This window comes from Equus caballus, chromosome 21, assembly GCF_041296265.1.
Source record: "Equus caballus isolate H_3958 breed thoroughbred chromosome 21, TB-T2T, whole genome shotgun sequence".
In the NCBI taxonomy this organism is placed as follows: domain Eukaryota; kingdom Metazoa; phylum Chordata; class Mammalia; order Perissodactyla; family Equidae; genus Equus; species Equus caballus.
In genome coordinates, this window is record NC_091704.1 from 10,445,478 (window position 1) to 10,567,373 (window position 121,896).

Sequence of the window (121,896 nt, forward strand, 5' to 3'; positions counted from 1 at the left end):
CCTTTGCCCTTTCAATAATAACTATCATCATCTTATCTTACTATATCTCAAAACATATTTAAAATGACCATTTAGGGGCTGGCCCAGTGGCATAGTGGTTAATTCATGCACTCCACTTTGGTGGCCTGGGATTGGCAGGTTCAGATCCCCAGTGTGGACCTACACCACTCATCAAGCCATGATGTGGTGGTGACCCACATAGAAAAAATAGAGGAAGATTGGCACACATGTTAGCTCAGAGCCAATCTTCCCCACTAAAAATAACAATAAAAATAAAATAAAATGAGCATCTATAGGCACACATTCAACGTTAAAATTATCTACAATACTAATCTTAGGAAGAATATATTCTCAAATAATTTATTTTAATTTTTATACCCACCTTTTCCGTTTTTCCCCAGTACCAAAAAGATGCATTTTACTCAGTGACCAACAACAAGCCCTGCCATTTCGATAAAAAATTAAACTAATAATTTACCTGCTTTTTAAAAAATAATACAAGTGGCTATTTTCAGAATGAGAGGGGAAATGTAATACAGGTGATTTATTCAATAATCTACTCTAAGATAAAATGTTGCCAGATGTTAATGCCTTCCACTTTTATCCACTTAGGTAATCTACTCATATACGTGTCCATTGCTATGGCCTATTCACTCAAAGAATGAAGAATTTGGGGTTTTCTTACAGAAACATTTAGAGTAGCATCTTATGTCTATACCTTTCACTATTTTTCAAATAAATTTAGAAGATTATTTTTATTTTCCTTTTTAAAAATTATTTTATCAAAGTCGTATTGGCTTGTAACAATGTGTAAATTTCATGTGTACATTCTTATATTTTAGTTTCTGTATTAACTACATCATGTTCACCACCAATAGTTTAGTTTTTATACATCACCATACATATGCGCCCCTTTACCACTTTTGCCCTCCCCCACCCCCTTCTCCTCTGATAACCACTGATCTATTCTCCTTATCTATGCATCTCTTTATCATCCACATATGAGTGAAATCATACAGTATTTTACTTTGTCTGACATTTTGCTTAATATAAGACCTTCAAGGTACATCCATGTTGTCACAAATGGCACAATTATATCTTTTTAATGGCTGAGTAGGATTCTATTGTATATGTATATACCACCTTTATTCATTCATCTGTTGATGGGCATTTGGGCTGCTTCCATGTCTTGGCTATTGTGAATAACGCTGCAACAAACATAAGGGTGCATAAGTCTTTTTGAATTGTTGATTTAATGTTCTTTGGATACATACTCAGTAGTGGAATAGCTGGATCATATGGCATTTCTATTTTTAACTTTTTGAGAAATCTCCACACTGTTTTCCATAGTGGATGCTCCATTTTGTATTCCTATCAGCAGCATATGATGGTTCACTTTTCTCCACATCGTCTCAAACATTTGTTATTTCTTGTCTTAATTATATCCATTGTGACAAGTGTGAGGTGATATCTCATGGTAGTTTTGATTTTCATTTCCCTAATAGTCAGTGATGTTAAACATCTTTTTATGTACCTTTTTGCCGTGTGTATATCTCCTTTGTAAAAAATATCTGATGCAATCCTCTGCCCATTTATTGATTGGGCTGTTCATTTCTTTCTCATTGACTTGTATGAGTTATTTATATAGTTTGGAAATTAGCCTCTTGTTGGGTGTATTATTTCCAAATGTTTTCTCTCAGTTGGAGGGTTTTCTTTTCTTTTCATTCATGGTTTCTTTTGACATACAGAAGCTTTTTAGTCTGATGGAATCCCATTTATTTTTTTATTTTTTTATTTCCCTTGCCTGAGTAGACACAGTATTTAAAAAGATAATACTAAAACTGATGTCAAAGAGCCTACTTCCTATGTTTTCTTCAGAAGTTGTATGGTTTTTAGTCTCAGTAGAGGCAGAGAAAGCACTTGACAAGAAAAAACATAAATTTATGATTAAAATTCTCAATAAAATCGGTATAGAAAAAAAGTACTTCAACATAGTAAAGACAATATATGACAAATCCACTGCCAATATAATATTCAATGGTCAAAAACTGACAGCTATTCCTCTGAGAACAGGAATAAGACAAGGGTGCCGACTCTCATCAATCTTATTCAACATAGTACTGGAAGTTTTAGCCAGAGCAATTAGGCAATAAAAAGAAATAAAAGGGATCCAATTTGGAAATTAAGAAACCACTGTCATTTGCTGATGACATAATTGTATATATTGAAAACCCTAAAGAATCCATGGAAAAACTATTAGAAATAGTCAATCAATATGGCATAGTTGCAGGGTACAAAATCAACATACAAAACCAGTTGCATTTCTATATACTAATAACAAACTAGCAGAAAGAGAAATAAGGAATGCAATCCCCCCAAAAAGAATAAAATGCCTAGGAATAAATTTCACCAAGGTTGTGAAAGACCTATACTCACTCTGAAAACTGTAAGAAATGAAAGAAGACATACATAAATGGAAAGATACTCCATGCTCATGGATTGGAAGAGTAAACACCCTTAAAATGTCCTTATTGCCTAAATCAATCTGCAGTTTCAATGCAATCACAATCAGAATACCAATGACATTCTTCAAAGGAATAGAACAAAAAAATCCTAAAATTTATATGAAAAAACAAAAGACCTTGAATAGCCAAAGCAATCCTTAGAGAAAAAGCAAAGGTGGAGGTATCACACTCCTTGAATTCAAAATATACTCCAAAGCTATAGTACTCAAAACAGCATGGTACTGGCAGAAAAACAGACACACAGATCAATGGAAGAGAACTGAGAGTCCAGAAAAAAACATACACATATGTCTATGGACATCACATCTTTGACCAAAGAGCCAAGAATATGCAATGGAGAAAGGAAAATCTCTTCAATAAATGGTGTTGGGGAAACTGGACAGCCATGTGCAAAAGAATGAAAGTAGATCATTATCTTATAACATGCACAAAAACTAACTCTAAATGCATTAAAGGCTTGAATGTAAGACCTGAAACCATAAAACTCCTAGAAGAACACTTGGCAGGTATTTAGGATTGGGATACTTGTGGACAGTCTTATAGAATATCAGAGTCACCGACACCCATATAAGTTACATTTGGTTAGAGCAGTGGGCTTGAAAGTGCAGTCCATCTCTTCTTAGCTGTGATATGAGTAACATCAGTTCCATTAAATCTCCATGTCCTTTTTTATAAAATGCTAATAAAAGTATTGTTTGGAGGACTAAGTGAAGTATTTTTGAAAACAGAACAAAATCGTTTATATAAAGAAATATAGAGTATCAAATTATGACAGTTTGGTTTATTTCCTTATATGTCAATTTGATGAATTGTTTAGAGAATCAATAAAGCCAAAAACCTTCAATCAATTTCTTTTAAATATGAATTACCATAGTGCCATAAGTTAGTTTGTTCAGTCTGATTTTATTGTACTTTAAAACACTATATTCTCATTATTTTTTTAAATTTCTGTTTTAATTCACTTTATACCAGGAAGTGAAAACAGAATGTGGGTAAATACTGGTTTCACTACTTACAGGGAAACGGCTTTCTCCAATAGAGAAAATCCATATTAGCTGTCCTTTTCAATGATTTGATCCATATTCTGATGGGCAAAGAAAGTATACCAGCTGTGTGAATTGTTGCAAGTCATTACACTCTCAGAATCAGTCTTCATATTTCCATTTCTTTTTGCTGAATTAAATAACTAGTTAATCAATTCAACAAATATGTTCTCTTCTATGCCAGTCACTTTTCTAAGCATTAGAATATATCACTGAACAACAAGAACAAATTCCTACAAATCTATAGCTTCACATTGCACATCTTTACTTAAATTATACAAAATACAAAGAATATTAGTAGATACAGAATACTCAAAAAAAAAAAAAAGAAGAAGAAGAACGGTAAGGGTGACCAGAAATTCCAAGGGTAGGTCATCTAATTTTGAATTGATGATCATGGAATATCTCACTCAGCAGAGGATGACTCAGCAAATATCTGATCTGGAGGAGGGCATTCCAGGCAACAGAAATGATGAATGCCAAGGCCTGAGATGAAAGGATGGAGGATGTGTTCCAGGAGCTATGAGGAGGACTGTGCAGCTGCAGAAGAGTGACTGAGGAGAGAGTCAATAGTGCAGGACCCTACAAGCATGCCACTGTGAGCAGGAGTGGTTACTTCTGAGTGAAACAGGAAATCAAGAAAAGCTGTAAATGGAGGAATAACATGACTGGATTAATGTTTTGTGGAGACCACTCTGTATGCTTTATTGAGAACAAGCTACAGATGGGCAAGCCTTGAAGTAGGGAGCAGACAGGAGACTTTCCAGTAATTCAATCAGAGATGATTACGATCATACCAAAGGTGCTGAGAAACGGACAGATCCTTAGTATGTTTTCACAGTAGTCCTGGCAAGATTTGCTGTTGGAGTAGATATCAGGTGTCAGAGAAAGAGAAAAGTCATGAATGACTCCAAGATTTAAATCTCCAGAATTGGCAAAATGAAATTGCTGTTTTCATTGAGCAATAAAGCTGGAGTTGGGGCAGAATGTAAGGACTTGGGTTTTGGACAAATCAGTGTTGTGATCAATGTTAAATATCCAAATGTTGTTTGACAGATTAGTTTGCAAATATGGAGTTTCAGGAGAAAAGTCTAGGCTAGAGATATGCATTTGGAATCAGTAAGCTCATGAATGTAATTTAATTAAAGTAATGAGCCACCCAGCCCAAGAACGCATTGCGAGTGAGCTGAGAAAGAGGGAATAGGTCCCAGTCCTGAGACCATTGATTTGTCCCATGATAGTGGTGGAGGAGAGGAGAAAACAACAAAAGAATACAAGCAGGGGTGGCAAGTGGAGAGGGAGGGAAAACATGATGACTGGTTTCTTCTGGAAAGAGAAGGGAGGTTCTCAGTGGCATCGAATGCTACAGAAAAACCTTTTAATGTGAACTCTAATGACTGTTCTTCAGTGTGGAGGTCACTGGGAATATGGACACGAGCAGTTTGGTTAGGGTATTGCTCTATCCTAGTGACCAATTGAGTTTAAGAGAGAAGGGGTAAGGAGAGGAACTGGAGATAGACCCTATTGAAAACCACTCCACAGAATTCTTATAAATGAAACAGAGAAGTGTGGTGGAGGAAGAATGATGTGTAAAGACATAATATATGTTAAATAGCCCTGACAATTCCATGGAGACCCACCTTGCAATCCCTGCTATTTAAAATTTCTGGGGTTTTGGGAAATCACATAAACTCCTTGACTCTGACTCTACTCACCTGTAACGTGGGGGTGATAATGACCACCTTGACTGTGGCTACACAGCTTGGCACAAATGATGTAATACTTATGTGACTCAGTCAGGTTTTAGTACCAATAAAAGATCACTAGAAGTGCTTTAGGCACAAATAAGAATAACAATTGTAGTAGTAGTATGTTATTATGGTATTAAAAATAAAACTATGTTAATGAAATTTACTATTTTTAAATATGTATAAAGAGAAGACACTGAATATTTTACAACCTCCCTTCTTCACTGAGGAGATTTCACATGTAGACATTTATTAATTATGTGTACAAGTAAAATTTCACATCAATCTCCCTAGGACTCACACAATCAGTATTAGGTTTCTATTGCTATGTAATGATTTACTACAGGTTTAGCTACTTAAAACCACATGTATTTATTAACTCACAGTTCTGCAGATCATATGTCTCGATGAGATCGGCTGGCTTCTCTGCTTGTGGTTTTACACGATCAAAATCAAGGTGTTGGCCAGGCTGGGCTCCTCTGAAGGGTCTGAGGAGGAATCCAATTCCAAGCTCATTCAGCTTGTGGGAGTGATTCGCTTCCTTGTGGTTGTAGGACTGAAATCCCATTTCCTTGCTGGCCATCCATTAGAGGTCACTTGTCTTTCTTCTCACGTGACCCACTTCACCGTCAAAGCCAGCAATGACAAATCAAATCCTAATCTCTTTGACTTTCCCTTCTGCCACCAGCCCAATAGCCAGAAAAAAACTTTCTGATTCCAAAGGACTCACATGATTATATTAGAACCAGCCAGACAATCTCCTTCTTGTCATAAAATATAACATAATCATGAGAGTAACTCGAGTCTGAAGTCATGGAGTCCATCTTAGAATTCTGTCTACCACAGTAACATAGCTTTAAAAGTGGTAAATTTCATATTAATGAAATTTTCCTATAGATCTTTGAGAAGGACCATTACATCCCAAGGGAGTTGTAAATCTTATTTTAATGAGAAGTTCTTCCTATGGGCACTCAAGTGCTCTGAATGTAGATGAAAGGAATCTAAATGGTTACGTACTTGGTTTGTCATAACATCAATGGTTATGTTTTTATTGGGGTGATAATGAGTCCTGAATTATGCAGACATAGTGGTGAAATACATCCCCAAATAATGAAGAATATACTCCATGATTTTTAAGGTGAAATGCTTATTTTGTTTTCTCCAGGAATCATTAGAGAAAAATGTGGAATGGCCTAACTATTCTCCTTGATATTGTGGCTCCCTAAGTTTTTACCAGTCTTTTCTGTCCTTTCAAGTGTCCCACAAAATTCTCTCCACAGTTTACGTAAAACTGGTCTCTTCCACAGAGCATTAGAGCCTCCTCTTTTTGCTGAACTGCACAATGTGCAGGATGGAGAACTGTGAAGGAATGTCTCCAACAACCCCAAGTGATTGGACACATGGGCCTATATCCTGGGGTTGTAGACCTTCTTATCAGAGAGGCATTCTTGAGAAGTCATGGTGGGAGAAAGAGCTCAGTAGGGTTTAGGTCTCTATTAAGATCTAAACCAAGAAAGGGAGAAATCATTCTGTCTCCAAAAAATGGGATATGGGCCATCTGGCTATGGAAATGGAATGAGTACATGGCCCTGCCTGCCCATCAGCAGCTCTCTTCCATCTTGGATGGACTTGCTGTCTTGGGATTTTCCTGGTCTATGAAACAGATGAAATCTTCTATAACATGAAAAACAAATCTACACATCCAACCAACAGTCTTCTGGTCTTCTCCAACCTTATTTCGTCATCTGTGACGTGATTCTTCTTGTCTTTCCAGCTGTGACAGAAGTGGAGTCAAGAAATTGAACATCCATGGGTCCTCTTGACCCTACCTCTAATGCTAGGAATTATCATTCCTAAAATTCTCTTCCTGAGAATTTTAAGTCTAGTGAAGTTTCCTGGAGTGGAGTAGAGGATACAAATACACTAAGCCTCAACAAATTAGAAGTTTAATCTTTATTGCTATGGAAACTTTCCCATAGGGACAAAGCAGAAAATATGAAATATTCACATTTGGAGGAGGATTTTGGAGCCTAATAATTTTAGAAATTGAGCAATCTCCTCACTCTTCTTCCAGGTGTCCCCACACAATTTCTTGAAGAGTCTTTCTTCAAATGGATGTGGCTTGTATTAAACAAAGATTTTTATACATTTATAATTATTTCTTTTAATATTTTTTCATCCCACGATTTCCATATATTAGGTACTTAAAATGACAATTCTTAAATTGGTTCAGAATTGGCCAATATGGTTGCAGCATCATATCCATAATTCTGTTTCTCTTCCTTCTTATTTTCCTTGTCTTCTCTTGTTCTCTTTCTGTCTCTCCACTTCTGAGTCTTTCTCTTTCTACCTTTCCTTTTCTCTCTTTTCTGATCTTTCCTTTCTTTTTTGATTTACACTAGTCATTAGCCTTCCATTAACTTCTAAGTTAATATATTCAGAACCATTCCTTTATGTATTAATGATTCCTAAAAACTATATTCAACTACTTTTTAAATCTTCTTTATTCTGGGACTGATTTTGGAGGATTATGAAATTCATTCCTCTCAATTTCCTATCGCTGATTCCCACACAATAACCTTCTGGGATTGCAACATTTTCCTTTACTTCTGATACATTTTTGTTAGAGTAGAAATTTCTCAGAATTCTGATTCAACTTGTTCTTTGACCTAGCCATATACTTGTTGCAAACCTTTAAACAAATAACCTCTCTCTGTGTCAGTCTCAGCTTCTTTAAAGATTTTATTTTTTCCTTTTTCTCCCCAAAGTCCCCCGGTACATAGTTGTGTATTCTTCATTGTGGGTCCTTGTAGTTGTGGCATGTGGGACGCTGCCTCAGCGTGGTTTGATGAGCAGTGCCATGTCCGTGCCCAGGATTCGAACTAACGAAACACTGGGCCGCCTGCAGCGGCGGGCGTGAACTTAACCACTCGGCCACGGGGCCAGCCCCAGTCTTAGCTTCTTAATATGATTCCTATCTACAGAATAATGATATTGACCTACAACGTTATGGTAAATATTTAAGGTCATGATTGGTATTATTGGTTTAAATTCAACTTTGCTACTTAAATACAATGTAAAGATGGTAGAAGATGATGACGAAACAACAGTCATATCTGCCTTGTTTTTAAAGAGTATTCTGTACCTTCCCAACAAAATTCTTGTCATTGAAGGTTAACTTTTCTTTCAGCTTAATCTGTATCTGTGTCTGATAAAAAATTGGTAATCAAATGCTAAAACACTTAAATGCTAAACAATTATTAATCAATTACAAATTTAGTTAACATTATCCTGCTAATCAACTGCCAGGTCTTTAATCTGCCTCTGCTTTCTCTTTGACTGAAATCTTTCACTCACTTTTCAATAATATTATTGACGTAGGTTTCTTTCTAGGTTTTTAAACATTTTTCTCTCTAGACATTTTGCATTTGGAGGAGCATTATGGATTATAATAATTTTAGAAATGGAACCATTTCAAACTTCATTTCCAGATGGATCTACAGACCTTATTGATGAGTTCTTATATTAAAGAAAGATTTCTATATATTCACGTTTGATACATTTATCCTTGATCGTAGGCAAACAATTCCTCTTTCCATCTCTCATTTACCAACAGAAGAAATGGTAACATATCCTCCCAACCCTCTTTTTGATATTTTACAGAACATTCATGCCCTAGGCCTCTTCCATGCATGATCTGAGTAGGGAAGATGTTCATGCTGTGGATCCCAGCTCACGACGCCCCATCATCAGAGGCTAAGTGGGGGCTGGAAACTCAGTGTAACACCTAAGTGTTTGTGTCACTGCAAGGCCAGCACTCTGCGACAGGAGTCATGACAGAGGACATACACTCAGAGCAGCAGAGCCCCTTCCCCATGGGGATCAGGAGGGACTGAGTCACTGGTACGAGATCATGCATCCCCTGGGGGCTCCACACTTTTACCAGGACAAGGAAGACTAGTGGGTGAAAGAAGACCACCACACAGGCTCAGACCTTTTATCCTCCTCAAGAGGCGAACAGGGAGTCTCAGGAATGACTCCTGTCTACATAGAAAACTAGCATCCTGTTCTCCTCTGTCTCCTTTGAATTCAGTCATCTCATGTGCATTTTATCATGACTTATGTCTGTTGCTTAAGTATTTCTTCATCCTTTGAATCCCAAGATTCACAAAGTTTTATGCACCTCCTATTATGATCCTTCTTTTTCCCTTTTCAATTCCTAAAAAGTTTCTACTGTTCTATCTGGACTTTTAGTTCATTGACAGCAAAATCTTCTAAATCCACACCTATTCTCTGACTGCCCCTTTACTTTCTTCCTTATCTTTCCCCTGAGTCCCACACTTCTATATTCAACTGTCCACTTGACATCAAAATACACATTTTAAACTCAATAAACCGAAACTTAACCATAACTTTCCCCTAACCAAAACACACACATGCACACAAGCACACACACATACAGACTTCTCCATCTCAGTGGAAAGTAATTCTATTTATTCAGTTGCTCAGGTCAAAGATCTGGTTGGTTCCTCTCTTGATGTCACCAGCCCACATCCAGTCCATTAGCAAACCGCATGACTCTGCCCTCAGAATGCGTCCAGAGTTCAGCCAGCCCTAACCACTCCAGTTCTACAACCCCAGGGGGAACTTCCATCATCTTCTCTTGGATTACTGCATTAATTTCCTAACAGTAATCTTGGCTGTACTCTGGCACCTCCCATTTCCATTCTCAGTGCAGCAGCTGAACTGATCCTTTTAGCACCCAAGATGGTAATACCACTGCAATGACCTCTCATTCAACCTAAAGTTAAAGACAAAACCTTAACAATGAACCCTCAGAACTTAAGGATATAAACACCAGGTCCTTCTCTGATTCTGATTTCTTCCCCTTGCTTCCCTTTTCACCCTGATCCCTCTACTATGGGCTCCTGGCAGGGTACTTCCTGCCATTGGACCTTTCTCCCAGCTGTGCCCTCTACCTACAGTTCCCCTCCCCAGATGTCTCCTCCATTCATCCCCTTTCCTCCTTTAAGACTGCTCAAATACAGCTTCTCAATGAGGACTAGACAGCCCTACATGCTCCAGATTCTATTCAGAATACACTGCCCCAGTCCTCTCAGCAAAGCCAGTGAAAGCTGGTTTTCCAATATAGTGTTTATCAACTTCTAATGTGTTATATTGCTACCTTATTTATTAATTTTATTGTGTTTCTTTGCTTTTGCCTTTTCTTGGTAGAATGTAAGCACTCTGTAGGGAGGGATCTTTGTCTGTTGATAACAATATGTTCAATATATCTCAAGGATCTCAGACCTTGGTCTGTACATGGTTATCACTGAGTGCATATTTGTTGATCATGCCTGACTGATTCCAGGGCCTCTATTTCTATTAAGTAATTTATTATTATTGCTAAAAGGTTAAGTTCTGTGGTGCCAATTTTGCCTCTACAAAAGCATTAGAATGAGGTCATATATACACAATCTAATAGATCAGGGTTTCATGATGCTTGCTGAATTTCCCTCTAGTTAGTTTTTTTTATTTTTCTTTTTTCCGGGTGTACATCATATTTCGAATTCCGTGTACATTACATCGTGTTCACCATACAAACACTAATTATAGTGCCTCCCCTCACATGTGAGCCTAATCACCCCCTTTGCCCTCCCCCCCTTCCCCAATGGTAACCACCAGTCCAATCTCCAATGCTATGTGGGATTTTTTTTTGTCGTTTTTATCTTCTACTTATGAGTGAGATCATGTGGTATTTGACTTTCTCCCTCTGACTTATTTACTCAGCATAATACCCTCAATGTCCATCCATGTTTTCACAAATGGTCAGATTTCATAATTTCTTATGGCTAAGTAGCAGTCCGTCATGTATAAATGCCACATCTTCTTTATCCATTTGCCCCTTGATGGGCACCTAGGTTGCTTCCACGTCTTGGCTATTGTGTACAATGCCACAATGAACATAGGGGTGCAAGTATCTTTATGCCTTTGCGTTTTCAAGTTCTTTGGATAAATACCCAGCAGTGGAATAGCTGGGTCATATGGTAGATCTATCCTTAATTTTCTGAGCATACTCCAAACTGCTTTCCATAGTGGCTGCACCAGTTTGCACTGCCACCAGCAGTCAACAAGGGTTCCCTTCTCTCCACACCCTCTCCAACATTTGTTGTTTCCTGTCTTGTTAATTATAGCCATTCTGACCGGAGTGAGGTGATACCTCATTGTAGTTTTGATTTGCATTTCCCTGATAGCTAATGATGTTGAGCATCTTTTCATAGGCCTGTTGGCCACCTGTATATCTTCTTTGGAGAAATCTCTGTTCAGATCTTTTGCCCCTTTTCTAATTGGATTGTTGGGGGTTTTTTGTTGTTGAGCTGTATGAGTTCTTTGTATATTTTGGATATTAACCCCTTATCTGATATATGGTTTGCAAATATCTTCTCCCAATTGTTAGGTTGTCTTTTCGTTTTGTTGCTGGTTTCCTTTGCTGTGCAGAAGCTTTTTAGTTTGATGTAGTCCCATTTGTTAATTTTTCCTTTTGTTTCCCTTGCCCAGTCAGAATGGGACTTGAAAATATGCTGCTCAGACCAATGCCATAGAGCGTACCACCTATGTTTTCTTCTAGAAGTCTCATGGTTTCGTGTCTTACATTCAAGTGTTTAATCCATTTTGAGTTGATTTTTGTGTATTCTGTAAGGGAATGGTCTACTTTCATTCTTTTGCATGTGGCTGTCCAGTTTTCCCAACACCATTTATTGAAGAGACTCTCCTTTCTCCATCGTATGCTTTTGGCTCCCTTGTCGAATATTAGCTGTCCATAAATGTTTGTGTTTACTTCTGGGCTCTCAATTTTTTTCCATTAATCTGTGTGTCTGTTTTTGTGGCAGTACCATGCTGTTTTGCTTACTATGGCTTTGTAGTATAATTTGAAATCAGGGAGTGTGATACCTCGAACTTTCTTCTTTTTTCTCAGGAATCCTTTGGCTATTCCGGGTCTTTTGTTGTTCCATATAAATTTTAGGATTCTTTGTTCTATTTCTGTGAAAAATGTTGTTGGAACTTTGATAGGGATTGCCTTGAATCTATAGATTGCTTTAGGAAGTATGGACATTTTAACAATGTTAATTCTTCCAGTCCAAGAGCGCGGAATATCTTTCCATTTCTTTGTGTCTTCTTTGATTTCTTTCAACAATGTTTTATAGTTTTTGCTGTACAGATCTTTCACCTCTTTGGTTAAGTTTATTCCTAGGTATTTTATTCTTTTTGTTGCAGTTGTAAATGGGATTGTATTCCTAATTTCTCTTTGTGCTAATTTGTTGTTAGTGTATAGAAACGCAACCGATTTTTGTACATTGATTTTGTATCCCGCAACTTGACTGTATTCCTGTATTATTTCTAAAAGTTTTTTAGTGGACTCTCTAGGGTTTTCTAGATATAAAATCATGTCATCTGCACAGAGTGACAGTATCACTTCTTCTTTTCCAATGTGTATCCCTTTTATTTCTTTTTCTTGCCTGATTGCTCTGGGTAGGTCTTCCAATACTATGTTAAATAAGAGTGGTGACAGTGGGCATCCTTGTCTGGTTCCTGTTCGTAAAGGGATAGCTTTCTGTTTTTCTCCATTGAGAATGATATTTGCTGTGGGTTTGTCATATATGGCCTTTATTATGTTGAGGGATTTTCCTTCTATACACATTTTATTTAGAGTTTTTATCACAAACAGATGCTGTATCTTTTCAAATGCTTTCTCTGCATCTATTGAGATGATCATGTGATTTTTATTCTTCATTTTGCTAATGTGGTGCATCACGTTGATAGATCTTGATCATGATGTATGATCTTTGTAATGTATTGTTGTATTCGATTTGCTAGTATTTTGTTGAGGATTTTTGCATCGATGTTCATCAGTGATATTGGCTTGTAATTTTCTTTTTTTGTGTTGTCCTTGTCTGGTTTTGGTATCAGGATAATGTTTGCTTCGTAGAAGGAGTTAGGAGGCCTCCCCTCCTCTTCAATCTTTTGCAAGAATTTGAGAAGGATAGGTATTAATTCTTCTTTGAATGTTTGGTAGAATTCACCAGGGAAGCCATCTGGTCCTGGACTTTTATCTTTCGGCAGGTTTTTGATTGCTGTTTTGATCTCCTTACTGGCGATCGGTCTATTCAAATATTCTACATCTTCTTTGTCCAGTTTTGGAAGGTTGTATGCTTCTAAGAATTTATCCATTTCTTCCAGATTATCCAATATGTTGGCATATAGCTTTTCATTCTCTTATTATCTTTTGTATTTCTGAGGTGTCCATTGTAATTTCTCCTCTTTCCTTTCTGATTTTATTTATTTGAGCCTTCTCTCTTTTTTCTTGGTGAGTCTAGCTAAGGGTTTGTCAATTTTGTTTATCTTTTCGAAGAACCAGCTCTTGGTTTCATTAATTTTTTCTATTTTTTTTAAAATCTCTATTTCGCTTATTTCTGCTCTGATTTTTATTATCTCCTTCCTTCTGCTCATTTTGGGCTTTGTTGTTGTTCTTTTTTCAGTACCTTTAGGTGCACTTTGAGATTGTCTATTTGAGATATTTCCTCTTTGTTGAGGTAGGCCTGAATTGCTATAAACTTCCCACGTAGAACCACTTTTGCTGTATCCCACAGATTTTGGCATGTGATGTTTTCATTTTCATTTTTTCTCCAGGAATTTTTAAATTTCTTCTTTGATTTCTTCATTGGCCCAATCATTGTTCAGTAGCATTTTGTTCAATCTCCACAGTTTTTGTTGCTTTTATGGTTTTCTTTCTGTAGTTGATTTCCAGTTTCATACCTTTGTGGTCAGAAAAGATGCATGGTATTATTTCAATCTTCTTAAATTTATTGAGCCTTGTTTTGTGGCCTAATATGTGATCAATCCTGGAGAAGGTTCCACGGGCATTTGAAAAGAATGTGTATTCAGTGGTTTTTGGATGGAATGTTCTGTATATATCTACTAAGTCCATCTGGTCTAATGTGTCGTTTAAGGCGAGTGTTTCCTTATTGATCTTCTGTTTGGATGATCTATCCATTGGTGTAAGTGGACTGTTAAAGTCCCCTACTATTATTGTGTTACTGTCTATTTCTCCTCTTATGTCTGTTAATAATTGCTTCATATATTTAGGTGCTCCTATGTTGGGTGCATAGATATTTACAAGTGTTATATTTTCTTGTTGGATTGTTCCCTTTATCATTATGTAGTGCCCGTCTTTGTCTCTTATTACAGTTTTTGAATTAATGTATATTTTCTCTGATATAAGCATTGCTACCCCTGCTTTCTTTTCTTTGCCATTTGCAAGAAATATCTTTTTCCATTCTTTCACTTTCAGTTTGTGAGTGTCTGTAGGTCTGAAGTGTGTCTCTTGTATGCAGCATATACATGGATCTTGATTTTTTATCCAGTTGGCCACCCTGTGCCATTTGATTGGAGCTTTTAGTCCAATTGACATTTAAAACAGCTATTGATAAGTATGTATTTATTGCCATTTTGTCACTTTTTTCTTTTTTGGGTGTTTTAGTGGTTCTTCTCAGTTCCTTTCTTTTTCTTTTGCTCTCTTCCCTTGTGGTTTGATGGCTATCTTTAGTAATATGTTAGATTTCTTCTGTCTTACCTTTTTTCCTGCTTGTTGTAGGTTTATGGTTTGTGGTTACCATGAGGATCATATTTAATATACTATGCATATAACAGACTCTATTGAGTAGATAGACTCTTTAGCTTGACCTCTTTCTAAAAGTTCTACTTTTTCACTCCCCTCCCCTCTAGTTGGTTTTTGAAATTAAAGCATAAATTCAGTTATGCTGACATCTTCTTTTAAAATTCAAAAACAAAAGAAATAAAAATAAATAAAAGAAATAGTTCATGCTTTTATCTCCTTAAGTTAATAATAAACTTTCTATTAATTGATGTACCTGTGGATTTCTTCTGCTATCTAAGACATTGGGTTTCTTTCTAATTTACACAATTTTTAATTGAAAATGTAAGATTACTTTTGTCTTATTTTCAGTAGATTTAAGAAAAAAAGAAAGCATGCTCCTGTTCAAGGTAGGAGGGGACTCATTACACGTCAATTATTTCTTAGACACATGAGAATCAAAACGAGGAAAGGAGCACATGATCAGCAGTATTAATGTCTTTAGAACAACAATAGATTGAGTCCCCTATTTTACTTAACATGATGCAGTAAATTATTTTTATGTCGAGGAACGAATTCTCATGGTCTTCATTTTCTGTGTGTGCCCTATGGGAGATTGGAGAGTTTGACGCATGCTTACAGCATCTTCAGTGTATGTACTTAGAGCCCATGATTTCAGAAGTTTCCCCAGAGCTTGGAGCTGTTGATGAACCCAGACCACCATCAGGGTCCCTCTCTAGTCTTTCCTTGGGAGAGTTGTATCATGTTGTCACTTCCACGAATACCACTGCACAACTATCATGGTTCATAACCCTTGTAGAGGAATGGGCCAAGCCCAGGAACAGCACTTTCATTTCCTCCGACATCCAGAATTGTACCTGGATGGAGCTCCTGTGTGCACTCAGGAGGAGAGAAGACATTGCACGTTCCCATCATGTTCCTCCAGCTAAATCTGCACCTTCCAACTTTTGATCTTTAATGGTTCCTTGTAGCTTACAAGTAATCCGATGGTGATTTCTAGATTTAGAAGCTCAACTCAGAAGTCTGCACTTTTCTTTGGCTTCTTGAATATAAAAAGCCATATGGAGTTCCTCAAAGAGAAAGAAAAAAAAGAAAGTGAGGAAATTTCTCCTTGATCTTGGAAAGTTTATGGACGATGACAGACATACCAAGACAGAGATCTACACACAAACACACACATCACAACACGTACTATTTACTTTTAACACACCAATAAATTTGTCAATGCAAAATGATGTTTAAAAGATGAAATATAAAAGAGCTGAGGATACATAATATGAAGAAACACAAACTAGAAGGATTTTGACGTTGAGACTGGTGTTTGTCAAAAGAGACTGAGATTTGTCAGGCAGATGTAAGAAAATGCAATCAGAAATGTGAGTTTCATTTTGGAAAAAAATAGCATTGAAAAGGGTGTTCTCAGCCTCGTGGGGAGAGATGGGAAGGTATTAGCTCGTGACTGGGATGATCTAGGCCTGCAACCTGGACTGAAAACATTGAGCCCATTTCATATCTTCCGTAATTGTTGCCATGCTTTTTGTGAGCTTTAAACTCTTTCATCTTCAAGACTAAAAATGCTGTGGAAATAAACTAAAATCTTTAACCATATGGCCACTTATCCTCCAGGAAATGAAAAAGTTCATTCTGTTGACTTGTGGTTTGAGTGTGGGCATTTCTGAAGCAGCAGGTGCAGTTGGGGGCAACATTGTTCATATTGTTTGATCAGGACCCAGAGGGAAACATACATTTTAACCTGTGGCACACTGTCAGCACATAGACTCCCAAATACACACTTTGAACAAACGTTTTACAAAGCAATAAGAAGGAATGAGGTGTTGCTCATCTCTTCTCCCCTGCTGGAGTGATGTAACAGAAAGCCAGCTAAGACAAAAAGTTTAAATACTACCCAAAGTCTCATAATACAATACCCAAAATGTTCAGCTTTCAATCGAAAATAATTCTTCACACTAACAATCAGGAAAACATCACACAGTGAAGAAAGATAAACAATAGATGCCAACACAGACATGACAAAAATGTTAGAATTACCTATCTGACAATGATTAAAAGCAACTATTAGGAAAATAAATTAACACACATATGAATAAACTTGAAATAAATGGAATAATTGAAAGTCTCAGCAAGGAGATGCAAAATATGTGAAGCAAAACTGATATCAGTGAAAAGAGAAGTAGATCCACAAATACACCTTATGACTTCAATAAAGCCTTCTTAACATCTGATAAAAAACTCAACAGAAAGTCAGCAAGAATATAAGAGAACTCAACGTGATGAACTGATAAGATCCAAGCAACATTCATAGACACTAAATCCAACAACATAGAAGACGTATTAATTTAAAATGCACAAAAATATATAGACCAATATCCCTCACAATTATAGACATAAAATTCCTTAATATATTATCAAATTATATTTTGCGGTATATAAAATGAATTATATAGCATGTCCAACTGTGGATTACTGCAGGGATGCAAGCCTAGCTCAATATGAAAAATCAATCAACGTAATTAACCATATGAAAAGATTAAAGAAGAAAACTCACATGATCATATCAATCAATGTATAAAACAATTTGACAAAATTTAACACATGATTAAAAAAATCTCAGTATGTTAGGCATAAAGAACAGCCTCACCCTGATAAAATTGAGCCACAGAAACCTACAGCTATCACTATCCCTAAGGAGGAAATATTTAACACTTTCCTGCTATCACTGAGAACAAGGCAAGGAGGCCCATCCTCACTACTCTTATTTAATATCATACTGGAAGTTCCAGTGAGTGCAATGAGACAAGGAAAGAAAAGACATGCATATAGAAAAAGAAGAAATGCAACCATGCCTTTTTTGCAAAGGACATGACTGCTTCCATAGAAATTTCCATGGAATCTACAAATGAAAATTTCTATAAGTAATAAGTGGCTTCACCAAATTTGGAGGCCACAAAATTAGTATACAAAAATCATTTGGATTTCAGTATACTAGAAATGACAGCATTGGCAGAAATTTAAAGTATATAGTCAGTTACTATTCTTCAAAGATGAAAAACTTAAGTGTAATTCTAAGAAATACACAAAAAATTTGTAGAAGTCTTGTACAGATCTTGGATTCTGAGAACTTTCAAATGCAGATGAAATTAATCAAAAAAAGTCGATCTAAATAAATGGAGAGACGCAGTACATTCGTGAGTCGGAAAATTTAGTATTGTAAAGAAGTCAATTTTCTTTTAAATTGATATATGTATTTAATATAATTCCCATCAAAATCTCAACAAGACATTTTGTAGATACAGAAAAAATTATGCGAAAATGTGTATGGAAAAGCTAAGGAGCATGCATAGCTAAAACACTTAAATAAGAGAATAAAGTGGGAGAAATAAGGCCACAAGCTTGTAAAAGTCAAAGTTACAGCGTTCAGAGCTGAATGGTTTTGGTAGAAGGATAGACGCAGATCAAGAGCACACGGTAGGCGTGGTTGGCGGCATTTTGGATGTCCATCACGCAGCCCTGCACAGCCCTCCTGCATTACTCACCGCGACCAGAGAGGGCGCTAAAGGAACTGGCCCTGAGGAGAGAAGCGGATTCCCCCGCCAGCCGGAAGTCCGTGGTGGGCGTGTCAGGGGCGTGGTCGGCGCTTGGAGGCGGGGCCGCAGCGGCCAGCCCCTCCCCCAGGGCCCTCAGAGCCGGCGGCGGCGGCGGCAGTTGGGCGTCAGCGGACTTCGCAGCGGGGACGTTGGCGGCAGCGGCCCCTCAGAGCCTGGACCCCGGTGAGGGCGCCGACCCCGGTCGTGTGTGGCAGGTGACAGTCGCGGGCGCTGAGCAGGGACCAGACTCCGCTCGCGCTCCTCGTCCTGAACGCGCTGACTGACTGGAAGGTGTGGCCGCCCCGCGTGCCCCCTGAGGAGGATGTGCAGGTTTGTCCTCAGGGACCGAGGGCTCCAGGTCCGGCCGAGGGGGCACAGGGCGGGGCTCAGGGCGTCCGAGTGGCTCCTGAGCCCGGAGTCAGTGGGTTTGGCTCATTTAACTTGAGGCTTTGGGAAGCACGAGGGTAAAATTGGGCGAATTGTGCAGGATTTCAACTCTAAACAGCCTTGTCATTTAGGTCTTTTGGGTAATATTGAAATTTCAAAAACTGCAGAAAGTAGTTTGTCAACGGCTTTATCATCGATTGATGTGATAGCGATCAGGGAAAATCACTGTTTTGCAGTTGCATTTCCTGTCGGTGTCATTTGGGGCAGTTTTGAGAGAAAACTACAAACCATAGATGTGGTGGTTGAGAGGGTGGAACTGAAGGGCCGATGTCACTGACGTGAGAAGCTGGAGCAGGCGGATCAACGGTCAGAGAGCGGACCCGAGGGTCCCAGGGCCTGAGGGGGGGGGGTGGGCTGGGCGTTCATGTTCAATGGGAACAGGGTTTGTGTGAGATGGGGAATGTTCTGGAAAAGGGTAGTGGTCATGGCTGCACAGCATTGCGGATGGACTTAATGCCGCTGCGTGCACACTTAAAGACGGTCGGAACGGTAAATTTTGGGTTATACATATTTTACCATAATGAAAACAGATGATTAGGAGTGGAGAGCCGTGCTTTTTGTGCCAGCTTGTCCTCAAAATGCTCCTTCCCGCTTTCCTGCGATCATTTGGAGCAGAGAGGATCTCCTTTCTAGATCCATTATGCCTCCCAGGAAGTTTATCGTGGAGATTTAAACAGTGTAATTTCTTTTAAGTCTTAATAAGTTTGCAAAGAAATTGGCTATCTGGGGTGAAAAGCCATAGGGAGTTAGGATTGGGGGAGAAAGGATTCCATCTTTCTTTCTTTCATATGGTAGTTCAAGTATTAGTTTTTGAGGCATCTCCATCCTGTTTTCCAAAGTGGCTACAACAGTTAACATCCCACCAGCAGTATATGAGGTTCTCCTTTCTCCACGTCCTAAAACACACTTGCTATTTCTTGTCTGTTTGAATAGCCATTCTGCTTGGGTGTGAGGGGGTATCTCACTGTAGCTTTGATTTGCATTTGCCTAATCTTTTCAAGTGCCTGTTGTTCATCTGTATATCTTCTTTGGAAAAATGTCTGTTCAGATCTTCTGCCCATTATTTAATTGGGTTTTACTGTTGATGTTGAGTTGTATGAATTCTTTATGTATTTTGGATACTAATCCAAATATTAATGCAAACATCTTCTCCTAACTTAGTTTGTCTTTGCATTTTGTTGATGGTTTCCTTTGCTATGCAGAAGCTTTTTAGTTTGATGTAGTCCCATGTGTTTATTTTTCCTTTTGTTACTCTTGCCTGAGGGTGCATGATATTCAAAAAGATACTAAAGCTGACATTTAAGAGTATATTGCTTGTGTTTTCTTCCAGGACTTTTATGATTTCAGATCTTACATTCAAGTCTTTAATCCATTTTGAGTTAATTTAGGTGTATGGTGTAAGATAATGGTCTACTTTCATTCTTTTCCATGTGACTGTCCCATTTTCACAACACCATTTTTTGAAGACTTTCCTTTCTCTCTTGTACGTTCTTGGTTCCTTTGTCGGAAATTAGCTGCCCATGGATGCGTGGTTTATTTCTGGGCTCTCAATTCTGTTCCATTGATCTGAGTGTCTGTTTTTCTGCCACTACCATGCTGTTTTGATTACTGTAGCTTTGTAGTCTATTTTGAATTCAGGAAGTGTGATACCTCCAGCTTTGTTCTTTTCTCTCAGGATTCCTTTGGCTATTCAGAGTTTTGTGTTGTTCCATATAAATTTTAGGATTCATCATTGTATTTCCATGAAAAATGTTGTTGAGATTCTCATTCACAGTGCATTGATTCTGCAGATTGCTTTATGTAATAAAGACATTTGAACTATGTTTATTCTTCCAGTACATGTACGTGGAATAGCTTTCCATTTCTTTATGTCTTCTTCAATTTCTTTCAATAGTGTCATATTTTTCACTGTATGGGTCTTTGACCTCCTTGGTTAAATTTATTTGTAGGTATTTTATTCACTTTTTTGAGACTGTAAATGGATTTTTATTTTTGATTTCTCTCTCTGCTAGTTCCTTGTTAGTGTATAGAAATACAACTGATTTTCATATGTTGATTTTGTACCCTGAAACTTTACTGTATTCATTAATTATTTCTAGTAGTTTTTGGTTAATTCTTTAGGGTTTTCTACATAGAAAATCATGCCATCCAAAACTAGTGACAGTTTAACTTCTTCCTTTCCAATTCAGATCCTTTTTATTTCTTTTTATTGCCTAAATTCTCTGGCTAGGACTTCTAATACTATGTGGAATATAATGGTGAGAGTGTACATCCTTGTCTCGTTCCTGTCTTTAAAGGAATAGCTTTCACTTTTTCACAATTGAGTGTGATGTTGGCTGAGGGTTTGTGGTATATGGCCTTTTTTACATTCAGGTACTTTCCTTCTATTCCTACTTTATTGAGAGTCATTATCATAATTGGATATTGGATCTTGACAAGTGCTTTCTCTGCATCTATTGAGATGTTCATGAGTTTTTTATTCTTCATTTTGTTAATGTGGTGTCTCACATTGATTGTTTTGTGGATGATGTTGAACCATCCCTGCATCCCTGGAATAAATCCCAATTCATCATGGTGTACGATTCTTTTAATGTATTGTTGTATTTGATTTGCTAATATTTTGTTAGGGATTTTTGCGTCTGTGTTCATCAGCAATATCAGTCTGTAACTTTCCTTTTTCGCATTGTCCTTATCTGGCTTTAGTTTTAGGGTAATGTTGGCCTCATAAACTGAGTTAGGGAGTGTCCCATCCTCTTCAACTTTTTGGAAGAATTTCATAAGGATAAATATTAAGTCTTTGAAAGTTTGGTAGAATTCACCAGAGAAGCCATTTGGTCCTGGACTTTTGTTTTCTGGGAGGTGTGTCTTACTGCTTTAGCTTTCTTACTAGTGACTGATCTATTCAGGCTCTTTATTTCTTCTTGATTCAGCTGCAGGAGGTTATATGATTCTAAGAATTTATCTTATTCTTCTGGGTTATTCAATATTTTGGCATATGGCTTTTCTTAGTATTTTCAAATAATCTTTTCTATTTCTGTAGTATCTGTTGTAATTTCTCTTCTTTCATTTCTCATTTTATTTGAACATTCTTTTTTTATTTGTGAGTCTTGCTAAGGGTTTGTCAATTTTGTTTTTCTTTTTGAAGAAGCAGCTCTTATTTTCATGGATCCTTTGTTTTATTTTTTTAGTCTATATTTCATTTATGTCTGATCTGATTTTTATTATTTCCTTCCTTCTGCTGACTTTGGGCTTATTTGTCTTTTTTCTCCTACTTGTTTAGGTAGAGTTAGATTATTTATTTGAGATTTTTCCTGTTTTTTCTCCATACTGCTTTTACTGCATCCTGTAAGTTTTCGTATGTTGTGTTTTCAATTTCATTTGTCTCCGGGTGTTTTTTTTATTTCTCCTTTGATTTCTTCATTGATCCAATAGTTGTTCAGTAGCATGTAGTTTAGTCTCCATGTATTTGTGAGTTTTCTAGTTTTCTTCTCCTAGTTGATTTCTAATTTCACACCACTGTGGTCAGAAAAGATGCCTGATATGATTTCAATCTTCTTAAATTTATTGATGCTTATTTTCTTTTCCAACATATGGTCTATCTTTGAGAATGTTCCATGTGCACTTGAGAAGAATGTTTAGAATATCTATGCTGGTACTTTACAGTAGAATATTATATATAGAGAGAGAGAAAGTCCATCTGGTCTAGTGTTTGCTTTAATGCCAATGTTTCCTTGTTGACTTTCTGTCTGGATGATCTGCCGATTATTGTAAGTAGGGTGTTAAAGTTCCCTACTATTATTCTGTTGCTGTCAATTTCTCTCTTTACTTCTGCTAATAGTTCCTTTATATCGTTTGGTGCTCCTATGTTTGATGCATACATATGAATATGTCATGTCTTCTGGGTGGAATGTCCCTTTTATCATTATAGAATGCTCACCTTTGTCTCTTGCTATCTTTTTTGGCTTGAAGTCTATTTCGTCTAATATAAGTGTGGTGACACCTACTGTCCTTCAGTTACTATTTGCTTGGAGTATTATCTTCCATCCATTCATTCTGAGCCTTTGTGTGTCTTTAGACCTGACTTAGCTCTCTTGGAGGCAGCATATTATTGGGTCTTGTCTTTTAATCTATCCAGCCACTCTGTGTCTTTTGATTGATGAATTCAATCTATTCCCATTTAGAGTGATTATTGATATGCGAGGGTTTAATACTGCTATTTTATCTATTGTTATCTGGTTGTTCTGTGTTTCCTTGTTTCTTTTTCCTTGTAATTCTGTCTGCAGTTTCAGTCAGCTGGGTTTTTGTGATGTTTTTCTCATTTTCCTTTTTATTTATGATTTATGACTCTGCTCTGATTTTCCAGTTTTGTGGTTAACATAAGGTTTGTATAAAAGATCTCCTAGATGAGAGGTCCTTTTTCTCCTGATAGCACTTTATCTCCATTAGCCTATGAAGATACTATCCTTTTCTTCATCCTGTTCTATGTTTTTATTGTCACAAATTATCCTTTATGTGTGGTGAGTTTGTTATATTAAAGTGGTTATAGTTATTTTTGTTGTGTTTTTTTTCCCATTTAGCCTTTATGGTATAACTGTTTACTTAGTATGATATAGAGTTGCAATTTTCTGATTCTGTCTGTGTCTTTATCACCAAGCTGAAATCTTGTCAACCTTTTCCTTTTAGTTTCAGGTACGTTGCTCCTTTGAACTTTTCTTGTAAGGGAGGTCTACTGGTGATAAACTCTCTCAGATTTGTTTGTGAAAGCCTTTGTTTCTCCTTTATATCTGGAGGAGAACTTTGCTGGATAGAGTATTTTTGGCTGATAGTGTTTGTCTTTCAATATTTTGAATATATCATTCCACTCTCTCCTAGCCTGTAGAGTTTCTGCTGAAGAATTTGTTGATAGCTTCATGGGGGTTCCCTTTGTAAATTATTTTCATCTCTCTGGCCACCCTCAATATTCTTTCTCATCATTGACTTTTGACAGTTTTAATGTTACATGCCTTGGAGAGGTCTTTTTGCATTGAGATAATTAGGAGTTCTATTTCTTTCATGTACTGGTATATCCAGTTCTTTCCTCAGGGTTGGGAAATTCTCAGCTATTGTTTCTTTGACTAAGCTCTCTGCTCCTTTCTCACTCTCTTCTCCTTCTGGGATACCTGTTATCCTTATGTTGCTTTTCCTAATTGACTCATATATTCCTCATAGAATTTCTTTATTTTTTAAAAAATGTTAGTTCTCTCTCCTCTTCTACCTGAATCATTTCTATGTCTCTATCTTTGAGTTTGCTACTTCTCTCTTTGATATGGGCTGCTGTATTTCCAGTGCTTTCTACTTTATTTTTCATCTCATTTATCATGTTCTTCTCCTGAATTTCTGTTTGTTTGTTTCTTTAAAGTTTCAGTCTCTTTGATGACGTACTCCTTCTCTTCATTAATTTTATTTCTGAGCTCATTGAATTGTCTGAGTTTTCTTCTAGCTGATTGAGTGTCTTCATGACAGCTATTTGAGTTCCCTGTCAGTCAGATGGCAGTCTTCCATGACTTCCAGTTTGATTTCTAGAGACTTCTCATTTCCTTTTTATTCTGCCTTGTTACTATAGTTCTTCATGGAGCTTGATGAGTTGATTCTCTGCCAGTGCATTTGTGGCAGTAAACACCTTTCTTATTTGGGTAAGACTTTGGGTACTTTGATTCTAGGCTGCTTCTGCATGTTTTTGAGAGCCTGCACACTTCACCATCCACTGCCACTGCAGAGGCATTGTCAGTACCGTCCCTGTGCTGCTTGTGATTCCAAGGTTGTTGGTGCCTTGATGTTTATGATGTTCCTGCATTCTCAGGTGTCACCATCAGGGTGACCAGCCTGCAAACACTTCCTCTTCATTTGGAGTCTCCTGAGTGTCATATTTTCCCACTGGCTCTCCCTGGGCTTGGGTGAGGCTGCCCTGTGCTTCACTTGTGCTGCTGCTCCCAGGTTTTATGGCAGCATTGCTGCCAGGAGCAGTAGGTTCACAGGTGTCACTGTCACTGCTGGGTGACCAGGGTCTTGTAGACATTCCCTGCTGCTGGTAGAGTGTGTGTCAGGAGTGCCACCACTGGGGGCTGGGTCGTGGGTTCTGCTGTGGCTCCTGAAGCCTCGGGTCTCAGGTGCCATTTGCCACTGCTGGAGAAAGGGCAAGGGCTAAGACATGAGTACCGTTGCTGCTCCTGCAGCATTTGGATGAGTTTGACTATTTTAGAAATCTCGTATAACTGGAACCGTGCCGTATTACAGTATTTGTCCTTCTGTGTCTGGCTTATTTCACTTAGCATAATGCCCCTTGAGGTTCATTCATGTTGTAGCATATGGCAGGATTTCCTTTTTGTTTTTTTGGTTCCTCACTGAATTATATTCCATTGCATGTATATATTATTTTTTCCTTACTGTTTCATTTGTCAGAGGACATTTACGTTGTTTCTACCTCATGAATATTGTGCGTAATGCTGCAATGAACACAGGAGTGAAATTTACTCTTTGTGATCCTGATTTCAATTTTTTAGATAAGTACCCAGAAGTGGGAGAGCGGCATCATATAGTAGTTGTACTTTTGGTTTTTGAGGAAACCCTGTACTATTTTCCACAGTGGCTGCATCACTTTACATCAAACATTTACCCATTTTTCAATCAGGTTATTTGACTTTTTCTGTTATGTCATAGGTGTTCTTTTATGTATTTTTTATAATAACCTCATATCAGATATATAGCTTACAAATATTCTTTTCCCATTCTATAAGTTGTCTTTTCACTTGCTGTTTCCTTTGCTGTGTATATTTTCAGATAATTGTGACCTCCCTTTTCTAATTTTTGTTTTTGTGTCCTGTGATTTGATGTCATGCCCAAGAAATGATTGCCAACACCAATGTCATTATCCCTTTTTCTGTTTTCTTCTAACACTTTTACAGTCTCCACTATTATGTTTAATTCTAATCCACTTGGAAATCATTTCTGTGTATGGTGTTAGATCAGACTCCTCAGTTTTATTCTTTTGAATATGCATATTCAGTTTTCTGCAAACCTTTTTTGGAGAGCTATCGTTTCTCCATTGTGTATTCTTGGCAACCTTGTTGAAGATCAGTTGACCATCTATGCGTGACTTTATTTCTGGGCTCTCTATTCTGTTTCATTTGTATAGATGTCTGTCTTTCTTCCAGTGTAATACTTCATTGACTATTGTAGCTTTGCAATATGTTTTGAAATCAGGAATTATGAGACCTCCAGCTTTGTTCTTTCTCAACATTGTTTTTTTCTGTTTGAGGTATTTCGTGGTTCCATGTAAAGTTTATGGTCAAGTATTTTTCTTTCTGTATCAGATAGCATTTGGATTTTGAAAGTAATTGCACTGAGTCTATATAACACCTTAGGTAGTATAGATGTTTTACCAATACTAATTTTTCCAATGGACATTGGATATCTTTCTGTTGATTTGTGTCTTTTTCAATTTATTTCATCAATGTTCTTTAGTTGTCACTGTGCAGATGTTTCAGTTCCTTGGTTAAATTTATTTCTAAGCATTTTATTCATTTTGATGTCATTGTAAATGGGATTGTTTTCCAAATTTCTTTTGCAGGTAGTGTGTTGTTAGTGTGTGCAAGCACAACTGACTTTTGTATTTTGTTTTTGTATTCTGAAAATGTTCTAAATTTGTTTGTTTATTCTAACAGGTTTTGGTGGAGTCTTTAGAGTTATCTATATATAATATCCTATCATCTGCAGAGACAGTTTTAACTGTTCCTTTCTGATTTGGATGTATTTTATTTCTTCTTCTTGCCTAATTGCTCTAGCCAGGACTTCCAGTGGTATAGTCAGTAGAAGTGGTGAGAGTGTGCATCCTTGTGTTCTTTCTGATCTTAGAGGAAAAACTTTCAGCTTTTCATCATCTGGTACAATGTTAGCTGTGATTCTGCCATATATGACCTTTATTATCTTGAGGTAGGGCCCTTCTATTTTGAGTTGGTTGAATTTTTTGGTCTTGTTTTTATCATGAAAGAGTGTTGAAACTTGTTGAATGCTTCTTATACATCAATTGAGAGGAACATGTGTTTTTTGTCCTTCATACTGTTAATGTACTATATTACACTGATTGATTTTCTTATGTTAAACCATCCTTGCATTCTAGCAAATATCTTACTTGTTCATAATGTGTAAATTTTTTAAGGTACAGTTGAATTTGGTTTGCTGGTATGTTTTTTTGGGGGGAGGTTGGACTTTTGTGTAAATATTTATTAGGGATATTTTTGTGTTGTTTTGTTTATTGGTTTGTGTTTTCTTTATCTACATCTTATTTCATTGAAGATGGTATTTAAGGTGCTGGCTTTGGCCATTTTGGTGAGTTACTCGGTTTTCCTGCATTTATTTCATGTGTACATGTTATTGTACTTTGATTTTTCTCCTGTTATCCTGTCTCATGTCAACTTAATTCTTAGACTAACCAGAAGGACGTAGAGGGTAGAGGAATTGTCATCCTCCCCTACAGTGGGAACCCTGCCTGTCACTCTTCCCCAGGAAATACAGCACCTGACTCTTGGCTCCAGCTCCTCTGTGTGTTGAATTCAGGGATTTTGGGCTGGGTGTGTTCTCACTCTTTATATTCTCTGGAGGAGAGTGTTCAAGATTGGAATTAGGAAAGTGTACATTTTTCTAAATGGATACACAACTTAACACAACCAATTTGAATGAAGTTTCAAAAATATAAACTGAGGAATAAAAGAAAATTATAAGATGCATTTATAACTCTGCATAATGTATTGGAGAAGGGGACATGAAAAGTAGTGTCAAATATTCTGAGAAGAGTTAGACAGCCCATTTGTTGTCACCACATTCACAGAATCCTTGTGAACATACTTCTAGAGCAGCAGTGCTGGTTTCCCATCTTGGAGGACTCTTGGTATAAAGCTAAGAACTGTTCACCTGCAATCAAATCTGACCTCCCCACTGACAGAGTGACAAAATGGAGGACAAGGTGTCCATCAGCACAGAACCACTGAGATGGGTCATCATAGGATTATCAGAGTGAACATATGCCCCACACTGTGGCGCCCACCTGGTGTTCTCTATATAAGTGTGTTTTTATATCTTGTAGTGTATCATTGAAGAGTAAATAGTTTGAAAAATTGAATAGAGTGTCACAATAATTGTTCTCTGTTTCTGGAAACGAGCTATATGTAGGAAAAAGACCTGCACCCCAACTATAGTGGAGAGTGAAAATTTCAGAGTGAGAGGCCTAAAAGCTGACGTGATGGAAATAAATACAGTACATTTTTTTTTATTTGAAATACCAACCCACCCATTTCTACCCTTTCTGAGATGTCACCTGACATTTCTAGGACAAAGAACATAAAATTTGTTCCTATTTAAATGAAAAGTAGCAAATGGTATACATTTTCAGTATTAATATGAATAATTGCTGGGGCTGGCCCAGTGGCACAGCATTTAAGTTCGTGCACTCCACTTCAGTGTCCCAGGGTTTGCTGTTTCGGATCCCAGGCACGGACCTACGCATCACTTGTCAAGCTGTGCTATGGCAGGCCTTCTACATATAAAGTAGAGGAAGATGGGCACGGATGTTAGCTCAGGGCCAATCTTCCTCCGCAAAAAGAGGAGGATTGGCAGCAGATGTTAGCTCAGGGATAATCTTCCTCAAAAAAAAAAGAGATGAATAATTTCTGAGGCTCTAATATATAGCATGGTGACTATAGTTAATAATACATTGTTGAACACTTTAAACTTGTTAAGAGAGTAGATCTTAAGTATTCTCACCAAATACAAAAAGGTGATGGATGTGTTAATTAACTTATTGTGGTAATCATTTGAAAATGTGTGTGTACATATGTATTAAATCACCACATTTCACACCTTAAATATAATACAATATTTACTTGTTAATTATACCTCCACACATTTGGAAATAGAATCATTGGAAATTCCATTTGAAAAGCCATATTTATCTGAGTTATCAAATTATGTAAATTCTTCTCTAGTCATCTCTATATATTACCTACTTTTTCTCTCTATGCAACGGAGACTATGTATTTAGTGAACTTCCTATCTCTATGAATTCACTGAGAAATTTGTGTTCATTGTCACTGTGAAAGGCTAAATTATTCACTGAGAAATTAGTAAAGAAATATCACAATATTTTCACTAGTACAGTTCTGTTAGAGTGAACAGGTTGGGTAAAAAATTACATAATTACTTTGTAAATGGAGTATTTTAGATACAAAAAAGAGTAAGATTAAAGCTGTGTTCTAGTTAATAAATTGATGCTCAATCACACACGTTTATTATTTTTTAACGAAAACTATACATAGGAAGAGAAGTGATGATACACAAAATACACAGAACAGGTAAAAATTTTAGGACAAAAGTGAGAGAGTAGCCAAGTTTAAAGCAAAGTTGGTCTCTTTCATAGTACGAAATTCTTCAGTACGAATGCCCATCATGGCTGATTCACGACACATTTCTACCTATATTTGTGTGTGTGTGTGTGTGTGTGTGTGTGTGTGGAAGGGAGAGAGAAAGAAATAAAAGGAAAAGAGTAGGCAAAATACACCTTTCTGAATGTTTCCTTAAGAAGGTGCCTGGTGGGGATAAATAGAGGCAGCTGTGCAGGTCCCCGGACCTCTAGCATGACCCCTGCTCAAAGTAGCCCATCACCTCAGCTCCATCCGCTCTAATGTGTGGTCATTGTCATCTTCTGATGTGAGGGTCCCTGTGGGCCAGAGGATGGTGTGAAACCTCCCTTCTCCTGTCACTCAGCCATGGCTCAGTCACTCAAAGTCTGCTTTCCTTGTCTCCTGGGGTCTCAATCCTTAAGCCCCCTTCACTCCTCAGTCTCTCCCTCCTACAAGGGTCTCGGTTTCACCCTGGGGACGCTGCCCTCTTCATGGAGCCCCATCCCCTTAGGTCCCAGGGCTGCAGCCCCAGCGTCATCCTGGACAGCTGTGCTGAGAGGTGGGTCCCAGAGCAGCCGACCTCTGTCCTTCTGAGGATGAAGAACAGCCTCTTCTCAATACCTCCCTGCCTTGTTCCTGTTGATGGACCCCCATCCCCATCAGGGGGGACATGAGAGGCATGAAGGGGGAGGGTCGAGGGGCCTGCACCTGCCTCAGTGGAAAGTGGGGTCAGAGAGAGGGGGAGTGCCTCCACCTTCCCAAACAGTGAGACGTGGCTGGTCTCAGGGCCTTTGTCCTTCTGCTGTGAGAAAGCAGCACAAATTGTCCCTCTGGGGCCAGTTCTCAGGGCCCTGCGCTCCACTGTGTAACAACTGAAGGGGCATCAGAGAGCTCACCATGTGAGGAGGCCTCTCTATGACACTGAGGAGTCAGTGTGGGGAGGAGGTTGCAGCCCAGTGAAGGCCTGGGTGAGGGTCCCACCCCTTTATGAGGAGGGGACTGTGGAAAAGGCAATGCTTAGGGAGGCCCTGCCCTCCTGCAGTTGGGATGCTGACAGTGTATTCTGACATGGTGCAAAGCGCACCAGGGCCAGCAGGGGGCACGGTGGGCATGTGTCTGAACCACATGCGATGAGATAGAGCTGTGACCCAAGCACCTGGCTGCTTAGCTGGTGCCCTCTGCTCAGTGACCCCTGGGCCCCAGCAGATCCTTCCTCCCAAGGTCACAGAAGAGCCCATATCATAAGTTACCAGCTCCATGTCATCCAATGATAAACTCCAAGGCAAAGGGGATTGAATCTTGGTTCACAGACAGGCTGGGAGAGGTGAGGGGAGGAGAAGGGGAAACAATTTGGATGAAGGGCTCTTGCTCCCATCAGAGTGAGGGAAGGGATGAGGGATAGATAATTGGGCAGCCCTGTGTCATCTGGGGGAGGGAGAGAGAGCTCTGGGGTGTCTCTGTCATGGTCCAGACCCCTCTCCTCACCCTCCTCACTCACTCACAGGTGACTGGACTCTGGGGTCAGGTCAGGTCCCTAGGAGGATACAGGGACGTTTCCTTCCCCTTGGTGTCCAGCCTGGGGTGTGGGAAGGGCCCTGACTCTCCACCTCTGTGACTCTGTGTCCCTCATTTCAGGGTCCTGGGCACGGTCTTTGCTGACCCAGCCATCCTCGGTGTCAGGGACCCTGGACCAGGAGGTCACCATCTCCTGCTCCAGGAACAGCAACATTGGATCCCATAGTGTGTGTTGGTTCCAGCTGTCAGTGGTGCTGCCCCAAAACTCTGACTCTTGGAAGTACCAGGCCCTGAGAGATTCCAGATGATTCTCTGTCTCCAAGTCAGGCAACATGGTCTCTTTGACCATCTGTGGGCTCCAGCCTGAGGACGAGGTGATTGTTACTGTCACACATATGACAGAGACCTCAGTGTACTCAGTGCTGTGTGCCCACGAGGAAGTGAGACATAAACCACCCCCCTGGGGCCCCTGATCACACCTTCACTCCTCTGTGATTGACGTCACCTCTGTCACCAGCATCTGAGGGTCTGAGCCCCCTACATGGGTCTGTCGATCTGAGCATGTCCGTTCCTCTGATCCCCTGTAGACTGAGCCATTCCCATCGATGCACCCTCTGCCTGCTCATGTCCACACAGGCAGGAGCTCCTTTTCCAGGGCACCCAGTCTCTCCAGAGAGACAGTGATGGGGACAGAGGGAGGCGGACTCCAGTCATGTCAGAAACAAGAAGGACCTAGAGACTGCGCTGGAGCCAACACGGATCTCACACAATCCCAAGCTCCTGGTGTTAGGAAAATAAGTGTATTAAATTGTTGGGATCTAATTCTCATGAAAAACTGAAAGAGAAAATATTCTCCATTTTTGGACTTATAATCGATGATCTAATAAAATTCTGTGCATACTCTGCTGATGCAGCTGAAAGGCAAGCTGCTGTGGCCTCTTTGTAGTGACAGGGACATCCCTCAACCCACACCCCTGGTGTCTAGAATCCCAGCTGCCCAGGTCCCTCTCTGACACCAGGAGCAGCTTCATGAAGAGCATCGGGACAACAGTCCTCCTCTAACCGGAGGGCCCAGGTGTGTCAGAGAGGCCGGGTGGGGTGGGGTCTGAGGGCATGTGGGACAGTGTGGGACAATCCTGAGATGGCCCCTCCCAGCTGGGAAGCCACCCAGGGCTCCAGGGGTTCAGCCATCAGTGTGCTCACTGGGCTGTGCTGACCTCCAGGACCCAGGGTCATCAAGAGCCAGGGCCTCCACCCCCTGGGTCAGCTCATCCCTCCTCTACTTCCATCTCCCTGTGAGGACCAGGGCAGGGAGGCCAGAGGCAGACAGAGAGCAAGGGCTGATTTGAGTGTATCCACTCCACCCCCGATGAAAGTTTCAGGAGATCCAGAGAGACTTAGGGCAGCTCCGTCTCCACAGCACAGCTCTAGGGCTCAGAGTCTGGGTCTCTCCCGTGCCCTGGGCTCCTCTCCTCCTCACCTCCTCACTCCCCACACAGATGAGAGTGTCTTACCCTCGGGATGGAGATCCACCCCCAGCTCTGCCCCACACCCCCACCCTCCTTCACAGTGAGCTGGGATCCTGCCCTCACACTCCTCTCTGTGCCCTACAGTGTCTGTGGCCCAGGCAGGGCTGACTCAGCCGCCCTCAGTGACCAAGTCCCCAGGACAGACGGCCACACTCACCTGCACTGGAAAGAGCAAAAATGTCGGCCATGAGGGGGCAGCGTGGCTGCAGCAGCAACCCCAAGACCATGTCCCCACACTCCTGACCAGCAGGAATAACATCTGGGCCTCTGGGGTCTCCGAGAGATTCTCTGGCTCCAGGTGAGGCAGTGTGGCCCCCTGAGCATCTCTGGGCTCCAGCCTGGAACGAGGCTGATTATTACTGCTCCGTGTGGGACAGCAGCCTCAGTGCGCACATGGGGCCCCAGGCCAGTGGGGAAGGAGACACAAACCCTGAGCTCCCCAGGCTCACCCAGCGCATGGGGACCTCCCAGAGCAGCATTCACTGCCAAGGAAAGGACAGTGACTGGGTTCCAGCTGACAATTGTGTGGCCTATTCAGGAGTATTAAAAATAATACAATAAGTGAAAATTTCATCTGCATGATTAACAAATGTATAGGCAACATGATTGTGAATGCATTTGTGGCTATATGAAAATGCACATTCATACACCTTAAAAATGTGTAATAAAGGATTTCAAGGTTTAAGTAAGAGAATATTAATTTTTCGAGATTTGTCTTTTCTATTCCATTTGGAGGTGCTGGCTTCCCCTGCTTAGAGGGTCCATCTCTCCGACCTCAAGTGGCCATCCACCAGCGTCACCAGCAACCAGCCTCCCCTCTTTTCCTGACCTCGGTACATGACCTGACCTCTGATTTGAAGGCTCTTCCAGTCTTTCCCAGGGTGATCACTTGACTCATCCCACAGATCCCAGCTTACATATCACAGCTTTGTCCAGGCTCCTTTGTCCCAATATCCCAGGGCACACCCCACATGCACACAGAGCCATGTGCACAACCCACAAGAAAACACAGAGCCATGTGCACAACCCACATGCACACAGGGCCGTGTCAGCATAGGTGTGTTCCTGTTGCGCCCTTTCACTGTCCTCTCACACACCGAGGTCAGTGTCTGCCACAGCAGGCAAAGTTGGAGCTCTAGGGTGGAATGGACAGAGACTGACAGTTTGAAAATAATTATAGTTTTTCATGAAAATAGAAGTGCAGGTGTGAGAGCATCACTGTCCCCATGTAATCCTAGAAGGCCTTTCTCATTCCACTCTCTTGGGAGTAACGTTGGGGAAGACTGCTGTAAAATCGAACACTCTGCGTGGTGTGCTTAGGGATGTCACAGCAGCTGCGGGATGGGCAGTCACCAGCAGGGGCAGCAATGGAGTGTCCTCAGACTTAGGAGAGGCAGGTGTTGGGTCAGACAGATGTTCAACCACTCAGTGGGCTCCAGGGCAGTTGGGCGACCTGTGTCCTCACTGATGTGGGACTTGCCTTCACCCGTGAGGCTTCCCGTGACCCTGTGAGCTCCTGGTTTTGGCTTCCTAACTGATGGCTTCCAATGTAGGTCATCGCCTCCTTTTTCCTCAGGGAGTCTTGAACAAGGTGGGGCTGACAGACCATTAGGAGCCCCAGTGCACTTCCAAGGAGGAAGTGGGCTCCTGGGAAGACTGTGCAGAAGACAAGACACAACTTGTGGGCGGAGTCCGCACAGTGGACCCTCAGGAGACAGAGCTCAGTGGCGCCTCAACCAAACCCGGAAGTCTTGTTCTTCCAGCTTCTGGTAGGGGACCTTTACAAGATTTTACGCACAGGACCTGCCTTCTCCTTGGTTCCACATGGAGCAGGTGCTGTGACACCAGACTCACAACCCCTGTCTCAGTGTGTTGGTCACTTGGGCAGAAAGTCCACACTTTCTGCCCTGGAAGTCTGCATGTGGCTTATTCTGGCTCTGAGACAGAAGCCCCATAAGTGTGATGACTGATGTTACTTGGGATGCAGTGTGAGTGGGATGCAGATGATTACCCCAGACCTCAGATGACTGCCTAATATCTTACAAGATGCTCTTCACTGCTGGGCAGGTGCACCAAGACCTCCCCTTTGCTCCCCCTGTTCCACTCACATGCCTCTGTCACTACCTGTTACCAGTAGTAGTGAGTGTTAGTGACTAGTCACTCACTGGGGTGATCTCTGCTGTCACTTCTTCACCGGGACCAGAGTATCTAAGGCCACAACATTCATTTGGATCATTAAGAATGTCTACTTCTTTGTTCCCATGAATTCTATGTCCAAACCATTGATATCATTACTTTAATTGGATTTTCTCATTCTTGCAGAATACTGTGGAATATTAATGGAGGTACATGGGCAAAGGGAATCACCTTTGCCTATTGCTGATCTTTTTGGAAATGCTGCCCTTTACCACTCCATTGACTAAGATGCTGCCACTAGGATTTCATTATACGTGTGTGAGAGAGTGTGTCTGGCCGTATTATAAATGTTTCTGTTTGTGGCTTTTAGTTTTATGTGGCTTTTATTAGGAATTGGTGCTAAATTTGGTCAAAATCCCTTCCAGTATCATTTGAGACTGTATGATCATATCTATCTATCTATATTTGTATTGTGTGTTATATTAAAATATTTCTTACTATTGCATACAACTTGCATCATTGGAATCAATGACACTTGGTAATAATTCATCAATTCATTAATCTAGTATTGAGCTCTCTTCGTTAATATTCTATTTAGAACATTTGTGTAATATCTAATGTTGTTCGTCTGCCATTTTTATTTTTCTGTAATTTAACTGTAACATGCATTATAACTGATATAACTGATCTCTAAAAGAACTGGTAAGTTTTCCATCCTTTTAAGTGTTATTTAAAAATAGAGCAAGTAGATTGGAACTCTCTGGTCTCTGATGTTTTTAGAGCTTCCATGTGAGAATATCTGTCTGTTCAGTCATTCTGTGGAGTGGGTCCATAACATTTTGTATTTCTGTATTAAAATAGGTAAGCTTACTTGTTTTATTTCCAGTAGAGCCAATTTTGATCCTTCCTAGAAAAGCACGTATTTTACCTATTTTTCACAGACATTATCTCTTGCATTTTCGGCATTTTTCATTTTTCCACATATGACCAGCAGGGGGTGATGTGGGACTGGCCTGTGGTCCCTACAGAGCGGCTCAGGGAGAATTTTTGCTCAAAGCAGCGTGGGTACCAGCAGAATGCACGGTTCCCTTCCCAGCATCTCCTCTACTACCACACGGATTCAGAGAAGAACCAGGCTCCAGGTCCCCAGCTGCTTCTCTGGATCCAAAGATGCCTCGGCCAACGCAAGGATTCGGCTCATCTCTGGGCAGCAGCCAGAGGATGAGGCTGATTATTACTGTGTGATTGTGCACAATAGGGCTTCTCACAGTGACACAGGCAGATGGGAAATTGGGACAAATACCTCAGCCCACTCAGGCACTTGGAATAGACGCTTCTGCAATTTTACAGTAACTTGTAGACGCAGTAGCTGTGCCTGGAAGTAGCTTCTGGTTCACATCGGCTGTCTTCCCAATTTTCCAGCCAATATACCTGCAATCTCAGGTAAACAAACACCAAAATGAAAACCAAACCAAACAAAATACAAATCTCATGATGACACTGCATCTTTGCCTGGTGACCCATGTGTGATAAAATGAGAGCCTTTGTAGCTGGGCTGTTTGTCATGAAAGATGGGAAATTAGCCTTTGCTAGATTTCTTCTTGTGGGAACCCAGGGTCCATCCAGCAGATACACAGTCCTCCACAGCAGGGACTCTGCTCTGTGAGGGGTCAGAGTGGAGACCTTCCCTCCCTCCCAGGCTCTTGTGCTCAGATCTGGCTGAGGCTCACTGTGTTCAAGCACAAAAGATTAAGATGTAAGATGTTGTGAGAAACATCCCAGGAGGAATTCCAGGCACAGAGCTGGCCTGACACACTTGCTGGGTGCCTGGACCTACGGCTGTGATGTCAGCAAGAAGGGGAGACTAAAATGGTGAGCCTGCAGCATGGAAGCTGGGTGAAGTATGTCCCACAGTTGTGACTTTCCTACCGCCGATCCCCCTCAGGGCACATGGGACTCCCTCCGGTGTGTGATCTGGAGCCTACAGGTACACACTTGAGTCCTTCTCTCCTCTTGTATCTCAGTGGACCTTTCCAATTAGACAAAGTGTAAGAGAATGACAGTGGAATATGAGCGAGCAGAAACTCCCTGATATGTGCATGAAGTCAATCCAACCCAGGAAGCTCTTTAGAAGGACCCAAACTGTCTCCTTTAAGGGAATCAACAGAAACATAGGTTACAATGGAAATCAGCATCAAGGATTCCCAGAAAGAGCCCCTAAGTGTGTGTCCTGGGACAGCAGGGGTTCCAGACCAATCTCCAGATCCAGGTCCGTAAAGATAACCTCCTTGACTACTGCAGGCTCCAGCCAGAGGATGAGGCTGATTGTCACTGTCAAACAGCTGCATGCAACCTTGATGCCAATCCTAGTCCGTGGGGAGTGAGATCCACTCCCCGATCTGACCTAACTCTCCTCTGTCCCTGCCTGGAGGCAACACCAGCCCAGGTTTTGGCTTCTGCTGTCACTTGTGCTACTAAAACCAGAGGGACTGATGCTTTCTAGTCAGTCCACCTGTATGGATGCAAAAAAAAAAAAACAAACCCATTTTATTACTGGTTTTCCAATGCAAGCAAATCATTTTGTCGCCAGAACCTATACAAGCACCTCCCTGCCTCATGCATGCATGGAGAAGAGAAGTCAGCCAGCAAGAGCCAGGAGACCCAGGTCCTCCTCTGCTCAGTCCCCTACATGTCCCATGAGCCTGGCCCAGGCTTTGCTGATCATGCCCTGAGTTCTCACACCCATCACCTCCTCACTTTCCCAAGTTTAATCCCACAAATCTTACCGGTTTTACAGCTACAGATTTTTTGTGTGTTTATTTTATTTTGGAGGGGGAGATGTTTGAAAGCATCTCAGGTCATTGGGATCTAGAGCCTATGACCCAACCCTCCTTATCACAGAGAGCCCTGATATTACAAAACAATTTACAGACAGCCCTGTTCATTAATCACATCAGCATATGGAGCAGCTACCAAGTAAACCTGGTCAGGGCCCAGTGTGAGTTGTGTGACAGATCTTGGATGCCACTAAGTCAAGGAGAGAGGGCGGACCTCAAAAAAGAGAGATGCACATAGTAATGGTTTACTTATCAATCTTCAGACTAAAAACATTGACAAAACTTGACTAAAATAGGGAAAACTACCAGAAATCTATCACAGATTCAAAAGAAGAAAGAATAAATCTCCAGAACAGCCATTAAGGGCAAATGAGCCCAGAGTGATCAGCAGGAGGGAGGGTGCCTTTCTCCAACAGCGCCGTGTTCCAGTGGCCACTGGAGAAGGCATGACCAGCACTTGTGCAGTGGGGTTGGGGGGGTCTAACAGGAGTCCCTCACAACAACAACAGCAACAATAATGGTGACAACAACAACATAAATCAGCCTGTCAGGGTATCCCAGACAGATTTCTCACCAGTATGAACCAACAGAGTACACTGTAGAGTCTTAGGCCTTGAACTTGGTTTAAGATGCTCCAGACATATGGCAGAAGCAAAGTAAAATGTTGGGTAAACCTGAAATATCTGGCGCCGTGAGGACTGTGTGATGCATCCCGTATTTATCCATCTGGAGATCATTGGTTATCTACAGGCAATTAATGTCTCAGACTCAAATCCCATGAAATGGCCTACTTGTTTTGCTATTCTGGGTAGTGACATCACAATGATCTGTGAGCAAAATCAGGACATCCTCCAGGAGAGTTGAGTGGAGTCAGAGGCACTGGCCCCTGGATCTGAGACCAGCAGAAGTGCTGTTGGACAGGTCCTGAGAGGGCAGTGTTCTGGGCAAAGCAGGCACAGAGAATGCTCTACTGGCTCTTGCAGACTTGGGCATTGAGTTTTCTCATTGAAGTGAGGCTTTTTGATACCTTAGTTTGTTTGGCCTAAAACTAGGTTCTCATACCCAGTCTAGGGAACATGGTGTACAGCTTGTAGCCCCATCTTCTCAGTTTATGCTCCCAAAGCCCATCCTTGGCAGCAACAAATTATCTGATCGTCTCACATTCATCAGATATTACTCAATGTCAAGGTCAGGCTGCCATGAGGCCAGAGTCCACGATGGGTCAGGGAAAAACCAGAGACACATAGTCTAGCTGTGTTTGATGCAGGGTAGCCGTATGTTCATGGGTACATCCATCCACGCCATTTAGGAAGCACCAACAATTGGCTGGGCTAGATGGGGAATAGGAAGCATTAGAGGATTTGACATGGAATATATGAAATCTGATTAAGTTTATGAAGTCCTGATGCTGCAAAGAAGATGAGTGGGTAGGTGGTGAGAGTAAAGGCAGAGACCTTTCGGGGGTTGTGGATTTGCTACAAATATTAGACTGGCGTCCTGGATGCCGTGTTCAGTGGTGACACAGGAAAGTTTTCTCTTTAGTTGTCAAGTGTGGAATCTCAATAAGCTTCAATCCTTCTTCTCTGAGATTCACTTGAGATGTTCTCTCTCCATTATCTCTTGTGTCCACAGGCTGATTTATCACATGGATCAAAAATGTCCCTGCAGTCCTAGGTATCACATCCACACAACAAATCCTCTTGAATGAGAGAGACTTCCCTCCCTGATGTATTGAACAGGAATCCTGGTTGTCATGAGGTCCAGACCAGAGCACTTAGACCATTTCCCCTGATTCCGTCATGGCATCCCAGGAGGGGATTTTCTTATCGGTTTGGGAAATTAAAGGCCTATTTCTGAAGCTGCAGTGCTGCACATGCTCACCACATGGTTAGGAAATTAGGGGTCTAGAGAGGACAAGAAAAGGCAAAATGTTTGCCTAAGTGGTCCCCACCAAGCACATCACTCTGTCCTCCATCGCCATCATTAGTTCATGTTGATCCTAGCACTGTGGACACTGGGAGCTGAACCGGGGACACAGGCCACAGGTTCCTGTCTCACAGAACTCTGCTTCTGGCTCCCAGACCTTTCTAATGGTCTGCAAAGGATCAATCTCAGGTGAAACCACACCCACTTCCATCAGTGAGACATCAATCTGAAATTCAATATTCTCAGGAGAAGTAGAAAGAAGCAAAAATCCCTCATGAGGACATCCTCTCTCTAGAGGGAGTGAGAGGATGATTAAGGTTCAAGAAACCACAGTAGTGGCTGGTGCCAATCATCACATGCGTTCCTCTCCACCATCTACCCTGTCCCTCAGGTGAGGACCAGTCCCAGAGGGTCAGCTCATGAATCTCTGGATGCATGCTCCATTCCTGGCCCCTTCTACCCCCATCCCCAAGCACATGCTCCACGAGGTCAGTGAGGGGTCATTGCTGAGATTCTCCACCTCATGGGGTCCAGGTCACAGGTGCTCTATCCCAGTCACCTACCACTTCTATGTTCGGGCGTTGGGATCAGAGTGACCCTGAATCAAAAAGGTAAACACCTGACTTTCATACAAGTATAGAATGAACCAGTGTAAAATATTTTATTCAACTCATACATTAGTGAGGAGACCAGTAAATGGTAAGGATTGGTCACAGAGCATAGCAAAAATCAAAGTCCTTATATTTCGGCAGGAATAGAAGCTTTGGAGCAAAGTTTTTGAGTGTTGGAGATGCACTGCTTAATCTCTAACAAGAGAGGGATCACATACGAGGAAAGAATCTGGGTCCTGCACAGAAGGGGACCTGCCTCCATGGGGCCGGTCACTGCTCTGTTCTTGATCCTGATCTAAGAGGAGTTTGATAAGAGACACCCCCTCAGTCCTGACCGCTGAACAGCCAACGGCCACACGAACATGCTCACCCCTGAGGAGGCTGAGCAGAGCATAAAGACTGCCTTTGGGTGGTGGGGAGGCAACATGAGGGGCCACCTGGCCTGACCCTAAGGCAAGGGGAGAGTGGACAGAGCAGTGGGGACCAGAGCTGTTTCTAATCGGCTTTAGTCACTGTGTCACACCTGATGAATCATGGCCTGGACACCGGGGGGTGCTCAGTGCTCATTCCTGAGGTTTTTGTGGCTCATCACAGCTGGGACCAGCCCCCTGGCACTGCCTGGTGCCCTCTGTTCAGGGATCACAGATGTGAACTCCCCACTCCCTGGCCATCGTTAGGCAGTGAGACCTGAACCAAGGCCCAGTGAGAGATCAGAAAGCTGGGAGGGTCTGATGTGCATGTGTGGGCCCTCCCTCTGGTAGAGTATGAAGAGGGGAAGGGAGAGATCTGGGAGAAGCTCTGCTTCAGCTGTGGGGCCACAGACGGTGGGAATTGGTGATGACCTCCACCATGGCCTGGACCCGTCTCCTCACCCTCATTGTTCTCTGCACAGGTGACTAGTTATGGGGACAAGGGGCCCTGGGAAGATACATGTCACCCTGCTTTCTCATCTTGTTTCTAGACCCCAGCATCACCATCTCTCTGTCTTTCCCTCTTCTAGGATCCTGGGCCCAGTCTGTGCTGACTCAGCCGGCCTCAGTGTCTGGGAACCTGGGCCAGAGGGTCACCATCTCCTGCACTGGAAGCAGCTCCCACATCGGTGATTATGATGTGCACTGGTACCAACAGCTCCCGGGAATGGCCCCCAAACTCATCATCTATGATAACAGCAAACGGCCATCTGGGGTCCCAAAATGATTCTCTGGCTCCAAGTCTGGCAACTCGGCCACCCTGACCATCACTGGGCTCAAGTCTGAGGACGACGCTGATTATTACTGTGAGTGCTATGATGCCAGCCTGAGTGCTCACACAGTGCTCCAGGCATGTGGGGAAGTGAGACAGAAACCTGCTTCCCCCCCAGCCATGAGGCTTCCCTGCACAGCCCCCACTCCTCGGCCACATCAGCTGCTTCCTTGGTTTCTTTGGCCCCAAACTTTCTATGACTCAATCCAGGGTGCTTTGTTTAGAGACTGTGTCCTCGTCCTCTCCAATTCTTCCCCCGCTGCCTGTGTCTGGTTTCAACACATTATTGATTTTCTCAAATCGAGCAGACATTCCTGGATGTGGGGGCAGGCTGTGCTGGCCACAGCATCCATGCAATGTGTTAGTCTGGCAGGGCTGCCACAGCGCAAAAACATAGATGAGTTGGCTTAATCCAAAGAAAGGTATTTTCTCACAGTTCTGCGGGCTGGAAGTCCAAGATCAAGGTGCTGGCAGGTTTGTTTTTCCTGAGGCCACCCTCCTTGGCCCACAGATGTGTACATTCTTACTGTCTCCTCACATGGCTTTTTCTCTGTGTACTTACCCCTGGTTTCTCTTCCTCTTTTCAGAAAGACACCAGCCCTACTTGCTTAGGAGAAACCCCCATGAACTCTTTTACCTTAACTACCTCCTTTAATGCCTTATATCCAAAGACAGTCACACTGGGGGTTAGAGTCTCAACATAGGATTTTGAAGGACACAGTTCAGTCCATATCAAGGGGTCAGAAAAGAACCAAGGACACAGAGTCAAGCTATGTTTGACTCAGGATGACTGTCCAGATGATGTGCATCCACACAATTTATTGAACACCTATTATGTGTCAGACTTTGGTTAGGAGCTTAGGATAGTAGGTGGAAAATATGGGAAAGTCCCCATGCTCAGGAAGCTGACACTCTCAGGGGAAGAGAGAGAACAAACAAACAAAACATGCTTTGAAAGAAAGATGTCCTGGGAGAGTGAGGAGAGGCATGGCGGTTGGTGGAGATGGGAGAACTGGGGGGGTGAACAAGGAAACAGCAGAATGCGATTTAAGTGTATTTAATCCAGGTGCTGCATAGAAGGTGAACTAGGAGGAGGGGAGAGTGAAGGCAGGGGCCAGGTCGGGGTGTGGATGATACGATGTCAGACTAGGAGCCCTGGAGGAGGGCAGGAGCAGGTGGGATGGAGAAGAAAGGTCAGGGTCCCCATGTCTTGAAGGTAGGAGGGACTGAAGAATGAAAATGGGAAAGAGAGGAACCGAGGCTGGGCTCTTGGGAACAGTGCGGGATGTAAGTGAGTCGATTACTTGAGACAACATGATGACCCCATATATTTATGACAGGATTATTTAAACCTTATATTTTTAGGAGACATGATCAGCTCCTGACAAATGGGACTGTTCACAAGAAGTCCTAGGAATGCACGTCTCCAGTTTACTTTCATCTCACATTTGATGTAAACTACACCTGTGCCTGTTAAACTTTATCATGTTGTTGGAGGAATAGAATGTGAAGGATGAACTCAGTCCCCTCGTTCGCAATGCTGCCCCCATATTAGAAATCTTCCACTTTGGAAAAGATGAAAACCACAATTTCCACCAGATTACTTAATTTTAAACTCAATAAGTGGGATTCTGTAATAGGTTTGTGTTTACATGCTTCCAGAAAGTTCTTTTATGTATCATGAATAGATAACCCCTAATTGGCTACATCTGTCATTCTGTTGATGAGAAAAATGAGCCAAGAGGAATGGACAGGCTGATGATGCTGAGACTCATTTGCAGATGCAACCCCAGGCCTCAGAGCAGGGGGTCTGCTCTCCCACTGGGCAGGGTCAAGGCAGACGTGTCCACACATCCTGATCCCAGTCATCCCCTGGGGGATGGGGAAGGATGTGCTGGGAAGCAGGTGTTAGGATGGGCTCATTAGGTCCCAGGATGAACACAGTCTAGTAGGAGAAATATAGAAAACTCTACTAGAAATCAAAATGTGATGGATGCACCTAGAGAAAGACAGCCCTTCACTGCAGGGATGAGGAGGGGGGAAGGACTTAGGCAATGCTTTACATTAGAACCAAATGAAAATAGTGAGAGGATTTTTCTAAGATATGTATGTCATGCTATCACTAGGTTAATCCGTTCATTCAGAAGATATGATATTCCAGAAGTTCAATCAGTCCCTTCAATTGTTAAACACATATGAGCTAAAGTGAGTTTAAAGTGGCCCTGAGCCAGGTGCAGGGACCCCCGTCACGTAGGAGAGAACCTCATCTTGCAGGGGCTTTCAACCTGGCTGCTTAACAGTCTTTGGTCTGGAGAACTCTCTCCGAGGAAGGAGGGACAGAGGGATACTTTGGTCTGTTTAGAACCAGAAATTCAGGGTGGGCTACAAAGTTTGGATTGTGGTATCAGGAAGACAAATGGCAAAATTTCACAAGGACCAACTGTAAGCAGGGCTGATGAACGCTGCTGGATTCTCTGTGATTGTCTCTACGTCCTCCATGAGTATATAGAGAGTCTCCAGGCTGTTTTCCCACATGGTCCAAACTTGCCTCTGCAGTCCCAGGCATCATATCCACACAACAATCAGTCCATAAGGAGAGAGACTTGCCCTCCCTGTTCCACTGATCAGGAAATCAGCTTTCAGGAGGGCTGGACGAGCTCACTTACACCATCACCCAGCTCCACCATGGTGAGCAGGAAGGGGATTGTCTGACTGGTTTAGGTAACACAAGGGCTATCCAGGAGCACGTGTGGTCAATCCTAGGCCAACTGCATGTCTGGGAGACTTGGAGTCCAAATAGGAGAAGAAAATGATAGAAGTTTTACCAAATAGGTCTCTAACATTTCCTCACTCTTCCCTGCACCCTCATTGTCAGTTCAGGTTGGGGCATGTACTGTGGACACTCGGATCTGGGAAGGGGACACAGGCCAGACTGTTCCCGTATCATAAAGCCACAGCTTGGCTCCCTGGCCTTTCCGATATTCCTACAAGAGATCAATTCCGGGACAAGACAGATTCATTCCCATCCACAACGTGTTGATCTGAAATTTAGGTAGTCTCATGAGAGGAAGAAAGAAGAAAAAAAAAAGCTTTCTCTTGATGACCTCTTCTTCCCAGGTTTAGTAAGAAGGTAAAGAAGGCTCAAGAAACCTCCATGGTGGCATCTTCCAAAGCTCACCGGACACGTCTCCCCGCCTTCACTCTCTCCGATGTGGACAGACTCAGGGACCATCACATGAACCAATACCTCTGTCCACATGCTCCACATGGAAGTTCCTTTTGCTCCCAAACCACAGCAACTGCTCCCTTGGCCACCACTGTGTCATTTCTGGGAGTGTCCACGTCACAGAGTAAAGTTCCAAGGGAATGAGAGCACTCAGCCTGATGTTACCTCTGCTGTGACTCTGCCCATCGAGGACATAGAGAAAACTATTAAGAGCCGCAGTTGAACTGTCCTGGTTTTTCCTCCACCTGGACTCTACATGTCAAGGTCCTTCTGGAATGTCCTTTGTCTATCCAATCATATCATGTAATGTCCTCAGACCTAGACTCATTGATTTTTCCCAAATTCTACCATCTCTCTTATGTTCTCATTTCCTTTCCACCAGTCAGCTAATGAACCCAACCAAGCATCTTCAGCCCATTGTCACAAACATGTGTGTCGGGGGTGGAGTTTTAGAAAAATATAGCATCAGAAAATCAAAGTTTTAGTTGTTCCTGGGAATCACTTCAGGACTCGAGAGAAGCGATTCCTGACCTTAAAGATTCCAGTCCTCAGTCACCACAGGGTCAATAGATTAGCTAGAAGGATCCTCTCAGAGATCTCAGTAAGTAACCTAAATTGTCAGGGAAAATTTTCCAAAAGTTAAACATATGGAGTAAGAACATGTGTCAAAAATTTATTCAACTTATATTTCATTGAGGAGACTAGTGAGACAGTAATAGATTTTAAAGAGTATTTTCTAAATATAGTACATTTATTCTACCAAGACTGGGCCAAGGAAGCCAGTTTTCTACGTTGGAAATAAACTGGTTAATGTCTTCAAGGGTAATAAATCTATGAGCTTTGGATTTCTCTTCTGTGTAAAAGTCTACAAATTAACGTGATTCCATTTACAAGAAAAATATGGAGAAGGGCAGCTAGACTTTAGATTCCTCCATCTTACACTTCCCGTCCGATCTTTCCTAAAGGGGAATCTGTCCTCTCTCTGTTGACTCTCTCACCCACTCTTCACTTCTCACCTTCCTGACATATGGCCTCTCCCTGTCTTCCTTTCCACCACTCCCAGTAGGTCACGCTCAACTAGTGAGCAAGACCCTTCACCTGATAAACCAAACCGCATCTGGGATTCCTAAGGCACTTGCCCTGCTAACTAATCCGATTTTTCCTAGTAGCCCATATCTCCGGGGTCATGTTATTTATCTCTGTCTTCCTCTGTTTGTATCCACTTTTTGGACTTCTCTACATCTTCACCTAAACCCAGGGAATCTTCAAGTCCTGCCCATGTCCTCTCAGCTCTCGTGTTGTCTCTGACTCCCTGCTCCCCTGTGATCCCACAAACCTTCAATCCCCCACAGACCCATGAGTGCAGCAGTGTCTGCTCTGGTCTCCTGCCTCCAGTGGTGAAAGTGAGGAAGGGAGACCCCCTGTATGCCTCCCACCGTCATGTTTCTTCTTCAGGTTCAGCTCTATGAGCAGGGATGAGGCTGTCTAGCACAGCCTAGAATTCCACTGCCAACCTCCAGACTCAACACCAGATCGGTGTTCAGTAAACATTTGCTATTGAAGACATGCTCCTCACTACACAGGCCAAGTAGTACTGGATCAGGATGGGGCCTGAACTGGGAGAGAGTCAGCTGTGCCCGTGCTCCTCTCTCTGCCCTGAGCCTGAGAGCTGAGGGGGCCCCACCAGGGAGAGAGCATCCATGGGGAGAGGGGACACAGGCAGCCTCATCCTGTGTGTGAGAGACTAGGCAGACCTGCAAATCCTTGTTTATTGAAGTGGAAGGAAAAGCAAAATAAAATTCACAATGAACATTTCTGCATCATCAGAAAGGAAGCAGTGCCAAAAAAACTCAAGGTGCAAATATTTTGTAAAAATTAATTTCTGCTCAATAATGAAGAAAATTTCATACAGTCCCTGTTGTGTGATTTAATCAAAATTGTTTAAAAATAACAAAACTTACAGAGAAAATAATATTTCAAGAGGTGGTATCATTGTAAATGCAAAATTAAAATAGAGCTTTTTTCCCCCAGGAAAATTCATTGACTACTCTTGATTAAATAATGACTTTAGATTTTCACTAATCCATTTAAACATTTTGGTGTATTAATATCTCAAGATAACGCAACCCCACTGTAACACACAGAGAGCACACCAAGCTGACCGCCAGGATGTGCTCTCTGCCCCTAACAACTCCCCAGACTCAAGTGAGCTAAGAGTCTGGTGCATAGAATTCTCAAAGTTTTCTGGCAATAGAAATCTTATTATTTGATCTTATTATCTGCTTATTTTGTTTTATGTTATTTTGGTAAAAGTTTTTGTTTTTTTTTGTTTTACTTTTGGCTGGAGGTGATCTTTCTGGCAAAATCATGTAGAGTGGACATTTTGCCAGATAAAAGCATATAAATCGTTCTCGTTTTTAACCTCCCCACCCCTGCCCAGAGCATTGGTTCTTGAGTATGAACCACATTCTTTTCAAAACTCTCTAATAGGAAAGATTGATCCTAATAGCTACACATGTCACGTTCCCCTGGGCCCAGGCTCTGTTCACAATGATTCAGAGGTTTGAGGAAAATGCTTCAAAGAATGTCATTTGTGATGACTTCCTGAAGAAAAGACATGGACTTTTTCCCAGATCTTTCCTCAGGAGTGCTCCTCACATCCCTTCTCTCCCGACCTCTCTGGTCCCTTAGTTCCTAAGGACCCTCGAGTTTCCTGACTCTTCCAGCCACAGGAGTCCCTTCCCCTTCTCCTCCCTGGGCTTCTCCTCATTCCCCAGGGAGCTACCCAGTGTGCGCCTTCATCCTCGAAACTCTCACCCCCGTGTGTCCTCTGTGCACATCTAGTGAGGGGTCAGGCAGGAGGAAAGGGACCTGGATTCCTGAGCAGCCTGGGAAGTGACTTCATGGCTGACCTGTCCCTGTTCTCAGCTAATGAATGTTTTCCTTCATGTAGGGTTTGCATATGAGGCCCCTTCCCCTGAGGACTCCTTGCAAAGGGGGTGAATTCTGTCTCTGATTCCTGCTGAGGAGGCCCAAGCAGACAACGACAGACTGAAATGAGGTGGGAGGCTGCCCCTGAGGAGGGCCTCGCTCTGCCCTCAGGGAATGGCAGTGATCAAAGCAGTGGGGGAGGCAGGAGCCTCTGGCAGGGTCACCTGTCCTCTGGTCACAGATATGATGGACCTGGGCCTGGGGCAGCAGGGGCGCTGTAGGCTTGCTGCCAAGGGATCTTTGAGAGCTGGGAAACCAGACACCTGTCCCCTGGTCTCTGCTCACTGCCCCCTGGGCCCAGGAGCTGGATGTCTCGGGGTTCCTGGTGATTCTCAGCCCAGTCTCAGCCCAGGTCTACCCCTCCCAGAAATAATGATCTCAGGACATTGTGTGTGTGGTGGGAGAGGCAAACATGAACCGAGGAGGTGTTTGGTTGGCCAGGAGAAGAGGAGCAAATTTGTATGAAGGGCTCTATTCTCTGGGGATTGAGGAGGATGAGAGAGACCTGCAGCATTTCCATCTCAGCAGAGCTCTGGGGAGTCTGCACTACAGCCTGGATTCCACTCTCCTCCCCTTCCTCCTGCACTGCTCAGGTCAGGACGGTCGTGATTCCCCAGCCCACTAAACTACCTCCCAACCACATGGAGGAAATGTCTCTCCCTCTTTCCCTCCCTCCACCATAATGGCTGTTTGTGTTTCCAGACTCAGTCAGCCTGTGTGACTCAGTTACTCTCTGCGTCTGCCTCCCTGGGAGCTTTGGCCATGCTCAGCTGCACCCTGAGCAGTGAGCAGAGCACCTTCTACATCGGATGGAATCAACAGCACCCTAGGAAGACCCCCTCAGGATGTGACGTGCCTGAAGAGTGAAGGAAGCCACAGCAAGGGGGATGGAATTCCTGATCATTTCTGGGGCTCCAGCTCTGGGGCTGACCGCTACTCAACCATCCCCACCAGCCAGTCTGTGGAGCATCTCACAGCATTGCTGTGTCATTTGTTGAAGCAACAGTGATCCAGATGAATGGGGAAGTGGGATGATCCTGTTTCTTCTGACCTGCTACCGACACTGTCACATGGCTCCCAGAAAGAGTGTCTGGTGTCCTGACTATCAAAAGTGTTGGATTTTTTCTTCTTGTTTCTCCAGGGAAGAGCAAGGCATATAGCTTCCTACCATGAGCTCCCCAGGCAGCAGGCGGCTGGAAAGCTGCTACAGAGTGACCTGGTCCTGCAGTAATGGTGCAAATGTAGAAAGCAAACCTGGTGCACCCTGCTGTCTCGTGCGGTGTCATTCCCTAGGGGAGCAGGAATACTCTCCTCTCCAGGCGGAAACCCCAGGATGATGCCCCTCACTCCTGCCTCACTGGAGTTCATTGGAGTGACCACCTTAGAGGTATCTCACTGATCTTCTGGACCAAGGATTTTAGAACTCTCGCAATAAACTCGAAAGCACATGCTAATTTAAGGAGGAGAGAAAGAGACAGAGGCAGAGAGACATAGGAACAGTAAGAATGGTGGGAGTAAATGCACTTGACTCTTTCTTATATCTTGAGACATTTTATCTCAGGTGTCCAGGACGTGGGTTTGGTGAGTGAGAGAGAAGGAGGAGGGACCGACCCCATCACAGTGAAGAAAAGAGGTGCTAATCCAGAAAAATGAGGGAGAAATGAGAAAGATGCATTAAGGCCACCTTGACACCCCTGAGACTGAAAGGCAGGACTCTGTGACCTGTTGAAAAGCACGCACTCCAGCCTCAGAGGCAGCCGGTGCAGCCGGAATCCTGCCTGCCCTTTCCTCCCCTCGCTCATCCACGGCCCGGCTCAGTGCTCACTGGGACCCACAGGGGGTGACTTCCTACCGCCCCTGGGGCCTGGGGACAGATGGTGCCCAAGGGACTGAGAGAGCCCTAGTTCCCTTGGAGCTTGGGTGACAAAAGACACACAGACTTGGGACAGCTCTGTCTGCACTGTGAGTCCTCAACAGGCCTGGGTGTGTCCACCATGGCCTGGTCACTTCTCCTCACCTTCCACACTAACTGCCCAGATGTCATATGACACATGTGTGACCAAAATGGCTACATCAAAAGTACATTAATAATCGCTATTTTCACATAAAAAGAGAAACAATCCATTAAAATGGGCAAAAGATCTGAACAAACAATTCACAAAGGAAAATAAATAATAAAAAATTTTAAAAAGTTCTTGGCCTTATAAGTCATCAGCAAAAGGGAAATTCCAACTATAATGAAACCTGGACCAAAAGGTGGCCCATAGTGAGCCAATTAGCACAATCAGAGCTGCCTCGGCTTAATGGAGAGGAAGGAATATGCACCTACAGAAATTATGCACCTACTTGGGGCCGGCCTGGTGGCGCAGTGGTTGAATTTGCACCTTCCAATTTGACGTCCCTGGGTTCGCTGATTTGGATCCTGGGTGTGGACATGGCACCTCTCAGCAAGCCATGCTGTGGCAGGGGTCCCACATATAAAGTAGCAGAAGATGAGCACGGGTCTTAGCTCAGGGCCAGTCTTCCTCAGCAACAAGAGGAGGATTGGCAGCAGATGTTAGCTCAGGGTCAATATTCCTCAAAAAAAAAAAAAAAAAAACGAAAAAGAAACTATGCACCTACAGAAACTGATGGAATGAGAAAGTCTAACAAACCAAATGTTGACAGGGATGTGGGGCCAGAGGAACTCACCTATATTACTCATTTGGAATGTGAGATGCTTTGAAAACTTTTGCCAATTTCTGATAAATTGAAATCTAAACATTTAGTTTGACTCAGCTTTTCCAGTTTTATATATTTAAGCAAAACAAAAAAGAAAGAAAGAAAACAATGTCATAAAGGGAAATATGTAAGAATGCTCACGCTGGAAAAGACCTTTTAGTTGCAACACCAAAAGCTCCAACCAAAAAAAGAAAAACCAAAAAAACAAATTGATAATTTGGAATTCATCAAAAATGAAATACCCTGCACTTGAAAGTCACTGCTAATAGAAGGACAAGACAGCCATCGACTGGGAGAATATGCATGCAAATCACTTGCCTAATAAAGGACTTGTGTGGATAATATGTTGCAGAGTTCTTTCCATTCAATAATTACAGGAGAGTTCTATTTAAAATTAGGAAAGATATTTCAACAGACACTGCACCAAAGATGATACATGATAGCAAATAAGCTCATGAAAAATTTTTCAACATCATTATATATTATGGAAATGCAAATTAAAATGGAAATTATATGCCACTAAACCTGCATGAGAAGGGACAAAAGTACAATACTGAGAGGAGGCAGCACAGCTACTCTCACACGGCTGGTGGGAGCACGGAATCGACAAACTAGTTAGGAAAACAGTTGAGCAGTTTCTAAAAGGGGTAAATATATAGCTTCTTAAGACCCAGCTGCTCTGTTTCCCCAAGAAAAAATAAAGTGCATACTCATTCAAAGACTTGTACACAAATACTCAGCAGGTTTATTCATTTATAACATAAAGTTACATATTAAATTTTATTTTAACTACTTAATATATGAAATCACATATTAAATAAATGCAAACAAATAAATTTACTTCTAACATAAATAACGGCTTTATGTATAAATAGCCCAAAGTGTAAAAGACCCAAACGCTCATGAACAGGCGGATGGAGAAGCAGACTGCGGCCCGTCCATACTGTGTGCCCAGGAATGGCCTGTGGATAACTGTGAAAACAGGGATGGGTGTCAAAATACGTATGCTCAATGAAGGAAGCCAGACAAGTAAAGCTGGGAAACCAGAACAAAGATTTGAATTATATAAAATTCTACACAATGGACATTAATTTATAAAGACAAAAGCAGATCAGCAATCACCTAGGGATTGGGGAGGGGATGGCGGGATGGAGTGGTTTCAAACTGGTGATGTCAACATAATGACAGATACAGTCATTGCCTTGACGGTGGTGATGGATTCACCAGTGTGTTCATATATTCATGAGAGCTTGCCAAATTACACACTTTAAAATGGCAGTTGATTATTTGAAAATTAAACCTCACTAAAGCTGTCATAAATACATCTCAATCCCTTCTTGGTGAAAGAAAAAGTTCTTTCGAATCGGTCTCCAGCTCTCCTCAGAGCCACAGATTCAGTGCCGTAGACCACTGCAAAGGTCCCCTGTATGGTTTGCCACCCAACCACCAACCTAGTCTACTTAATGTCCCTGAGTATTTGCAAACACTGCCGATCTTCCAAGAATCAAGCACATTTCCTAGGAACAGTTATTGCTTTGTTTGTCCACCAGCAGAACCCCGGTCTCCATTCAGACCCAGGGCTCCAGTGGCTCCTTCATGTGGCCCCTGTGGAAGGAGCTGCTCGGGTCTTGCTCCCAGAGCCCTCTGCCTCCTCACTCACTGCAGACTCAGTCTCACTGTCCTGTGGTCAGATTTCCACATCTCTTCCTCCTAGCAGGCCAGGAAGCCCACAGTTAAACAGGTTGTTTATCAATATCACTTACGTGGGGGCAGAGCACGGGGTGTGGCGCATGGATGTTTGTGGACCCACAGTGACCAGGCTGTCAAGCCAGTGTCCCTGACATTATTTCCAACCTGAGACTGAAGTTAGAACAGTGAGCAGCAGGGGGCGCTGTGGGTCTTCCCCAAGGTTGCACCTTGGGTGCCCCCTGCTGTGTAATCCCTCAAATCCTCCAGGGCTGGGACATTGGTGCTTGTGTTTGCTGAGGGGTCTCAGTAGCTGTGTCCTCTCTGCTCACAGGTCTGAGTAAGGTCCCTCAGCTGCTTCCTCCCTGGTCCCTCTGATGGGGCAAACTCTGAACTCACCCATCAGCTCCTCCATCTAAGGAATCAAGCTCAGACTCAGCTGGTTCTCAGGACAAAAGTGGGATCATCATTAGGGGGAACAAACTTATGTGAGCAGCCACTTCTCTTTCAGATCAATGGAGAAGAGCAAAGATTTGGGGGCCACCAAGCCCTGATCTGGGGCCCCAGCAGGCTGTGTGCACCACGGCCGGGACTCCTCTCCTCCTCATGCCTCTCTCTCCCTGCACAGGTAGGGACAGTCTGCAGTGTCCAGAGTCAGCTCCTGAGCCTGTGTCAGCCCCCTGTGGCTGAGACCCTCTAGCTGCTTAACCTTAGTCTCTGCCTCATCATCCACGGGTGTCTGTGTCTGCAGGTTCCCTCTCCCGGCCAGTGCTGACTCAGCCACCTTGCCTCTGCATCACCTGGAGCATATGCCAGACTCACCTGCACTGCCAGCAGTGGCATCAGTGTTGGTGGATACAGGATATTCTGGACCAGCCAAAGCCAGGGAGCCCCCAGGTATCTCTTGCTCTGCCACACAGACTCAAATGAGCATCAGGGCCCAGGATCCCCAGCCACTTCTCTGGATCCAAAGATGACACAACTAACTCTGGTGTTCTGCTCGTCCCCGGGCTGCGACCTGAGGACGAGGCTCACTATTACTGTAACACATGGCCCGGCGTCACTAATGCTCACATGTGCTCCAGACCCCCGAGGACGTGAGACACAAACCGCCCCCCCCCACTCTCCTGGCCTGGTGCGCTCGCCCCTCTGGTGGCTCAGGAGATGGCTTCTGCTGTCACATCTTAGACAAGACCTGATTTTCCTAGAACCAGAACAGTTGACAAAGTCATACCCTTTTCTTCATATCATGAAGAATATCATTGCTAATATATTCTTATCCAACTCATGTTTGCATAGACAAAAATTGCTTGTTGAGAGAGAAGATTCTCTCAGTGGAGACATTTGAGGAGGCCAAAAGAGATCGAGTCTGCCCATGCCCAGCGCAGGGTCGAGTGACTGCGATATGCTTCCGGTCTGACTGTTTCAGTTTGGATTTTGTGATAAAATGCCAAGATGCAGAAATTAATTGTATTCTATATAGCAGTAATGAACCTTCAATTTTTAAAAGAAAAACAATAACATACAACATTAGTAATATTTAATGAAACGTGGATATATCTGAGAAAAATTGCAGATCTTGTATACTGAAAATTACAAAACCTTTCAAGAGAAATTTAAAAAATAAATGAATGAATAGATATTCCTAGTTTCTGGGTCAAAAAACTGACTGTCACTAAGATAACAGTTCTTCCCGAAATGATCCAAAGACTCGCTGCAAGGTCTTCAGGTAAAATGTAATCATGATGAACCATGAGGGAGATGATCTCAGCAAAGAAAGAAAATGCTAAGAGCAGACATAAATGGCGCACAGCCCTGGGATGCTCCTTCTCTCCCTCCCGGGCAGCCGATCCATCTGGGAAGGGAGGGGTGGAGCATCGTCTTTGAACTCCAGGAACAGAGAGGTTGTTTTCGATGATCAAGGTGAGGCAAGGAGAGCAGCGTTAGTCCCAGAAGAGTCAGAGGCCAGGTGGGGAACCTTCTCTGAGGGCTGACGGGCAGAGGGTGGGTGCAGCAGGCCAGGGCTGGATGCCACTGGGTCCTGAGCCCGTGCTGGCACCCACCATGTGCGCCGGGGGTGATGGGTTTCTTGTTGTTGCCTCACCACAAGGAGCACCTTCTGATCTGTCACCTGTGCATGAGGATTGTGACCCAGCGGCTCTAAAGAAGAAGGTGCTCCCAGGGTCCCTGACATCATTTCCAAGGCTCAGAAGTGGAACCTGCATCCATGAATCCTGGACAGGAAACCCAAAGGCTCTTCTCACAAAATCATGGATTACTGGCGATAGCTGCCTGGCCTGTCGCAGAAAGAGTGTGAATCCGTCCTTCAACAAATGGGGCGCCGACAGCCTGGTCTCGTGGGGTTGTGTACAGTGCACAACCATCCAGGAATATTCCTGGACCTCTGCTTCCCTGTGACCACGACCTCCTGAGGTCTGTGTAGGGCCCAGAGCACAGGCTGCCCTTGTGCCACCACGTATCACGGATTGTTCCACAGGACAGGACCCTGCAAAGGGCCAGAACGAGCGAAGAGCAGGCAGAGATTTGGATGAAGGGCTGTGTACGACTTATGGTTCTCCTGAGCACAGAATCAGTAGGATGTGTCTCTCTCTCTCTTTATCCATGTATCTATGTATGTATCTGACTATCGTCTATCCATCTACCTATGTGTGTATGTATGTGTGTATCTATCTATGGAAATTTATTTTAAGAAATTTTTTCACATGATTATAGAGACTGGCAAGTCCAAAATGTGCAGAAGGCTGGTAGGCTAGAGACCCAGGGAAGGAAGAGTAGAAGTTACAGTTGGGTTCTGAAGGCAGTCAGCTGGCGGAATTCCCTCTTCCTAGGGGAGGTCAGTCTTCTCTCTATCAAGTCCTTCAACTGATTGGATGAGGCCCACCCACATTATGGATAGTAATAAATTTCAATCAATGTTTACTGATTTAATTATTAATCTCTTTTAAAACATGCATTCACAGAAACTCTTAGAGTAATGTACGACCAAATATCTGTGTCCTGACCGAATATCATGGCATACATAAGCTGACACATAACATGAACCTCCACAGGCCCCTCCCTTCCCTCTGGGTGTGGAGGAGGATGAGAGATGTGAGGTAGCTGTGCCTTAGCTTTGGGGCCTTAAGGGGCAGGGTTCAGGTTGTCCTCACCATGCCTTGGGTCCCCCTGTTCCTCACTGACCTTGAACACCACACCTTTAATGGCTCCCTGACACACGTGTAGGCACACTGCCCAGGGCTGCCCTGCTCCCTGCAGCGTGGACCTGTCCTGTGCGCACAGGACTCTGCTTCTCTCCCTGCTGAGCTGGCCTCCTGCGAGGACTGGGATTCCCGGATGGAAAGCCAAGATCTGCTGCCCCAGAAAAAAGCGCTGGATAGAATGGAGTGATTTTGACACATCAGCCCCTGGGATATCCAGTTAAAGCTCCAGACCCATCGGAACAGCCACACTCTCACAACCTCAGTTCTCTTCTCGGTCTCCACATGGCCCTCGGCCAACAGCTCTGGTTTCCAAGTCGATGGTGAAGCTTAGCATCACTAACCAGCACAACCCAGATGCCACAGTGCTCTTCCAGTGTGGGAGGGCTGGGGACCGAGAGTCACACTCCTTGGGCAGCAAGAGTCAACCCCCCTTCAGTGCTAACGAGGGGCTGACTTTGTAGCATTATTATTAAATTTGCAGAGTGTCTCCTCACCTGATCAGTGAAGACATGAAACATGAGTTGGGAGCTCCTCCCCTCACAGTCTCCACAGCCAGAGCTTTCTTTTCAGTCAATGCTCAGGTTTTGTGGCTCCCATACTGGGTGACTCCGTTATCTTTGCAATTTCCCCCTCACTTATCATCCTCTCTGGCAATCCCAAACGTCTGCTGTGAATCCTCAAGTGAGTCAGGCTGTGGACAACATGAGCAGGGACCCCAAACCTCCCCTTCTCCATCTTTTATGTGTTTCAGGCTCCTGCTTCCAAGCTGTGCTCACACATCCATCTGTGGTGTCGGGTCAGGTCTCAGGAACAGGATCATCCACAGCAGAGAAAGCAGCACCTTGAGATGATCAGTGTGGCCTGGCGACAACAGCATCCAGGCAGAAGCCCTAGAAACGTGGACCCAGGTGTTCTTTTCTCACAGCATCTGAGACAGACCCTCTGGCTTCAGGTCTGGCAGGAAAGCTTCCTGAGGGTCTCTTAGATCCTGTCCTAGGACGGGGTTGGCCACTGGGACCAGACATGAGATGATCTTGACACAGTGTCCAGATCTGTGAGGAATCACGATGCAGCCCCTCCCCCTCCCCCTGTGAGCCCGTCACTCTCTGGTCACTTCCTCATCTGAGTCTACATCCGGGTGACTCTGCTGTTCATCTGCTGCCATCCCTGAATGTCTGGAGACTTTGTGGGAGCTGCGGCTCTGAGGATGGCTGCGCCATTCGTGACAGCCTGTTCTCACCCTCATCACTGCTGCACAGACAGAAGCTTTCTTTTCAGGGCACAAATTCTCTCTAGATAATTGACGGAAGAGTCAACAGAAGGGTGATGCCAATGTGTCCAGCCGAGTTAAGAACCTGCCAGTATCTCACCACAAGGAACCCATGAAATCCAATCCCAGATCTTTGTCAGAAACCCAAAATATGCCTCTATTTTCCTGTTTTACCCAATCCCAGGATGGTGGCCCTCTTCCTGTCCTCTTGAGGCCAGGAGCAGTAACTTCCAACCTGATCCCCTGGGCCTGACCCTCAGCTCTGTGCATCTTGCTCCCTGGGGGCTCCCTGCCCTCAGACCCCAGGCTCCCTTGTGAGGACTGACCTTCCTGCATGAACAGGAACCCAGGGTCAAGGCTGCTCCGAGAGTCACAGGACCCACTTGGGCGGAGGGAAAGAGGGTACCTTGACGCCTCTGTGTCCACATCCTCGGGACAGTTTGTGTCCCTGACCTCAGGACTGCGTCAAGACTGCAAACGTGTGTTTCTCTAGCCAGATCAGGAGAAATCGGTGAGAGTTTATCAAGGCAAAGAAGAGACCACTGTTCATCATTTATCACTCAATGAAGGCACAGGCCTTAGGTCTGTCAGTTCCCTGGAAGATTCTGGAAATGGAAAAGAAGACTCCACAGCTGGTGTTGGAAATCAAACACAGAATTAGTGGATGTAAAGGTTTACCATAAGCCAAGAGAGACAGAAGTGGGACTCAATCGTGAGAGTGAAATGAGTGGATTTGTTTCAAAACCATCCTTTTTTGTCTCCTTTCTCATTGCAAAGGTTTAAGTAGAAAAACACAGGTGACGTTTTCAATAAACGCTTAAGAAGATGACAATTAAATTCATCTCCATGCCTGCCTTTGTAAAAATAAATATAGAAATAAAGCAATAAGGACTACTTCCTCAATGGCTTAAGGATGGTGTATCTTTAAACCAGAGAAAAGCATTATCCCAGAACAGAGAAGACTAGAATTGTTCCATTTCGGTCTTGGACCCCACGTGATGACTGCCGACACAGCTCTTCTGAAAGGTTTACCCTGAGATTTGTGTCAAGTCAAGAATAGAAAAAAAGAGAAAACATTTAAATATGAAGAGTTAGATTTTAATTATGAAAGCTATAAGTATGTACCTAGAAGTCTAGAGATTGTACTGAAAATTAATTAGGATGAATGAAAAAATTATCTGAGTCACAATGAATAAACATAGTATCTCATGTTAAAAGTATGTAATCTAAAATGTAGTTCAAAATGTATATGATTCTGTTTCCAGTATAAAAAATTAAAAATTTGACCATATCTGTAGAAAAACAATTACAAATTTCAGCACGTAATAAAATAAAAAATTGAACAAATGGTGGAATGTTTCCTTACATGAAAACAGAGTAAAAATGTCAGCAGTGAGTAGACAGGTTATATGGGCACCTTTATTATTTATGTTGTGACTTATTCATACATGTTTCCCCTTGAGAAAGTGTGGGTTAGCGTAAGCAGAGGTCACGGTGCACGTGACACGCCACCACTGCAGAGCCTGACATGGACCAGGCACAGTGACCCCGTGTGCTGCCCACTAACTGGCATTTGCTGCTAACACATCCCTCCCTCTGATATCTGAGGGGCCGCACTGGAGCAGCACCCACTGTGGGGACAATGACGTCCTCCCTTCAGCACTTCCTTGCTTATGTTGTTCTGGAGCCTCTGCCCATAGGGAGCGAGGACTGAGGCTCAGCTTGACAGGAAGGAGAGGCTGGAGAGAAAACAGAGTGAAAGAGAGACAGAGACCAAATTTCTTGGGTCCCAAACTGTGAGTGCACAGGGTCAGATCTGTGGTGCCTTTGTGTTTTTATTCCCTGCGCTGGGGATGGGTTATGACACCCCACCTCAGCCCAGCAGTGGAATCAGTATGGGGACAGTGGAGACAGTTGTGGATGGTCCTCAGCGAGAAGGCCACAGCAGTGAATTCTGAGCTGAATGTGACCAAGAGGCTGCAGCCTGAGCAAGGCCTGGGTGTGGCCCCTTCCTGTGGGGAGTGAGAGGCAGAAGCTGAGCCAGGGGTGGAGGCAGGGGATCTCTGTCTGAGGGGCTCCTAACCCCTCATGTCAGGCCGAGAGGAATAAGGGCTGGGGCAGCAGGAGGCGCTGTGGGCCAGTCGCTGGAGGTTCCATGGGGTGATGGCAGCTAGGAAAACAGCCACCACCTGAGTCTGTGACCCATGTCCAGTGACCTCCATGCCAGGGTCCCAGAGCCTCAGGGCCTCCACCCAGCCCACTTCTCCCTCGGTCAGATGCCGCATGTTTTTTGGAGGGAAGGAAGGGGATTTAGGGAAGAGGTTTGGAGGCTGGTCCTCGGGGACTGGGTGAGATGTGAGTGAGCTGTACCTCCTGAATGATGGTCTATGGACACACATTGGGATTTGAGGTCCTGAGCTCATCCTTGTGATGGAAATATAGACAACAGCCTTCCTGCCTTGTTCAGTGGTGACAGGAAGGTTGTAGTTGTCAAGTGCGTCATCTCAATGGACTTCCCTCCTTCTCTGAGATTTATCTGAGTTGTCCAATGTCCATGATCTCACATGTCCCTAGGCTGATATCCCACATGGGTCAAAAATGTCCCTGCAGTCCCAGGCATCACACACACACAATAAACTCTCCTGAATGAGAGAGATTGCCCTCCCTGATCCATGGAACAGGAATCTCAGACTTCATGAGGACGGGACTGGAAGAGATACCTCACACTGTCTCCCCTGACTCCATCATGGTGAGCAGGGAGGGGATTGTCTGATTGGTTTGGAAAATGAAAGGCCTGTCCCTGGGGCTGGAGCTGGGGCAAATCACAGGCTCACCACATGACTGGGAGATTTGGGGTCAGAGAGGAGAGGAAAGGACAGAAGGTTTCCCTCAGTGGTCCCAGCATGTGCATCATCTGCTCTCCACCCTCGTCATTAGTTCATGTTGGGTCAACTACTGTGCACACTAGGAGCTGGGCAGAGGACACTGTCTCATAAGACTCTGCTTTTGGTGCCCTGGTCTTTCTAATGTTCTGCAAAGGGTCAGTCTCAGATGAAATGACACCAACTCCAATCAGGGAGGCCCCAGGCTGAAATTCAATACTCTCTGGAGAAGGAGAAGGGGGCAAAACTCCCTCATGAGGATGTCCTCTTCCCAGAGGGAGTGAGAAGGGCGATTACATCTCAAGAACCCACACTAGTGGCCATTGCCTGCCATCACCGGGCTCCTCCCCTGCAAGTGCCTCCTCTCTCAGGTGAGGACCTGTCCTAGAGGCCCAGCTCATGGATGTCTAGACACACACTCCAGTCCAGAGCCCTTCTGTCATGTTCCCCCAAACAAGTGATTCCTCAGGTCACTGAGGGCTGATTTCTGAGATTCTCCCCCTCACAGGGCCCAGGTCTCAGGGGCTCTGTCCCAGTTACGTTCCTCTTCTGTGTCCTGGAGCTTGGATCAGAGTTAGCCTGACTCAGAAAAGTGAACGGTTCACTCATACAAGTAGAGAATGAGCCATGTGAAATATTCTATTCAACTCATACATTAGTGAGGAGACCAGTGAATGGTAAGGATTGGTCCAAGAGAAGAGTGTAGCAAAAATCAAAGTACTTCCATTCCACCAGGAATAGGACCTCTGAAGCAAAGATTTGGAGTGTTGGAGACACGCTGCTTAATCTCTAACAAGGAAGACATCACATAAGAGGAAAAGAGTCTGTGTCTTTCAATTACTGCCACCACTGCTTGTCCTTGGTTTCAATCCATTGTCTGTTTTTCTCTAATCGAGCAGACATTCCTGGATGCTGGGGCAGGCTGCCCTGGGGACAGAGTCCACCAGGGGTGTGTGAGTCTGCCAGGGCTGCCATAACATAACACCACAGATGGGGTGGATTAACCACAGATGTGTTTTCTCACATTTCTGCAGGCTGGAAGTCCAAGATCAAGGTGACGGCAGTTTGGTTTCTCCTTGGCTTGCGCGTGGCTGCCTTCTCACTGTGTCCTCACAGGGACCTTTCTCTGTGTGCTCATCCCTGGTTTCTCTTCTTCTTCTTATAAACACACCAGCCCCACTTGTTTGGGCACCACCCTCATGACCTCATTTACCTTAATTACCTCCTTCAATGCCTTATCTCCAGGGACAGTCACATCAGGGTTAGGGTCTCAACCTAGGATTTTGAGGGACACAGTTCAGTCCATATCAGGGAGTCAGGGCAGAATCAGGGAAACAAAGTCCAGCTCTGTTTGACTCAGGCTAGTTGACTCTCCATATTATGTGCATCCACACCATTTACTGAACACCTAATTTGGGTCAGACTTGGGTGTAGGGGCTCAGGATAGTAGGTGGACAAGATAGGAAGGGTTCACATGCTCAGAGTGGTGACACTGTCTAGGGGAAGAGAGAGTACAAACAAGCAAAATATACTGTATAGGAAAGCTGTTTTGGGAGAGTAAGGAGGGGTGAGCTTGGTGGGGTGGAGATGGGAGCATTAGAGAGGTTGTCAGGGGATCAACAGTATGTGATTTGTTTATGAGGCCCAGGTGCTGCATAGAAAATGAAGGAGGAGGAGGATTGGATGTAGGTAGGGACTAGGTAGGAACTGTGGACGACACAAATGTCAGACTGTGAGTCTGGCTAACCGGTGGAGCAGGTGGGATAGAGGAATAAGTTCAGATTCCCCATGTCTTGGAGGAAGGAAGTATTGAAGGATGGTGTTGGGAAAAAGAGGAACTGAGGCTGGGCTCTTGGGAAAAGTGCGGGTGTCGGGTGATTCAATCAATTGAGACAACATGATGGCTCCATCTAGTTGAGACAGGATTATTTGAAGCTCACATTTTCAGGAGATATGATCAGCTCTGACAAATGTGTCTACTCATTAGGAAGGCCAGGCCTGTGCATCTCTAGTTTACTCTCCTCTTACATTTGATGAAAACTTCACCTGTGCCTGTTCAATTTCAGCATCTTGTTAGAGGAACAGAACACGAAGGATGAACTCAGCCCCCTCCTTCTCAATGCTGCCCCCATATTAGAAACTTTCCACTTTTTAAAAGCCAGAAAATGACCCTTTCTACCAGATTAATTAATCTGAACTTCAGGAGCGGGATTCTGTAATGGGGTCATGTTAAAATGCTTCCAGAGGTTTATTTTATGTAAAAAAGATTGATAATGCCTACTTGGCTTCTCTTCTTATTTTCTTGAGGAAGAAAATTGGCCAACAAGACAGGACAGGCTGAAGAGGCTGACACTTGGCTCCAGATGGGACCTCAGGCCTCATATGAGGGGGCCTGCTCTCCCACTGGGCAGGGTCCAGGAGGATGGTCCACACATCCTGATCCCAGTCATCCCCTGTGGGGGCTGAAAGGCTGTGCCTGGAAGCAGGTGTTAGGATGGCGTCATTTCCCAGGCAAGCAGAGTCTAGTAGGAGAAATCAAGAAGACTCTCCTAGAAACCAAAGTGTGATGGATGCATTTCAAGAAAGACAACCCCTCAGTGCAGTGAGAAGGAGGATCTAGGCAATGCTTTACCCCAAAATCAAGAGAAGATAGTGGATGGATGGGTGTGGCTCCCCCCTGGGCACTGGACAGTTTCCTTGTTGGGCAGGGTTGGCCCTGGGTCACAGCTGATAAGGGCTGTGCTGAGACAGAAGTCTGCTTCAGGGTCCACAGCTGGTATTAGTCTGAAGGCCTGCTTCCTGGGGCTTAAATGGGCCTGTCCCCAGCCCATTTCCTGCCCACAGACCACTCTGCACAGGGCTGGAGCCAGGGCACAGGGCTGCCTCAAGATTCCCATTCAGACTGAGGGCAGCAGGCCTGCCTCCAGGGGCACTGATGAGCATTTGTCTTGTGCAGTTCCTGGATGGGCAGGACTGCTCCTGGACTGTGGCTAAGAGGGGCTGGAACTGGATCACGGGCTGCTTCAGGGCTCACAGCCAGGGACACGGTTGTCAGGCCTGCTAACTGAGGCACAGATGGGAGTGACTCCTGCTGGGTCCATTGACAAATGGTGCAGGTGACAAGAAGAAGACAAAAAAAGATGTGCCATGTTCACAGGGGTATGGCACTGATCTGGGCCTGTGGTCAGGACCCCCTGAGCATGGGCCTGCCTTCTCAAACACCACTCCTCAGCCTTGGGTTCCACCAGGATTTCACAGTCTCCTACCTGGATCCAGAAGCTCCCACAAAGGCACTTTTCTCCATTGATGGCCGCCAAATCATGGTTGCTGAGTGAGGACACGAGTGGGGGACCGCCTATTCCATCATCTTGCTGATGTCACTCGCCTGTTAAGTGATATTTAAAAATTTTAGGTAATGTATTTTGTTCTCGTATGGTTAGTCATTTTTGTGTTCAACCTAGGAAGAATTTGTCTATTGCCAGGACATGAAGATGTTACTGTATTTTTTCTAGAACTCTTATGATTTTAACTTTTATATTGATGACTATGATTCAAATCAGATTGAGTTTTTCATATGGGACGAGTCAGTGGCCAGTGGTCACTATTTCCAGACCACAGGCTTGTGATCAATTAAAGAAAAGCCAGTGACTATTTCAACAGAAAAGAATTTGATAAAATTTCAGAACTTGTTTGTGATTTTGAAACAATCTCTCAGGAAACTGGAATCAAAGGGAAGTCCCATTCCCTGACAGAAGACAGGAAATAAATAAATCATCAAAAATCATTATTCTAAGTCACTTTATGTTAGAATTTCTCTATTTAAAACAGAGATAAAACAAACGTCACACATCAGAAGAAGCGATCTGTTAGAATTGCTATGAGAGCAGCATCCTTGGTCCTGCAGAGGACGTTCTAGATTATGAGCTGCCCCACACGCAGGGACGTCCTTGTCTGTCACAGTTTTTAAATTAAATGATCATGAGGAATAGTCCTCCAGGCTCTCTAATGGGTCACATTTTTACAGATCGTCATAGTAAAGTTGTTCTGGAATTCAAATGCTATAAAATCTCTTCTTACAACCCTTTATCCTAGATGTCTGACTCAGTCCAAGGATAATACTCCACCAACCAAATTGGAAATATGAAATGTTTAAATAAAAAGTAATAACATAATATACATCCACTTCTTTAGGGAATGTAAACAGGGTAAACTAATCAGAAAAACAAAATGATGATAAGAATCATAACTGCATTCTTTGTTCAGTATTTCTATGCTTAAATTTTATCTAAGAGAATATGCACAATGGGATCAGATGTAAGTGTGGAAATTTCCTAGTAAATTATTATAATAAAAACAGGTATTTGCTCATCTCAGCATGGTCAGTATCTCCAGCAGGTGATGTGTGAGCCTGGTCCTGATGGAAGGGGACAGCGGTGGGAAAGGAGGACCAGAAGTACCAAAAGGAGAAGGTGACACTGGGTTTCAGGGTTAAGCATCCTCTTAGCAAAGGGGCCCTACTTGTGCTTTTGTATAGGCTCCAGGGGAGAGGTGAGCCAAGAGGTCGGAAATAAAGATGGTCACATATACAGAGACTTTGAATGTGACACTCAACAGCTTTACATAATCTTGACAGTGAGAGAAATTGTGTGAAACGTTTAAGCAGGGAGGTGCCTTTATCAGATAGATGCGCTTGAAATATCGCTCTAAATACAGAGTGAAGAATGGAATACAGTGGGCAAACTGTGGGATGAGGCCACACTGAGGGACTCTGCAAGGCTGGGGGAGCAGGGCTGGGCTCCTGCACGTGGTACCTGGAATGGGGCAGAGCCATGTGCAGCTGAGGGGAGGCTGGGGACAGAGCACAGAGAATCTCAGTGTCCATGTCCTGAGGGAGATGAGGGGCTCTCAGCCAGCAGGAGCAGGCTCCAGATGCCCAGAGGAATTATGCGAGTCTATGCACTGCCTCTTTCTCCTGCTGGGATCTAACTTCCATGTGAATAGGAGTTTTCCCCTCTTATGTCACTGCTGTATCTACAGAGCCCAGAAAACTGTGGCACAAAGGACAAACTCAGCAAGTGTTTACTGAAAGAGTATTTGAATTCTCCTGAATTTCAAACCTTGTTGAAGAGCAGATCTGAGGCAAAGATAATGATTTCTGCTTTCTGGACAGCTTGAGCCTGGAGTTCTGAGTCGAATTAAGAGTAGAGGTTAAGTAATAATGGTGATCTCATTGTCTATAGGACAGAAGAGAAACTCCCCCTTGACCCTGGGGACAGTGACCAGGGAGATGGACTGGGTTCCACGGCTTCACGCAGAGAAAGAGAAGGATGCGCTGGGCCTGCAGGGACTGAGGAAAAAACCATGGGGAGCAGGCGGAAGGGGGAACAAGCTCCATGAGCAAATAAACTGCAGAGTGTGGGTAAACTTGATAGAAGTCAAATAGCATTCCACTTAAGAACATGTATGATAGACATTTTTTTTTAGGATTGGCACCTGGGCTAACAACTGTTGCCAATCTTTTTTTTTTTTTCTGCCTTATTTCCCAAAACCCCCTGTACACAGTTGTATATCTTAGTTGCAGGTCCTTCTAGTTGTGGGATGTGAGACGTCGCCTCAACGTGGCCCGACGAGCTGTGCGCGCCCAGGATCCGAACACTGGGCCACCGCTGCAGAGCACGCGAACTTAACCACTCGGCCATGAAGCCGGCCCCTAATGATAGACATTTATTAACAAGATGTTAAATGTAGAGCTCATGATCCAGCACAAGATCAATGAAATTTTAATACTCAATTTTTTAACCCAAAATCCTATGAAGGACCCTAGTGGGAAAACCTGTGAAGAGAGGATGATGGGGTTGGTAAGCTGTGTGTCCATAGAAGAGATGATTCTGAACAGGGAGAGATGGATGACAGAAGCCAACAAATGAGGGTCTAAGACTTTCTCTGCCAGGTTGGACTTTACTCTAATACAAGATGGCGTGATGGGAGCTGCACAGCTCAAATATTAGGATTCATTGTGCTTCTTTGATTTCTCACTAGTACAGGCAATAGATTACCTAAAAATTGGAGTTTAAAACACAGATAAGGTTATGTGAGATTATTTGGAATTCATTGCTTTATGCACAAGTGATGGAACACTGAACATGGATGCGCTCCCTAAACCACATTAAAATGAAGGGATATGATGTTTGCAACATCTTGTCTCATGGTTAAAACACTTTAAATTCCAATTTCTGTACATTTTTCCACCTTCCATGTGCACTGCCTTATGAGAGAGTGATACAAGAGTCATTGCCTCCAATGTATGTGAATGCCATTAACAGATGATCAGACCATGGATGTGTGAATAGAGACAGTGACCTGGTGAGCTGCAGAAACCAGCTGTGCTCTCAGGGCTTTGGCCCTGGTGAGGGGTGTGTCCTGTGACCAGGAGGGGGCAGTGCAGGACAGCCCTTTGGTCCCTACAAAGCTGCTCAGCAAGGACCATTCACTCAAAGGAGCCTGGGCCTGGGGGCTGGACCCTGTGCTTACTGAAGGAGGCTGAGAAGCTCTGTCCTCTCTGGCCTGGCAGAGTCCCCTGAGCAGGGACCTTTGTGTTGTCTCGGTAGGTGCTTCCTCCCAGGGCTCTCCCAAGGGGTGAGGCCAACCTCCATCCTCCTCAGTGTGTGGTGTGAGCTGAGCTCCAGCACCAGGGCTCAGGGAGGGGCTGGGCAGTCACTGGATGGAAACCCATTTTCATGGGCAGCCCCTACTATGGCACAGGGTGGAGACCATGGGGATGTGTGCACCATGGCCTGGTCTCCCCTCCTCCTTGTGCTCCTCTCTCACTGCACAGTTGGGGACAGGCTTTGGGGACAGAGGGAAGCCCCCAACATCACTTCTCCCTTGCTTAGACTTCTGAGAAATTTCCCATGATTCTTGCCCAGCAACCATGCCTGTCTGTGTCTGCAGGTTCCCTCTCCCAGCCTGTGCTGACTCAGCTGCCCTCCCTCTGCATCTCCTGGAAAAACAGCCAGACTCTCCTGGACCCTGACCTCTCGCTTCAGTGTTGACGATTACTGGATATGCTGGTACCAGAAGAAATCATGGAGACTGGGCAGAGAAAGGATCCTGTGGTGATGGAAATAAATGTCCTGTATCTTGACTGTATCAATGCTACTATCTTAATTATGGTATTGTACTATAGTTTAGAGAGATAGTACCATTCGGGGAACCAGGTAAAAGGTTGATGTAATTTCTCTGGGTTGTTTCTTACAACTTCCTGTGAATCTACAATTATCTCAAAGTAAATAGATTAGTTTTAAAAACTCAAAAGATGCAGGCAAAACCAGGGAAACAGATATGTCAGTTTGTCAGTTATGGCATGCGCCTTAGAACCCTAACGTCATAACAGCCGGTGACCTTGACAACTCCAGAATCCTCAGGCTTCAGTGCCTAGTTTACAGTGCTCTGCCAAGTGCTGTAGACGTGCTCGATAGTCAGTGCCAAGAATTGAAGAAAACGGGATGTTTTCGTCAATCAAAAAGCGCTTTCAGCTTTCAGGCGGTCGTTCAAGGCTTCACCTCCGCAGGTAGTCTTTGAATATACTACTCTTGATCGTCCAAAGGGACTAGCAGTCACAGGAAGTGTTCTGTTTTGTTTCTCCTAAAACATGGGAACTGATTCTTACCTTCAGCACTGCTTTCATGAAAAGCTACTCATGTTCACAAGGTTCAGTGCTGCTGAGTACAGAAAGCAGGCTTTACATACTCAAGGGAGACTCTTTCTTGGCTCCATGAGAGAGAATTTTCTGTAGACCTATGACAATATCTCCCTATTCATGAAAGAGTTTTTGTGTCCTGAGAAATTTAGTTGTTTTACCTTTTATGACCAAAGAGTCATAGCTTAGAGGTTATAAGCTCAACAAAATAATATCTAAGACCCTGTTGTGTTTAGAAACTTATTGATGTTTCCAGTATTATTTGCTGATCTTTGAGAATTTCCCCCCAAAACTTGAATACTGATTTAGCTACGATTGGAGTCAATTTTCCAGAATCTTCAGTTATCTAAATTTTTATGTTAACATGAAACTAAATTGTAATTACTTTTTCACAAATCTCTAGGTCACTTTATTTTATCTGTCTCAGGCCACAAATTGTCCTGGGTTTTGGATTTTTTTTTTTTTTTTTTACCTTCTTGTAATATTCTCAACCTTTGGCCTCTTGGTTCTCCCCTTCCCAACAGCTCGTGGCCATCTTTGCTTTGCTGCTGCCCCCTTCTCCCCACCTCTAAGAGTTGGCATGCTCCGGGGCATGTCCTGGAAACTGTTCTCCAGCTACCTCAACTCCCTGTGTGCCCTCATCTTTTTTAATAGCTTTCTGTAATTTGGAGACTTGAATTTGAGCTATAGAGTTCGGTTTTGGGGATCGAGGCTAATTTTTAGTGTCGTGTTAACCTTGACCTTTGGCACAAAACTCTATCAGGTATTTGATGGGTGACTGGTTGTCCTGTGGTATTTGTTGCTTTGCAGGGAAAGCTCTTCTGTTGAGGTGGACACCCACAGTGAAAATGCTACGTCATCTGAGAGTGCCGGTCGCACTCTGCTGATCCACGGCCCCGTGGAACTCAAAAGAGGCTGGAGGAGGCAGAAGCGACACCTCTTCTTGCTCAGCGATCTGTTGCTGATAACTAACACCAAGTACGTGTACACTACAGGCTCTCCTGATTACCATCAGATTGTGTTTTCACCAACCCTTACTGTGGGAAAATATTAAGTGGATTTCTTCTTTTGCTTTTGCAAATGTTTTGATCCTCCCTTTAGTCAACAAGTATCGACAGAGGTCTTGTTCTGTGCCGTGTCCCTGTAGAGAACACGATTGAGAATGTGACAGGCAGGGTCTCTCCTGCCTGGAGCTTCCGGACAGATGATAAAAATAAGAGGAGGGAAATTACACATTGAAGTTAGTGCTTCTCATAAGAGAGAGAAGAGGGTACCATGTGGAGAAGAAAATGGGACCATCCTAGAGAGGGGCTGTCTATGAAGGTCTCTCCGAGGTGGCAGCATTTAAACCAAACCTATGGGGTGAGAAGCAGCCGCATTCCTAGACTAGGTGGCTGAGCCTTCTAGAGTGAGGGACCAGCAGGACTCAGTGGGTGCAACTCAGCCCTCTGGAGGGAGGGGTTCAGGAAAGGCTGATGTGACTGGAGCCTGCAGTGTGGGGCACAATATCAGGTAAGATACTGTGGTCAGGGGTCCAGCCACACAGGGTCTCCACAGGCCACAACAAAGGTTGAAATATTATGCTGAAGCGTATTTAATTAAGCAAGTGACCATATCTGGTTTATATTTTTAGCATATTGTTCTGCCTATTGCTAGATAGCAGATTGGTGGGTAAGCAAGAGTGGACGCAGGGAGACTAGTTAGGGAGGCAGTGGTTCTGGTGAAATATGACAGGGACTCCATCTTGGGAGTGGCAGTGAGAAGAGGCAGCAGACAGATTTGGAACATATGTTGGAGACAGAACCAAATGGATGCACTTTCTTCCCAACCCTGGACACAAATGTAACCAATATCCAGCCTAGAACATGGTAATTGCTCAATTAACGTCTAACGGTAGGTGGATGCAAGGTCATCTGTTTACTTTCTTCATCTCTGTTTTCATGATTTATGAAACACCATAAAAGACAAAGAATATTTCACCAAACAAACTATCAAGAAGCTTTTTCATTACTAGAGAAAATGAAAACTCTTTTCTTGGCTGCCCTCACCACTAGCTCTCAGTTAGTTACGCCATGTCATAGGTAAGACACGCAAGTACCGACTTTGCAAAATGCTATATTTAATCTGAGCGACGTTAATAATAAGAAGCATGATTTATCAGAATTTTTTTCTGTCAGGAATTATGCTGAGGCTTTATGTACTGAATCTTGTCTGACCCTTGCAACTACCCAGTGAGATAGGCTCATTTTCCTTATCTTATGGAGGACCTTGATGCCCGGAGGTCTGCTGCCTTTCCCCAGGTCACCACCTTAGCAATTAGTGGAGTCCACGTTTGAAGCTAGGTCTGTTAATTTCAGCACACAGTCTCTTACCCAAGCTGTGGTGCTGCTGCCTCTGTTCTCTCTTTTGTCTGGATTTCACAGAACACACCACAATCAACTAGTTTCTCTCTCATCCTTGAAATCAACCTTTCCTTTGTGGTGAGGAAATGGCTACCTCACATCCTGGTGAGAAATGGAACTGAGAAACAAATGAGAAGTCTAGCTATCAAAAAAAAAATCAGAGGCCAAAATAAAGACGATAAAATATATTTAAGATGAGTGAAATTGCCTCCAGATGTAGGCTTGGAGATGACGATGTCATAAAGAGGACAGAGAGAAAAAGATTCTGTCCAGGGCTTGGCATGAGGTCCATTCAAGGCACTCTGCTCCTGATAGAGGAATGAGGCATTATTTTTAAAAGTGTAGACTAGTTACCAATCTCTTTATTTAAGCAAGGTTAGTATAGGAAACTGAAATTTCTTGGATGCATTCTTGGGACCACATGAGGAGCATCACAGATGGCTTATTTAGTTTCCCCAATAGCCCTCCAAGGCAGGTACTGTTATCATCTCCAGGCTTCAGATAGGAAGACAAAGACTGAGGAAGGCTCAGGAACTGGCCCGATGTCATACACAGGAAAATGGTGGGAGAGACTGCACTGCAGGTCTGCCTTCATCCCAAGGCCATGCTCTTCCTGTCACACCATGTTGTATTCCTCTGTGCTCAACCTGAGACACACAAAAGCAAGCAACCACAACACTCATCTCCTGCTTGTCAGGACTTTGCAGACCACTCACATTCAATTTTTAAGGGGAATACGTTCTCCTTCACTTTTCTTTTCACCTTTGTAATTATTACAGTATTTAGGAGAGTAGGAGACCTTTGTTTTCTCAGATACTGCTAACCTCTGAATGGGTCTGATAGAACCTACAGTACTCTGCTAAAAACATTTTATATTGATACAGTGTTCTTTTCTCCTAGCAAATTGCATCCATTTCAGAGCTGAATTTTTATTTTGGTTGGTCCATTATCACAGAAGATGCCCACCATCTTTCACATACTGCTTTTCAGAGAGCTCTCTGTGTCTGCTCAAGGGTTTCATAATGTGACACAATCTCTATCAATTTATTCAATAATATTCTTGTTTATGAGACTCAGTTCCTGCAAGATTACTTTTATATGCTTTCTACATCCATTGGGAATGTTGGAAAGTGTAGGTGATCTAAGGCATTTGATTTGCTTCAGAAGACCTTGATATAGAGAGAGCAGAGATTTTTGATAAGGTAACTGTCTTCATCTGGTCAGGCTACCAAAACCAAATATCATCGACTGCTTGGCTTAAACCACAGAAATGTATTTACAGAGATTCATTTATTTATTATTAGTGCTTCCAGTGGCCATCATGCCAAGCCCTGGACAGAGTCTTTTCCTCTCTGTCCTCTTTATGACATCACCATCTCCAAGGCTACAGCTGGAAGCAATTTCACTCATCTTAAATATATTTTCTTATCTTTATTTTGGCCTCTGATTTTCTTTTTGATAGCTAGACTTCTCATTTGTTTTTCAGTTCCCTGAGCATTCTGTTCCATTTCTCACCAGGTACCAAGCAGATGAGAGTTAGTCATTTCCTCACCACACAGAAAAGAAATTTATTTATTTACAGAAATTTGTCATGGTTCTGGAGACTGGAAATCTGAGATGAGGCTGTCAGCAGGGTTGGGTCCTCATGAGAGCTCCCCTCCCGGCTTGCAGATGGCCGCCTTCTCCCCATGGGCTCGCATGCCTCTCCTCAGTGTGTGCCTGTGGAGAAAGAGCTCTCTCTCTTCCTCCCAATCCTATTGGATTAGGACCCCACTCTTATGACCTCATCTAACCTTAATTACCTCCTATAAGCTTTATCTCCCAAAACTGACATATTGGCTATTAGGGCTTCAAGGTATGGATTGGAGGGTGGGGAGTGGGGTAGGAGTTGGGGACACAATTCAGTCCATAGCAGGAAGCAAGCAGTACTCAATGCTGCCACCTTGTACAAGAGTTTACCACAGCTTTTAGAAAGCTGGCTACTAGATCATTTCCATAGTAAACATTTGGGGACATTCGTGATTACTGTTCATATGAGAAAATTTATTTATTTTTTTCCTACCAAGAAATAACAACTTCAATGAAATAGCCACCTGCAACAAGTCGCTTTTTTCCTTTCTGTCATGCCTCACTCTCAGATGGAGGATTGTGTTATGTCCTGGATCGATCTGTTCAAGTTAATCACCTGAGTTTAGTGCCTGCTTTTTCTACTCAGGGAAGGGGGTGGAGTGACTTAGGTTCCGTTTTTCCTCAGTGTGTCTTGAGGCTTCAGTTGGAAACTCTTTCTTCTCCAGGTTGATGCTACAGAAACCAACACAAAGGGAGTAAATAGTTGACTGACTGCTGCATATATATTAGTCAGACTAAATGAACTTTAGTTTGTGTGTAATAATAAAGGGGATTTATATGTCCTTTCTTCATGAGGAAATTATATTTCTCCCGTTGTGCTGGATGTTAATAACAGTCAGTGGAAATTATTTGGAGATTTTTTTCATACTACATTAGAAACTTTGGTTCTCAAGAATTAAAGTCAGATGGGAACTTTGTTAACATTTTTGATATTCATTAGAATGCTAAATAAGAGGTTATTTTTCAAATGAAATTATGACTTGTTTTTTTAAACAGCATCTACTTCATAAGATACTAATACTCGTAGAGGCCCATGGAGAACGTACAGAAAGGAAGAGACTGTACTTACTTAGCTCACACCCCCCTCAGACATCTCTGTCCTCATATTTAGTTATTAAAGAATATATAAACAACGAAATCCAATTTTGTTTAGGTCAAAAGATGAAGATGACTATTAGCTTATTATCAGTGGCATTACAAAGATTCTTGCAGAAGATACCATGACCCCTACTCCCAGCATCTAAGGGAACACCTGTGCCTTAGAATGAGGGGAATCTCCCTAGAATCTGTGACTTTCCACAGTTCACCGGGGCTCACGCTCCCTTGTCCAAGTTGAGGTAGAAGAAAGCAAGAGGGATACCATCATCTTAGCAGACCGATAGCAAGGGCCCATGCCATAGAAATAAAAACTGCCTTTTTCCTCCTGCTCCCTTTGAGCCAGTTTCCATAAGGTTCATCCCTTCTCGTTTCTACTGACATAATCTGAAGAGTCAGACACTGAGAGCAGAGAAATGCGGTGAGATCTCAGGAGAATCCACTGTAGTACAAGCCTTTGCTGTAATACATTTTCAGTATTTCCAGGCTAGCATTTAGCTTTGTTGATAGAATGTCAGGAGATTGATCCTCTCACTCTCAAATGAGAGAACAATACCGTCAGAAAGCCTGATGGCTCTGGGGGGAGAAAGGAGGCTGGAGGTAGGAACGATGAGGAGGGCACTACATGGAACTGTCCAGGTCAGCACTCATGGAGGCCGAGTGCTTGTGAGCATAGGCTCATGACTTAGGCTGTCTGGCTTCAAAGCCCATCTCTTGCTTTTGGCAATTTTCTTAATCTCTCTGTGAGTTTCCTCATCTATAAAATGGAGCTAATAGATATAGTGGATTGAGGATTAAGTGAAGTAATCTTTGTAAAATATGTAGAATAGTGCTTGGCATGTGGTGGGAGCTCAATAAATGTTATAGGAGACTGAAAACCATACTCTGGGCTTTTGACAACTCCGTGGTTTGGTTTCAAGGAAGTGGATAATCTTGGGACTTCATGGAACTTTGGAGAGAATTAAAGAAACGACTCTTTCAGGTGCACATATTTGGAATTTTCCACACAGTACCTTAGGTGTCTCCACACATGGACATCTACATGACAAAACTTTTAAAATCTGTAAAAACAAGTAGACACGTGTCTCTCCTATCGGCAGTAGGCTATTTTTAGCTTCATAATGCTTTTAGAGTTACGATCTAGAACAATTATTTTATCTGAGAATTGATTGTGTTTCACACAAATCTTCAAATACATCAACATAGGGTAAAAATGTGAAATAAATGTCTAAGAAGCCACCTGTGTCACAAGGCGTATTTGCATCCACTGTACCCTAACGTTTGAATCTAGGTCATCCTTCAGGTAGGCTTCCTGCAGAATTATTTTCGTTTCATAAATCCCATCAAAGCCTTTTTGCTTTAACTGTTCCATGAGTCAGCAGAGTCTTAGGGGTTTTTGAACCTGAGGTGTCTTGGATCTCATTTTAGCTTTAGCGTTTCCACATGTGGTTCTGAATAGGAGGCAATTCCGAAGTGGCGTGCCCGTGTTCCCTAGGCATCCTTCAGAGGACTTGTACCGTCTAAATCTCAGGCTCGCCTGAGTGTTAAATTTGTGAGTTAACCGAGAGATATAGTGGTTTCCATGTCAGAGGTCAAAGGAGATTAGGCAGAAACTGTCGGAAAACCATTTCATTGCTGACAAAGTCGATCACTTTCCAATTCCTCAGAGATAAATGGGAAATATCTCCATGACTCACATGTAAGACCTCCTGGGCACTGATGTGGGACCAATCGATTAATTGGTTGAATTTTGAGCTCAGTCCACGCGCTAACAGTTTTTCAGTTTGATCCGGAACCTGGTAGAAAATGATATGAATGAAATCTTAATAAAGGAAATTTAAAATAACCTATGCTTAAACGCTAGAAAATCTTTTAAAAAATTAAGGCTGAAAATGTATTTTAAATCCCTCTGATCCAAGCTTATTGCTGTTTTAGTCTGATTCTCAAGAAAAAAGTTGTATAATTATCTTTATAAATCATGTATCATGTATCTTTCTTCAGCTACTCAAAGGCTTTTTAAAGTAAGCAAGACATGAACAAATAATAAATTAATTATAGTAATAATAAATCATTAAGTAAATAAAATGATATATGTGACTATAATAACAAATATAACAATAATAAATGAATAATAAATGAATTAATGGTTCTCTAAAAAAGCTCTAAAATGTAGAGTATGGTCCATACTCAATCCTCAACATGCAGAAAAATGGCTATTTGCTGCCATTGTGTTTTCAGGGCCTTCCTGGGCCAGGCGTCACTCAGCACACACTTTGTAAAGACCCATCCAACCCCTGACTGTGCGGAGCACAGAGGGTCACAGAGCTAAAGGAGGCACGTTGCACCCCGAGGCAGTGAGAATTGGCATCTTACCATGAGCACAGCTGTTCCCATAACATTTAAGAAACAAACTAACAGAGGTCTTGTTTGGTTATCTTTCTAGTTACAAAAAAAACTTTAAAATAAAAAATAAAGTACCCCTGAACACCATATGGATTGCCAACTGTTTGGACAAATTTGGAGAAGTGGACACCTCTGCCAAGAGGTCCTTTGTCTTGGGCTGGCCCACAGTGAACTTTGTGGCCACCTTCAGGTAAGACCTACAGCTTTTGTATTCAATGACTCCTTTTCTGACCTCTCATAATGACACTTGTATGTACTTTCCCCCAAAAGGTTTTTATGTGCAAATTGATCATGAACAATGGGAACTATTGGAGTAATTTCCTTTCCTTTTTGGATGAGTGCTTTTTCAAATGGGCTCTAGGAGCTACTTGGGGAGGTGGATGTTCAGGGTACATGGAGTAAGGTTTAAGGCCCCTCTCAACATCCTGCCCCTAATCCCCAGTGAGTAGCTGTGTTTTTAAATCACTGGAATATCTTCCGTGAGCAAGTACTATTAAATAGTCCAAGTCAGTTTGAAAAATTGCTTTTATACTCTCAAATTCATTCCCTTAAAAATAGTATTTAATTATACAAATAAAATTAATCATGTCATCAAATACTGGGTTGCCTGAATTGCTGTGTACATATTGTCTTATTTGGTGTCTATAGAGAGGTGACAATTCAAGACAAAGGTATGGTCCCAGAGTACAAGTTAGTGTTCCGAGACATGTTCTAAGACTGGCACGAGGATGGGGAATGTGGTCCCCCGACCCTGGATATCCTGAGTCTACACTTCTGGGTTCACAGGGGTCCTTTTTTATATTTGAATAGCACTGCCAGCTGCAGGAACGCTCTGAGGTATAATTAACCCTTTTCCTGTTCTGGAAACTGAAACTCAGAGTGGTTAATTGATTTGCCCGTGATGATTTGCCCGTGATCACATAGCTTGCCTCACATAGTTGCAATTATGTGTTTAGATTCCACACCAACTGCTCTCCCACTTTACGATCTATTTCCCATCGCTGTAACACTGCTTGGAAAACAGCAGGGCCCATCAAATGCCCAACGATGAGGAGAGCACAACTGACACGCACATCCACGTCAGTGATAAACGGCTGCTGCTATTTTCATCTGCAATGGCAGTTCTAATATCTTAGTATAAGTATTTTATGTAGTTAATTTTTTCTCCCTTTTTTTAAATTGCAGTTCTTCAGAACTAAAGGAAAAATGGCACTCTTCCCTTCAAAGGTATTTTTTCAGTATACATATTCTAAATCTTTGATCCACAATAAAAGATTGCAGATCTCTTCATGGCAGCACCCTCAAACTATTCTCCCTCTCTCTAGTAGAAGCTGTGTGAGCATCCTCAAATAACTCCTTGTTTAGATTTACCCGGCTGCTACTGCAAAAATGTCCTCTCACTTACATGCATGTTTTGCTTATTTTTGAGGAAGTTCTGCTTGTCACTCTCATCTTCCCCTTCTCTCCAACCTAATGATTGGATCCAATGTTACTCTGAAAACACATGCTCAATTTCCCTAAGTGCAGGTTACTCTACTGAGTGATTCTCAAAGCAGCTGCTACTTCCTACCCTTGAACCCAGGAAGGTGCTGGGCTCTCCAATCAGGCAGGAAAGCTCTGAGGACTGGATCTACTGCCAAATCTCACACGACAGGGGCAACCTGTTATTTTCTGGGTCATGTCTTACTTTCATGAAGTATTTTTGCATATTCTTCCAACTCATAATTTGGTTTTGCCGAGTCTATTTATATGCTTTCAAAAATAACCAAGTAGACTGAAAATATTAGCAGTATAGATTATTTGAAAAGAAGCTAATAGCTAATCCATCCTACTCTATTTTGGGTTATTATTGAATGTGATTAGGTGCATCAATCTAGCCAAAGAGAAGGACCAGCCAGAGAGCATTCCCCTCAAAATCGTCACTGAGGACATTAAGAACTGTGTCTGTGTGAGTATTTTTAAGATCAAAAATTAAATTAAATTCCAAGTTCTTTATTTGGGCAGAATGAAAGAGAAAGGCATAGACATAGACAGAGAGAGATGGAGGTAGAAACAGAGAGAGAGAGAGAGAAAGGGAGAGAGAAGGAAAGAAAAACAGGAAGGGGAGATGAGGGGGAGGGAGGGAGAAAGGAAGAGAGGGGAAGAGAAAGAGAGAATTTAGAAGGTACCAAGTGGAAAACTGTATTTTCCTGTATCCATACTGTGACATAAAACGTGAATCCCAGGTGATATGAAGCAAGAGGAATCTATGATGGCTTCAGTGCTTAAGCATGAAAAGAATATTGCATGGTAAACATTCCTAATGTTTCTCTGGATCCTGCTAATGGTAATTATAGTGGCTTGTTGTAATAAAGTGATTTTCACAACCAGGTATTTCCTATTAGAATGAAACATTTTTTCCAATTGTTGCTACATGCAGAGTGGCCTGGGTTGTTTCCACAGTTTTTTTCTTCCTAGGATGTTTTATTTAGAATAATTGTAAAGTTACAGAAAAGTTGCAAAAATACAAAAGGTATAAAGAACACCCATATACCCTTTAGCTAGATTCACCTATTTGGTTAACATTTTACTCCATTTGCTTTATCATTTATTTTGTTGTCTCTCTCTCCTTCTCCATATTGTGTATGAAGATACCTATTTTTGAGGGTCACACATACGTCGCGGTCCTTTATCCTTAAACACTTGGGTATGTCCTAAGCATAAGGGTATTCCCTTCTATAACACCATACAGTTATCGCCTTTAGTCCATTGAACATTGGTGTGATACTTGAAGCTACCATTCATGTTCCCATTTTGCCGGCTGGCCTCAGTAATGTCCCTCTTCTAGGAGAGAATCTACTGGAGGGTCAGGTATTAAAAATGCGGAGAAGTTTTGAAAAGTCTTTCATTCTGAGGAATGTCAGCACTAATTGAACTGAAAAGGTTGAGACTTTTAAGAGATCAGTATATTTCTACCTTATTTTGTTGATGCCACTGGGGAAAAAAACCATTCACCTCAGTTGTTTCTATAGAATTTGATCTCTGAAACTGTAGTGCAGGAGCTAAGACATTGACCCTGAGGAGCAAATATTCTGGGTGTTTTTCATATCACTTTGTTCTGTTATCTGTTACGGGAGCTCTCGATCACACACGATAGTATGTGAAGGTGGAAAAAGAGGCAGTTTAAGACAGTTATTTCCTGGCCAGTAGGAAAGCCGTGCAAATATTCTGATCTGTTTCTGAGTATCCAAGAGATGCTCTGTTTGAGGAGATAAGACTGGAGTGTTCCCTAGGAAAGCACACAGCCTGCTCTCATTTCACTTAGGGCAGGGGTTGCAGTCAGAATTTTTCATGGAAAATCACCTTTAAATTTTTGAAAATGAACTTTAATTGCATAAACGTTACACAAAACAAACATTTCTAATGTTCTTCATTCATTCCCGAAGATCCAAATTTCCCTCTAATTCTATTTCATTTCACCATGGAGAAACTTTCCTTAGCATTTCTTGTTATGCAGATCTGGTGCCAACAGATTTTCTTAGTTTCTTTTATCTGAAAATGTCTTTATTTCACCTTCACTCTTGAAAGATGTGTTTGCTGGATGTAGAATTTTGCCTGCAATTTTTTTTCTTTCGGCGCTTTAAAGATATTGCGCTGTCTTTTGGTCTTTATGCTTCTGATGAGTTGTCTGTGATCATTCAAACATTAATCATCTGCATATGATCTGTCATTTTTCTTCAGCTGCTTTCAAGATTTTTTCTGATTTTTGGTTTTTAGCAGTGTGGGTATCAGAGCATGGTTTTCCTTGAATATGTTTTTTTGCCAAACAAAATCCTGTTTGGCATTTTCTAAACTTCTTGAGTTTTTAAATTTATGTCTTTATGAATGTAAATTATGTCTAAAGTTTGGGAAATTTTGGTCATTATTTCCTCATTTTTTTTTTCTTCCCCATTTTTTCTCTTCTTTCTTTCTGAGATTCTAGTTACACGTATATCAGACACTTTGATGTTGTCCACAGGCCCCTCAGGTTCTGTTATTTTTTTCAATCTTCTTTTTTCCCCTTTACTCTTCACATTGGATAATTTGTATTATCTACTTTCAAAATCATTTCCTCTTCCATTTGTCATCTTCATTATGCAATTTAGCCTGTGTAGTTTCAATTTTTTTTTCAGATTTCAGATAAAAAATTTCTATTTTTCAATATTTTTAATTTCTATGCTGAGATTCCTATATTTTTGTTTATTATGACCATATTTTCATTTCTATAATTGAGCATAATTGTAATAGCTGTCTTTGGCTAATAATTTCAACGTTTAGATCATCTCAGGGTTGTCCTCAACTCTTGAGAATTGATCACATTTTCCTGGTTCTTCATATATCAAGTAACGCTTTAGTTCTTATGAAAAAAATCACATTTCCATTTTTTTCAAATTATTTGATGAAATAGTTAATTTTTTAAAGGCGTTTGTTTGCAAAGAGCTCTGTCTACTGGAATTTATCTGTTTTGGAGAACAGACAACATGCAGGAAGAAATACACACATCCTTGGAATGACTATTTTGAACATAATATGTTCCTTATGCCAGGAAAAACCGTTATCTTACAGACCAGATAAATTAGGGAGTGATGATTAGCATTTGAAAAGAGATTCTTTTACTTTAAAAAATCTTTCATGGGAGAGTTTTTGATTGTATTGAAGGGACTTCAGACATCTTAAAAACAGCAGCACCCTTACTTCTGGTTAGGTCCCGAGGGAAACCCCATGTTTGAATGCCCCCAGACACGTCAGCACAGGAGGCTCCCAGCATGCCTGCGTCTGGGCCCTCGGAGCTCTACCACTGGGTTCTGAAGCACTTTCTCATAATCCTTAGGGCTACAAGTAGTTGGAAATCAATGAATGCTTTCATTGATAGAAGTCCCATTATAAGCAAGTTTCAGGGCCATCTGTCATATCAAGCAATTGAATTCATACGAAGAAAAATACAATGAAAGGACAAGGAATGAATTACGAAAGGATTCCCTTTGTTTTTAATGTCATCTTCAAGCCTCTGAGTGTCCCCTTATGCTGTCTGTCTTCTTTAAGCACCGTTGATTCAGGACAGGGGCCTTCCTGCCTGATAATACTCCAAAACTATGTGCGCAGTCAGTGTTCTTGGTTACCGTTTTTCTTCTTTTAAAATGTCTTTTGGAGTTCAGAGTTCAATAGATATCTCAGAATCCTATTAATTGCTTTCGGGTACTTTTCTGTAAACTGTCTTCCTATTTTAATGGAGCAGTTTCTCACTGTGAGGTGTGGCAGGGAGCTATTGTGAATACCCTAGTCACTGGCAGAGTTTGGAATGGAACTTGAGTTTCTCAAATTTTCAGTCTAGTTTCCTGGACTCATTGGTTTTATTTAATTTTCTCAACATATCTTGACAATGAAAACTTAGTGACCATCATGCCAGACACAAAGAAAGTACTCACTAAAGAATAGCTTTTAAAAATGCCTTTTATAGCCAGTTCTTCTGATTTTACCAATACCAAGTATGTAATTGCAAAGAAATAAAGCCATATTACAAAAGCACAACTCAGGAAGAGAAAGGATTCAGCTCCTCCTTTTTAAACCACCCCCCCCTCCATTACAGAAATAGCCTCAAGGTGCTGAGGACCAGCCCACGGGCCTGCCCGGAATTCTCAGTCTTTCTCCTTCTTGCTTAAGCTGTTATGTTTTTTGTGCCACAAATCCTTTCAGAGAAATGTTTGATTTACTGAAATGCTTCCTACTAGCCTCATGTTATACAAAGGAATGAAAGTAAATGGTATTTAGGGGTTCGTGCTCTGCATGTGCTGTGCTGTGTCACTACCTGAAAATGAGCTTGCCTTTAGAAAACGGATAGTAATTTGACAAAAATTATTTAAATTTTTCAAATTTAAATTATAGCAATTTTTCACATTTATTTTTTACAGTCTGTAACTGTAACAGTGACCAATTCGGATACAGTGAATAACATTATCAACATGTCACTACCAATGCTTGGAATAACTGTAAGTTACCTGCAAACTATTTTTACTTAAAAACCAACTTTAATTTTTGAGATTTGTGTGTGTGTGTGTGTGTTTGTGTAATGCACCACCCATCATGACAACTGATTATTATGGATTTCAAAGCCATATTTTGTCCCCCTTCAAATTTGGAAATTGAAGGCAGCAAAGCTATATTATTAACCTATATATGGTTGCTATTCTTGTATTCCCATTTTAAATTTTGTGCAAATGGAAAGTAATAGCATAATGAAATTGGGCTATAATTTTAGAGTGCTAATGGCAAAATGCATTTTTATTGTATGTATTTTATACATGGACAATCACATAAGATTCTAAATATTTCCTCCTCCACTGGACTGTTCCTTCTGTATATTCTTTCCTGATTCCTCCCCTCCCATCGCCATTTGCCCTGGTTGTCATTCAAGGACTCAATCTCAGTATGATGAACCCTAAATAAGATGTTTTCTTGTGAACTTTGATATAAAGACCACCTGGCTACAGGCTCCACCCCATTGATGCAGACCCTGAGGATGAGTTGGCTAATGCCCTTTGTGAATTGGTAAAGGAGGAGACAAGTTCTGAATGAGACCACGAATCCGGGGGCGTTTGTGTCCACATCACTTTCATCCTGTTCTGATTTTAAGTGTCTGCTCTTTGATACTTTGATGGAGCTGGTGTGAGCTGTTGAAATTCTTTTTGGTGAGAGATACATACGTTTGAGGACAAGGTTGTGTCAGGGAAAAGAGAGGGAGAGTGACATGCAGATGGACAGAAAACAAGGAAGCACTTGTAAAGCACGGCTCCTCAAATAAAATTCTCTGGAAATGTAAAAATGCCCTGCTACAGTGACAGGGCGTAATTACAAGACTTGTATTTAAAATTTGCCTAACCCAATGGTATAATAAAGCCTCTTAAAAGCAAAGGGCAACCAGAATTTTCCATAAGGAGCCAATGATTTCTGTACAAACAGAATTAATAATAATACATTTTAAATGAATTGGAATTTATATGCATGAGTAAAGCACACTTCTGCATTGATTTCTAACCTAGAAGATGTGTACACTCTGAATAACAATTAAACCTTGGAAGAGAGTGAGTGTTTTTAGGGATGAGGTTAGGGAGATTGATTAATGATATAGCTCATTTTATTTCATGATTTTAATTTTCCTTAGCGTAAAGTGATCAATCTCACTAGACAAAAAAATTTCTATTTTAATGAAGAGTTGGGCTTATTTGGCTATATATGTATGCCTGATTGAAGAGATTCCAACACAGTGTTTCCAATCCCTACCTTAAAAGAAAAGGTTTTTATTAGCTCTCATTTCCTATTTGCAACACAATTTTGAGCAGATTTAGCTGTGCAGGCACGTGTGTGTGCCTGTGTATGTGTGTGTGATGGCTGCCATAGCTGGGACTCTCCTTCAGAAGGGCTAGACTGATTTTTAATCGGGAGTCAAGGGCAAGCACGGTACCTATCAATCACCAACAATTCCGTTTCAAACATTTTTTGCTTTATCCTCTCTTGGAGAACTCTTTAAAATAATTCAGCTGTCTTTATAATTTCGACTTGTTCGTTCCGAGTAGGCTTTACAGCATTACTGGCAATGATTCTGCTGGGAGTGGCTGTGCTCTGCATCTGACCTGTTCTCTCGGTTACAGTTCTTGTGGCTTCTTTCCCGCGTCTGCACCAGAGTCAGTGCGCTGACTTCACTGGGCCATCTCCTCAAGGCCTCCTGGGCTTCCGCCTCCTTTAGCTCAGGGTTGCTGAGCCATCGAGGCCTTTCAAGCTTTACTTTCATGGAACAGTCATGGCAGGGTGTGTGGCTCTCTGGACAGCATGCTTGTCTGGGCAGGGACATTTGAAGGCAAAAGCCAACATTCTCCAAGGAGTCTGGAGATAGCAGAAGGCAGGACTCTCAAGATTAGACTTTTCCTCCTTAATAAAGGGGGCATAACTGTGATTTCTTTTGCTATCGGCCATGCCCAAATTGAGGGGCTGACTGCATTGTGGTTCCATAGATCCTTGGCCTTCATCAACAGGGACAAGAATCAGGGAGGGTCTATTGGAGGCTGTGAGAGGGATAAGGGGTTACTGAAATCGGCGCCATTGACTCCAAAAAACTGTAGCCACCCCCATTGACCAAATAGCATTTATACTGGCCCCAATTTTTTCTTTTTGGAAGCAGAAATGCTAAGGAACTGGTACCTGATGTGAAAGATTTAGTGTGACACATAGTTCTTTTTGTTTCCAAGGGCTCTGAGAAAGATTACCAGCTGTGGGTCAGTTCCGGCAAGAAAGAGGCCCCATGCCCACTCACTGGTAAGTGTCTGGGAACATCTCAGAGGGGGCTGATTGGGTAGAAAACTGTAACTCTGAAGTCTCCAAGGAACGGTTGCTCAGTCTCAAGCTCCAAGACCCTTAAAAGTGAAAATCTTATGCAATATTCCTTCCTACATTTATTAAATAATTACTAAGCACTTACTCTATCCCAGGCACTGATAACATCTCTTCATTCCACGGCTTATGGTCTAGTTTGTGGGAAATGTGAGTTTTTCTTCTTTACTTTTTTACTTGACAAGCAGAGCTGTCTTGAAAAACTTATACATACTTACTTCCTCAGGTATGATGGCAACCTGGATTGGAATTTCTTTTCCCATCTATTTATTTTTTTATATTCCAGTCTTGAATTCCTCTGTTCCAGTTCCTAACTACTAAGTAGCCTCTATTTTGTGAGAATCTTAAAAAATCCAGCCATACCTCTGAATCCAAGTACAAATATTTATTTAATACTTGCTCTGTGTCTGAAACTTTTCTCAGCATCATAAGGAAGATGAGATAATCGCAGTTAACTCCTCACGTCTTCACTGACTAAACCACCGGTACTTTGCTGTTTCTCAGGCCGAGTTTTCTAGCATTGTTCTTGAGGTCATTGATAAATCGATTACACCTCTCCTAAAATCGTTATTAGAGCAAGTGAGCTAAAAGAATAATAATAAATCTTGGATCACCAAATTTGTTCAGTGCGGAAAATAGAGGGACTAAGACAAGGGAAGGGACAGGCTCTGTCGCAGACCTGGCAGGAGGTCTTCTCAGCCTTCACGGAATTGAAGAGAGTGAGGACCTTGCTCTGGATAAGCTTGGGCTGAAGGGAGTGTTGTGGCTGGTTTGATCTTCTATCCAGACCACTAACACTGTCTCCCTGTCGGCAATAAGGCTGTTTTGCTTTCTTCTCATTCATGTGTTCACTGCAGGAGCACTTTGAATTCCTTCAAGAATTTTTCTTTTGTGTTCATGACTTGGCTAACTCTCTGGTGCCAGAGGACTAGCTCTCAGCCGCCTCAGCTTTCGACATGGCTTCCTCAGGAAGCTTAATCATTTCTCACTTTTCATTTAAGGTGAGAGGTGTGTGACTCTTCCTCTCATTGAACACTTAGAGGCCATTGTAGGGTTACTAGCTGGCCTAATTTCCATATTGTCATGTCTCAGGGAACAGGGAGGCCTGAGGATATGGAGAGAGAGGGGAATGTCAGGTCAGTGGAGAGGCCAGAACACACACACATTTATCCATTAAGGTCTCCATCTTAGATGGGCAGTGTTCATAGTGCCCCAAAACAATTACAATAGTACCATCAAAGACACTGATCACAGATCACCATAACAACTATAATAATCATGAAAAAGACTGGAATATTGCAAGAACTATCAAAATATGACACAGCGACATAAAGCGAGCAAACACCGTTGGAAACATGGTGCTGATTGATTTGCTTGACATAGGGTTGCCGGAAGTTCTCAATTTGTAAAAAGTGCAGTATCTGTGAAATGCAATTAAGGGAAGCACAATAAAACTAGGCATGCCTGTATTCTTCAAGAATGAAATCCGCACCACACTGTTGGGGAAAAGTGCAATTCTCCACAGAGAACTCTATGGAGAGGAAGCAATTTAAAGCATGGAAGAGCAAAACAAATCACATGGCAGGCAACTCCCGGTGATGTTGGGGGCAGTTTTCCACTCTGTAAACTCTGTTTTGCACTTTGCTTCTGGGTTTCCAACACCGTGCAGCCTTCCCTCTGATGGCTGCCTGGCAGGGCCCTGGGAGGGTGGGCAGCTGTGGGAGGGCAGCTGAAGGCACAGAGCCCTGCTGCTCTTGAGGAGTCCTTGTCTTTAGAACTGACAAAAGGAAACAAAAAATCTGTGTTAAAATGACATTACGAGTGAGACAACAGTGATCACAGCAATTCTGAACATATATGGTCCAATTCTTTAAAAACCATTGACCACCAATGTTTATTAATATATTTTCCTTGATCCTTATAAATCTGTGTGAGGGTAAGCATTTAAAAGGATGAATGTCAGGCTCAGAGAGGTCAAGTAATTTGCCTCAGATGTACAGATCTAGCTAGTGTCAAGGCAGAAACTAGAAGGCATTAAATATTCTCGGAGGGAAACACAGCAAAAGTCAACATTGTGCAATGCACTTACGGATCTATGCATTCCAAAGAAAGCAACGTGGTTAAAAATCTTTTTCTCTTTCCTTTTTAAACTCTTTTGCTTGGGCACCTGCTTTTTGCAAGGTGTCGCCCGTGAGGGTGCACGTGGCGCTCGCTCGGGAGCACAGCCTTCTTCATCCAGAAGCTGCGGGAGAATGGCAGCACACACTGGTGTGGCCCACACGCTCACAGTAAGGAGGTTTGATCCTAATCCATCACCATCATCCTGATGCATAGTTAGATTTTTCTCTGTACAGGACATGAGCATCCCTACATAATTAAAATGAGCCATCGTCCAGCCACTGGGCTCCTGCCACAGGGACCAGAGGGCTCCACATTCCAGGAGTCCCCAGAAATGCAAGGCCAATTCATCCTGAAGCCAAGGCACCCAGCCAGAAACCAGCAGAGGAAAGGTGAGCCCCTCCCCTCCGGCAAGCGCCTTCTCTTGGCTCATGTCTCCACTTCCCAAACGCGTGACACAGAGCTGATTTTCCATGTGTGGGTGGAGGGCCCGTGTGGACAGGAACCCAGTACCCGCCCAGAATCAAGCTTAGAGAAACTCCAAAGGTCTGAAATCAAGACCCAGCTCAATTCTAGGAAGGTTTTTTTTCTTTTTTAATTCTTCTAGGTAGACAGTTGCTCCCTTCTCTGTATCCCCAGAGCACTGTTGCCATATAGTTCTGTGTCTGCACATCCATGTGTCTTCTCAGAGCATGTGCTTCTACAACCCGAGAACGTGCCTTCCCAATCTCAGGGATTTGTCCAGTATCTCGGTCTGTCACGGGAGGGGACCAAATGACCACATGTCTTAGACACACCTGGAATCAAAAACTCCAGTGGAGCGAAGAGTTATGGAATTGAACTGGACTCTCTTCTGGGCTTCGGCTGAAGTGGCCTTGGGATTCCAGAGAGAACTGGACTCTCAAGTCTGTTCCCACAGCAAGCTCGCTTTCCACGTCTGCTTCAGACCCAGGGCGAGACCAAAACTAGACTGAATGTTTACGGTCAGGGCTTTTTTATCTTCCTTCTTGTCATTTTTTTCCCCTACCACTCCAATATTCTCCCATTGATATTTCTTTCTCTGAAGAAGACATTTTATTTATTTGGGAAGTATTTGAGCCAGAATAGAATTTCTACTTCAAAGTATTTTTATTATGATTGTTATTTTATAAGGATAAAGTTTCAAAAAATTTATTTTTTAATACACACACCCTAATTGGAGCATGAGGAAACACTAACCTAAATCTTGCCAGGAATGTTTAAAACTAGCTAGGTTTTGGGGGCCAGCCCGGTGGTGTAGTGGTTAAGTTCAGTGCGCTCCACTTAGGTGGCCCAGGGTTTGTGGGTTTGGATCCCAGGTGCTGACCTACACCACTCATCAAGCCAAGCAGTGGAGGCGACCCACATACAAAATATAGGAAGATAGGCACAGATGTCAGCTCAGGGCCACTCTTCCTCAAGCAGAAAGGAGATTGGCAACAGATGTTAGCTCACTGTCTATACTTTCTGTCTATGCTCATAGAGTAGCTGAATGTGTAGCTTTGTATCAAGGGATAGAGCACTCTTCTTCAGAGCATTCTTGTTTAAGCTGAATAATGGAATACATTTGGATAGTTTCAGAAATAATCAAATCAGGTTAAGAGTAGGAAAACCAGGTTGCATACAACAACTCAACCTATATTTGAACGTGTATCTGAGACAAACATTTGTACATGCAGACATATAGAAATCTTCTCCTGGAGTTAAGAATGTATTGGCTTTCTTCTCTCTCTTTAAAATGGTAGAGGTATGAATGCCAGGCAGGAGGAAGCCTTAGTTAGGGGAGTGGTGGCATTCCTTCATGACTGCTACCTTCTGGAGGCAGTGAAATCAAACGGAGAATGGGGGTGGGGTCTGCTTTGGGGGGAGGAGACAGATGTCTAGGCCTCCTTAGGCCTCTGAGTGAGGGAGATGAGATTTATCAAGGCTGCTATGAGCCATGCCTTATGCTGAGTGGGACCTTCTAGTATTTAGTCCAAAGAGGTGTAGGTAGCATCATTTACATTAAAGTAGACCAAACCAAAGCTCAAAGAGTTTTGAGTAAACTTATCTGACTAAGCGGCAGAACCAGGAGCCTTCTGTTTCTCGGATCCTGCTCTCTCTGGTCCAGCCCCAGGAGCACTGCATCCACGTGAGTGGACATGGAGATGCACTCACTCCTTCCCGGGAAGGCCGAGTGGTTGGGCGTTGAAGGCTACTTGGTGAAATGTTGCTTCACTGTTTATCCTTCTACAACTTGGCTCCTCTGTTGACATTTTTAGTATTCGGTATAAACATGTGATTTAAACAAATGTTAAGGTACCTTATTAGGTAAACATTCATAGCTGAGCAGTAGAAACTTGGAACTCAGCTTTTCCTTGCTGATCGCCTTTCCTTTGAAAAGCATTCTTTTGACAGGGGCTGTTGGGTAGTTAAAAATCATCTCTGGGTAGCTTTGTGGGGTGTCCGAAGAAACACGGCCACCTGGAATCTTACCACATAGCCAGCATTTAATGACTACTTCCCAAGGACCCTGACTGCTGATAGTCATCATGGAGCTGCCTGAGCGTTGTGGCCCCCGGAGCAGAGGTCAGAGGCCGGCTGAGAAGTGGGCTCAGGCAAGTTGTGTCTTGCAAGGCAGATCCTTTTGCTGAAAGAACGTTGACCATGGTTGGGCGTTCAGAAAGCAAACAGGGAATCTAAGAGTGGGAGGAGACTTACTATGAAAGCAGATGATTGCCAAACTCTGCTTGATTTGAAAACCAAACCTGGTTAGCTTTTGAAATGTGATCTGTCACCTGAATCCACTGTTCATACTAAACATCAGAAAACACGGACAAGTACAAGTGAAGTGTCTCATACAACAGGCAGGAGAGAGCACTGCCTAGGAAGCATTTCCCCTGGAAGAAGTGACCCCGAGTCTGAGCAAGCCTCTAGGTTTGCAGGATGAGGGGAAGAAGAGCACATTAACACCACAAGGATGCAGTTGGCCAATTTCCGAACGTGGGAAATTCTGTGCAAAAGCTGACTCAGCTCCTCTTTCTTCTTGCCATCGCAATGAATGTGCCGTAAGTAAATTAAACTAACTACTACTGATAATCTCACTTCTTCTTTGGATTCAGGCCAGAAGTCAGTGAGAAGGAATTTTATGGGCAACTGGGCCCTCCGGCGCGGCTCCAGCGCCTGCCAGGACCTTCCACACGTGACGCCACCATCCCCAAAGCCAGGGCAGCTCTTCGGCGTCAGCCTCGGGGATGTGTGCGAACGTGACAGCCTGCCCCCTTCTCTTCTGGTGGGTTTCGTTTTGGGCTTCTGTGGCTTTCCTGAGGACAGAGAACTCTGAGAAGTCAAGTGTCTCGTTTAAATCTATCCCTAAACGGAGAAATCTTTAGACAGCCGCTGGCTTTGGGGGAAAAGCTTTGCTAATATTACTTCAGAGAATAAAATGTGATTTAGGTACTGCAGAGTCCTAAAGCAAACACGACAAGGAAAAGATACCCTTGTCCATTCCATAGGTTTCAGCAAAGGCCCACATATGCCTGCTCAGATCAATGCAAATGGGCTCTATGTGGAGGAGTCTCCGAGAGTCCACCCCGTCTCATCTTCTCTGAACTCCTCAGTAGTCTTCAGCCTCCTTCAGCTGAGTCTACTCAGTCTCACTTCTCAGAATCTCTCAGGTGACTTTGACCTGTATTTCCAGTGCTGAAGCATACAGACTCAGCCTCTGGCATATGTGGATCCTTTCATCCAAATAGAATGTGTCAAGTGACAGCCACAGAATTTGGCCTGTGTTAACTCAAATTGGTGTATGGAATTGTCACTGTCAACATTTATTGAGTGTCCAGTATCTCTCCAAGCACTCTACCAGATCTAGGGAATTTTAGGGTAACGATGAAGAAGTGTGTCATGCCAGTCCCATGCTCCTACTACCTCAGTCCTTGCAAGTTTCACAGCAAATTTAGGGGGTAGCTATGATTATCATCATTCCCACTTCACAAACGAGAAAAAAAAGTAACCTCACTAAAGTGTACACTGTGCCCAAGGCCACACAGCCAAGATGTAGTAGCATCATAGGATTCGGGTCCCTTGGATTACCTGACTCCAATACCTAGAGCCTTTCTGCACCACAAGCAGAGGACATGAAGATGCAGCAAAAGGAAAGGAAAGAGTGATGAGAAGAGGATGTAATTAGAGGAGGAGGAGAGGGGTTTGGAGAGCCCGATTTTAAAAGAGGGAACGCAATCCAGGAAGTAGAAATGGGGTACGCAGCCCCTTAAAGGGGAACGAACAATGGGACACGGGTATGGCACAAAGATTTCCATAGCTGGGGAAGAGCAGCTATATTAGGGCACGATGAGGAAAGATTGGTGGAGTAGGAGCGGGTGATTCCACAAAGGCCTGGAAGCAGGGAAGTTTGATTCCAAAGTGTCAATTCACTGAAAAGGAAAATCTGACTTAACAACTGTTTGAAATGCTTCAGCATATGAATGTAGAAGGGATGGTTGGGTAGAAAATAGAGACACTGAGAAAAAAAATTCCACGTTTGCTTGCATGCCCCCACCTCCAGCACTGCACCTCGCTTACCCCAGCTCCGACAAGCGGGGAGCGGGTGCTCTGGGCTCCTGGATACGAGGTGCCATTGATTTTTCCTTTCTCTTCTTCCCTATAGGATATGCTTTGCTTTATCAAGCAAAAAGGGCCGCTCACAGAGGGCATATTCAGAAAATCAGCCAATATAAAATCATGCAGAGCCCTAAAGGAGACATTAAATGCTGGGGACAAAGTGAACCTGGACTGTGAATCTGTTCTTGTGGTCGCATCTGTCTTAAAGGTAGGGAAACTTCTAGCATTATCCACACACAGCGTAACTCTGAAGGTACATGATCAATTTCCTTCACCGTGATTGCCCAGGAACCATAATAGGCATAATAGATTGAGAAACTGAACAACACTTCACGAAGTCCAAATTTAAGGGCGTTAGTTTGGGTGTTAAAAGCCCCAAATGTTAGATATACTTTCCTTTCTCATCACACACCGCCTTCTCCTTCTTCATTCCTGAACATTATCCCAGAATAATAATAATAAAAATCCTAAACACACACTTAGATATACAGAACGTTTACCAGAACAAACATCCTGTTTTTGATGACTTCTTCACCATTGTCCTAATGAAAGCAAAGTTTACAAAAGAAAATTCGTATGAAACATCTGAAAATAGATAAAGAGGTTGACCGTAGTCAGTAAGCCAACATTTGTCATTCAATGAATCAAAAAATGCTCAATGAGTGACCAAAAGCTCCATTCACTTCCTCATCCTCCTTTCGCCTGTCTCTTTTAATTGAAAAGTAGTGTAGGGGTGACTTCACTTTTTTTGCCTTTTCACCCTTACCAAATTTGGCATCCTTTATTAACGTTTGTTATGCTTAACCCACCACCCACGATTATGGTCACACAGTAACAAGCTCCTACCACATGCTTCTTATAAATCTGACTTTTAAAGTAGGTGCAGCAACGAAAATTTGTTTGGAATTCTGAAAATTCAATAGATTTATACAAAAAAGTTTTTTAAATGATACAGCTAAATCACAAATATCCAGTTATGTTTCTATGAAGGGAATCATAGAACAGGGAAAGAATTGACTCAATCCATCTTGGTATTTGTTAACAGCTCTAAAGAGGAATGTCATAAGTAGAAATGACTACAATAGGTTATTAAAATTCTCTTATAATCGAGATTCCATTTGGTCTTTCCTTGTTCCCCATGATTGTTCAGCTCTGTCATATATAGGGACAGTTCAGAAGTGGCTTAGAGTCGAGCACTGTGACACTGGGATGATTAGAAATATACACTAGGCATGCAAATAGCAAGTTGAGTGTTGCCTTCTGTGAGGTGCACACCTGGAACTGATTTTCCAGCAAGAGTTAGAGTTGCCCATCAGCAGAGTCTTGCCTATCTGTCTGTTATAAGTACAGACTAGCAAGGGGGTGGCCACTCGTGGGTATAGTTCTTAGACATTCCTAAAGTTGACTGATCTTGGTGGGGAATCAGACTTTGCAACTTGGCTTTGATAATACCACGCCCAGTGAACTGGAGTGTTGACCTAAACCAGAAATGAGTACGTCATCAGGACCACATTGAGTCTGCCATTGAGCTGTCTAAAAATAGAGGTCCAGCAGTGAATACCCTTGGCATATTCTGCTCGGGTAATGTTCTGGCTTCACCACACTCAGCCTCACCAATGGGCTCCCACAGAACAGGGTTCAGGAAACAGAGAGGAGACACATGCTCCGAGTGCATGTAGTGTGGTACGCATGAGGCAAGGGCCCTCCTGCACGCTCCCAGACTCAAAGAGCCGGCCAGAGTTGGACTGCTTCCTCCCTCCAAATATATTGGAAGCACTCCATAGGAAACACGGTGAAAAGCACTAACTACCATGGCTAGCTACAATACCTTGGGTACCACACACCAATCAACATAGTCAAAGTGAGAGGACTGGGACTCTGTCCATTGGCTTCTCTGCTCTGTCCCCAGTGCTCACAACAGTGCCTGGCACTAACAGCAGCTCAATAGGTATTAGCATGAGTGAACCATCATTAGATTCTAATTAGGATAGTTGCCCTGAGGCACTTCTTGAGCAAGCCACCACTAAGAGAAGGCGTGTGCTGCTGAGTGAGAACAATGGAAGCTAGGTGTGCTTGGAAGTTAGCAAGACAATGTGACAACTTCCCCTCAGTCTTGCACAAGCATTAAAGCTTCCGTAAATTTTAATAGGCCCAATTCTACGATATTAAACTTGTTCCTCAGCCCTCTAAAGTGACAGATGTTCCAGGCCTCCACTTAGGAAGCTGACATTTGTGCGTCTGTAGCCCTGATACTCAGAGGCCTGAAGTTGCGATGTATCTAAGTTTTTAGTAAGTTTCTTCTTTTGGAAGGATCTGTATGTCCCACTCACAGACTGTAAGGGGTAACACAGTGTTACCCATTGGGGATTTTGATATATTTCCAATGTCTGCTGCTTCCCAGTCTGCAGAATCGAACGTTCATACAGTTAAAACCAGGAAGAACGAGGCTATTGTGACGCAGTGTTCTCCCAAGGAGCACACATACCTCAAGTCAGAAGGCTCAGTTCTCTCTTAATATGTGTGCGAGAGCACGAGGGGGTGCGCGTTTGGTTTGTTTCGGAACTTCTCTTGCTTGAGTTAAGAGCAAGCACTGTGTCTCAAACGGGGATGGGTATTTCTTCTCAAGAAACTAGCAGGATTGAGGATGACGTCTCACCGGACCTTGTCAGTTTCCACTAGTTTACTAAAATGGACACCAAGAGGAAGTTCCAGGTGATGGAAGGGGGCTTTCTCTTCACTCCCACTGTGGCCCACTCTGCTTTGATGCTTCTAAGTTTTAGAAGTCCAAGCACCCACTTCAGGGTGTGCAAGGCAGTGGAGAGGTGGAGCTGAGCGCTGCGTGGGTCACAGTGTGGGGAGCCTGAGAAGGAAGTGGGGACAGAAACTCAACTTTTCAACTGCATGTTTTCCCTGTAATTTGTCCAATATGTATTTGCCATAAGAATAATACTCTTCTTTTGATGTGTGTAAGGATTTTCTTCGAAACATCCCAGGGAGCGTCTTTACATCTGATCTCTATGCTAAATGGGTCACTATAACTGATGGAGAGAACGAGGAGGAGAAAATCGCTGCCACTCAGAGGTAACGATGCTATGATTACTCTACTGGGGCACACCTGAAAAGTACAATCAACATACTCTTAGGAAAATATTAGCTTATACTTTACAGCTTTGTCCACTAAAATGATGACCAATGCCAAAGAGTTGGATTTGACCACTCCCACGGAGGCCAGTTCAAAAATAGAGGCATGCCTTACTGCTCTTATTGAGTTCTTGTTCTTCTCCTAGTCTTGTTAATAAGGAATCCTTGACCATTTTACACCTTCTGAATATGTTGTCGACGAAAATAATCCATAACCAATCTATAAATGAAAATGTGGGTGAGTTTATTCTGAGCTGAAATTTTAGGATTATAACCCGGGAGGTCTTTCCACAAAGGAAGAGAGCACTCCAAAGAAGTGGGGGTACATAGGGTGGTTATATACCCTCAAAGAGGGTGTTTCACATGATTGAAATGTCCCTCCCACAATAGTCACAAGATTGCCCTGTCGGCACAGCACTTGCTGGACACAGCAGGTAGTGGGTCTGCTATCTCCAAGGGCGCAGCAGGAGGCAAGTCTATTGTCTCAAGCTGGGTGGTCACAGGTGAACACAGCAGTGAGTTTCTAGCCTAAGGAAAGATGCTTAATCCTTAAGGAGACACCAACGGTGGGAGGGGGAGGGAAGTTGCAACTTTATCTCAAGGTCCTTTTGCTCTTGCCATAGGGAATCTCTAAAGCAGATATACAATGCATGCTCAACGGCCTCGGTCAGGCCCTTTTGGAAAGACAAGGTCAGGCCCGAATTAGGTTTACACCAGAATGGCTTCCTCATATATTCCACTATATCCTATTACTTGCCATTTTTATTTGACAATATGAAACTGAGAGCAGATGAAATCCTTTGGTCCAAGAGAGATGCTAAAGGACCAATCTGCCAGGGATATGGTCTTACCTTTGTCAAACACTTAACTAGCCAGAGAAGTTCTTATCTGGTTCAGAAACTGAACTCAGTGAAACATTTTTGCCTGGAACTTTGCTGGGCTCTTACCCTGAGACAGTGTTCCTATATTGCTACCTTCAAAACAAAGGGAGCCTTTCAAATTTCATCACTGTTTGGTTTAATCAATGAGATTTGTGAACTTGAATTGAAGAGTTTCTGCAATGTTTCAGAGTTTTAAAATACATTTAGATTAAATTCGATATTAATAAGATGTGCCCAAATGAGAACACGTTCTAGGCGTTTCAGGGAAATATTTCAGGCAGCATGTTTAGGAGGGCCATTTCTGCATTCTCGTGCATGTTCACTGGGCCTTGTGCCTGCTCTACAAAGAAGTCCTCTGTTCCCTTTCTCTGTATTTCCAACTTCCTAAGCAAAATGACGTGCTGTCTTTAAAGGTCCATTTTTGTGTCTTTAGGCTTTTGGACGAGCTGCCCAGAGCCAATGCAGCACTCCTGCGCTATCTTTTTGGAGTGCTGCACAACATTCAGCAGCATTCGTCCGTCAATCAGATGACAGCTTACAACTTAGCCACCTGCATAGCCCCAAGCATTCTTTGTTTGCCCAATGCCTGCAGCGCAGACTTCGAAAGTGACATCACAAGAAAGGTAATGAAAGCTCTCATTTGCGTGCCCTAGGGGTCAGAGTCCCCACTTGGAACCCAAAATGGACGGTGTTAACTCTGACAGACCAGTTTTTGAAAGTGCATCCGTTGAGTGGCAGAGTCATTTATCCTCCTCTGTGGGGATGGGAAGGAGGGTTGTTAAGGGGGAACTGTGAGCAGTGGAGTCTCTCCTCCCTTCGTGTCCATGAGACTAAACTCTGGACCGACTGAACAGCAGAGAGAGGAGCGGCCCGATATGACAGAAGAGAACCTGGGCTTTGGAATGTGACAAGCCAAGGTTCAACTCTCAGCCTAATCACCGAGGGATGTGTAACCCTGGGCAAAGTTTCCAAGCCATGGTTTCTTCATCACACGATGGCAACAACACCCAGCTCCTCTGGTCATTACTGGCACATCCTAGGCAGCTTGGGCAATATGAGCACCCATGGCTCCACACACTTTGACCTTCCTCTGCCAGCTGTGGCTCATTCAGAAAAATACTTGGCTACTATTTTGCCTCTGCTATAGGGTGAGGAAACTAGTAAAAGCTTCCAGAACATCCCATCAGAGCTACAACATGCCCAATAAGATCATAGCTGTTTCCCAAGAGAGTTTCCCAGAAAGTAAGGGTGGGGCAGGCAATGCAAGAGGAGGGGCTGCAGCCAGACAAACTGAATGGTGTCTCTCCAGCTGCTTTCTTCCCTCACAAAAACCCACAGAAATCTCTGCTGCCCAAGTTGAAGCAGCACCTAAACTTACAAATGAATTTCACGTATCCGTGTCTATTGGGTGCTTTATAAATTTTCCTAAGATGCGATATGTCTACTATATCTCAACAAAACCGGAAAAAATTTTTAATGAAAACGAACAGATAAAATTTCATAAGAGAGTATACATCTTCCCCCAAACATCCTATGTGGGTTACATTTGAAAATTGCCTTTGTTTTCAAGATGTAACCATTGATATAAAAATGTTAGCTTTTAAACTAGACCACAAATTATGCCTTTAGTCCACTGATGAAAAGTATTTTAAAACCTGTGCCCAAAGTACTCACGAAAGTATCACAGTTCGTTCTTAGAGAAAACTGGTTCTCTGAATTTTTCTTAGTATTCTTTCACAATTTTTGTTAGAGCCAAGATTCATGTATGAAATGTGATTTATAACTATGCCATATGAAAAAGAACACCCCGTTTTTACCCTTTTGTGTTGCAGATTTCTCTTGTGCAATTTTTGATTGAGAACTGCCTCCAGATCTTTGGAGAAGACATTGCTTCCCTCCTGGGGGAGAGCTCCATGCATTGCGATGGCAGCGAGAAGGCTGCAGATCCTTCGACTGACTTCGGAGAAGACATTGCTTCCCTCCTGGGGGAGAGCTCCATGCATTGTGATGGCAGCGAGAAGCCTGCAGATCCTTTGACTGACTTCGGAGAAGACATTGCTTCCCTCCTGGGGGAGAGCTCCATGCATTGTGATGGCAGCGAGAAGCCTGCAGATCCTTTGACTGACTTCGGAGAAGACATTGCTTCCCTCCTGGGGGAGAGCTCCATGCATTGTGATGGCAGCGAGAAGCCTGCAGATCCTTCGACTGACTTCGGAGAAGACATTGCTTCCCTCCTGGGGGAGAGCTCCATGCATTGTGATGGCAGCGAGAAGCCTGCAGATCCTTCGACTGACTTCGGAGAAGACATTGCTTCCCTCCTGGGGGAGAGCTCCATGCATTGTGATGGCAGCAAGAAGCCTGCAGATCCTTCAACTAACTTCGGTGAGAAACAGGCAGCGAGGCCGCCAGGGGTCATGGGAGATACCTAGACGGGGGATCCCAGAGCACATCCCAAGGGCAGTGATTCCCACCTGCTCCTCCTTCCACAGGCTGGCTCACAGGTCAGGCAGGGTTGCACACTGTTGTGAGACCAAAGAAAGAAGTCGAGGTCTCTGACTTCAAGAAGTTGCTGGTGCAGCTCGTAACAGCTTTAGGAGACATCATGGGATAATAGAGTGTCTGGGAACTTTTTCAAACAAAACTTCCAATCTATTATGTGTATAATAGACGTGCTCTGGTTGAAACCAGAGTGAGGGCCCCGAGGCGCTGCTGCTCAGTGGTCCCTGAAGCACCGAGGAATTCCAGTGCTCTTTGAAACAGATTAAGAGGAGCAGCATCATTGAGAAAAAAGGAGCTGACTTGATGTCAGACAACCTTTCAGAGTACTGCAAACTCCTGTGCTACCATTTCCTGGCTGTTTGATCTTTGGCCAATTATTCTAGCTCGTTCTCAGTTTCTTCATCTCTAAACTGTAGGGGGTAATAATGTTTAAATCTTAGGATTGTTGTAAAGATTAAATAAGATAGTGGATGTAAAATAAATTTGTGAAAAAGTATTTAATAAGGCTAGTAGAAGTGCCCCTGAGGCTAGAGCTGGTATTATTGGCACCTCGCTAATCACAGCTAACGGGCAGGAGTCCATTCTAGAAGGTAGAGTTTAGATTCAGAACCCGGGGGCCTGTATCATGAGCCCCTTCCTATTTTTGACATTTCTTGGTTTCAGACATTTACCTCAATGCTCTGAGGAAGTCTTTAGGAAAATCCACTTCATCGCAATGAGATGAGTCTAGTATCTGAGAATATGCTTATACTAAGACAATCGTTGGTTTTTCATTTCAGGAGTGTCAACCAAGCAACCTCTCGAATCCAAGCCAGTGAGGGTGATAGTGACTTACAAAAAGGCACAACTGCAGAATGACGCCGAAGCCCCACGTGGCGTGGGTCCACCCTGCTCCCTGTCTGCAATGCTTTCAGTCACTGAAGATTAGAGTCTCCATAATCATACTCAACCCTTTCCTTTCCTTTCCTTCCTGTAATATCCCACCAAGAACACTTTCTCCAAAATTCTACTACCTCCGTTATGTTCTCATCACGTAGACACCAGTCAGCTAATGCCCCCAAAATTATTTTCAGCCCCTTGTAACAAAAAAGTGTGTGGGGGTGGTGAATTTCTAGAAAAATACAGGGTCAGAAAAGTAAAGTTTTTGTAGCTCCTGGGAATCACCTCAGGACTCAAGAACAGTAATTCCTGAGCTTGAAGATTCCAGTCCTCAGTCACCACAGGGTCAGTAGATTAGATGGAAGGATCCTCTCAGACATCTCAGGAAATAAGCTCCCAACGTGTCAGAGACCAATTTTCACAAAGTTAAACACATGAATCTCACACACTAGAGTCTAAACTTGAGTCCAAATGTTATTAAACTCATCTTACTGAGGAGACCAGTAAGGTGGTAAAGAATGTTTTTGAGTATAGTACTTTTATGGCACCAAGCTGGGGCCAAAGAAGCAAATTTTCTTTGTTGGACATAAACAGTTAATGTTTTAAAGGGTAATCAATCTATAAGCTTTGAATTTATCTTCTCCTGTGACAAAAATATACAAATTAACATTATTCTATTTTTATGACACACAGTGAAGGACATCCAGATTTGGACTCCTCCATCTTACACTTCCCATGCAAGGTTTCCTGGAGGGGAATCTGTCCTCCCTCTGTCAACTCTCTCACCCACACTTCACTTCTCACCCTGCTGACATGTGGCCTCTCCCTGTCTTCCTTTCCAGCAGCCTCAGTAGATCACATTCAACCGATGACCAAGCCCCTCCACCTGACAAACCAAAGCACATCTTCTGGGATTCCTAAGGCACTTGCCCTGCCAGGGTCTCGTAATTCCTGAATTCTAATCTCATTTCCCTGGTAGTTCACTTCTCCCAGGTCATGTTGTTTATCTCCATCCTCCTCTGTTTATATCGTTTCATGGACTTTTCTACATCTTTGCCTAAACCCGAGGACTCTTCACGTCATTCCCAGGTGCCCTCAGCTCTCGTGTTGCCTCTGATTCCCTGCTCTCCTATCATCCCACAACGCTCATCCCATCACAGACCCATGAGTGCAGCAGTGTCCTCTCTGGCCTCCCTGTCTCCAGTGGTGAAGTTGGGGAAGGATGGCCCCATGTATGCCTCCCACCCTAATGTTCCTACTTCAGGGCAAGCTCCCTGAGCAGGGATGAGGCTGTCTAGCACAGCCTGGGATTCCACTGCCAACCACCAGACTCAACACCAGGTAGGTATTCAGTAAATATTTGCTATTGAAGACATACCCCTCACTATATAGGTCACGTGGTACTGCATCAGGATGAGGCCTGAACTGGGAGAGAGTCAGCTGTGCACATCTTCCTTTTTCTGCCCTGATCCTGAGAGCTGAGGGGGCATCAACCAGGGAGAGACCTGTGCATGGAATTCCTTCCTAAAATGCACAGTATGGAAAGAGGGGGCAGTAACTTTGCAGTGGAGAAAACAGACAAGCACTACCTTAGCCAGGCGATCAAGGTCAGCATCAACAGTCATACGTCTAGTTAATAACAATGAACCTGTATAATTTCATCTGTTGTAACCAATATCCCCGATTGAGGTAAGATGCTAGTAATAGCAAACCAGAACAGAGGTGTATGGGAACTCTCTGTGCTGTCTTTCTTAAATTTTCTATCAATCTCAAAACTGTTCTAAAAAGTAAAGTCTATCTTTTAAAGAGTTCCCATTAAGTATAGATGAAAAATGGTATCTTGGGTTTTCTTTAATTGGACATGCTTTGTTTACTAATGCAGGGAAGTCTGTCCACATTTGGGTTGGCTACTTACATTTGTTCTTCTGTGGATTGTTGATTGTCATGTGCCCCTAAGGTATATGGTTATCTGTTATGTGACATTAGTGTAGTCATATCTCACTGACACAATCTCATGAACTACCAGAGTCTGAGGAAGTATTAACTGCCTGCTTTTCATTATCCAAATACCCATTTTACTGATGAAGAAATGGAGATTCAGAGAGGCTGAAAAATTGAACCAAGTCCACATTTAGTGTCACACCTAGACCTTGAACTCATATCTGTCTGACTCCAGAATTCCCTAAACACCACACTGTACTAGGAAGTACCAAGTGTGTGACATTGGCAGGAGGAGGGGGGGATCCTGACAGCTGGCTGGGTGTCCAGTGACAAACTTTAATTCTGTATTTTAATGAAGTGATGACACCATCCAGGCAAACTAGAAGTATGTAGGAAGTCCCTGAGTGGCTGCTGTGAGAAATGGCTCATGAGGGCAATGAGCTTTGTGTCCCAAGCAGAGGGACTAGAGTAGGTCACTCCAGACCTACTGAGAACAGCAAAATGGATCCTCTCTAGTCGCCCTCAGAAGAAATGCAACTTTCAGGGGCCAGCAGGGGACACAATCTCATGTCATACATCATCATAATTTAATGTTGGCACTGAAAACTGAAGCCAGGAAGGGGTATCGCCTCTCCTCAGAATTCTTAAACAGCATCCAAGCTGTGGGGGACCCCATTCACCAGCACTTGCTTGTCAGGTCTTGACCTTAAGAAATTGGGCAGAAATCCAAAGGCTCTGGACTCAAGGGATGGGATTTGACCTCTGGCTTGGCTGCCTGTCTTGTACAACCTTGAGCAAATCAATTCACCACTGGGGTCCTTGCTTTGTTCATATCAAAACAGGAACCACTGCCCTACTGACCTCATAGAATTTTCCAGCAGATGAATAATAGTACTGATGGCTAACAGTTACTGCACAGTCACTACAGACCGGCATTTTGCAGGCATCATCGCATTTAATACTCATGGCAATCATGCTGGCCAAGTACTTATATTATCCTTATTTTATAGATTGGAAAACAGCTCCAGAGGAAGGATATCGTTTGAGGTCACCCGGTTTGCGAAGATGAAGTCAGAATTTAGAGCCCATGTTGTTCACCGATGAGTTACGTCACTAACTACGTTCCAAAGTGATGCTAGATGGAAAGAATGCTGGTGCTTCAGAGTCCTGGGGCAACCTTGAGAAGCTGCAGAGGAGTGGATGACCACGAGGTGGGGCTTGGTATTTATCACTGGGTGGATATGCAAGCTGAGGGGGTTTGGAGAAGAAAGATGCAGAGAGAAATGAGCTTGACTGGGGAAAACGAGCAGAGAGGGAGAAGAGAGAGTTGGGGCAGTTGCCAAAAGGAATGGAAATCTAGGAAGACAGAGCTACTCGAAGGGGATTTTGAAGAAGCTTTGCTCTCAGGTGTGCTTTGTGATAGCTATTCTCTGGCCTCCACTAAACCTTCAGGAAAATCCCTACTTTTCCTCAATGCCTTTAGAGGTGGATCCAGGGTTACTCATTGTACTGCTCACGGATGGCAGTGCTTCATTTTCATATTCCCACCTGCCTCAATACTTGTTACCCTACTGTTTCAAGATAGGAAAACCAACTCCTATCATAACCCCTAATGGGTTCTATTTGGTATCTCCTACGGGACTTAAGGGTAGTAATACTCTACAAAAATCAGTTGGTTTTCTAATTAACAACAAAGAACAAGATTAAGAGGATATTAAGAAAGCAGTTCCATTTCCAAAAGCATCAAAAATAATAAAATAGAAAAGGCTGTAAACTGAAAAATACAAACATTACTGAAAAAAACGAATTTAAATAAGTGAAAGGGCAGCCATGTTCACGGACTGGATGACAATACTGCGCAGGTATCCATCAATACCACCCACAGTGATCTCCACATTCAATGCCATCTCATTCAGTGCTCACCTCCCTCAGGTCAATCCACAACGTCTCCTGCTCTTCCCTGTGGTTCCTTGGTTGGGAAAGTACTGGATAAACATCTTTTCTTTTGGATTCAGATCCTAGACACCTAACACTCAATAATTCCATGGAGCTCTTAAAAAAATCTTGATTAGGGCCCAGTACATTACAGTCACAGGCTGTGAGAGTTTTTAGTACAGCAATGGGAGAAGAGCCCTAAAATAGGGAGGAGGTTCCATTGTAGTAACGTTCCTGTTCTATCAGCCCTCACACTGAGTAACACTACAGAACTTGATTAAAAATATATTAGCTACATCAAACAGTCATATAAAGTAAGGAATTTATATTTATTTTAAACTAATATGCGTATTATAAAATTACATATAAAAACATAAATATATGTAATGTATTATATGGAGAGAACTTCGTATGTAAAATGCATTATAATGTATGAAATGCTACATATTGCATATTATGTGTTACATGTTGCATCTTATGTATGTTGTATATTATATGTTACATATAGAGAGAGAGGAAAAGAAGAGAGGATGTAGGGCAATTTCATTTTCCGATTCTAGGAAAATAATGAAACCCAAACCATCAGGAACGGTATCACTTGAGCAGAGCATAGGTGCAAGTACCATCCGTGTTATATGCAGAAACATTCACCTTGACCCTAGGGGGCATCTGGGCTGAGACTAGATGACTGAAATCTCTGGGCGATGGTGAACACAGAATTGGGGGACAGCAGATATGAAGACGCACTGAGCCACATGCCAGACGCCCCAAGCGCAGAGAGAGCTTGTGAGCTTCTAGCGGTGGAGACTTGACACACTGCGGGAGAGGAAAATGAAGTTACTGGACCCACTGAAACGGGACTCATTGATCCTCTAGCCCATGGTGGGCAGTGTGCATCAGCATGGTCCTTCAGAGGTAAACAGCACAGCCCAGGGAAAGCTCTGACCTGGGTCAAGCAGCATCACCCAACAGCCACCAGGGGGAGCTCCTCCCTGCACTTTCCTGCTCTGTGAAGGGCCTCTGAGCCCCGGGTTCTTCTCCCATATCCAGCTTCCCAATCCCTCCATTCACCACTGGCTCCACACCTTCCCTATAGAAAGGAATGATTCTGACCCATGATGCCTTGAGAGTGTCTGAGACAGTTTCTGGGGTTGGGTGAGGGCTCCCTGCAGAGGTCAGGGGTCCTGGCTCATTACTATGGCCTCCCAACTTATTCATGATGGAATATATAATAAATGCGTTAGCTCTAAAAATGTCCTAATTTTAGTAGCTATTTATAAGTAGTATGTCAGTCATTTATTTCTATATTTTACAGTGACTTATGAAAGCTGATATTATTTGTGTTTTTCAGATAATTCAATTATTTTTTCTAATTCTTCCTTTTCCTCTTAAGTTTTAGATGCTCCTTCTCTTCAAATTTCGTGCTCATCAAGGTACATATTTTTCTGCACTGTATCAAAGAATCCTTTGTTTAATAGAAGACACAGAATAATTCAGTATGGACCTTTGTCTGAGGTGAGTTGGGGCTCTCAAATACAGATGACGGGAAAGGAAACAATAACCCTGCACATTTTATGAAATGATGTGCTAGCAATCCTGCAATGAACATAAAATCATATTTGATTTCATGCTGTGAGAACGCCAATGTGGTGGTTAAATTGCAAAGATTACTGGAGAAGTTTTGTCTTCCTCCTGCTCCTCTCTAATTCTAAATCCCCTCAGCTGCTCTGCCTGTTCTTTCTGCCCCAGATAGCACTGCTGAGGGAAAAGGGCATTTAAAATGCTGCATAATGTTCACACCAACTCGGTCAGACTCATTTCAGTGTCATTTTTTACATAATATGATAAATAATATTCTTCTCATGATTCATTCCAGAGACATTGACGAACTCCACACAATGAAATGCCTAGAGAGACAGTAACATAGGGACACAGGAAGTACTAATTTGCAGTCTCCTGTACAACTAAGACTGAGCAAATGTCACAGAGGACGGCAATGACCTTGGTGGTGGTCAATAGGGGGACTGCCTTATAACCATTTATTAAGCTCTGCCCGTATTTTGGTGCATATTTTCAAATTTATTTTGCGTATATTTTTAAAGCATTTGTAATATATAAATATTGTTTTATGTAAAAACCCCAACAGAACCTGTCTCAGACCTGGTCAGTATCAGGATTCAAGTTACTGGGAGTTGTTCACTTGGTGAATTTAGAAAATCAGACGGCAATTATTTGTTCTCTGGCCAGAGTTTCATTTGTCATCTGAGAGAGAGAGGCTGCATGGGGCTCACTCCATTTGGCCCAAACAGAAGTCTGCAGTTGCTTGTCAAATAAATGTCTTTATGTTGTTGCATATGCAAAATACCCTTCTCTTTTCAGGCTGAGTAATATTTCTTGGCATTATCTTTATCTATTCATCTGTCGATGGACACTAAGCTGTTTCCATATCTTGGCTCTTGTGAACAAGGCTGCAGTCAACACAAGAATGCAGATGTCTCTTTGAGATTCTGATGTCAATTCTGGTGGATATATACCCCAAAGTGGGATCGCTGGATTGTGCTGAGTGAAATAAGCCAGTCACAGAAGGACAAATATTGTGTGATTCCACTTATGCGAGCTATCTGAAACGGTTCAACTCACTATAGTTGACAACACTGCATTGTGTCATTGAAATTTGCGAAGAGAGAACTTAAATATGCTCGCAAGAAAAAGAAAGAGAAGAAAAGAGAAACCTGTGTGGTGACGGATGTGTTATTTATCCTGATGAGGGGAAACCTTTTGCGATGTATCAAATCATGTCATTGTAAAGAGATACGTTTATTTGGCAGTGATGCCCTATTAAAACTGGAAAAATACCCCCCAAACCAAAAAAGAAGAAAAAAATGTGAAACTCACAGAAACAGGAGAATGGTGATTGCCAGGAGCTGGGGGAAGAGGAAAGAGGGAGCTGCTGTCCGACAGGCACAAAGTTTCAGTCGTGCAAGATGAGTAAGTTCTAGAGAGCTGCTCACAGCCCTGTGCCCAGAGTTCCCAGTACTGCAGTGTGCGCTTATGACTTGGTTAAGTGGGCCGACCATAGGGTAAGGGTTCTTACCACAATAAAAAAAAAAACTGGGCAATTTCTGGTGATCACAAAATGCTTAGAGTATATAACTGAAGGAGTAGTACATGAAATATCAAACTTCAAAATTAGATAATTTCGAAGAAATGAAAACTAGAATTGTTTGACATTGAAAGAATTAATATCTCACTAAATGGATTCTCCGAAAAAGATGTACAGTGTTTATAAGTGCAGCGTTGAGAGGATCTGACGGGGTGACATTTTAATAAACTACTTGACGTTTAGTGGATACTCAATAAATGTTCATTCTCCTTTCATTTCTGGTAACTTTGGACCCAATTCCTTCCCAGAGGCATCAGAAGAGATCACATTCATGTGCTTAGAGAACGTCACGTGTGCTCTGCGTCCTCCACGTAGGCAGGGCGGGATGGCTGAAGTGGGCTGGAGTGCCCACAGGTAGGTGTGTCCCTGATCAAACCTTAGCATGTCAGGTTCTAGTAAAATAGTTTCTCCTTAGAGCAGACTTTTTAAGAACAGAATGCTCTAGCATATTTCAAAATTGTTCATTTTTTCTTTCCTCTGTGGAAGCACAATATTTTTTCTCAGACATTCACTGTAAGAAGCAGGTCCAGCTGCTGGAGGCAAAACTCACAAAAGTTTGGGCCCCTGTGACCAGGTCCTCCTGGAATTTTAACTCTCTGAGGGTCCACACTTGTCCACACTGGGCCTCCTGCAGATTGTCCATTACAGGTTAGGCTTCCCTGCCCCAGCACTGGTCCCCTCGGGGGCTCAGTTGTGATTCTCTGCGTTCACCTGTGAGTCTCCCCAATCTGGGGGCGGCAATTTGCCCAAGACCTCACTGCTCTTATGAACCTAAGAACAGCTGGAGCCTTTTCAGTTTGTTCAGCTGTTTAGTGTTTGGGGATGGAGTGGAGACTTCCAGGCTCCTAACATCATGGACCAGAAACCAGAAGTCAAGCCAACACCTTATTTGTTTTATTTATAGCTCTTCTAATTAATACGGACTGGACATATAATAAAGGGTCCATATTTGAAATGCATAATTTGATACCTTTTGACAATTTATACCCCTTTGAAAACATCAGCACAATCAAGAGAGTGAACATTTCCACCCTGGCACAGTGCTTGTCCTAGGCTGTGCTGCTGGCACTTCCTGCCCCAGCAGTGGCAGGCTCTAATCTGGGCAGTGCTCTGCCCTGCTTGGGTGTACAAAGGCCTGGCCACTGGGTGGGTGCCTCCAGTCCGGAAGTGTTGAGCCTGGTGCCTGGACCACCCAACAAGAAATGGTCCTAGTTCCTGAGAGCAGGGGTCTGATTCGGTCCTCTCTTCTCTCCCCAGGTGGCTGGAGATGCTCATGTTCTATCCCAGGACCAACAAACAGAACCAGAAGAAGAAGCAGAAAGTCGAGCCACCCACGCCACAGGTAGGCAGTGGGTTTGCCAGTTGGTGTCCACTTTGTGGTTTCAGAGATGAGGAGCTGGGGCAAAGCGAGAGTACCCCAGAAGATTCAAGGGCTTCAGGACCCAGCCTAAAATTAGGGGTGAGGGAAGGATTCAGGTCAGGGCTGAGGTGGTCACCAGCCCTGCACGTTGTCTCCATCCTTACAGTGGTCTGTGGGCTACAATCTGCATGCTCCTCTTCAAGCCACAGGGCAGGACCCACTACAGGGACAGGGTGGCCTGCTTGTGTGGTCTGGGGCTGCCCCAGGAGGCTTCCAGCCAGGGGGCAGGTGCTGAGGAGCAGTAGCAGAGCGTGTGTCTCTTCCCCTGGCTGTCCTTCCAGCTGCTGGGAAGCAAAGAGCATGCCAGGAGGGGTTGCTGGCTGCACAAACTCCTCATGCGCCACAGTCCAAGGAAGGACTCAGCTCGGTTCCACTTTCTACACAGAGATGCTCTTGCAGAGAGCAGGCTGAGAAAGGGGAGCCAAGTGAAGGGCAATTCGGGGACCCCACTCTTGCTCTGGGGCCTTGACCATAAATGGAAAATTTGGTGCTGGTCTTGATTTGTGTGCACCTGCTCTGACTCCCATGTGACCAGAGTGGGAGGTGGCTGGGGTGGTCCCACCAGGTCCAGTCCTTCCCCAAAGACCCCTCTCCTCTCCCTTCTCTTCCCCAGCCAGTGTCCAGGGGCTCAGGGCACCAGGAAAGGTTCTGAGCCTCAGTGAACTGATTTGCAAAATGGGCTTGTTTTGATCCAGTTATAGGATTATTTGTGAGCTTGAAAGGAGGTCTTGGGCCCAGTGTGGGTGCTCAGTAAATGTTATTCCTTTCCTCTGTGCTCAGGCTTCACTGTTACCAAGTGTTCTTGCCTGATCGAGCCTCGCAGTAACCCTGAGAATGAGCAGAGTGGAGATTGGGGGTCCCTTGGGCATCTTGCAAGGCCCAGAGCCTGGCAGAGGTCCAGGCATAGCAGAACATGGCTACCCCCAGGGTTCAGCAGTCCTTCCTGGTGCTCTCTCCTTCACTGAGTGGCAGAGATCAGCCTGGGTGGAACTGGGTCCCCCTTCTCCTCTATGCCCCCCGGGTCTCCCCTGGATTTGCCTGCCCTGGGCTGCTGCACAAACCCTCCTACTAGTAGAGTGCAGCTCTGGGCCTGCTCTCAGCTGATGGTCATTGTCTGCCCTCTGTCTACCCTCCCCAAGGAGTCCTAGGCTAGCATCCTCTGGAAGGTAGTGTCCCTGGCAAAATCAAATGGGAGTTGTTCCTGGAGACTGAACAGCTTCCTGCTGGGGAACAGCAGACACACATGCAAATCCCCCAAACCTGGCTGGTTTGAGAGAAAAAACTCCCAGGCAGAATAACAGCATTCAGGGTTACACTGCGTTTCCATAGTAATACCTTGGAAATAGTGCCGTAGCAGACCTCCTGCCTCCAAATAAGGCAACTGCACGTGCAGAAGACACGCTCGGCCCAGACCAGGGAATTTGATGGTGCTCCTGCTCCCTAGCCGTTCCCTCCCCTGTGACGTCCCCTCCCCCAAATAATGCTGGCCTTGGCCAAGCTTCACCTTTTCTGTTGGTAGCAAGAGCCATGTGATCACAGGGTGGGAAGAGCCCCCACTTCCCTGAGGGTCTGTTAGAGCCCGGGCGGTCTGGGGTCCCAGCCTCTTCCACTCAACCACTCCCAAGCCCCAGCAGAAGCCAACCAGGCAGAGTCTCTTTTCCTTTGCCCCTTGCTCCTCAGAGCATCACCTTGAGGCTGCTGGTTTCTGGAAGCTGTGAACTTTCATCAGGGCCACGCTGCTGTGAGTCAGTCTCATGGGGTGAGGTGGGGCCTTTCCAGAGGAGAGCTGCTGATCTCTGAGAAAGCCTCCCTTCCTCAGCCTGATGCCAGAGTCATTCTAGTGCACCAGAGGAAGCTGAGGGGGAAGCCTAAAGCCTTTGGGGCTCCTGTAAAGGCAAGAACCCAAGACCCCATACCTGGCCTCTGTCTCCATGGCCTGGGAGTTTCAGATCAAACCAATGGGGAGCTGCTACACCCCATTCCAGGCCAGAACCCTCCTTCTCATTGGGTTCCTGCTCAGTTTCTGTGCCCAGGAAGTAGAAAGAAAGGCTGTCGTTGAAACCCCTTCCAGAGAGGGGGCCTGCTTAGCACATGGAGGTGATGGAGGCCGCTTGGCCCAGGCCTGCCTTCCTACCCTATTTCCTCTTTCCTCTTGCTTTGAAAACCCTTTCTGAGTAGCCAGATAAATAGCACAGACTTCATTATAGCATTGACATCCCTGAGCAGTGCCGCTGTCCTGGCCACACAGGGACATAGAAAACCTGGTGCCTCCACTCCTTCCTTGTGCACAGGCACTCAGGGTCTCTGTCGGCATGAGCTCCAGCATCCCTCTCCGCCACAGTGGTGACAGTGTGTGGAGCGGTAGCAGTGCCATGTGGCCCTGGCCTGGCCTGAGGCATCTTACTTTCCACATACCTGCTTTGGAGAAGAGAAGCAACTTTCCCTAGAGACAAGGCTTCCTCCCATCACCCACCCAGCCCCTCTCCTGGAAGCCAGCATGGCTTTTCTGCTGCCAGACTGTCCTTCAGTCCCCGCTGACTTGATCAGGCTTTGGCTGCTGTTCATGGCCCCCATTCTCTGGGAAGAGTCCTCCAGAAGCAGGGAACGTGGGGAGGGATCTGGGGACGCAGCCAGCCCTGCACAGGTCGGGGGGCCCTGGGTGTGGGAAATGCATGCATTTCCCTTGCATTTCAGGCCTGGAATTTCCTCTGCCTCTTGCAAAAATTAAGCATAGATCTACCATATGATCCAACTATCCCACTGCTGGGTATTTATCCAAAGAACTTGAAAGCACAACGGCATAAAGATACATGCACTGTTATGTTCATTGCAGCATTATACACAATAGCCAAGACATGGAAGCAACCTAGGTGCCCATCAAGGGACAAATGGATAAAGAAGATGTGGTATGTATACACAATGGAATACTACTCAGCCATAAGAGATTATGAAATCCGGCCATTTGTGACAACATGGGTGGTCCTTGAGGGTATTATGCTGAGTGAAATTAGTCGGAGGGAGAAAGTCAAATACCGTATGATCTCACTCAGAAGATAAAAATAACGACAAACAAATACCTAGCAACAGAGATTGGATTGGTGGTTCCCAGAGGGGAATCAGGGCTGGAACAGGGCAAAAGGGGTGATTAGGTTCACACGTGAGGGGGTGGACTATAATTTGTTTTTGTGTGTTGAACATGATGCAGTCTACACAGAATTTGAAATATATCACGATGTGCATCTGAAAGCTATATAATGTTATAATCCAATGTTACTGCAACTAAAATGATAAAAAATAAAAACATAAATTAAAATTTTTTTTTAAATAATGAAAATTTGCTACCAAAACAACACAGTAATGATTCATAGAGGCAACATATTAAGAGGATACCAAAAGTGCAAATGGAATATTTACCACATATATATTTTTTTATTCCCAGACTGTGCTTTGTGACCTGCCTTTGCCTGGAGGAGTCACGCCTTGCATGCTGATAACAATTCTGGGCACTGTGAAGCGCAGTGCAAACAGGTGAACAGCAAGATTAGCAAGTCTGTCGTATTTGCTGATTGGTTTAGAATTTTTAAAACTACACATTTAGAATCTTGGCTATACCACAGTACGGGATTATCCCATAAATCAATATGTATTCCCAATACGGGGACAACGTTTCCCTCACTGAATCTTAAACCAGAAGAATCAAGAATAAAACAGTCCTACTTTCTGAGGACAAAGAGGAAGAGCAGGAAACCCATTCTGTTGGTGTTTCCTGGCAGTGAAAGCCTTAGAGCTCAAGGAAACGTGGAGCTTTTGTAATATGATGCCTGGCCGTCTCTCCACCTCTGCGCCATACATTGTGTAAACAACCAAGCATGCACATTATGTCTACATGCCCATCAAAAACAAGGTGTGAAAACAAAAAGACCCCACTGGACATTGTTCCAAGTTGGTCTGAGCGCTTGAAAGTGATGCCACTCTGTCCTGATGTGCGTGCAAATCTCCCCGCAGTTGTGCAGGTCACAGTGCAGTCTCGGACCTTGCAAGCTCGGCTGCCATTTCCATCTTCATAGTGGGGGCAACAGCAGGGTCACAGATTTCTATGGTGTTAGCCTGGTCTACAGCTGACAAGTGGCAGGATGGAGAACCCCAGTTTTCTGAGCAGACTCTATATACTTAGAAGATTTGAACAGATCCCTCAAGTTACAAGACTTCCTCAAAATAAATCAACCTTTGCCCTTGGAACTGGTTTGACTGAGGTGAGCTAGGATGGGGTAAGATTGGAGCTAACAGGTAAATCCGTGCTGATCCATGGCTGCCCTGGGATGCCTGGGCCTGGTGATCACCACTGGTTATACCTACGTGTAAAACAAGAAGGCTAAGGATATCCTGAAGCTGTCCAGTACGCCCGTCCCTGAGGTCAGTGGTGCCACTAAAGCTACTGCAGCCATTAATTCATCTGTGTTTCTGGGTCTTATGACCAGGACACAAAAGGCACAAAGTCAAGCTATGCACACAGGTTTATTCAATAATTTGCAAACAGACTCCATGAGTGTCTGTCACCTTTTTCCTGGTGAATCAAAGGGAGCCACCTCCTCTGTTAGCAGGAGATAGACTCAGCTCTGATCTGATCATTTTACATCCAAATGGCCCACTCACTCCAACCTCCAGCCAGCTTCCTCTGGTTCCGCATGAAGGTCACCACCCTAAGCCAACTGCTACTTCCACACAGCCTGTACAGCTTCTGATGGCACAGTTCTTCCCTGCACAATAAAGCTTGCCTCACAGCAAAGTACAAAACATATATATCCTCTGCCTATGTCCTCGTCCATCTTTCCTCCCAACATAAGGTAGGACCCAGCACACCTTACCCTGTGCACACAGCACTCATGATTTGTTAATATCTGCTCTCCTCCCTGTACGACCCCTCTCATGCAGGACCACACTGATATACATATCTTTGCTTTATTTAGGGTTATTGCACTGGAAACTTTAGCTCCAGGAACACTAGAAATGCAGACTGACACTGCGGCCACTCAGAAGTAATTCTGGTTGAAGTGGTTAAGGTGGTCTAAACTGAAAAAATTATTGCTTGGTCCTGCAAATTCTATGTGAGGAATTACAAGAAAAAAAGAACACTGAAGGCAGTAGAGATGACAGTATCTTGCTTTTCACTGCAGAGGAAATATAGGCATTGGATTTTCAGTCAAATACAAATTCTATTGCCATTGGCTATCTTGGTCTTTTCCCTGTGAATTTAATCATTGGAAGACACAGTGTGGTGTATGTGTTCATTACTGGGTGAATCAAAACATACAGAGAATCATTGTTAAAAGGTCTAGAGTGCAGACGTTGCTTTAAAACCAGAGCACATGCTGATTCTGTCAGTGCTCTATGGGGTTCGCTGAGACACTGAGGGAAAGAGTTAGTGATTCGGCAGCCAGGACTTGTGTTTGCCTTGACATCCAAGTGCAGGAACTGGGGTCAAAAAGCCAAGCAGCACTTTCGTGGGGTTGGCCCCGTGGCCGAGGGGTTAGGTTCTCGTGCTCCGCTGCATGCGACCCAGTGTTTCGTTGGAGCGAGTTCTGGGCGCGGACATGGCACTGCTCATTGAGCCACGCTGGGGCAGTGTCCCACATGCCACAACTGGAGGGACCCACGGCTAAGAGTATACAGCTATGTACCGGGGGGCTTTGGGGAGAAAAAGGAAAAAATAAAATCTTTGGAAAAAAAAAAAAAAAGCCAAGCATCACTTTCATTAGTTCCACTTGACATCATGGAATGTTTACCACATTTATTGTCACGACTTTACAACTTAGCATCGGAATACTGAACTTTAACGATGTTGTCTAGCTCTTGCTGTGTCAGGACTTGGCTTTTGGTTAACTATGAGGAAGCCAAGTATTTGAAAGCTCTTATTTGCCATTAGTAGGGATTAAAAGCAGGCTGGCAGGGCAGGAAGGAGGTAACCGTTATTCTCTGCAAAGTAAAGCATAAAGTGCCCTCAAAGTGGCCCGAAAACCTCTGTGAGAAAACCTTGAAGACCTTTCATGGGTAGAGGTGGTAAAGAGGGAATGACAGCTGACTAGAATGACGTGACCAAGACAACGAGGCAAAAAACTCAGCACGTTGTCTTGCTTCCTGTCAGATGCTCATGTATTACATCCAGTCCTTGGCCCAGGGTACCGTCAGTGTGATTTCTGTTTAGAAAATTGTCAGGTATTTATACAATGATTTGCTCTTTAGAAAATTGCATGTTCTTCACTTGATACAAATGCACAGCTTGAATCATTTTACTAACTCTGGTCTTTGGTTTAAAACAGGCTTGCTTGAGATTTCAAGAGAGGGCATGAGTTCGCCTTCCACTGTAACCCGCGCTTCAGTGAGAACAACAGGGGAGCCATTGTTTGCATTACAAAGCTGGATAATATCTGGGGAAAGGAAGACAGACAGGCAGATTTCCCCTTTGAAAGTGGTAAACCAAAGTAAGTTATTGCTACTATGAGATATTGAAAATGTCTGTTGCTCATGGGACTCGCTCTAAACCACAATGCCCTTGAAATGAATTTTCATCAGCTCTCCTGAGACACCTAACTAGGACATCTCCTCCCCATCCCAGGGGACCAGGCACTGCAGGCTGGAACAGGGCAGGAGCGCTGACCACAGGACCTTGGCACATGTCAGGATTTGGAGATGGCTCTTTAAGGAGGTGAAATGAGGTCCTGATGCAACGGGACTGGGGTCCTTATGAGAAGAGGAGACACAGATGCAGAGGAGCAGCCCCGTGAGGACGGAGGCAGAGACGGGAGGGAGGCGGCCACCAGCCCAGGGACCCTGGAGCCCCAGACACTGGAAGAGGCCGGAGGGACCCTCCCGTGGAGCCTCCGGAGGGAGCACAGCCCTGCAACCCTTGACCTCAGACTCTGGGCTCCAGGATGGGGTAGGACGGATCCCTGGGGTTCAAACCCCTGAACGGTCCTTCACCTGGAACTCTCCGGACCTGCACTCTGCCTCACCCATCCAATCCCGTTTTGCATACTTGGCCACCCCTCAGCCTGATTCCCAGCCCCCGAGCGGCCCAGGCAGCCCCGACAGGGTGTGCCGACGACCTGGGTGGGGGGACCGGAGGCAACTGCCCCCCACTAACGATTCCCCTAAACCCCATCTTCCCTCCGGCATCTGATACGCAGACGCCCTCGGCTCACGCCCCATTCCTTTATATCCAGGCCGATGACACCCGGCCCCCCCCCAGGGCTCCCCGGCCGAGCGCTCGGTGTCCGGGGCTGATTACCGCCCAGCTTGCTGCGTGAAAGATGTGAGTCCTGACTCGGTTGGGGGCCAAGCGGCCCCAATTAACACAGCAGTGGCTTTCATGTTCACCTCAATTAAGCCGGCTGCCGTTTCCTGAGTCGTTTCCGGGGCAGCCACACATCAAAGGGCCTCGCGGGCCACGCAGCAGGTGACGCTCATTTGCACACTGACCCAGGCAGGCGGGGGCGGGGGGTGCTCTGCGAGGGACCAGGAGCTGGTTGGGGTGAAGGGTCATGGGTCGGGTCCTCCAGGGAGGGTCCCTCCTGCCTCTTCTGCTTATCAAACCATGTGAGGCAGCATCTTGCATACAAAATGCAGGAAAACGGGCATGGATGTGAGTTCAGGGCCACTCTTCCTCAGAAAAAACTGATCTCTGATTCAAAGGATGACTCGGGTCTTGAGTCAGAGGCCGCTTCCCCCTTTGATGAGCCTGGTGGTGGGGAGGTCACAGGGCATGGTGGGCACTGCCTCCTTCCACCTCTGAGGTCCGACCACCGTCCTTCAGAAGCGCAGGACCTGACTGACCCAAATCACCCATCACAAACCGACTCCCAGACAGCATTGCCTCCCAACCTCAAAACCACCATCAAAAGGGCCCAGTCGGTCCCCACATTTGCTTGTCTCCTTCCCCGTGCAAAAACCGACGCTCCATCCTCGGTGCCGAAAGCACGAAAACAGATGCCTGCATCCTGGGACGGTGATCTAGCCGCTGTTTGCAGGAGGAATAAATGAGACCGAAAACGAATGGGCAAAATACGGTCCATCTGTGCAGTGGAATATTATGCAGCCATGAAAAAGGAGCCCATGTCCAAATCTGCTTCCTTTTCATGGCTGCGTAATATTCCCTCCACAACGGCCTGTGTGCTGTTCCTCCATTTATGCAGCTGTGGACACTTGTGGCGTTCGATGCATCTGATTTTTATAAGTCGGTCTATTAACCTGAGCCGCTTCCTGTCCATTTTCCTTTCTCCAGGGGCTCAGTATTTATTCCCAGGCCACGTGACCCTGGGGCATCATGTCCCTGGGCAGCATTGACAGCTGTCGACCCTGCAGAGAGGCCCCCCTGTCCTGCTGTTTGCACAAGACCCCACCCACCTCGCCCCCATCTCCACGTGGAGCTGGCCTGTCAGATGCAGCAGGAGATGCAAAAAAAATCCGGCACAAAGTGGATTTTTCATTTCTCAGGAATACTTGGGAAATGACTAGAAGGAAACACTAACAAAAATTAGCAAGAGTGACAAGGCAATGGTAATGAGCACGCTGTCTTTCAAAAGAAGAAATCATTCAAAATATTTCTTTATCAGAGTCGCAAACACAATCATGTCCTCTGGTACAGTAAAACCACTTTAAAGGTATATTCCAGCACCCTGCTACATTCCATCCCATTTCCCGTATATATTCTCTATCAGTGCACATCACACTGTATATACATATTCCAGCACCCTGCTCCATTCCATCCCATTTCCTGCATCTATTCTCTATCAGTGCACATCACACTTTATGTTTACTCATGAGATCTAAACTTCGTGTACAAAATACTCATCACCCTGAATAAGAGAGAGTGCAAGATGGCACAATCAAGCACACAGACTCAGCACGCTCTTCACAGTCTACTTTCCTTCAGAAGATGGGCAAGTTCCTTTCCCTCCAGCTCTCATTTTTCTCCTCTGCCAATATTTATTCATCCACTAGATCCTAGTTACTGTCCAAAAAAATTTATCAGCAGTTCTCTATATTTTAGATATCAGACTTCCCTCTGACATACTAATGGCAAGCATTACCCCATTCCATTGACTTTCTTTTTATCTTTGTTTTCTTTGATGTAAATGTTTCTTATTTCCATATATATAGGATTTGAATTTTTCTATTTTGCCACCAATAATTTCCTTTCATGTTTCTATAATTTCTAATTTACTCAGTAACTCCCCTGTCTCAGATTGTATCCTAAGAAATTATCAGAAACTTGGACACACTGAAACGGATCACACTTATGTGGAGATGGCAGTGGTGGGGAAGGACAGAAAGGGGTGGAAATGTATAAATTTTGCATTGTTTGACAGGCATCTTTACTTCTTTCAGTTTTTAATAGAGTGCCATTCCTGTCTTCCATTGTAAAGACCAGGGAAATAAAAATCTAATGTTGAGACATAAAAGAGAAGCTTGAACAAAAGTTGACCTTTTAAAAGATGTTAATTGAAGGATTACGTATAATAGGAAAATTAGAAATAGCTTAAATAGCTAATACGAAGAGAGTGATTGATTTGTAATATATAGCATATGTAAAACATAAAACATATACAGCAATTAATTAAAACATTTTCTTTTAAAGAAAGATGTGGGTTTTTAATAACTGAAAATTTAACATTTAATTAGATCATCAGGGACATAATTAGATTGAGCTATTTGCAGGAATTTTTAAACTATATTTTTTGCATAAAAACTATTATTACACTGCTGGTGAAAATTAAAACACAAGAAAGGTTCACGCGATCTTGCCAGATCACCCAGCTAATCCCAGGCTTTGTCAATATGTGTGTGTGACTTGTAAATAATTGCAGTCTGTCAACTCTGTATTTATACTTTTTCAGAGATGATTTTGGAGATGTGTGTTTAAATTTTACAGAGATTTTTTAACAGTGTTTTTAATCATGTTTTATGAGTTCTAAAGCAGCATAAAAGAAAAATATTTGTCACCTTATATAAAACATCTACATAATAAAAATGCCATTTAACATATTTATTGTATTTCTGCTATGTTTTCTCAGACAGTTTCTGAGGGAAGAATCATCAACAGCTTTTAATTATTGCTGGAAGAAAGCAGCAATAAGTGGATGAGAAAAGAAAAGTTTGAGTGAGTTCTACTTTCTTTAAGTCTCCAAATGGACACTTAAGGGGGAAAATGCTGATCCAAAGCAATGGCTGACAGTGTTCCGGATTAAATGAGAGCCTATTCATCCTCTAAACATGTAAGACTGATTGGGAAAATCTCTATATTTGTTTTCTAGAAAGACTCCACAGTTTATACTTGTGGCCAACTAATGTTAAATTTTGTAATTCTTACTAATTTTTTATAGCAATACCTCTTGCTCTTGATGTCTCAATACTTTAACTAAAAATGCTCATAATTTCTAATGGTAGATCCAAGGATATTGTTATTGTTGTTGTCATTATTAGTATTTTAAAGTACCATTTATTGAAAATCTACTATTTGCCAGGTACTGTAATATAATTTATCTTAAATCTCCATGGAGAAGAGACTGTTATCAAACTGAGGTTTACGAAGGATTACGTCTCTTGCCCAAGGCCATATATGGCCTTCAACCTTTGGATTTCAAACAGTGGCAGGGTAGAGATTAAAACCCAAGTCAAAGCCCACACTCTTTGCCACTACCCTGTACACATCTTGGGCCGCTGCTAGACACACCAGAACCACCTGTTGGATATGCCAGAAACATCTGCCGGATACGCTGAAACCACCTGCCAAATATGCCAGAATCAGGTCCCGGACATGGTGGAAACACCTGCCAGACATGTCCAAATCACCTGTCAGATACGCCAAAACCATGTGCCACACATGCCGGAACCACCTCGTGGATACATCTGCTGGATACTCCAGAAACAGGAAAACCACAGGACGGAACCAGGTGCCAGACAAGCGTTAGGCCCCTTCCAGACTAGCCTGAACCACTTGCTGGACCAGCCTGAATCACTTTATGGACATTCCAGAACCACATGCCCAGCATGCTAAAACCGAGTGACTGACACGCCACAACCACCTGCTGAGCACACCTGAACTGGTCACTGTGAAACCACCTGCCGGATACACCAGAACCAGGTGCCGGACATGCCAGAACCACCTGCCAGATACACCAGACACAGGTGTCGCACATGCTGAAACCAGGTTCCCAACATGACTGAACCACCTGCCAGACACGTTGGAGCCACCTGCCGGATATGCCAAAAACAGCTGTTGCACATGCTGGAACCAGGTGCTGGACACACCTGAACCACCTGCTGGACAAGCTTCAACCACCTGCTAGACACAAGGGACCCACTTGCCGGACATGCTGTCATCACCTTCAGGAAACGCCAGAACCATCAAGTGAACATGCCAGAAGCACCAGCCGAACATGCCAGAGCCAGGTGCTTGACACGCCATATCTGCCTGCCAGACACACTGAAATCACCTGCCAGATATGCCAGAACCAGGTCCCGGATACGCCAGAACCAACTTCCAGGCAAGCCAGAAAAATCTGCCGGACACGCCAGAACCACCCCTCAGACTGGCCAAAAACACGAAAGTGAAATGACGGGATCATGTCCTGGACATGTTGTAGCCACATGTCAGACACGCTGGAATCAACCGCTGGACATGCTGGAACCAACTGCTGGACACCCCGGAAGCACCTACCGCACATGTCAGAACCACCTTCTGGACATACTGGAAACTCATGCCAGACAACAGGAACCCCCTGCCTGACAAGCTGGAACCACCTGAATGACATGCCAGTACCACTGCTCGGACATGCCAAAACCAGCTGCAAGACAAAACTGAAACACCTGCCAGACAAGACTGAACCACCTGCTGGATACACCTGAACCACTTGACAGACACTCCAGAACCGCATTCCCAGCATGATGGAACCACATGTCCGATATGCCAGAAGCAGGTTCCGGAGGTGCTGAAACCACCTTCAGGACAGGCCTGAACCACCTGCTGGACCTGCCTGAACCACCTGACCGACATGCTTCAACCACCTGCTTGACTCCCCGGAACCACCTGCTGGACACCTGTTGGATATGCCAGAACCAGGTGCTGCATACACTGAAACCACCTGCCAAATGCCCAAGAACCAGGTGCCAGACATGGCGGAACCAACTGCCAGACATGTCCAAATCACCTGTCAGATATGCCAAAACCATGTGCCGGTCACACCAAAAGCACCTCTCGGACACGCCAGAACGAACTGCCAGATACGCCAGAAACAGGTACAGCTAGGGTGGAACCAGGTGCCAGATAAGCCCGAAGCAGCTGCTGGACTAGCCTGAACCACATCCTGGATGAGCCGGAACCACCTGCTGGACCATCCTGAACCACTTTACGGACATTCTGGAACCACATGCCAGGCACGCTGTAACCAGCTGCCCAACACGTAAGAACCACCTGCTGAACACGCCTGAACCACCTGCCCGACACGTGGGAACCACCTGCCGGATACACCAGAAACAGGTGTCACACATGCCGAAACAAGGTGCCAAACATGACTGAACCACCTGCCAGACATGCTGGAGCCACTTGCTGGGTATGCTAAAAACATGTGTTGCACACCCCGGAACCAGGTGCTGAACACGACTGAACCACCTGCCGGACAAGCCTCAACCACCTGCTGGAAGTGACTGAACCACTTGCAGGACATGCCATCACCAACTTCAGGACACACCAGATCCATCTGGTGGACACGCCAGAAGCACCAGCCGAACATGCCGGAGCCAGGTGCTGGACACACCAGAACTGCCTGCTGGACACACCAAAATCACCTGCCTGATATGCCAGAACCAGGTCCTGGTTACACCAGAACCGACAACGAGAGAGGCCGGAAAAACCTGCCGGTCACATCGGAACTACCAGTCAGTTACGCCGAAACCACCACCCCAATTTGACTGGATCAGGTCCTGGACATGTCGTAGCCAGCTGCTGGACACATTGCAATCACCTGCCAGACATGGGGGAACCAACTACCGGACACCCCAGAAGCACCCACTGGACACGTCAGAACCACCTTCTGGACATACTGGAAACTCATGCCAGACAACAGGAACCCCCTGCCTGACATGTTGGAACCACCTGAATGACACACCGGTACCACTGGCCGGACATGCTGGAACCACGTGCCAGACCAAATTGAACCACCTGCCAGACAAGACTGAACCACCTGACAGATACCCCTGAACCACTTGACAGACACTCCAGAAACACATGCCGAGCAGGCCAGAACCACCTGTCAGGTATGCCAGAACCAGGTGCCGGACACGCCGGAACCACCTTCCAGACATACCTGAACCACCTGCCAGATATGCTGAAATCACCTGCCAGATACCCTAGAACCAGGCCCCTTATATGCCGGAACAACCAGCCAGACATGCCAGAATCACCCACCAGAAACAGTGGAACCACCACACAGATATATCAGAACCACCCACCAGACCCGCCAGAAACACACCACAGACACGCCGGAACCACCTGGAACCACCCACTGGACACACTGGAACCACTACTCAGACATGCTGGAACCACCAACCAGACACACCGAACCAACTTCCGGACACAGCAGAAGCACCCACCAGACACCCCAGAACCATCTTCCAAACGTACCAGAACCACATACCAGACACACCAGAACCACCTGTTGGATATGCCAGAACCAGGTGCCGGATACACTGAAACCACCTGCCAAATAAGTCAGAACCAGGAGCCGGACACGACAAAAACACCTGCCAGACAAGCTGGAACCACCTGCCTAACATGCCAGAACAAACTGCCGGACATGCCGAAATCACCTTCCGGACACGCCAGAAAGAGTTCCTGGATATGCCAGAACCAATTTCCATAAAATGCTAGAACAACCTGCTGGACATGCTAGAATCAACCACCGGACACATTGGAACCACCTTCCTGACATACCAGAAACTCATGCCAGACACACAGGAACCCCCTGCCTGTCATGCCAGAACCACCTGAATGACATGCCAGTACCATCGGCTGGACATGCCATAACCACCTGCCAGAGAAAACTGAACCACCTGCCAGAAAAGACTGAGCCACCTGCTGGACATGCCTGAACCACTTGACGGACATTCCAGAACCACATGCCAGATACGCTGGAACCACCTGCAGTACAGGCCTCAACCACCTACTGGACACGCCTGAACCACCTGGTGGACACACCGCAACCACTTTCCGGATGCGCCGGAACCATCTGGTGGACATGCTGGAACCACCTGAATAACATGCTGGAACCACCTGACTAACATGCCGGAACCACGTGCCAGACACGCCAGCACCACCTGCTGGAAACCCCGGAACCACAGCCCAGACATACTGGAAGGACATGCTGGACATGCAGGAACCAATTGCTGCACACACCTGGACCACTTGCTGGACACCACCAAAGCACATCCTGGAGAGGCCTGAATCCGCTGCTGGACATGCCCAAACCACCATTCGGACACTTCAGGACCATGTTTCAGAAATGCCTGTACCACAGGACGGCCATGTCTGGACCATGTGCCAGATGCATCTGGACCAGCTGACAGACATGCCTGAACAACCAGCTGGACACCCCGGAACTACCTGCCAGGCATACCGGAGCCATCCACTGGAAACGCCTGAATCACCTGCCTGATATGTTGGAACCAACTGCCGGAAATGTTGGAAACAACACCCGGACAATCTGCAACTACCCATTGGAGACACTAGAATCAGATCCTGGACACACCAGAAGCACCTGCCGGACACTCTGGAACCACCTTCTGGAACCACTGGAATCACCCACTGGATACGAAGGAACCACCTTCCAGACACACCAGAACCACTTGTCAGATTCGGCAGAACCAGGTGCTGGACATGATGAAACCACCTGTCGGATATGCCAGAACCAGGTGCCAGACACGAGAGACCCACCTGCTGGACAAGCCGGAACCACCTGCCTGACATGCTGGAACAACCTGCCGGACACGCCAAAATCATCTGCCTCATACACCGGAACCAGGTCCTGGAAAAACCTGCCAGACACACCGAAACCACCACCTGCACACTCCGAAACCACCAACCCGATTCTGGCAGTTCCTGCAGGTGGTTCCAGAGTGTCTGGCAGGTGCTTTTGGTGTGCTGGGACCTGATTCTGCCATCTCCGGTGGGTGGTTCCAGAGTGTCCTTGTGGTGGTGTCCAGCAGTTGGTTCCAGCGCGTCAAGCAGGTGGTACAGGCGTTTCTGGGAGGTGCTTTGTGGGTGTCTGGCGAGTGGTCCGGGTGTGTCTGGCAAGTGGTTCCAGCATGTCCGGCGTGTCCTTCCACTATGTCTGGCCTGTAATTCCTCATGTCCAGCCAGTGGTTCTGGCGTGTCCGTCACTTGGTTCTGGCATGTTTGGCAGGTGGTTCTGGCAAGTCCACCAGATGGTTCTGGCTCATCCTGAAGGTGGTTATAGCATATCTGGCAGGTGGTTCAATCATGTCCAGCAGGTGGTTCAGTCTTGTTCAGCAGGTGGTTCAGTCATGTCCAGCACCTGCTTCTGGCATGTGAGAAAGCTGTTTCTAGCATATCCAGCAGGTGGCTCCAGTGAGTCCGGCAGGTGGTTCAGTTGTGTCCAGCACCTTGTTTCTGTGCGTGCGACACCTGTTTCTGGCATATCAGGCAGGTATTTCTGGCATGTCCAGCAGGTTTTTCACTCAAGTCTGGCAGTTGGTTCAGGCGTGTCCAGCAGGTGGTTCTGGCGTGTTGGGCACCTGGTTCCAGCATGCCCGGCATGTGATTTGGGAATGTCTGTAATGTGGTCCTGGCTGGTCCAGCAGTGGTTCAGACTAGTATGGCAGCTGCTTCAGGCTTGTCTGGCACCTGGTTCTGGCCTGTCCTGGACCTGTTTCTGGTATATCTGGCAGATGGTGCCGGTGTGTCTAAGAGGTGGTTCCGGTGTGTCTGGCAGATGGTTTTGGTGTACTCAGCAGGTGATTTGGAAGTGGCCAGCAGGTGTTTCCTCCATGTCTGGCAACTGGTTCTGGCGCATTTGGTAGGTGGTTTCAGTGTATCCGGCACCTGGTTGCCCCATATGCAAAAGTTGGTTCCAGCATGTCTGGCAGGTGGTTCCGGGGTGTCAGACCAGAGATTCCACCATGTTTTGCAGATGGATCAGTGCTGTCCAGCAGGTGGATCAGTCGTTCTGGCAGTGGGTTGCAGCATATCTGGCGGTGGTTGTGGCGTGTCCAGAAGGTGGTTCTGTCGTGTCCGGCAGGTGGTTCTGGTGAGTCAAGCAGGTGGTTATGGCATGTTTGGCAGGTGGTTCAGGCGTGTCTGTCAGCTGGTCCAGGTGCATCTGGCACATGGTCCAG

General features: G+C 44.0%; 1 protein-coding gene across 1 annotated transcript; it reads left to right on the top strand.

Annotated features, from left to right (window-relative positions):
* The first annotated feature begins 18,606 nt into the window (after positions 1-18,606).
* Positions 18,607-115,618, top strand: LOC138919874 (rho GTPase-activating protein 20-like). The gene is made up of 24 exons (XM_070246462.1): positions 18,607-18,924; positions 41,026-41,301; positions 66,216-66,834; positions 67,774-67,941; positions 74,533-74,682; positions 75,678-75,719; positions 76,356-76,440; positions 80,420-80,497; positions 82,751-82,817; positions 85,247-85,402; positions 88,130-88,299; positions 89,677-89,838; positions 92,602-92,711; positions 94,086-94,275; positions 95,485-96,034; positions 96,931-98,371; positions 99,982-100,182; positions 102,300-102,421; positions 104,318-104,423; positions 105,327-105,411; positions 108,323-108,395; positions 108,929-109,017; positions 111,807-111,968; positions 115,560-115,618. Exons 3-16 carry the CDS (start codon positions 66,770-66,772, stop codon positions 97,077-97,079), a joined length of 2,142 nt encoding a protein of 713 aa, XP_070102563.1. The 5' UTR covers positions 18,607-18,924; positions 41,026-41,301; positions 66,216-66,769; the 3' UTR covers positions 97,080-98,371; positions 99,982-100,182; positions 102,300-102,421; positions 104,318-104,423; positions 105,327-105,411; positions 108,323-108,395; positions 108,929-109,017; positions 111,807-111,968; positions 115,560-115,618.
* Positions 115,619-121,896: the final 6,278 nt, after the last annotated feature.

What these genes read in the sequence shown, in the direction of transcription:
- LOC138919874 (XM_070246462.1), top strand. Translation starts at nt 66,770, where the DNA reads ATGTTTTCGTCAATCAAAAAGCGCTTTCAGCTTTCAGGCGGTCGTTCA. An exon ending in TACCAATGCTTGGAATAACT is followed by an intron (nt 80,498 to 82,750) that starts GTAAGTTACCTG and finishes TTTGTTTCCAAG; the next exon opens with GGCTCTGAGAAAGATTACCA. An exon ending in GGCCCCATGCCCACTCACTG is followed by an intron (nt 82,818 to 85,246) that starts GTAAGTGTCTGG and finishes TTCTCTGTACAG; the next exon opens with GACATGAGCATCCCTACATA.